At 34.2% G+C, this 132,152-nt stretch overlaps 12 protein-coding genes across 13 annotated transcripts in view; 6 read left to right on the top strand and 6 right to left on the bottom strand.

Moving 5' to 3' along the window:
• The window catches only part of LOC142506260 (villin-4-like), a 10,713-nt gene extending 9,733 nt beyond the window's left edge, over nt 1–980 (bottom strand). The window contains 1 exon segment of the mRNA XM_075619459.1: nt 732–980. The gene's annotated coding sequence lies outside the window, so the exon portion shown is untranslated.
• Nucleotides 981–6,830: 5,850 nt separating this feature from the next.
• On the bottom strand, nt 6,831–7,310 carry LOC142504862 (zinc finger protein 2-like). Its single transcript, XM_075617710.1, has one exon. The coding sequence runs from the start codon at nt 7,308–7,310 to the stop codon at nt 6,831–6,833; it is 480 nt and encodes a 159-aa protein (XP_075473825.1).
• Nucleotides 7,311–20,639: 13,329 nt separating this feature from the next.
• LOC142505612 (peroxidase 44-like) lies at nt 20,640–22,525 on the top strand. Its single transcript, XM_075618675.1, has 2 exons — nt 20,640–20,893; nt 21,541–22,525. The coding sequence occupies exons 1-2, from the start codon at nt 20,696–20,698 to the stop codon at nt 22,336–22,338; spliced, it is 996 nt and encodes a 331-aa protein (XP_075474790.1). The 5' UTR covers nt 20,640–20,695; the 3' UTR covers nt 22,339–22,525.
• Nucleotides 22,526–41,628: 19,103 nt separating this feature from the next.
• LOC142505732 (WUSCHEL-related homeobox 11-like) lies at nt 41,629–44,047 on the top strand. Its single transcript, XM_075618835.1, has 3 exons — nt 41,629–42,273; nt 43,078–43,253; nt 43,902–44,047. Exons 1-3 carry the CDS (start codon nt 41,685–41,687, stop codon nt 43,917–43,919), a joined length of 783 nt encoding a protein of 260 aa, XP_075474950.1. The 5' UTR covers nt 41,629–41,684; the 3' UTR covers nt 43,920–44,047.
• Nucleotides 44,048–50,357: 6,310 nt separating this feature from the next.
• LOC142505696 (vacuolar lysine transporter YPQ1) lies at nt 50,358–56,842 on the top strand. The gene is made up of 13 exons (XM_075618779.1): nt 50,358–50,449; nt 50,717–50,990; nt 51,361–51,403; nt 52,267–52,293; nt 52,382–52,474; nt 53,422–53,573; nt 54,308–54,476; nt 54,551–54,682; nt 55,279–55,398; nt 55,743–55,763; nt 56,135–56,193; nt 56,398–56,488; nt 56,591–56,842. The coding sequence occupies exons 2-13, from the start codon at nt 50,755–50,757 to the stop codon at nt 56,654–56,656; spliced, it is 1,209 nt and encodes a 402-aa protein (XP_075474894.1). The 5' UTR covers nt 50,358–50,449; nt 50,717–50,754; the 3' UTR covers nt 56,657–56,842.
• Nucleotides 56,843–59,964: 3,122 nt separating this feature from the next.
• On the top strand, nt 59,965–81,056 carry LOC142505892 (uncharacterized). 2 transcript variants are annotated; one of them, XM_075619033.1, is made up of 9 exons: nt 59,965–60,200; nt 60,405–60,453; nt 65,511–65,626; nt 67,551–67,798; nt 68,838–69,011; nt 69,097–69,253; nt 69,497–69,636; nt 70,016–70,051; nt 80,029–81,056. In XM_075619033.1, the coding sequence occupies exons 3-9, from the start codon at nt 65,548–65,550 to the stop codon at nt 80,806–80,808; spliced, it is 1,614 nt and encodes a 537-aa protein (XP_075475148.1). In that variant the 5' UTR covers nt 59,965–60,200; nt 60,405–60,453; nt 65,511–65,547; the 3' UTR covers nt 80,809–81,056. The 2 variants fall into 2 exon arrangements, with proteins under 2 accessions (XP_075475148.1, XP_075475147.1); XM_075619032.1 differs by lacking the exon at nt 60,405–60,453 and having other exon boundaries at nt 59,966–60,200.
• Nucleotides 81,057–85,023: 3,967 nt separating this feature from the next.
• LOC142505701 (uncharacterized) lies at nt 85,024–88,040 on the bottom strand. The gene is made up of 6 exons (XM_075618785.1): nt 87,954–88,040; nt 87,413–87,508; nt 86,607–86,783; nt 86,200–86,298; nt 85,857–86,099; nt 85,024–85,708 (listed from the first exon to the last, which is right to left on the bottom strand). The coding sequence occupies exons 2-6, from the start codon at nt 87,479–87,481 to the stop codon at nt 85,283–85,285; spliced, it is 1,014 nt and encodes a 337-aa protein (XP_075474900.1). The 5' UTR covers nt 87,482–87,508; nt 87,954–88,040; the 3' UTR covers nt 85,024–85,282.
• A 263-nt stretch (nt 88,041–88,303) lies between these two features.
• Nucleotides 88,304–95,110, top strand: LOC142505149 (uncharacterized). Its single transcript, XM_075617999.1, has 2 exons — nt 88,304–92,363; nt 93,460–95,110. Exons 1-2 carry the CDS (start codon nt 88,980–88,982, stop codon nt 94,843–94,845), a joined length of 4,770 nt encoding a protein of 1,589 aa, XP_075474114.1. The 5' UTR covers nt 88,304–88,979; the 3' UTR covers nt 94,846–95,110.
• A 393-nt stretch (nt 95,111–95,503) lies between these two features.
• On the bottom strand, nt 95,504–98,890 carry LOC142505150 (leucine-rich repeat protein 1-like). Its single transcript, XM_075618000.1, has 6 exons — nt 98,533–98,890; nt 96,848–96,919; nt 96,479–96,622; nt 96,129–96,200; nt 95,973–96,044; nt 95,504–95,784 (listed from the first exon to the last, which is right to left on the bottom strand). Exons 1-6 carry the CDS (start codon nt 98,757–98,759, stop codon nt 95,712–95,714), a joined length of 660 nt encoding a protein of 219 aa, XP_075474115.1. The 5' UTR covers nt 98,760–98,890; the 3' UTR covers nt 95,504–95,711.
• Nucleotides 98,891–99,985: 1,095 nt separating this feature from the next.
• On the bottom strand, nt 99,986–102,214 carry LOC142505151 (calmodulin). Its single transcript, XM_075618001.1, has 2 exons — nt 101,979–102,214; nt 99,986–100,526 (listed from the first exon to the last, which is right to left on the bottom strand). The coding sequence occupies exons 1-2, from the start codon at nt 102,052–102,054 to the stop codon at nt 100,153–100,155; spliced, it is 450 nt and encodes a 149-aa protein (XP_075474116.1). The 5' UTR covers nt 102,055–102,214; the 3' UTR covers nt 99,986–100,152.
• A 3,021-nt stretch (nt 102,215–105,235) lies between these two features.
• Nucleotides 105,236–111,785, top strand: LOC142505393 (uncharacterized). Its single transcript, XM_075618367.1, has 3 exons — nt 105,236–105,536; nt 105,629–106,150; nt 111,245–111,785. Exons 1-3 carry the CDS (start codon nt 105,377–105,379, stop codon nt 111,463–111,465), a joined length of 903 nt encoding a protein of 300 aa, XP_075474482.1. The 5' UTR covers nt 105,236–105,376; the 3' UTR covers nt 111,466–111,785.
• Nucleotides 111,786–124,488: 12,703 nt separating this feature from the next.
• LOC142505185 (hypersensitive-induced response protein 1) lies at nt 124,489–128,152 on the bottom strand. The gene is made up of 6 exons (XM_075618045.1): nt 128,038–128,152; nt 126,630–126,827; nt 126,146–126,266; nt 125,544–125,635; nt 125,364–125,460; nt 124,489–125,048 (listed from the first exon to the last, which is right to left on the bottom strand). Exons 2-6 carry the CDS (start codon nt 126,816–126,818, stop codon nt 124,687–124,689), a joined length of 861 nt encoding a protein of 286 aa, XP_075474160.1. The 5' UTR covers nt 126,819–126,827; nt 128,038–128,152; the 3' UTR covers nt 124,489–124,686.
• Nucleotides 128,153–132,152: the final 4,000 nt, after the last annotated feature.

Below are 132,152 nucleotides of genomic sequence, written 5' to 3'. Positions count from 1 at the left end.
TGAATCACAAAGACACAAACTACTTGCTGTCAAACCAACCACGAATTAACCTACAGCTACTCTCAATATAAATGCCTATTAGATACATCAGCAACAACGATCTATAAGTTCATTCTGCTTGTCGGGGCAAGAGTATATACTTCTCTGCATATTATTTCCCCCCACAAGCAGACTGGAAACAGCCGCTTCTCCACTAAACACTATTCTGTGGAATCAATTTTGTAAGTACATCCAGATTCATGCTTCTCACTCCAGATGTCATGCAATTATCAGTTCCAAGTCAGAAGAGATCAACAACTAAGCCTCGTACTCATGTCTTTTCTTTTATTTGTCAAAGGTCTAACTTCCATGTTTTCTATTGTAGATAAACTCACCAAGTTGTTAAAATATACGAACTATGCGAATGACATGGAGCAATTCGTAAAATATTGACATAAGGGTAATGGACAATCTAAAATGATATTCTCCCAGGAAAATCACCATGAACCAACAAATATAGCTATCTATTATGATCAAGCTTGATGCAAGAAAGTACATTCCGCTCTTCTCAAGAAACTACATTCTGCTCTTCCCATTAATAACTACCTGGCCTCCCTCATTCGAGAATCGAAAAATGGATAAATAAACCAATGAGCAGGATCCCATACAACAAATATCAACTAAATTAATGAAAAAGAAGATAGAAACAACAAATTCAACAATTAATCCATCTGGGTAGGAATCAACGGAACCTTTTCAAATGTGCCAATGCAGTAAACTTCTGCTCAATATTCGACGGGGAAAAAAGTTTTCCTTTGAAAGCCCACAGATGATAATGGAATAAATTACAGTAAAATTTTCTTGAATCCCCACTTTAAGGAGTCAGGACCCATCAACCATTATTAAAGAAAAATCACATCTTTATTACTTATTATATCATCAAAAAAAGAAAAGAAATCAAGGATGGAAGCCCATGAACACACATCTTTATTCAAATCAAAACAGGAAAACGTTTAGGTAGCCCATTAATTATATTTTCACGGTAAGAAAAAGAACAGCAAAAATTCCATAATCCTTAATTAGGGTGGGAAATGACCTGACTTCCGATAAGAGACCGGGATAGGCGGTGCGCTAGTCATAAAGGTGAAGAGGTCTCATTTCTTATTCGCTAGCAAATGCGTAGATGCTCGGGTTATTCTCCATGCTTCTATCCTATTTCAATATCATTAAATTATATAAATTTTATCGTATTTTTTAAATTAATTAAATAATTTAATGATTAACATTTGATCGCGATATTGCAAGAAAATAGAAAAAAACCTTTACTATAAAGTGGGACCCAACTGTGCGGCGATGGCGGAAAACAAGGTGGGGATCGTGCTAGCTATGAGTTTGGTATTATAATTGATAAAAACTTGTATGAAACGGTTTTATGGGTCGTATTTTGTGAGACAGATCTCTTAATTGGGTCATTCATGAAAAAGTTTACTTTTTATGCTAACTTGTGAATATCGATAGGGTTGACTCGTGAGACCGTCTCACAGATAAAGATTTGTGAGACCGTCTCACAAGAGACCTACTCACTGTAATTTGGCTTGAAAATCTTTGACCACCGTTGAAGCTGTGGCAAGACATGGAACGTCTTTAAACTTCAACTAATTTTGTGGGGGTCATCCCTAATTTTAAAGATTATTTCATCTGTCTCAAATACATTGATTTATTTTTTTATATACATATTTAAAATTAATTGAGAGTAAAATTTACAAATAAATATTCTGGTTTTTCATATTTAATTCGTTCAAAAAATAGTTGCAATATATAACAAGATAAAATGGTTGCAACATTTCTGCCGCAACTATTGCTGAAATTGCTTAACTTGATATATATTATTAAATTTGAAATTCATTTTAAATTATATCCAACCGATTAATCAAGAAATTTGTAATCATGGATTTGATCTGAGCGCATCTTACCCAATTGCGCATATTCGAAGTTCGCATTCGTATAATTGTGCGTTTGTTAAGACATCATTAGTTATAGAGAATGATTCGGTGAGTTTCAAGGGTGTAAACGAATCACATCGGTTCGAAAAATATTTGATTTATATTCAAATTTTTTTTCGAGTCAAACTTGAGCCCAAATTATTTTATTCGATATTTCGCGAGCTTTAATATTTTACTAATATAATATAATTATATATGAAATAAATAAATTTCGAGCATTTCAAGTACTTATTTTCGATCAATAATTTAAATAGTTCGTGAACATATTTGAATCTTTTGAGCCGAAATCGAACTTTAATTCGAACCGAAATCAAGACAAAATTTTAAAATTTTCGAACTTCTAATCGAGCTCGAACTAGAATAAAACTAATTCGAGCCTTCAAATTTTCGTCATATTCGATTCAATTCGATTCGTTTACACCTCTATTATATTGAGTTATCAAAATTTTGAATCTCCACAATTGTTTGTGAAGTTTGTATGGACAAACAATAATTGCTCAATTCATGTAAGCCTCGTGAGGTGACCATTTGCATGACTTTCGCCCATATATGAATTTCCAATGTTTGTGTCTAACTCAATGTGTGTGTTTGTGTCTATATATATATATATATATATAATTTGAACATGAATGCCCCCATAGTGGGTATCGAAACATATTTGCTTGTGTAATAACTAATAACATTAGAAGCAAAATGACACAATAATGTTAAATGTTTCAAAAGGAAAACAAATTGGTATATTATTTATGTTTTTTTTTTAAATTAAACATAAAGGTAATATAAAAATTGTACGTTTGGTATTAAAAAAGAAAGAAATAAAGAAAATGGTTCTCGGCATAAAAATATAGAGTACCGAAATTCACCACTCCCAAGGAAAAAGGTGTGAAAATATTTATATGGTAATTATTATCGCACTGTTTTTAATATTTATCCATTATTATCAACTTCAAATGCAATTTCCCCCCTAATCAAACTTTTTCAATCTACTACAATTCTACGTGCGTATATGATTATAAAAACATAGATGCAATTATATAATTATTTGACACAATCATAAATTATTACAATAGCATTTTATTATAATCGCATGTGCTTCGTCCACTATTAAATATAATTATATCGAATATAACTATTATATTTTTCTTGTCACTCTTTTATTTAGTGCCTAGCAACATAACATCACATAGTCATATTGAACGAAGTGAATTTTATAGAGTGTTTGCAGTATTTAAAAAGATATTATCCAGCGTTACAAACAGTTGATTAATATGGTTACTATCGTGATTAATATGGTTACTATCAAGCACATACAAATAATAATTCTAACAATATATAAAATAAGACAAAACTTGCGTGAGACGGTCTCAAGGGTCGTATTTGGTGAGACAGATCTCTTATTTGGGTCATGCATGAAAAATATTTACTTTTTATGCTAAAAGTATTACTTTTTATTATTTTTATTGTAACGACCATGAGCTATCCCGATCTTGGGCTCCCTCGGGTGCCTTGTCCCATCTTGGGTTAAGCCCAACTGATACCAAGTCTCTTTGAACTATGTACTTATGCCAGAAGGTCATGAGTTCGAGACTTGGGGAGGTACCACTCCACCAATACTGGTGTGGAGAGTCCTATGAGTAATGACGCATGTGGAAAGCCCGTGAGGGAAAAGGCGTTACAATAAAAGGCGCTCGTCTCACAGATAAAAATTCGTGAGACCGTTTCACAAGAGGCCTATTCATAAAATAAATAACACTATTCACATTATGATTGTTTTTCAACCAATTTTTTTTGTTTTGTTTTGTTTTGAAAACCACTGGGATCTTTTTGCAGACTACATGTATCGAACTAAAATATTATCACAATTACCAAACAAGGAATGATCGATCGACGTTGGCTGTGGATCGATTCACAACTTATTTACTACATCCTACATGCACTCCACAAGACTATGTATCAATTACATGTTAAATATCGAAGTTTTACGCCCTCAGCTTATAGATTTCACTTAAACGACTGAGATGTTGCTCCTGATAGTAGGACACGGAATCCGAAAATGATCTATATATATAACTAGGGTTTTTTTTTTATCATTCTAAAAGTTTGCGCCAACACTCGGTACCAAGAAGTCATCGATTGCATTTAAAAAAGGTCCCAAGAGACCCTCAATTCAAATATACATTCAGGGAGTGTTCATCCCGCCCTGGTTTGTTAGGACAAGGCAATATCATTGCCAAATTGATTCTATGTGTCACTTAGGTTGTGCTTTGATTAACAGATTTGACATTATGAAATCTTAATCCATTGATTTTAATTTTTTTGGGCAGACAATATATTAGTGTGAATTTCAAATCCACTAAAATCACACAAAAGAACGCCAGATTGTTCGTAGCTTCGTTAAAAAAGAAAAATATTGGCATGTGATATACAAAAGTATAAGTTCATTGGATTTGGTAGTTTGAGAGTGAAATTGCCTAAAATTCATGTTTATAAACTTGATAGTGCTTTAATTTACAGCATCCAAATATAGCTTATTTAAATAGATTTCTTACGATATTATTCTTTTTGTTTTTGTGAACCATACCTATTTTTATATGAGAAAAACATTATTACAAAAAAATATATAGTAACGATAATAATAAAGACACTACAAATTTTTCTTTTTTTCAAATTTTTTCAACCCATTCCATTTTATTAGTGTAAAAAAATTTGCTCAAATCTTAGAGCCTCACGTTTATCAATGATCTTTCTACTTCCACACACACACATATTGTATTTTTGGTCTTGTATGTTTGCTTCTATGTTATTTTGGTCATATTTATTATCAAACCTAAGTGTTATTCATTTATATTTCGATTTTTGGTAATTTTAACCTTTTTTAATTGAAAGTGCCGATGTCCGTATTGGTTCCACATCATGGGAAAACGACTAAAATTACAAAAATAAAAAAAAATAGCGAACTATAAGACTGAAATTTGACAACACGCATTATCAAAATAGACAAGCATCCATGTACAAAAAATGCAATTTTTCATATATATATATATATATATATATGTGTGTGTGTGTGTATGAATGAATGTATATGGATGAGCTTTTTGGTGATGATAATTCAGCCAATCCATTGCTTTCCGTGCTGATGGTGTTATATATATGTATATGATTGCGACTTTCCTCAACTTAGATGTTGATCCACACTGGGGAAACAATGTGCGACGTATATATGTTCATTAAATCTCGACTCCCAGTGTATTTACTAATTTGACCCTTCCAAGCAAAACAGCAACTAGCCTTTATAATCGTCCCAAGGTAGGGCCAAAATTGGGAGTTCGCCTCCAAATTAACTTTGATAGTTTAACCATAGAATAAATAATGGATATGAAATAAGCACAAATACACAAATAACTTCTATGACAACAACATTTCGAATTCAGCGTGGGATAGTTGCAATTTTGGTGATATAATTTGTCAAAAATTCGTTTATAGTCTTGGAAAATTTCAATTTCCAGTTTTAGACCTCACCGAGATGTTGATGTGACATAGGAAAAACTAAAAAGAAAACGGAAACCTACTTGTTGAAAATATCTGGGACTAAAAAATGGAAGGAAAAAAAAAAAAACAATTTACGCGACTAAAAATATTGTTAAAGAATAATCGTAGTTTCCGAAAGAGAAATAAAGTACTGTGAACTTTTAAAAGATACAAAAATCCGAACAAAAAGATCTGGAGTGAATTTTTCGAAAATAAAGGTCATATCTCTGAAGTGAATTTTTTGAAAATAAAATTTCAAGAAAACAGGAAAAGCCGTGTTAGCCTTGATTTGGAAATTTTGTCTTGATCGGTCTGACATTTGATGCACCGAGGTCGTGCTCATACGTTTATACACAAGTCAAGACTTTTCCGGTGCAAATCGGGTCCTTGATTTGCAGCCTTTGCGCAGTGACACGTGAAAGAGAGAATCTCTTGACTAATCATTCATATATCTTCGCAAAGTATAACTCAATATAAGTTTACTCGATGCTAATATTAACATTCTTCATTTCACACTGACCATCCAGTTAAAAATCTCACAAGCTACTTATCCAATCTTCATTCAAAACGAAAAAAAACCTAACAGTCCAAAGTATAAAACTCCATATATCACTTATAACTTCTCCTATAAAAACAACAAATAGAAATCGCGAAATCATTCCTCTCAAATGTAAATTGGCGCATACATTATGAAGTTAAAATCCCGTATTCGCTAATAAAATATCTATCTATACATGCATTTTTGTATCTCTATAAATATTTTGACTAAGCCTCTTTTTTACTCACGCATACATCTCTGTAACATTTATAATTAAATGAACGTACATTAATTACGTTCTTTCTGCACAATAGAGACCAATAATCTTATCATTATGATCATTTTCATCAGTTAATCACTTACTTCCACAATCTTGTCTACTCATTTAACACATCCTGACATTTTTCTAACAGTGACATATCAAATACCCAGTGGAATATTTTTGTCTGAACTTGACCAGATCAGATTAGTTTTCAAATGTAAATTTTATTAATTATGCTTTTTTGGAGTTTTAATTACACATGTATATATGTATACACACACATACATATAACAAGAATTTGTTTATATGGTTTACAAGCTACTACTGTATATTCGAAGTTTACACGGTATATACCCGAATGATTGTGGTTTATAGGTTTCTCGTCATATAAAAAAAACAAATAGACATCAAGGAAAATTTGACATTTTCCAATGAAAAATAAAATTAATTAATAATAATCTTATAGAATTTGACTGGATAATTGCTGTTACAGGAATTTCCAACAATTAATTGTGAGAAATCAAAGCTTCAATGACAAATCAAGATGGTTAGGCTCTTCACAAGCTCTTTGATCAGGTTTGAAGTATCCATTAACAATCAAGTTATCATCATATTTCTCATCACTTCTCACGGATCTATGATCTGTAGGGCCATGAAGATCAAACCCAATAAACCGACGCAAACTAGTACTCGAACTTGACCCGAATCCCGGGTTCAAACCCGAGCCCGAGTCACGCCTCGCCGAGCTCGATTCTCTGATCTTCTTGGCTAGGGTTCTCTCAAGTTTATGAGCATTTTGATGACCTCCTAGAGCTTGGGAGCTGTTAAACTTGCGTCTGCAGTAGTTGCATGAGAAAACCCGCGGTTCGGTTGGGCTTAAAGGTGGCGATACCGGCCGCAATTTCGGAGAAGAAGGATCAAGCACTAGATCCAGGTTGAGCGCCTCGATTTTTCTTGATGATAAGCTCAGACTAAGAGATGTTTTGGGTTCATAATCCATGATTTTGTGTGATCAAACAGATGATTGGTAGAAGATGAAATGTGTGGATTAGTGCTTGTTTTGTGGAGGAAAAGATGAGTGAAGCAGAAGCATTAGTTAACAAGTAATTATCTGCATGGAACCGAGGAGGTATACAGGTTTCTAGACCGATGTGCTCTATATTTATATATACAGAGCATATCGCAGTAGAAAATTGATAATTATAATTATATTTTCGTGTTTGAGATAAAATCTTTTTTGTTCCTCGAGAATTTTGGTTTTTTATATTTGTCTATTTATGATTTTAATAATATGTGTAGTCAAATTTCAAATGTAGTAAGCTATTTTTATTATTATTAATTTTTTTTTACAATTTTGACATTTTTTAACTAGGTGTTAAGTGATCGTATTGATTTGATGCCTATTTGTGCTTGTAAAGTCACATCAATAATTTTAACAAAAAAAATGATTTGAATTGTCAAAAATTGAAATTTTTATGATTAATATTTAATAAGTATTACCAAAATTGTAAATAAATATACATGATAAAGAATAATAATTCCGAATAAATTTAGACGTAGATATTATAATATGTACTTTAATTATTTTAATGGGCATTTGTCATACATGTATGTATATGTTTGTCAGGATTTCTGTTTAATATAAACTGTAAAATGTTGTGTGTATCAGATATAAATTTTGTCACATATATTGTAATATTTAGTGACAACACATGACAGAATAATATATCACACGAATAAATAACTTAAACAAAAATGACTCAGAGATAATTATGCACAAGTATAAATACTTGCGCGATGGCTCGAAGCAAAATAACCACTAAAAAACAATTTGAGTTTACAAAAACCACCACTAGTTATTCTATGAAAACTCTCTTCCTTAACACGTTAAAAATCAAATTGTATCATAACAAATAATCAAATTAAAAATGTCTTCAAGGAACACAAACATTATGCCGAAAATTGAATTAACAAAAACATGATCTTCAATCAACACTTTCACAAGTGTTGTCTTCATTTTTCTCCAACAATCACGGCAATACGTTGTAGTAGCAACGACGATCTTCAAACGACGACGCTTTGAAGCTTAATCTTTCTCTAGGATAATATTTCTCGTCGTACAAAAGTCTTTTTTCAGTCACTACGTTCTTATCTTTTTATAAACTTATTTTCTCCTAGAGTTTATCCCAAAAAGAATCCTACAAAATAAGGAAACAAGAATTTTATAGAAATAAACTCTTTTAAACAATAATATCATATCATGATAATCTAAGCATAATTATCTAAGATCTAGAAAGGACAAAATCCTTAATTAATTATTTCACACAATTTTATTAATAAAGATAAAATAATTTTAATGAATAAAGTATATCAGGGAAATCAAAAATTATTTTTCCTTTCAATGTTAATTAATTGAAAATCAATCGTGTCTTTAATATTAATAAATTAATTTGGTGCGACAATAAACTTTCAACATCGAAATATTAAATTCGTATGTCATATATTATTAGCCACACCCCACAAACTACATATGCGTACTATGAATTATTATTAATAAATATATTATTGTTGTGATTTACTGTTATTTAAATTATTGATTTACTCGTAAGATGGAAAATTTTCATTATTAAAATCACATTAATCAAGCAAGTTTAAATGGATATTGGTTTATGAAATATATATATATGTGTGTGTGTGTGTGTGTGTATATAAACACACACACTCATGTTATGCGTGTGCCAGGAGGAGGTTTGGTGTAACGCGACATCTTGAGGTTTTTAACAAGTGTAACCCAAGGAAGGAAAAATTACATTTTAGTATTATAAGTTGGTTTGTTTTACGTCTAATTAGTTCGTTAACTTATCAAAGTTTTATTTTCATCTATTAACTTAGATTTTTTTCTTGGTTATTTTTTTAAATCTGAAACAACTAAATACATCGAATATTGTTTATTTGGCATTATATCCTCCTACAACAAACATGTAGCAGTAATAAAGTTTATATGATGCTTATTTTAATTATAAGAGAAAAATAAAGCGAAATGACATCCAGATAAAAAAATGGTCGTTTCCATTTTTTTTTAGTTTAGGTAGATTTTATTGTGTACAATATGTTTATTCTTGTCACAAAAGACATAAAAGAGAACATCGATGTTAAATAAGCAATGTTTGGTGGACTTAATGATTTAGAGCAAAAAAATATAAATTACTGAATAGAAACTAAATTTTAATAAGTTATAAGAGTAAAATTTAAAATAAATCAATTTATAAGACTAAAATTATGATTTTCTCCTAATAAGAAACCATGTACATGCCAATATAAGATCTGGAAGAGGGCAAGTAAGAATTGAATAATTAATGTTGTGAAAAGATTAATAAGAGTTGTGAGAATGTGATTCGAATTATATTCTCTTTGTCGGCTCAACAAAAAATAATTAAATTCAGAGTTTTTTTATATATAAAAAACATTCAAATCTAGAATTCATATTTAACTAATTAATATAATCATAAAGATGAATTTTGTAACTTTTCATACCATATCTCGTGAATAAAAATCCCATAAAATACATATATATGATATACGATAATTTTAAAAAGTAGAGATAAAGATGAGTAGAGGTAATATATATAGTCGCTCGTATTATAAGATCAAACACTGATCATTTTTATCAAAATCTATAGATGATGATAATTGTGAAACTCTAATATTTTAAAATGTACAGTAGCTCAAGCACTACGTTTCGATTGCTCTACCAAACATACGCAATTATTGTATCCAAAAATATATCTCCAATAATTACACTCTCTGCAATAAACGAAAATCGTATATGTACACGACTTTGATATCAATTATAAAACCGAGATCTTACCACTATACTAAAATGTACAGATGTTGGTAACAATACAACTTTAATTTTTTAAATCGTAAATTCCCTGAATTTAATTCTATGAACAATGGACATGAAAATTGAAAATAATTCGAGTCCAATCGCATTTTGAAAGTAGGGATGGAGTTCTTTTTCTGGTTTCCCATTAAAGTAGTCGATGGGGATTAAAGATAAGCCTCCTTGACTACATCAATTACGTGAAGTAATAATTCAGTCCTCTTTGCTGAAAAGAAAGAAACAACATCGATTAGATTAACTAAATGATCCCATGAAAATTAAGTACTTATAATCATTACTTAATTTTCTTCTTAATGATTCTTCTTTTTAACTTCTTGTTTCTCCAACGAGCTAGTAACCCGTGGGCCGTGTCATAAATAAGAGTTTAGAAAAAAATATCGAATTTTCAATATATCAAAATTATCAAATCGAAAAATATCGAATTTATCGAAAATTTCGATACAGTATTGTATCGATACCAAAATTTTAGGTACGAAATGATATAAATTTAAATTTTTTTATGCATATCGAAATAGTGAAATACCAAAATAATATATATAAATTAAAATATATATAATATTTTTAAATAACAAAGTAAAAATTTTAAAAATATATAAGGTGTTTTTTTTTTATATATATAAAACGGTATATAACGATATCGTACCGAAATATCAGTTTACAAAAATACTTCGGTATAATTGATATGTTAATTATACATACCCATAATTTTGGTATACCGAGTCCTAGCATATCAAATTTTTTGATACGATGTCGGTATAAATATTTTTAATTCTGTAATTTTTTGTACGATATACGATATGTATTTTTCGATAAGATACGATATGATATACCACCCATATTATAAATTATGTTGGGTGCAATAATTGTCCCTATTTGGTAGAGCGATCGAATCGTGGTGTTTGAGCTGATGTGCGGTTTAAAAGATTTGAGTTGCACCATTACCACTAGCTATAGCTTTTGGTAAAGCGGTAAGCACTCGGTCTAACAATTGGTATCAAATCGAGGTCATGGATTCAAGTCTCTCAAGAAGCATATTTCTATACTTCTTGGAGGGGGATGTTGGGCTAAGCATGCATGAATGAGAGTAGTACTTGGATGAGTGACCTCCTGGGAAGTTCTCATGCATCAAGCTGCTGACGTTGTGCTGCTTGTTCTGGTTGGCTAAGAGAGCCGTAAAAGAGGGACATCAGATCTTAACCGGTAATACTGTATCTGCTAGAGACATGATCGACGATAGGTAAAGGGTAAGACTAATCTCTAAGAGATATGAAACAACACCAGCACATAGATACGTACCTCCCCGAACTCCTAGGCTTAACAGCCGACCCATTAGCACCCAAGTAGGTGCACTCTACGCTGCCACAAGTATAAGAAAATAAAGTTGCGTCTTGGCTAACAGCTATGGCTTTTGGCCTAGTGGTAAGCACTTGATCCTTACAATTGGTATTAGAGTCAAGGTCACGAGTTCGATTTTCATTGATTGCAAAGAGTGCAATTATTGAGAGGGATATTGTTGGGTACAATAATTGTCCCTGCTTGGTAGAGCGATCTAACCGTGATATTTGAGCTGATGTGCGGTTTAAAAGATTTGAGTTGTACCATTACCACTAACTATAGTTTTTGGTAAAGCGGTAAGCATCGGTCCTATAAATCACGTACATCACATTCGTTGAGTTTATTTCAATTATTTCAAATCGCGTGCGATTTGAAAATTCCCTCTGAATAAGTATCATGTAGTATAAAATTTAAAAAACTATAATAACTAAATTAACTCTAAGATCGATCGGGTGCTTGTTCTCATATCTAAATTAATTATAATTAGTGTAGTGATTATTGAAGTGCTTGCGAAAAATAGGTTTTGATGGAGTAAATGAATGTAAATGATAAATTTGTAAGAGTATCCAGAAAATGTTACTTCTCAAGAATCAGAATCAATATGTGACTAACTTTGACTAAAACAAAAACAAAATTTGGAATTAAGAAACATAAAAAACTAAAACTCTAAAGTTAATCATTTTTTTAGAAATCTCAAATACTCTGGTGGTTACTGAAATGCTACCAGTCATTCAAAGGTAGGCTTAATACAATGAATGAAACTTAACATGTGTATTATTCGATTGTTTTCTTTCCCAAATTCATGTCTTCGTATCAAATGAATTATTTTTACAAATGAGTGTTGGGTGTAATAATTGTCAATGCTTGATAAAACAATCGAACCGTGGTGTTTGAGCTGCTGTGCGGTTTAAAAGATTTGAGTTGCACCATTACTACTAGCTATAGCTTTTGGTAAAGCGGCAAGCGCTCGGTCCAACAATTAGCATTAGAGCCAAGGTCACGGGTTCGATTCTCATTGATTGCAAGGAGTGCAATTATTGAGAGGGAGGTTGTTGGGTGCGATAATTGTCCCTGCTTGGTAAAGCAATCGAACCGTGCTGCTTGAGCTGCTGTGCTGTTTAAAATATTTGAGTTGCACCATTACCACCATCTATAGCTTTTGGTAAAACGGTAAGCACTCGGTCCAACAATGAGTGTTAAGTTTGATCCATGAATAAACAAATTAATAATTCAACCAGAATGACCAACAAATTAAATTCACTGCATGATGTTCTATGGTCCTGGACAAAATGTCGAACTTCAGGGAACTTTGTATCTAGTCAAAAAAAATTATATTTCTATGAAAATAATTATGTATCTATGAAATGAAACTACAACACAAAAAAGGACGTGTAGTAAAAAATCTAAGAAACTAAGGAGGCAAATGTTAGAACCATTGGAAAATATTGAACTTTACAACGAAAAAATTTCTCGGTTTCTAAATAAATTGAAGCTAGGCGGAAGATTTAAAATTAAGATCTATAGGATAGAAGGATCGTTTTGAATTAATCTTAAAAGGCAACGTTTGGTTCGTTATATTATTTATCCACATTTTTATACTCATTTTTATCCAATCTAATATCATGATTGTTGCACTGTATTATTTATCCATCTACTAATCATTTATCTCAAATCAATTGAATCATTGAATTGAAATTACAATATTACTCTTAATAAATAATATTTTAAATATTTTTTTAATATTTTCAAAAAGACAAAACAATAATATCACGTTATCTCAAATTTAATCAAATTAATCAAAGGAATGGATATATTTGAAGTTAGAGATTTCAAATTCTTAATAATATACTCATTGGTTTGTTTGGGTAATTCACTTTATAATAGATTTCGAAGCTCAAATAGTTATTTTTTGAATCATTTTGGTTGATTTCAAATACATACCAGCATAGAGTCATTTCAATGCATTTTTGTTGTTTAGACAAGTAAAAATATAAATCAATTACTCACCTGTTTATATAATATTTTATGTTAATTATGATTAATTTCAATTTATCTTTCATTTTACTTTGTATTATTGATATTTAACAAGTAATATTTTATCTATTATTTTACTATAAACAATAAATTTATAATCGAAATACATGTATTTTTCAAATATATCTTCCTTGCCATCTTATATATATATATATATATATATATATATATATAATTCACAATGTCCCTCTTTGGAAAAAACCGAAGTCAAAAACCGAAGTCATATGAATAGGTTCGACTCGATTTCAAACCTCCGCCCGTGTCCGTTAGACCGGCTGATCAGCCGCTCGAGGATTTAGACGGAGCTTCATCCTCACGGTTTCATGGAAACAAACTCGGAGCTTTGACATCGAAATTGTAGATCGCAATTTTCATCATTTGCTCTGAATTTCACCTTTTTTGCTTGGAAATTGGATGGTTCTATGATGACATTATGACACATTCTTCTATTTGTTCATGGCCCATAATTTCCCCTTCCAATTATCTGCTGCGTAGATGGATATTTGAGGTCTTTTCCAGGATACCTTACGAAAATCTCAAGAACTGGTGGTTTTCTCCCGTGTTTCTTCTTCACTGGGATCAGCATTTTCTTTGCTTTGTTTCTTCTCCCTTCATGTTTATTACTTAAATTTGCTGAGCATTTATCCCTCATTATTGTTTTGATCAGCTATATATGATAAAGCTATTGGAAAATATATGATAATAAAAGTATAGTGCATATATGGACTTCAAAAATCTTCTCCTTTGAGCTGGCTTCCAAGTCCAAGCTGTCCCCAAGTCCAAGTCTAAGTCCAAGTTTCATGGTATAAGAGATCATACCCAGAATCATCTTTTGAGACGTGAGAAGTGAGAGGGTGTTAAGATGTCCCACATAAATTAACCTTTTTACTGTATGAACTTCTGGTCACTTTCACAGCTTTTCAGTTTGAAATAAATTTATCCAAGTAAAAGCAAATTTTCACATCAGTAGAACTTTTTTGTTAATGAACATCCGTAGTAGAAAGGGTGAACCAGTCAATGTACATTTTACGTCTTGCTACAAGGTTAGTGAAAAACAGAACAGATAAGTACTTGTGTTTTGAGTAGTTTTTGAGTACATGATGCTTAGTTGGTTTGAAGTTATGAATGTGCAATTGTAAAAAAATATCAAGAATGCGTATCTTTCTTTAAAATATGGATCATGTGGATGATTTCTTGCGAGCTGTGACTTGTATACTTGTGATCTTTGTATCTCCCGGATAGTATCTGTCATAGTACAGTCAAATTGCTGGCTTTGAGGATTTTCTGTATAGGCTACATAATAAGCTGCAATGCTAGCTTGTATCCATGCCATTGCCACCCTACTCTGAAATTAAGGTAACAATTGGTTAGCACTTAGCAGCTATGATGCATGGACACTCCAAAATTGGACCTGTGATGTGTCGGACATATTAAGGACATGAAGATGGCTTGAATACATGTCACACCACTGTCTATGTTCGAAGATTAAGAGGACAAAAAACTTTGGGGACACAGAGGAATTCTTTTTAATATGTTTGAAAGTTAAAGGTGAAAAGCTTATAAACAATAATATTTTTTCCTTAGAAGTGTACATGCATAACCGTGTCATGGTTTCTGTGACCGTGCAACAAGGATTATAACACTTATTGATAGCCGAAATGCTGCTTTCTGCCAAGAGATTCAAGACTCAAATCTTACCATAAAATATCCAGTTAAGAAGGCGTATATAGACATTTCTGTTGAATACTTCTCGTGGATCACCAGTGCCCAAGTATCCATTGAAGCTTGGACGACCCCTTTGTTGTACACACCTACCTGCACGAATCCCCATATGTGCCCATAAGGTACAACCCTTGATGCAAACCCCTTGCAACAACCCACCAGCACACGAGAACATGAACTCATCCACATCTCTGGAAACCATGCTTATTGCTCGAGCTATGCTTCTGATAACAAGAAGAAGTGGTACGAGAATGGAGCCCAAACAAATATTCTCCATTGAATATTTAGTCATGTTATTCACTATTGTTTTAAAATCAACTTCTATTCCACATGCAAATTGCATGTATTTGATGTGTAATACCATGACTTGCATCGTGTTCTTGACAATCTACATTGTCCATGTCAAGCTTCCAAGGATTATGAATATGGATATAATATCGATCTTTGTTCCGGTAGCAGTAGCTACCCCAGTACCAAACATCAAGAAACTCGATCGAAAAAATAGTATTAGTGATGATTGCTATTAGTACTGTAGTTTTTACTTTTGGAGGATGATGTGCTATACTAACCCGTTACTATCCTGTACATGCATATAGAGATTGAAACAAGGAAGAAACTATAGCAATTACAGATGCTGCTAAACTACCCGGAGTCCCTATAAGGACAAGCAAAATCCCGAATGCACACGTAAGAAGAGGACTTAGCCAGAATGTGGTCTCAACAGCCCTGGAAGGAGATGCTTGTGAATGCTTGCCATGCAAATCCTATGATTCCTTCACAAGCTGTTGACGAGAGGACGGGTACGTACCATTTCTTTGGATGGAAATGATGGGTGTGGACAGTCGACAAGACACCACGAAGGGTGAGAAAGAACACCAGGACAGTGATTAAGAGAAGGTAGATGTAGAAAATGTACAGAAATGAGTTGCTGAAAATGTTTCCGTTCCTTGTCATGTCCCACTCGGCACCATTGATTTCCTGTGTTTCATTCAAAATATTACTTCATAGATTTACTGAGGAGATAATAGAAAGTCAAGAAACAAAAGCAAGTCTGCATAAAGCATGCGGGCTGGAGGTGAATCTAAGGGGACGGAGAGGCTTCCGTTAGACCTCCTTAAGTGAAATTTTTTTCAAATTCCTTCTTAAATTGCACTATATGGATTAAAATTTCATGTCCCGTCCCCGTGGAGAGAGAATAGGATCTTGTTTCTTGATGAAAAGCTGTGGTATGGATCATAAACTCCGGTGGCTGTATTATTTACATCTCTCACCTGTGACTTCCTGTCCATGTATTGACACTAAAAAAATATGTATAAATATATACTTTTCACTAAATTGCTTAGCATCCACGATTCATGGGAGGATGGAAATATATTTTCAACTCATTTCAAGGTAAGACCCTAACCCATATTTATCCTTCTTCGAGACATTTTCTTATGCATGTTTACAGCTGCACCCGTTGTTAATGTACTTAACACACTAATTGACCAAGTCCTGCTCCATTACATGTCCTTCATCTTTTAAAAATTATTTTCCCATAAGCATTAGTGCCACTCTTTTGTTTTTTTAGTTGGAGGAGAGGAGTTTTGTTACACTTGGATCTTGAATCTGAGATCTCGTCCCAAATTTGAGACATTGATACCAGATGAGCTATAACAATAAGTCATCGACACTGCTGCTTTGGTTTAAATGTAATGATATGTATATGTAAGATATTACAAGAGAGGAGATAATTTTAAATCTAACCTTGGAACAAAAAGTTTCTAAATTTATGACTTTTTTCAAGTAAAACATGTTATTATAAGGAATAATGCTATATGTATATTTCACATTGCACCAAATCTTAAATTTTGCTTGATAATTTTTAAAAATACACTTAATCCAAATAAAATGTATCTAATTGGATTCAAGAGTATTTTCATAACTTATCGTACAAAATGTAAAGTCGCGTCTAACATTAAATGTACACTTGATATTACTTTGACGATGTTATGTTTTTAAAAATATTTTTCGGAGTCGGAATCCGAATTTTCCCCGAAAACGAACATTTGAAATAGACTATTTGGATTGGGATATAGGGGAAGTCAACAATGGTGAGATAAATGAAGAAGCCTCCCTCCATCTTACGAGTCTCGCGATGTAGTTGGATAATCATTCAGATTCCGCAATAGGATTTGTATTTTGGGTAAAGGGAGAATAAAAAACTATGCTTTTTGTATAGGACCGAGTGCTTACCGCTTTACCAAAAGCTATAGCTAGTAGTAATGATGCAACTCAAATCTTTTAAACTATATAGCAGCTCAAGCACCACGATTCGATCGCTCTACCAAGCAAGGACAATTATTGTACCCAACAGTCTCCCTCCCAATAATTGCACTCCTTGCAATCAATGAGAATCGAACCCGTGACCTTGACTCTGATATCAATTGTAGGACGGAGTGCTTACCGCTTACCAAAAGATATAACTATAATTATTGCACCCAACAATCTCTCTCCCAATAATTGCACTCCTTGCAATCAATGAGAATCGAACCCGTGACCTTGGCTCTGATACCAACTGTAGGACCGAGCACTTCCGCTTTACCAAAAGTTATAGCTAGTGGTAATGATGCAACTCAAATATTTTAAACCATACAGTAGCTCAAGTACCACGATTCGATCGCTCTACCAAGTAAGAACAATTATTGCACCCAATAATTTGGTCAAAGAGATTGTGTTTGTTATAAATGTTTCTGGTTCACCAGTTTCATCTTACGAGAGCTGAAAATTATTGTTGAAAAAATGCAGAGAAAGAAAAATACCCTGAGAAGGATCTAATTAGAAATAAATTAGAAATTGGTGATGGAAAATAAATTAAGTATATTTCAAATTTATTACAATTAAAGTAAAAGAGATGTCAAATTTGATTATGGTAGTTTAGCATAGCCTTTTAAGAAAATATCTTTGACGATAATAATTTTTTTCCTTCTTAAAATAGAATTTCTTTTTAAATAATTTAATCCTATATTTTAATATTTTAAAATTCAATCATATCTTTATCTATATATTTTTTATTTTTAGATGATTATATTAATCCTAAAAAAATATAGAAAAATCATTAACTAAAAAATAACAAAAATTATCATATCTATATAATTATTCAACTATATAAGCATGTAATACACATAAAGAGATACCGGTGTTAATTAGAAACGCGATAGTTTCTCTTTCTCCATAATCACTAATCTTGGTATATTGGATATAAATATAAAAGAGAAATATGTAATATTAGTCTTTGATATTTTTTGGTCAACTATGTTGTCAAATTTCAGTATTGATATGATATCTTTTTTTGTTTTTGTTTTTGCAATTCAGTCTTTTTTTATGTGACACATATGCGGCTCCTAGTAACTCCGACATGATACTGATTTATGTAGTGTTATATCATCACTTCCAATGAAAAAATACTTATATTATCAAAAAATGAAAAATACATGATGAAAGACTGAGCTTGACATCATACGAGACAAAAATCGCGAAACAAACATATAATACATAAATTATAGTTTTGTTAGTATAAAACGAGCATGTGACACACAAAAGATTAAACCTCGTGCTTACTGCATGCTATTATTCAAAGAGTAATGCTACACGTATAACTATATTTGTACAACAATTCTAACAACACAAAAAATTCAATACAAAAATTCTATTTATACAAATCTCACGATAGATTCAATAAAAAATCTCATTAGATATAAATATTGTAAATATTGTTGTTCGATATTTTTGTTATACTTTTAGCATCGTTTTTATCGAAAATATGTTTGAAGTCCATTAGAAGACATATGAAATTTTAATTCCATCGAAAATGCTTAGTGTATGAACTAAAAAAATATATATCCAGTACAATAAGCAGGGACGGACCTATGCTTGACCCGTCCTAGGCTGTAACTCAGCCCAATTTTTTGTTACAAGGAGTTATAGAAATTCGAGCCAATTCTAATTTTTTTTTGGTAAATATATATAGAGATTTAAGCACAGTCTAATTTTTTTAAAAGATATCATGATGCAAATAACTCATAAAAGTTAATATCTAGAATACCTATTTAACTTTCACAATGAATAAATGTAGTTTTTTGATATTTCAAAGGAGGTTTGGTGCAAATAACTCATAAAAGTGATAACTTTATTTTATCAATTATTTTATTTAATAGAATTTAATTTTGAAAGTACATTTAAAATATATTAAAAATAGTTTTAAAATGTAAATTTTGAATCTAAGTTAAACTTGTCTTATATTACATGGGTTACATATTAATTTAAATAATATATAAATTTTGAAAAATGGTATTGATTAAACTTCTTTTTTGAAAATTAACTCTCCTATTTCGAATACGCTAGGAACAATAGGTTTTTTTTTTTAAAAAAAAATACCAAGGTCATTTTGCTAACTATTTTCATATTTCTGGATCCGTCCCTGACAAATAAGTAACAAAAAAATATTAAAGCAACAGCAGACCTTTTTTTTTTTTTGGCTTGACCTAATTGTAACTTTATTATAATGACAGGAACCATCCTAATAAACACTATTTTATCAGATGAAAACTGTGAAAAAATAAATTAGTCAATAGATCACACATCTTTCTAGAGGAAAATTCGAATCTCCCTCATGCCAGACTGAACGGTCTCGATACATTTTGGGACGTCGACTACACGTCAATTACATCAGGGTCGTTGGATCCAACTCCCTCGTGCTAGGGTCGAACTCCGACTCTATAACATACGCAAACACTTGTATGAGACGGTCTCACATGTCGTATTTTGTGATACGAATATCTTATTTGGATCATCCATGAAAATGTATTACTTTTTATGCTAAGAGTATTATATTACTTTTTATTGTGAATATCGGTAGTGTTGACCCATCTCACAGATAAAGATTTGTGAGACCGTCTCACAAGAGACTATTCTAACCCGCACAGTCCTGTCCTCTGCCTATCAAGCTTAACCTAATGTACAAATTCGATTAAATTTATGGTAATAACACAAATACTTGACTAGGGAAATCGTGGTACAATTTTCAAATTACAGATCCAAGCGTAGGTTTAATTATTAAATTAAGGTTAATCAATCCAGCTGCACATGTAATAACATAATACTTTTTTTGAAAGAAAACAATAATATAATAATTATGATAATACTAAATCTGTACAATCAATTAACGCGTATGCGTATTTTTTGGTAAAATCGTGTTGGCCAGTGATATTATTTGACCTTGCACGTTTCCACCATCTTTGTATCAAGTACCCGAAGAGTTGGAATCTCTTTCCTCTATAAATTGTCCATCATTGATAATTAAGATTGACATATATAGAAAAATAAATACCTGATAAAATTTGTAAGGGAGAATGGAGAAGAAAATAGCTATTTTTGTTGGATGCTGCGTTCTCAACCTTGCTTCTGCTCAGTTAAGAGTAGGGTTCTACAGTTCTTCATGCCCGAACGCTGAAAAGATCGTGCGACAAGTCGTGCAGAACAGGTTTAGCACGGATCGTTCGATTACTGCAGCATTGCTTCGAATGCATTTTCATGATTGTTTTGTTAGGGTAAGTTGTTAATAAATTCGACCAATACGCTTATAGATATGTATGTATGTTATATATTCGAGTTTGAGTTCAATTTTTTGATAAATTAGCTTGTTTTCACTCGGGGTTGGGCTCAAATTGAGTTAGGAGTTTGATTTGTTAGAGTTTAGATTCAAGTTCAACTAAGGTAAACTCCAAATAAGTTTTTTGCTCATGGGCTCATTTGAGCTTTAAACATCTTTTCTAAAAAATTAATACATAGATGTGTGTGGGTGGGAAAATTGTATTTTTGATCATATAATTTTTTGTTACTTAGCTAACGTTGTGAAATTTCAGTTTTAGTCATGTATCTTCAGACTTTTGGCAATTTAAGTCATTTTTCACATGGAGTATTGATGTGACACTACACACGTTTGCGTCACATCAGCATTACGTCAGAATAATGACTAAAATTGCAACAAAAAAAATCAAATTATAGCGGACTAAAATGAAATGTGACAACGTAAACACAAAAAATGCAAATAAACAAAAATACATAACCACAATTTTCCATATTCTTTGTAATCAATTTGATATTTTCAACGTAAATTATGAGACCTTTTTTTTTATACTACTTTCCATATATTTATCATATGTTTTTTACATGAAAGAATTATTTAAATTTACAGGGATGCGATGCTTCCATACTGATTGACCGCACGAAATCCGAGTCTTCAGAAAAGGATGCGGGGCCAAATGAAACAGTACGAGGTTATGACCTGATAGATGCAGCCAAGAAAGCTCTCGAAAACGCATGCCCCTCCAACGTATCATGTGCCGATATCATCACACTAGCCACAAGAGATGCGGTTGAGCTAGCCGGGGGACCCAAATACAACGTCCCAACCGGAAGACGCGACGGCCTCGTTTCCAACATGGAAGATGTCAATCTACCTGGTCCATCATTATCCGTGCCTCAAGCATTTTCGTTTTTCCGGGCGAAAAAGCTTACACTTAATGACATGGTCACGCTCTTAGGCGCACATACGGTGGGTGTGTCACATTGTGCATTTTTTCAGGACCGGCTTTTCGATTTCCAGGACACCCGAAAACCCGACCCCACGATGGATCGGGGATTGGCTGCTAGGCTTTTGAAATTATGTGGGACTGCTTCCAGGCCATTAAGCAAAGATCCAACAGCTTTCTTGGATCAAGGCACATCCTTTGTAGTGGATAATCAGTTCTATAATCAGACCATATTCAAGAAAGGGATATTGGAGATTGATCAACAACTTGCCCTGGATCCGTCCACTGCGCCGATCGTTAAAAGTTTTGCATCAAATAAGCTTCCATTTGGTGATAACTTTGCAAATGCAATGATCAAGATGAGCAAGATTGATGTTCTTGTGGGAAGTGCCGGCGAAATTCGGAAAAATTGTAGGGTTTTTAATCCACCTAAGAAAACTACTACTCATCGAGGGTTTTAAAAAGAAAAAATCGTCCGATATTGATATTGTGATCAAATTCTTTTATTTTTTTTTACAGTTCCTGTTTGATTTTCATGAATTGCATTATTTACTGTTTCTTTTTTGATGAGTTGTATTTTGTGTAACAAATATCTGTGTGCATATTGTATTAATCTGACCCAAATCCATCAAGCTGTTGGGCTTTCTATATTTTAAAATGTTAAAAACCTAAACCCTAAATTTCTTCTTTAAATTGATGGCTGTGGGCTGATGAGTGCTACCAGGTTTGCAAGTCTAATTTGTAAAAAAATTAATCTTAACAAAATATGTTTTTAAGAAATATGCAATTTATTTTCTTAAGTAACAATATTTAATTTTTTTTTAAGTTGTGACAATATTTTGATATATATAATGGACTAACATACCCATGTATATAAATGTATAACGTGTGTCTCTATATAAATATATAACGTGTGTCCAAATATCACTGTTCATTTATTTTTGTTCAAAATTATTTTGGAAGTTATGCAAAAATAGCTAGTAATTGTCAAGCGTATACCAAATTACCAAAATTTACAGCTGATAGTAACTGTGCAGCTCCAGCTCCAATATTGTACATCATTCAGAACCCAAGTTCAACGGTTCGATCACTCTTCTAGCAGGTTACAACCCACAAATTTCTTTATCCGGAATATCAAGTATTAGTCGGTGACTAGGTCGATCGATTCTTCACAAACTAACAAGATCTTCTATAGTCGGGTAATATATTTTTTCACCAATGAGCTAATTATTTCACTTTTTGATTCAGGCGATTGATGCTGATTAGAGTTTTTGAATTTTAGCTTAATGGGAACCTTCCAATCTTTGTTTTAATCAATAAGGTTTTTTTTTTCTAGCAAAAGCATAATATATTCTATGAATCATATATCAATCTTGTTTCAAATAAATTGTATTTGATATTGATTAGGTCTTTTGTGAGACGGTCTCACGAATCTTTATCCGTGATATGGGTCAACCCTACCGATATTCACAATAAAAAGTAACACTAATAGCATAAAAAGTAATACTTTTTCATGGATGACCCAAATAAGAGATGTGTCTCACAAAATACGACCTGTGAGACCGTCTCACACAAGTTTTTGCCATATAACAATTGATAGTGATCTAGATATGCATTAGATATGTAGACCAGTTACTTAACCATATTTTTAAAATTATTTTTAATCGATAATTTTGATGTGATACTTTTTCATGACTCGTGAGGGTCATGTTGGCATATATATAATAGTCAAATCGGAGAAAAAACCAAAATTGCTAAGAACAAAGATAGCAAAAGGCACCAAAAATAGAAATAGCTAGGTAAATTTACGTGATCAAAATTGTATGTAATTTTCTACTTAACCATATTTTTTTTAATGAATAATATCCATTAAATAAAATGATGTTTTAAAATTAATTGCATTTTAGGTCTCGTGTTCTAAAATTCAAGCATAAAACCCCTACAAGATGGGGTAAATGTGTCTGATTTTTTATAATATAGGGGCGAAATGTGTTTTATTTTTAAAAAATATGAAAGACATTTTTGTTTCTTAATATTTTTTAGACCTTTTAATTAACCCTGCTTTTTTCCCCAATGATGCACAATTACTAAAATGCCCAATTTTGTTTTTTTAAAAAAATTAGCTGCTTCAATAATATTAATATTTCATGTATTCAGGAATAAAGCCAATTAATTGATCTCTCTTAGGATACTTTTTCCAATAATTTTTAACGAGAAATTAACACCGAACACCAAAACCCATTGTTAGTAATGGAAAATATAATCATCCCACAACGTAGTTAATAGAGATGCTTTAAAAAGTGTCAGAAAAGTATTATATTTGTTGGTACAATCGAAATATAATAGGTTTGATCAGTTGTATGATTTAAAATTTTAAAATATTAAATTTAGATCGTCGTCGACAATTATAACTTTTAAGTAAAACGTTTTTAATATGAATAAATAAATTAAAAAACAAACATAAGTAAATTCCATTTGATGCTTTGGTTCAATTGGCTGAAGTAGTGGTTTCTATTTCTAGCAAAAGTCAACAGGTCTATTACCTAGAAGATGACAAAAGTGGAAACCTACCAATCCCCCCAACATTTAAATTATTTAAAAATGCTCACTTAGAAAAATAAATTATAATTTATTTAATTATATAGATGTGACACCGACCTGATCAGACATCTTGGCTGTTCTTTCGGGGAACATAGTACATGCTTTTGGAATTATTAATGTAATTGTGGAGGACATAATGTGTGGATTTTCTGTCATGGGACCTAGTGGCACCACAAAATCAACCCCCACCTTGCATATTTACAATTTGATGATAATGAATAATTTTGTGTGTGTATATATATTGGGTTTCTTATGAGACGGTCTCAAGAATCATGGATTTTTATCTGTAAGATGGGTCAATCCTACCGACGTTCACAATAAAAAGTAATGCTCTTAGCATAAAAAGTAATATTTTTTTATAGATGACTCAAATAAGAGATCTGTCTTACAAAATACGATCCGTGAGACCGTCTCATACAAGTTTTTACCATATATGTGTATATATATATGAGAATTTAGAATAAAAATTCGGTTCATTTAAAATAATTATAATCATAGTAAACAAAATTGATTTTTTTAAAAAAATAGATAAAAATAAAATTTTACTCTTATAAATTTACGTCTTTGTTGTTTGGTTATCCATGATATCAAGTTGTACACAATTTTAGTTTTTTTTCAGAAGTGATATTGATGTGGCGCAAATGTGAAGCTGATATAATAATTCTATTTATTGTACCACTATTATATCAATACTCTCGTTTAAAATGAATAAAATTGAAAAATACAGAATTAAGAATGAAATCAGAAAGAATAAAATATCAAAATCGCAAAAAAAAACAAACATATAAAATTAGATTGCGAATTTCTCAAAATAAATTTTAGATTTCTCCTATTCTAAATTATGGATAAAACCTTGTTTCAAAATCAAAATATCTATTTCCAACATGTTCAAGAAAAATATATGCAAAAAACAAAATGTCGTCTAATTTGATTTTTTTTTTTTTATCTGAAGATGATATTTATTATAATTGTTTTCAAAATCGATATATTGGTGTCAATTCAATTACAAGTCATCTATCGTTATCTTTGACATTTAATTTAAAGTAAAATAGAGTTTGGATTCGAAATTAATAATTTGGCATTTTGGGATCCAACCTATGTGGGCACTACCCTCACTTTATTTCAACGGGTAAGATCTTGTCACACATACAATTTTAAAAAAAAAGTGGGTCCTACATATGCATGGGTAAATCTTGGCCATCAATCCTATCATGGGGCAATGTCCACATGGGTAGGATGAAAAAAACGCATTTTTTGGATAAAAAATAGTTGTTGAGAAGTTTTGGAACTTATTAATAAATCTTCAAGGACAATTATTTATAGAGTAGGTCTTTTGTGAGACGGTCTTACGAATTTTTATCTGGCCAACCCTACCGATATTCACAATAAAAAGTAATATCCTTAGCATAAAAAGTAATGTTTTTTCATGGATAACCCAAATAAAAGATCTGTCTCACAAAATACGATTCGTGAGACTGTCTCATATAAATTTTTGTCTTATTTATAATGCCAAAACCCGTTAGCCACCACGAAAGCAGTCGGATCGCATCGCTGGGTTGAAATTTCTACACCCAAAATAGTACAAACACTAAATATTATAAAATCAGAATCCTATAAAATCCCATCAAATCATGTCTTATTATAACCACAATCATCGATTCAGAATTTAATTTGTATTGAATCTAATTATTTTATAATTTATAAAATAGTTATTTTACCTCTATGATTTTATCACCTAAAGTGTAAATTTGATCTTAGCAATAAATTATTTTTTAAAAAACTTTTATCATTTTTTTTCCTATAAATACGGACTTATAAACTTAAATGCATAAAAACTCCTATGATACAGAGTGAGAAGTATCTCTAACTCGACGCATGAAATAGTACTACTTTTCATTACAAATATGGATCGGATAGACCCGTTTTACGAAAATAGATATGTAAAACCATCCTACTCTTTGTTATCAAAGGAAAAAACTTGTGTGAGACGCTCTTACGAATCGTATTTTGTGAGACGGATATTTTATTTGGGTCATCCATGAAAATTATTAATTTTATGCTAATAGTATTACTTTTTATTGTGAATATCTGTATGGTTGACTCGTCTCACAGATAAAAATTCGTGAGACTGTCTCACAAGAGATCTACTCGTTGTCAAGTGCTTGTGTATGAATTAGTAATTGGTTGATTAATTCAACCCGATTAGCCAAGTTTTGAGACTTGTTTGAATAATTAATTAACTCTAAAGAAATTTCACAATAGGATAAGGTGTGTGTGTTCACATTTGACTTCATTCACTTCCTTAATAGTCAAAGTTCACAAATCAAATAATAATAATTTATAAAAATAATGGTGCGAAAAAAGAGAATGTTATCTGTATTCTATATAAAATTACACCCAACCTACTCACAATAAAAAATAATACTTTTAGCATTAAAAATAATATTTTTTAATGGATGACCCAAATAAAAGATCTGTCTCACAAAATACGACCTCTGAGACCGTCTCACACAAGTTTTTGATATATATATATAAAGTACCTAAGTGGAATAACAATTATTTGTACCACAATGTTATTTCTTTTTTTAAAAAAATACCGTGAAAGGAAATATATTTATATATATTTTAACTGTCTTTCATCTTTTTTTAGTTCTATGTTTCGACTGTTTAAAGTAAAAATGTTGACTCCTCAAGGGATAATTTTTACTGATGCACACATGTTACAAAATTTGCATTAGACATAAACTTCGATCTTAAACATTCTAGTATACAAAAGGATATTTTAAATTTTAAAATATTTAGACAAGTCAAGTCGGGATAATTTACTATATCGATAAACTAAATAGCAAGTCTACAGAGAAATTACATTTTTGTCACATAACTTGCATGTTTTTCATTTTTGTCATGTCATCGATTAATTCAAAATTTTACTTCTGTAAATTGTATTTTCTTTCAATTTTAGGATTTTTTCACGGAAATGCAGACGTGACAACAGACACACATCATCTTCCGGCATTGCTTCAGCACTCCGATGAAAATGAACTAAAATCGAAAAAAGTTACAAAATAGTTGACTATAAATATAATCGACCGAAAAGATAACCAAAAATAAAAAACCATACAAATTATAAAACCAAAAATAAAAATTTCCTCGATGTGTACATGTGAGTGAAGATTTATCAAGAGCGTCGATTGACATGCCTCTCTAGGAAATATAATTTTGGCCAATTTTGGTGTTGTCGATTATTTTCCATATATTTTATTAATTATTACAATTACAATTAAATTTGGTACGTACAAGTGTTAAGCTATTACATTCTTTCATCCATGTGTATGTATAATAATTATATAAATTAATCATGCAAGCTAAGGAACGTACATAAAGCTGACAAAAGTAGCTAGAATTGACTTGGTAACTCAAATGTTCAATATTTGTCTGAAAGAATTTAGGCGTGAAAAATGAACATTTTTAATATATATATATATACACGAACATATATAAATTTAAGTTTGAATGCTACGAACGAACATGTTGTTGAATTCCTAAGACATGTCGAGAAAACGTTGTCGAGTCTGCCTGTTGGTAGGCCAAAAGTGGTCGAAGCCTTGTTCGTAGGACTTTTGTGCGAATTTATCCCTCGATATTATAATTTTTTAACTTAAGGACCAAAACCCTATTGGCTGGGTAGGTGGGGCTTCATCGTCCGTGAGGGGAAACTTTACGCGCGCGCACACACACATGTAGGTTTGGATAATTTTGGTTTTTGTTTGTATCCAAATTATGATTTTTTATTATTCAGATATTTATTTTGTTTTGTTATCGATCGATGGTAGTCCAGACTTTTTTCGCGTTTGATGTTTTCTAATTGAAGTGATGACTTGAAATCGGATACGTCGGTAATGTACCTCGTCACATAACAATTTTAAGATGACATGTAATCATTTTTCGGTATCAAGAACTCCGATGAAATATGATTAAAATCGAAAAAGTACAAATTGGTGAGACTAATATAGTAAATTAATTAACTAACATGATCGAAATGAAAAAAAAAATTCAAGTTACTGAACAAAAGATGTAATTTTCATTTTTTAAAAATAATTAAAGCTGAAGCCGAAAAATATATGGTAAGGATATATAATTTTTGTTACGAGGAAATTATGGGTTTTGATTTAAAACATTGTTTAAAATATAAAGAATACCCAGTATAATGAAAAACCATATGTTGATGACTTGTAGTTTATCTGAAATCCAGATCTCAGATTTAAGATGATAAGTTTTTCTATTCGGAATTCGATTGTAATAAAATCGCGCCGCCTACTAAAAAAACAAAAGAATATTTGTTAATTTAATCTTTTCGAAGAACGATGTAGCAGACATGATACAAGTGATCAAGTGAAGGAAAGAGTTAATTCCCTGATAGAAATCCATTAATATCTTGGACTTTTACAGGTACGTACAGATATAGTTTTTGGGTCATTTGTGAGTGTCGGTTTGATAATTCCATATCCCAATTAAGTTCGATGAAATATTATAGAATTTTTCGTGAGACGTTCTCACGTTTCAATTCTGTGAGATAGATGTTGGTTCCACGTGCGGAATTTGAGATAATAAAACCCGAAAATAAAGAATAAACCGGACACCGAGATTTACGTAGAAAATCTCTAAAAATTATTAGGGTAAAAACCACGGGCAAGATGAAAAGAATTTCACTATAATATTTTGTGGTGTACAACTCACTCACTGTGTTTCCAAAGAGAATACACACTCTCTTAATACAGGAGAACAAACACCTCACAAATATTATAGAACCAATAGGAGAAATAAGAAAACTCAAGAAAAAGCTTGAGAATGGGATGCACCAACTGATGAAGAAATGCATCTATTTATAGATGCAATTCCTCGTCTGAACAAAACTTTCGTTTCAAACTTTTCCAACTTTGCATCCCACGTTTTTTTTTTGTTCAACCAATTCGTCTGACATGCAATAAATGCTTCTGCCTAAATGTTCCTGCCGACATTTCTCCCACTTTGAGATTTGATTGAGAATCAAACACATCTCCACACATCCTTTCAATCTTGTCATTTCCTGCTGCTTATGTTTTCGCTAGACCACTTGAGGATCTACACCACTCAAACTTATCAGTGTTTATTGGCTTAGTCAGAAAATCAGCTATATTATCCTTTGTATGGATCTTCTGCATATCCACACTTCCTTCTTCTACTAGTTCTCGCACAAAATGAAATTGTACTCCAATGTGTTAGTCCTTGAATGAAAGGCTGGATTCCTTGCGATGTGCAAGGCACTCTGACTGTCACAAAACAAAGGAACATTCTTTTTTTTGTGTCCGATTTCCCCCAATAACCTTTTAATCCATATTGCCTCCTTGCAACCTTGAGTAGCTGCCATGTATTCTGCCTCATGTTGTAGATAACGCCACAACTGTCTGCAGTTTTGAAACCCAGCTTACTGCTCCCCCTGCAATTGTAAACACATAACCAGTAGTAGATTTCCTCTTATCAGGATCACCCGCATAATCTGAATCGACATAGCCCCTGAGTGTAAAATCTGATCCTCCATAACATAATACAGCATTTGAGGTACCCTTAATGTATCTAAGGATCCTCTTAACAGTGCTCCAATGCTCTCGTCCAGGATTCGCCATATACCGACTAACTACTCCCACTGCTTGAGCAATGTCCGATCTTGTACAGATCATAGCAAACATCAAACTTCCCACTACTGATGCATACGGTACTCGAGACATCTCCATCCTCTCTGCTTCACTGCTTGGACACATCTCGGAGGATAACTTGAAGTTAACAGGAAGAGGGGTTGAAATTGACTTACTATCTTGCATGTTGAAGCGTTGCAAGACTTTCTTCAAATAATTTTTCTGGGAAAGCCAAATCTTTATGTTACTTTTGTCTCGGTGAACTTGCATCCCTAGAATCTTGTTTGCTGGTCCCAAGTCCTTCATATCAAATTCCATAGCTAACTGTGCCTTCAATCCTTGGACCTGATCTTTGTTGGGGCCTGCTACCAACATGTCGTCCACATACAACAGCAAAATGATATAATCATCACCAAACATCTTGAAATACGTACAAGGGTCTGCACTCAGTCTGTTGTATCCAAGGCTCATGATATAGGGAATCAAATCTCTTGTACCAATACCTCGGCGCCTGTTTGAGACCGTACATAGATTTCTTCAACCTGCAAACCAAGTTCTCTTTGCCTATTTCTGCAAAACCTTCTGGCTGGAGCATATAGATTTCTTCTTCAAGATCTCCATGAAGAAATGTCGTTTTCACATCTAGCTGTTCTAGATGTAGGTTAAACACCGCACATAATGCCAATACTACTCTGACTGTTGTAAGTCGAACCACAGAAGAAAATATCTCATTGAAGTCAATGCCTTCTTTTTGAGCATACCCTTTTACCACCAATCTAGCACGATACCGCTCCACTTGGTTATTGCCATCTCGCTTGATCTTATAGACTCATCTGTTACCGTTGGCTTTCCTCCCTCGTGGTAGTGTAACAAGATCCCAAGTTTTATTCCTGTCTAATACCTCCAATTCTTCTTGCATTGCTATCATCCACAAAGATATATCCGAGCTTTGAGTAGCCTCGTGGAAACTCGATGGCTCACGATCATCTGATAATAGACAATATGCAATGTTGCTTTCAGTGACATAATCTGAAAGCCAACCTGGTGGTCTTCTGTCTCGAGTTGACTGCCTCACATTAGAAACCTCAGACTCAACATGTTCTTAATCTTCGTGCTCTGGTACTGCTTCACAAGAAACTTGACCTTCGTCCGTCTTATTTTCCACCTGAAATATAGTAGTTTCTGAATTCAATGTGCCTTTGTCTCTCTTTACTTTATCTTCCTCGAAGATAACATCCCTGCTGATGACAAGCTTGTGAACAGTAGGATCCCACAAGCGAAACCCCTTTATTCCATCAGCATAACCCAAGAAGATACATTTTCTGGATTTCGAATCCAACTTTGATTTTTCTTGCTCATTGTACAGAACGTACACAGGACTTCCAAATGTATGCAAATGAGAATAATCTGTCGGTTTTCCGGTCCACATCTCCATCGGAGTCTTCAGATCAATCGCCACTGAAGGAGAACGATTGATAATATAACAAGCGGTTTTGACTGCTTCTGCCCAAAATGACTTTTCTAGACCCGCAGTCCTCAACATAGCTCTTGTTCTGTCCAACAAAGTTCTGTTCATTCGCTCCGCCACTCCATTCTGTTGAGGTGTGTAAACCGCCGTGAACTGTCTCTTGATGCCCTCATGTTGACAAAATGCATCAAACTCGTCACTGGTATATTCTCATCCATTGTCAGTCCTCAGACACTTGATTTTCTTTTCAGAATCAAGTTCAACCCGCGCTTTGAAATCTTTGAAGATCTGGAAAACATCCGATTTCTTCTTGATTGGATACACCCAACATCTCCTAGAGAAATCATCAAAGTATCTTGCTCCTCCTAGGGATACAACCGGTGCTTGCCAAACATCCGAATGAATCAGATCCAATATGCTTTTGCTCCTGGTAGTAGAAGTGCCAAACTTTAATCTGTGTTGTTTACTGTTAACACAATGCTCACAAAAGGGTAGTGACACTTTTGTAAGTCCCGGCAGTAGCTTCCGTTTGAGAGAATTTTCAACCCTCGTTCTGACATATGCCCGAGCTTTATATGCCATAACACCGTTAATTCTTCTCCTGAATCAATTGATGCAACAGCTAGTTCTGCCTCTTTGTGTGTTTCTCCCAAAAGTACATACAGATTTGCAGCAACCTTTTCTGCCTTCATAACCACAAGCGCGCCTTTCACAATTTTCATGATCCCTTTCCCGATACGAGTTTTGCACCCGATGTCATCCAATTGCCCCAAGGACAAAAGATTCTTCGTCAGTCCTTTCACATGTCGTACCTCCTGTATGGTGCGAATGGTGCCATCAAACATTTTAATTTTGACAGTACCGACCCTAGCGATTTCCAAGGCATGATCATTTCCCATGAATACAGATCCTCCTGAGACTGGTTCATAATGATCAAACTATTCTCTCCGAGACGTCATGTGCCACGTCGCTCCTGAATCCATAATCCATGTATCACAAAATTTGTGCCTGCCTTTTGCAACAGTTGCTGCTTCGCTGAATAATATTTCACCACTGCCTGAAGTACTTGCCACATTTCCTTGAGAGCTCTTATCGATACTCGTACACACTTTCTTGAAGTGCCCTTTACCGCCACATTTAAAGCAGTAAATATTTTTCTTCTTACTTCTCGACTTTGATCTACCTCACCTTTGACTCCCACTGGAATCACGGTCTATAAATCTTCCTCTTATCATCGGTAACGCCTCTGCCTGCTTCGAGGTTACCAACCTATCTTCTTTATTCTTGCGTCGGCTTTCTTCTCCGAGAACCGCAGTTAAGACATCGTCGAATCTTAGAAATCCCATAAGAATATTGTTGGTTATGTTGATGATAAGTTGATCATATGAATCTGGTAGACTTTGAAGTAGAAGCTCCGCACGTTCATTTTCCCCTATTTTATGCCCCATGGAAATAAGTTGGGCAAATAAAGTATTTAATGTGTTGATATGGTCAGTCATCGACGAGGATTCCGCCATCCGAAGAGTATAAAGCCTTCTCTTTAGGAAAATCATGTTGTGTAACGACTTGACCTCGTACATCTTTGTCAGAGTATCCCAGATAACTTTGGCTGTTTTTATCTCAGAGATACTTGACAAAACTTCGTCTGCTATAGCCAAGTGTAAATTGGCAACAGCATTATCATTCATCTCATTCCACTTTCCATCATCCGTAACTTCCAACGGTCTATCTCCAATAGCCGCCAAGCAATTCCCATTTCTTAAAACTGCTTGTATCTTTATTTTCCACAGTATAAAATTGATTCCGTTGAACTTTGTTATATCATACCTTCCCGCCATTATGTCTACAACAATTTAGTAGACTGGATAAAATTAATCCCGTCTTAAATAAAAAATCTCAAAAAATCTTTTCTGATGTGGAAGATCAGTCTCGGCTGCAACCACAGAGCATACTTAGAATTTTAAAAAATTTTAAACCAAGGCTCTGATACCACTTGTTGGTCCCACGTGCGGAATTTGAGATAATAAAACCCGAAAATAAAGAATAAACTGGACACCGAGATTTACGTGGAAAATCCCTAAAAATTATTAGGGTAAAAACCACGGGCAAGATGAAAAGAATTTCACTATAATATTTTGTGGTGTACAACTCACTCACTGTGTTTCCAAAGAGAACACACACTCTCTTAATACAGGAGAACAAACACGTCACAAATATTATAGAACTAATAGGAGAAATAATAAAACTCAAGAAAAAGCTTGAGAATGGGATGCACCAACTGATGAAGGAATGCATCTATTTATAGATGCAATTCCTCGTCTGAACAAAACTTTCGTTTCAAACTTTTCCAACTTTGCATCCCACGTTTTTTTTATTCAACCAATTCGTCTGACATGCAATAAATGCTTCTGCCTAAATGTTCTTGCCGACAATAGATTTCTAATCTAATTCAAATCATAAAAAATATAATTTTATGTCAAAAATATTCCTTTTTATTACAATTATGTATCAGGCCGACTTATCTCAAAAATATAAATTAATGATATCGTCTAAACAAGCAAAACCATCGCGACTTTATTGGTTGGACCGAGAATATTACTGTGTTAATGATTTTATAAAAAATAACTAAAATTGAAAATAGATCGTAAATTGACCGACAACGATACCAAAAACGGAAAAAAAGTTCAAATTGAACTTGGGTGCAAGCATTTGTGCTCCACAGAGTTCTGTTCAATCAAACAATTCAAACGTCGATAAAAGAGTTTATTTTTAAAAAAATATATTGAAAATTAGTTTTTGGGGATTATATATTGAAAAATATAGCACAACACCGTATACGAGTTTGTTTTCTGAACAAGATATTTTTGTTGTGTATATTAGAAGATATATACTGGAATAATTTAATATTTTAGTAGTTTTCATCAAGAAATTTAAATTTTAAAATATTATATTAAAGTTATAAATAACTATACTCAGAAAGTGATCAAATATTAATAATAATGAAAAATTGTAAATTTGTTTCATATGTTTGTTTCTTAACGATTTTGGTCTTCTATATTGTCAAATTTTAGTTTTAGTTATTAGTTTTTTTTGAGTAATTTAAGTAATTTCGAAGTGACTTTAATGTAACACCAATGTCGTGGCTAATGTGATGTTGACTTGTATAGTGTGATATTTGTATTCCGATGGAGAATAACAAAATTTGCTAAAAATTAAAAAAATACATGAATGAAATTGATTTTTAATAAAATAGAGAACCAAAATCACTAAAAATTAAATATACGATACCAAAAATATAATTTTTCCCAAAGATAATTGTTGAGTTAAGCGTTCATGAGTGAGAATAGTACTGAGATGTGTGACATCCTGAAAATTAAAATTCTTGTGTGTCAAACTGCTGACGTTGCGTCGCTTGATCTGGTTTACAAGGTAGACCGTAAAAGAGTGACGCAACAAGATCTTAACAGATAATATTGTCTTTGCTGGAGACATGACCGATGATTGGGAAAATGTAAGACTAATCTTTAAGAGATGTGAGACAATAACACTAGCAAATAGACGTGCACCTCACCGGAATCATGGACCTAACAGCCTGACCTATTAGCACTTCAATTATGTGCACTCTGCGATGACACAAATATAAGGAAATAAATTAAGTTGAGTCTTGACTACAATTATAGTTTTCTGAATATTTTAATGTATTACAGAATTAATTCCAATTCTTATATGCACCAGCTGCATGCAAATACCAATTTAATTATATGTCACAACTCATTGATCTCTAGTAGACTTTTATAAATTCAAATAAATAAATTATTCAATTATTGGAAAAGATCGATTTAATTAATTATAATATATAATAAGACATTAATCCTCGAAGACTTTTGGAACATTAAATGATTCAATTATGAAATGTAGCCAACAAATACTGCTAAACCGTCACTTCATACCGCCATAATTTATTGATAAGCACATGAAAAACAAAAAACAAAAAACAAAAAACAAAACAATGGTTATATTATAAAATCAGCCCCAATATTTCAATAATTAAATCAAGCAATGCATGTGTTGATGTTTTGTTAATCCTCATGATTGGAATTCTTTATTAAAATTAAAGACACGTTGTAGTAATGTGAAATCTAATTATTATCGCCCGATTCGTGTGAATTCGTGTAGAAAATTTGTACTCAAATACATCTATAAGATCAAACGTTTGTCGACTGTATCAAAAGTTATAGTCAGGTGGTAACAATGCAACTCAATTATTTAAATCCTAAAATAGATCAAACATCATGTTTCGATTGTTCTTTCCAACATGAACAATTATTGCACCAAATAATATCTCTTCCAATAATTGCACTTCTTGCAATCGATAGAGTCAAACCAGTAGTATAAGCTCTGATACCAATGGTAAAACCGAATGCTTGTCGTTTTTGCCAAAAATTATAGCGAATAGTAACAATACAATTTAAGCTTTTTAAATTGCACAATAGTTCAAACATCATGTTTCGATTGTTCTATCAAACTGAGATAACTATTGCACCAACATGATCTTTATGATAAAAACACCAAGTCGTAGTCCCGATTCGGATTCTACAAAAATATGTGGTAACTCTCTTCTTTTTTTCTTTAATATTGGTGACTGTTTTTTGAGTATTTGTAAGAAAAATTGAAATAAAAATTTTCTAGGGGATTTTTTTTTTGTAATCTCTGATTGCATTATAGTAAAAAAAATTTGATAGTGGTAAGTTTACATCAGTCTTATTGAGTATGAACCACTATGATTTATATGTGTTTTTTATGCTTTATAATTTTTAAAGTTCAGTGCTCCAATAATTATTTGGACAGATAAAGTGATCGGATCGGAGATATAATTTTTCAAGAAAAAATGTGGAATTATCAATCTATTAACCCATAAATTGGACTTGGATCCTCTGTTGTAATTGAAAAACAGCATCTGATGATGTGCACTTTTTATACAAATTGTTTAGTTGATCTTCTGATAGACCTCACACAGAGTCAAATAAATTTAAAAATTTGTCAGATGAAACGATATTATCAGTTGATCATCTCGTGTAAAAAGAACTCATCGATGATGTTTTCAGTCACAGCAGAGGATCTAAATCCCCCGTAAATGCAATCAAAATTCAAGTTCATAAAAAAATATAGATGCAATGAATTAATTTGCCGATATTATTGAATTGTGGAACCGGCGCATAATTACATACATATTTAATTAATTAAATAAATTCGTCCAAACTTATTTATAAATTTTTATTGTTCGATGTACGACCAACATGCATTTGTAAGTTTCCACTGAATATTAATGGATGTCTCCCTTTCAAATTCTATATAAGATATTTGACCAAGTTCATTTCTCTGTATATATATCTCATTTATTTTTAATAATTTTTCATAATAATAATTACAAGAAAATTTTAAATATTCCCATAAATTGACATATATTTATTTTTGATAATGTAAAATTTTAAAATTTGATCTTTGTCCAAAATATTGGTTTATTTTTACTTATTACCTTTGCATTCTATTTTTTTCGGAGTGGTGATATGAAACTAAATATACATCAGCAATATATGACATCCAATTAACACACCGTTTGAAGAATCAAAAGTGAAAAAAAAACTACAAATTATTGAATTAGCACCAAATTTCGACGATTTATAAGATTTTAACCTAAAAAAATAATAATTTTTAGGATGAAATTTGTAATTATGCATATCACGACTACTTATTTTTTATTTTTTTTATTTTACGAGGCCATGCCTGCTTCTTCTCGCCCTGCCCTTTCGAGCTTGTTGGGGTCCTTGTTGTCTTGGATTATCTACACACCAACACCCATGAAAGCAAATACGGACAGGAAATTGTGTCGTCTACGTACATACGGGGGCAGGAGTCGGTTCATGTTGTGATGTTCTTGCAGTGTTCGATAAATATTCATATTTTATTTTTAATTTTGCTGAATTTTTTTTGAAGTTAAAGCCAACCTTAAGTCTCCCTATTCCATCCGCTCATTCAATGTTTTTTAATACAGAAATTTATTTAACAATAAAAAACTGTGAAACTGTGAGTTACGTCAGAAGAACTAAAGGGGTTTTGGACAGTATTCTCGGATTGCTCTTAAGTTTTAAAATAACCTGTGTTCTCAGATTTTCATGCAAGCCGAAACCCTAGGATAATATCCATTTACCTCTCATTCACATTTAAAGGTCCAACCATTCTTTATTTTAACCTTGGTTTACAGCCTACATCTTCTTTTTTATAAATATAATATAAAGTTTAATTGAATCCAACATCTTCTTTTTTTATGTTTGATCGGAAATTTATGTCTTTTATGAATGCACCATAGATGTATTAATATTTGTATGAATGATTCGTCATTTCATATTTGTATTTTACGTCAAATTTACGGTATATCGAGGCTACCATACCAAAAATATCGAGTTTATACAAATTTCGGTACTGTATGGTATCGATATTGAAATTTTTGGCACGATAATGATATGAAATTTGAAAATTTTTTGTATGTATCGAGATAATATATATAAACTACAAAATATATAATATTTTTAAATAATTAAGTTAAAAAATTTTAAAAAAATTTGGTATATATCATTACTGTACCAAAATTGGTACCATTACTCTAGAAATCTAGGTATAACTTTTATTGCGTAGTAGCCCAATTGGTACCATTACTCTAGAAATTTAGGCAGTTAAGTTTGGAGGTCCTGAGTCTGAGTGTGTTAGGAATCCAAAAAAACCACTTTCAAAATAAGGTCCAACAAGCATTTTTTACTACGAGGAGGAACCAATATATATATATATATATATAAACTATAAGAAAGAATTTATCTAATATCATCACGAGTCTAACTCAATAGTGATTTTTTTAAGAAAACGAAGAATGTTTCTGGTGATCAAATGATTGAACATTTGATAATTTTTTCTATGATTACTTAATCGATATTTTTCTTCGTAAATGCAATACATCCAATTTAAGGGAAATTGTAAAACTAATCCTTTAAGTTGGCCTCATTGAAATTTTGGTCAATTAGTTGGTAGTCAAATTTCGAACCCCCTTGTTTACTATTTTTGTTCGTTCCGCAGTTTTAATCATTTTTTTTAGACCGTTGACGTGATGTCGAACACGTCAGCTATACTTTAAGAAAATAAATATTTAATGTTTTGGAGCATGTTCTCCAAATTTGAGACAATGACAAGGAAAGAACAAGTTTAAAAATGCATAGAGCAAGAAATTTTCCAAAATTATGAGTACCTCTATACATTAGGATGTGCTTAAAGCGTCGGCAAGAATATTGTTATTACTGTTAGGTATTAGTGGCGACCACTAGGAATAAAGCTCGAGTAAGTGGAATAGTAAGACTTTTATTTAGGGTTATTTTTTTGACAAAAAAAATATCTTTTTATTTCTCTTTTATAAGAAAAAAAGTTTTTAATTTAGGTAAATCATTGGTTTAATCACTAGGAAAAAGCAAAGGTTGAATAAGACGTTAGTGGTTAAATTTTGTTACTCATGAAAATATAATGGATTCGGGATAACTATAGGTCGGGTTTTTTTTAAAAGACTCGATATCTAAGTTGTTATATTTATAGAAGAAATCATATCTACGCAACCCGTTTATTTATAAAAATGTTCGTCCCGATCCATATTCTACTCAAAATTAATGTTTTAGATTCGTTCGGCATCGATCTCGCATCCTATAATAATTTGTAGTTTTTTAAAAATTTAGTCTTGTGTGAATATAGAGGGGAGACAAAACTCATGCAGAGTGGGAGCGACAAAGGAATCAAGGAAAAGCATAGCTTTCATATGTGCGCTTTTGTTCCTTTATTGCAACATTCATGTACAGTTTAACATGTCCGACATCATTCTAACATTCCGATGAAAAAACAACTAAAAGTGAAAAAAAAATCCAATTTATTGGTGTAAAAACTAAATTTTGTCGATTTAAATAACCAAATATCAAAAACATGTTAACTTATAGCACATCTTTTGTAATTTTTTCCAGATCTATTGTTACGACAGTACAGTCTTGGACAATTATTCCCAATTTTTTTTTTTCAATACACAAAATTTCAAATATATCTACATTCTCCCAAAATATATCCCTACATAAGTGGCGTTTGCAATAAGTTCTTCTAATTAATATAATTATTTATAGTCATTACTATTAAATGGACAATTTCTTTTGTTATGTTTTTTTGAAAAAAGTTATTTGGTCCCTTGTGTCTCTTTCTTTGCGATTTTGGTGTTTTGTGTTATCAAATTTCCTTATTAGTATTGTACTTTTCGTTTTTTGGTAAATTTAATAATTTTTCATCGGAAAAGCTAATGTGACACTGAACACGTCAGCACCATATTGATGTCACATCAGCACTGCATTGGTACCATATAAACGACATGTTGGGGAAAAAACTAAAATTTGCAAAAGAATATATATATTACAAATTAAAAATAAAACTTGAAAAAAAAAAGCCATAATCACAAATATACAATTATATAGAACAAAAAATAAATTATCTCCTAATATGTTTTACATATATAATATTTCAAAATAAATTTTCCAGAAACATTTTCTCGACAGGCCACAAATGCAATACCAAAATTAAATTTGAGAAATTTCCTTTATTTTAAAAGAGATTAAGATTTCATTTTTTTTTTCTTTTTTTTTTAATTAAAAAACAGAGAAAGATTACGAATAAAGCTGAAATGCAACGACCAGGACAAGGATAAGGTATCTAGATTCTGGACATACAGATTTAGCGTCTATTTAGAAGGAAGGATTCGAAATTAGAATATTAAATACATCACACTTTTTTGGGTATTTTTGAATTTAATGAATTAATTTAGAATTCCGCCTTTTTATTTTTAAGTTTGGTTATTAAACGATGTGATGAATTTCAAATGATTTCATATGTTACGAGAAATTTTTTTCGTCATTGCAATCTAACGGTTTTCACAGAAAACGTAAAATATATGTACATTTGAAGAACTTGTGAATGAATAATTGCCTTGATATTGAGGAACAAATCTTTCTCATAAATTGGAGAGAACATTACTATTATGGTATTTTATGTTGACTTCGTCATTTTTTCGTCAAATTTCAGTGTTAGTTCGGTATATTCGAAAATTTTAGTTTTATTTTAATGAGAATGTTGATATGACGTTGCGGTAGCATCAACTATTTTTGTGACGTTGTAAGCTCATACAAAACAAAATGCTTGTCGGATCTTATTTTGAATGAAATATACGTGGAAGTATAATAAGACTTCAATGTTTGCGGCTCCTCCTCGAACACACATTATCAAATAAAGAATATATATATATATATATATATATATATATATAATTGTTTCATAAGATGCTCAATTAATCACTTAAAACGCCTAATTAATAATTTATTAAGATTTCAGACATAATAAGGCAATCACATGGAAACATGGACTTCCTAGGAAACATCCAATTGTACTTTAATTTGGTCTGTTTTAAACTTCTTATTAGCATTAGTTTAAATTCTAAAGCTGCACAAATTCAGACCATCAACAACACAAACACTAAAGTAAATATAATTTCACACTTCTTTAATAGGTTAGTCTTTGTAGATCTTTTTCATTTTTTTATTTATTTATTTTTAATCTTATTTGACTTGTTTTTATTCGGGGTCTTCTCTTTTACCACTCATTTAATATTATTAAATTAAAGCTTCTAATTATTAAATCAATAAATTTTCGCAGCATCTTTATGACAAGCTTAAGGGGATCTAACTTTTAATTAGGACACGTACCCGAACGTGCACATACAACAGATATACATACATGTGTGTGTAATGTAGAGATATATATATTTATATATATATATATATACACGAGGTCAAAAGAGTCATTTCAGTGCATAACATTCCTCCATGGCCTTTAAATACCCTAGCTAGGCACCCTTGATGTGGACTAGACTAGTAGACTTACAAGTTGATATATATCTACTTGCCGTCAATTTTCTTTCGTTTTGTTTACACTTTGTTTAGAATTAATGGGCGATCAAGGCCAAGATGCTGGAGGCTCGCGGCCGAGCTACGGCGGTGAGGCCGACCAGAGAAACGAGCCGGTGCGGTCGAGGTGGACCCCGAAACCTGAACAAATCTTGATCCTCGAATCAATCTTCAACAGCGGGATGGTGAATCCACCCAAGGACGAGACGGTGAGAATCCGGAAGATGCTGGAGAAATTCGGGTCGGTGGGCGACGCCAATGTCTTCTACTGGTTCCAGAACCGCCGCTCCCGCTCGAGGCGTCGGCAGAGACAAATCCAGGCCAGCCTCACAGCCGTAGAGCTGCCGCAGGGCCCGGAGCATGGTGGTGTCGGCGCAATTCAGTTCGATCAAATTAATGCTGTCACTGCTGGTTTCGTGCCACCTGGTTCCTTGTCTTTCTCGGCGAACATGAGCTCCTGTTTGGTGGGCTCGGGCTCTTCTTCGTCTTCTGGGATTGGTGAAAACACTTGTATTCCTCATAATTCTCATGATTTCTACTCGTTTTCGGGCCATTCGGGCCTGCAAGAACTGGAGCATAACCCCATTTTTTGTCACTCTGATATTGCTTCCCATTTGCATTACCAGCCTGGTGAGTAATCTTGTTTTTTCTTTCAAGATTTCAAACCCTAAATTTTGCGTCGCCCCAATATCAACGGGGTCGGTTAAATCTATCGTTTTTTAAAAAAAAAAAAATTTGAAAATTAAATTTCAGTCTCCAAATATTATGAAGTCATCTCCCACAAAAATTAATGGGCTATGGCCTATGGATCAAGAACTTTTTGTTATATTTTGAAATATGATTTTTTTCCCCTCAAAGTTAATTTCTAAACCAAAATGTAACCTCACTAAGCTCAAAACTTCGCCAATAAATTTACCACTACTATTACAAATTCTTGTGGTGCTAGGTTTCGGGTTCGAATTATTATTATTATTATTATTATTAATTTTTTTTTTCAGGTTCAAATTATACTAGATTCTTGTACGGGTAAATTTAGAAAAAAGTGGGGAACAAAATACAAATGAATGGTACAGTAAACCAGACAAGAATCCATTCCGATGTCTATTTTCAAATTTCACCCCTCGGATGTATTTTTTATTCCCAAAATATCATCGTTCTCAATATTTTTAATCATTTTGGAAAATATATTTCCATCATTTTCTTTTTTTTGTTAACTAGCCAGCATAATCATTGCGCTGAATTCAACTTCTCACCAAACCTCAAAATATCCATAAAATTTTAATCAAATATACTATATTTTAAAATTAAATAATATTTATTGAATAAAATCTTACATGGTTTTTAACGCTGATGTTGAAATTTATACCAAAAAATCTTTATTAAATATAGTTAGCTGATCATCTTAATTATATTTGTGGACGGCATAAAATTCAGGAGTGATAACAGTGTTCATAAATGGAGTAGCAACAGAGTTGGCGAGGGGTCCTCTGGATATTAAGGCCATGTTTGGTGGAGATTTTGTGTTATTTCATTCTTCAGGAGTGCCAGTTCAAGTCAATGAGTATGGATTTCTGGTGCAGAGCTTGCAGCATGGTGAAAGCTATTTTCTGGTAATTTTTTTTTTTAAAATTTTATATATCATTAATTTATATATTTAATTTATTTTTTGCATTGAAATTAGAGTCCCAGAAAACGTCAGCCCAGATTTTAATTGTTCTCATGTGAATATGCACTGAATTCCATCGTCGACCTCATTAATTATTAAATCAATTAGTTTTATGGCAAATAATATGTTTTTTTTAAATAACTTTTTGAGTTCTAAAATATATATGTTTATCTTCAAAAAGGTCTGCAGAAACTTTAATGAAATGCTCGTGCCACTGAATATATATGGTATTAAAAAAAATATTTAACTTTAATATCTGATAATTCAAGTGATAAGAGGTTCCATTATTTTTTTAATTTTTTTTTGAGTTGGAGAAAACTTATATAATTGTAGTTATTCGATCATATCGCGATGCCACGAGTAGTTATTCGGCATCTCTCTCGCCTATTATAGTTCAATATAGTATAAATATCTTTCACGAAAATGCGACAATATGTACTAAAGAGTTTATAGTTTACAGGTGTGATGAACACGAAAATGTAACTTCGTCGTAGTTGGATAAAATCGTCGCCGGAATGAAAAATTGAGGTCGGGGGAGCTGACATGTTGTTGTTTGTTGTTGTTCCTGATGATTTTCTTGGAATTGTTTCAGGTTCCCAGACATTCATGAATCCAAGTGAACGACACATGCTTGTGGGAGGTTCCAACGTTATAATAATTTGGGAAATAATGCCAAATTTGTTATTTTTAGAATTATAATAATTATTGTTAAATAATATATTGATAAATTTCCCTTTTTGTATCTTATTTTTTTGTTTTCATTTGTTTGGTTGTTCTCCGGCTTTGTGGAAATTAGTAATATATATTTCTCCAGCACAATCAAAATTAAATTTTTAGAATTTATATAATTTCGCACTTGGCATCTATTGTGATATGGCAAAAACTTGTGTGAGACGGTCTCACGGGTTGTATTTGTGAGATGGATATCTTATTTGGGTCATCCATGAAAAAGTATTATTTTTTATGTTAAGAGTATTACTTTTTATTGTGAATATGAGTAGGGTTGACCCGTCTCACAGATTAAGATCCGTGAGACGGTCTCATGTCGTGTGATATAATCCTCGGGAAATTTTATGCATTCCTACTGTATAAATAAAATGAATTGAATCGAATTATGTAACCAATATTCTTTTGAGTCAGCAAGAAATTCGATTTCACTAGGGCTTTAATTCAAATACGATAAACAAAATGTACTAAAATTATAATTAAATTTTCTTTTGCAAAGAGCGACAAAGAAAACTACTTAAATATATATACTATTAATTAAAGTTAAATTCCCTGGAGCAACTAACTTTTATTGTGTTGGCGAAACGTTTCTATAATTCCAAAAATATCATTTAGCTAGCCATTCAGTTTCATGACATTCCAAATTTCTCTTTTCATCTTACCATTTTAATTTTAAAAAAATTGTCAACTTTCATTTTATTTTATTTTTAAGAAAAAATAAACCATTTCCTTCTCCATTTTGTCTATAGATCATAAACATTAATGTGTGTGTCAAGACCCGCAAGTCGTACATTAAAACCATAGTGCTGGAAGATTTTAAATTAAAACATGGAAATACTATATACAATATGTATACTTTCTGGGATTTGGATCATCTGCTGTGGCTGAACATGTGATGTGCTCTTTTTACACGAGATGATCAGCTAAGTTTTCAAATTTATGTGATGTCCATCAGATGATCAACTGATCATCTCGTGAAAAAAAGTGCACTGCACATAATGCTGTATTTTCAACCTCAGTAGAGGATCCAAATCCATATTTTCTATGTACAATATGTATATTTTTTGCATTGCATTTATATAATGTGGAACATATATAAAAGTGGAAAAGTTTTAAAGCAAAAAAGGAAAAGTCTCAAGATTATTGAAATTATTGAATAAAGAAGGCCAATCAACATCTAATTATGAGGCAAAGTGATACCCATATGTTCATTCAAGCTCCAAGTGGTGGATATCTTAGGCAATCGTCGAGTTTATAAGAATCGAATTTAAAAGGTGAAATTATTTTATAAATAGACATGGGAACAATAATACAAAGGAAATATAATTAATTGAACAAATAATTATAACACGAAAATATGAAATTTAATTTTATTTTTTTCGATAAAATAATTTTTTTGGTCTATTAATTTGTTTTATTTTGAGTTTTATTCCATTAAATTGTCATGGTTTTGGTACATTAACTTTTTGTTATCGGTTATTTGGACCAGTCGCTGACGTAATATATCACAAGTCAGCAATTTTCGATATCAATCAACGTTTCATGGTCTTATATCAGTATATTTCGGTGTCACATCAACAATTTGATCAAAGTAGTCGATCAGAACCAAACTTCGAAAACTTAAATAAAAAAATATTATATTCTAATATTTTTCTTTTTCAATTTGATCACTTTCCATTTGATAAAAAAATTAAATTGATGATTCCCAAGACTTATGCATGCATGTTTCAAGGGCTTTAACATTTATTGCAATTCATCTGAGCCATTATTATTCGGTATTTGTACATCATTACATGACATTATTCTAAACAATGTAATAATTTCATATTATTCCTACGAAGAATAATGGCAAATCCAGTTTGGCCATGATCAAAGGTTTAACTTTCAGTTCTGTTGGTCCACTTGCGGTAATTTGAGATAAAAAAACCCGAAAATAAAGAATAAACTGGATACCGAGATTTACGTGGAAAACCTCTAAAAATTATCAGGGTAAAAACCACGGGTAAGATGAAAAGAAATCCACTATAATATTTTGTGGTGTACAACTCACTCATTGTGTTTCCAAAGAGAACACATATTTTCTTAATACAGGAGAATAAACACCTCAAAAATATTATAGAACTAATAGGAGGAATGAGAAAACTCCAAAGGAAGCTTGAGAATGGGATGATTTGAAATGAAAGAATGATGCATCTATTTATAGTAGAATTTCGAGGTGTGAAACCGCGTATAAAACGCGTTCCGTCTGAACGCATCATTTCATTTCAAAATTCTTTGACATTCATTTAAAATGTGCACCGGCCAACTTATTTTGAATGGATGACTTGGCGACAAGTTCTTCCTCAAATGATTTTTTTTTCAACTTATCTTTGTTTTTAGGAAGTTTAAAACTAAAATTATTACAACTTGAAAGATCTGGGTTTTTGGTATATAATAGGAACAATCTATATTAGGAAAAAAATACAATTTTGGTCTTATATATTTGTTTTTATGTTATTTTAGCCATATATTTTGTCAAATCACAGTTTTAGCCTACTACCTTTTTCTTCTTCCACAATTTTAATTTTTTTCTGACTTGGAATTAATGAAGCGTTGATGTAGCGCAAACGTCAAAACCGATGTGTGTAATATCACATAAACATTTCAGGTAAAGAAATGACTAAAATTGCCAAATATTGAAAGATACATGACTAAACTCAAAAATTGGCAATATAGGAAAGTAAATCACAATGAAGCAAGACATCACATAGAGGTAATCAGAATTATAATTTTCCATTTATATTATGGTAGGTGAATTATATTAAGAGTATGTCTCTTATAAGACGGTCTCACGAATCTTTATCTGTGAGACGGGTCAACCCTACCGATATTCACGATAAAAAATAATACTTCTTAGCATAAAAAGTAATATTTGTGCATGGATGAGCCAAATAAGATATATGTCTCACAAAATATGACCCGTGAGACCGTCTCACACAAGTTTTTGCCCTATATTAAATATAATAGTATAAAGTAATAGAACATTTGTATTTTTACTTTCAAATTTTAATATGTATTTACATTAATCCAATGTTTTAAAAGAGGTGTGCAAATAATTCATTTAAACTAAATTAAGAGAATTTACGATTTTAGTAATGTAACTTATTAATTTTTCATTTTTAATCCAATATATTTTCGAAGTGCAATTTAATGTAGTAGATATGTCCTTTATTTTACTTTTAATATTTTCACCGAAAAGTAACGAGGTAACGGAAAAAAAGAGAAGATTGTTAACACTTATTCGAGTGTTTGTAACAAATATCTCCCCAACTCAGGAAAAAATATCGATATATCTATATATTCTTTTGGAATTGATTATATTAATTCCACACAATCGGAAAATTGGAACTATCAAGTATTTTATTTTAGTATGTACCAAACGTGTGATGAGTGAGAAGTAGGCGTTTTGTCTGCTGAAACCTGGAAAAAAGTTTAATGAAGAGTCCGGAATTCAATGGAAATATCTTAATTATTTACCTTTTAGTATATCCATATTAGCTCACAATGATCATGTTTATTTATACAACTTTTTAAGCCATTTTTATTATATAGTTTTAAGATGTACAAATATAATAATCAAAAGCTATATTTGGTACTGTGAACTAAATTTTTTTAATTGTTTAACCACATATTCCATGTATGATAATTGTGAGTGGGAGCACTCATTTCTACCACAATTGAAAAAGTTTTAAATTAGAATTTATAAGAAGACCATGTTATTTAGGCAGTGTTTGCATAAGATTATGATTATGTAAAAACGACTAGATTTATAGATTATGAAAAGGTGGTGAAAAATCAATAGGATCGGTAGGTAGTGCATGAAAACAGAAGTGAAAATTGGATAAAGAGTAGGTTTTTTGTGAGACAGTCTCACGAATCTTTATCCGTGAGACGAATCAACCCTATCGATATTTACAATAAAAAGTAATATTTTTTCATAGAAGACTCAAATAAGGTATCTGTCTCACAAAATACGATCCGTGAGACCGTCTCACACAAGTTATTGCCTTGGATAAATATATAAATGATTTTAACATTGATTTTCTATCACTTTTGTAGAAGTAGAATTAACGTTCCACCAACTTTTGGATTTCAATTAAATTAAACAAAAACTAATGCATAGACTGAGTTTAATAAACTCACAAAATTATTTTTTAAATCTAATGAAAAGAATCACTTTTTTTAGTGATAACAACAGTTATGCTCAAATTTTTTTAATCATGTTCCGATTTATGTAAAAAAAAAAAATTATCAACAAAATTGAGGTGTGACTAACAATGATTGGAGTGTAAATAACATCACTCTTGTGAAAATCGCAAGTTCTAATTAATCAATCTACTGATTTATATTGTTTTATACTAGTCGATCTTCACTCGATCATGCATCTCGAGGCTTTGGGCGAATACCTCACCCTCTCGTTTCGATGACAACAGAACCAGATGAGCTACAAGTTATCGATCGTGCAAATTATAGTAAGTAGGATATATAAGAAAACCATTATATATTATAGTAGATAGAACAGTACCCGAAGTTGTTGGCTTTAAAGAGATATATTTGAGATGATGATGCACTTGATAAATAAGAGTATCGAGTAGGCGGAAAGGCGTGTGGGGTTAAAGATCTTGTTATAAATCCATTCGAGGGAATTGCCGAACCCCTCAAAAAATTCAGGGAATATGTTGGTTGTTGAGATTTACAAACCTTAATAAATTATTAGCACTTTTTTTTTCCCATTTTTGTATCCACTTTTGTCCATCATATCCATTCATTTTGAAGTTATTGAAACGACGAATATTATCGGAATCCCGAATCGAGTAGTTTGTCGGGACCAAAATGTTTACGATACTCCTACTTGATTAAAACGAGCTGAAACAAAAGTAGCTAGATTATAGATTTTCAAAATTTATACTCTCGAGAAGATCAAGAACTTGTCGTTTCACCAAACTTTTCTTGTATATGCCAATAAAGGATCACTGAACTTTTCAAACTTTTTACGGTAGATTTAATTTGGGCCTTAAATGGGCTACTGGAAAGGCATTAACATTATATTTGGACATCTTTCAAAGAAAACAATATCATTCTGATTTCTAAATAAAAGGGACAATATTCAGATTATTTGTGTAAGTATGTTACAAATAAAATTATTATCAGATTTTTACGCATAGTAGAAGTAACTTTTGTGGAAAACTATAGATTCCAACCAACTGGATTTGTTGTTGGGTGTCTTATTGAAGACAACATTCTTCTTGTTCACAAATTAATTGATAATCTCATAATGTAACTTGATATGACTAGAGATGTAAACTAATATGTCAAACCGAGCCAACATAGATGAGACTCGAGTTCGACTCGATTAAGATTTATATAAGCTCGAGTTTCATTCAAGTTAGTTCGAGCTCGGCTCGTTTCGAAATTACTAAGCTCGCGAGAAGCTCGACCTTTGTTAGTTAATAGATCGTTCATCATCTATAACGAGCCTAGCTCAATATATACTAGTTAAGGGAGCTCGTTTTTGTGCTCATTAAACATATAATAGATCTCAAGTTCGAGCTTGATTCAAGTTTATTAAAGATAGAATCGAGCTCGAACATATAACAAAATATATCTCTTAAACTAATGACAAAGTAAGACAAAAAAGTGTAAAATCATTCATAAATAACCAAGATGAAAAACTTAACAAAAAAAATATGATACATCTATGCTCGATAATATTAATGAAGGATCTTAAACGGGTTTTTTACCTAAGTCGAGCTTCGAAGAACTCGCTAGCAACCCACGAATTTGATCAATTACTCTTCTTGCTTTCCCTATGACTAAGTTTTGTAGTCTTTTTGAGATGGGATTTCTTGCACCAAATGCATCATTGATTGCTCACATAAATAAAAAAATTATATATATCTACACTATGAATATCTATTTAAATAAATAAATAAATATATATAATATATATATATATATATTTAATTATATAAATTTAAACCAAAAACTAAAGCCCACACTTTATATATATATATTTAATTATATAAATTTAACCCAAAAACTAAAGCCCATACTTTTAACTATAATATATATATATATATATATATATATCTCTCTCTCTCTCTCTCTCAATCCGAATAAAATTAAAATTGTTGGGGATTTAGCATTACAATCAAACAATTCATTAGAACAATAGGGGTCATTTTGATAGTTCAAAGAGTTGAGGGGTAAATTGGGAATAACAATGCAAGAGAATCCTAGTCCTAACATGCAAAACCTAACGTAGGTTTTTAAAGCTGCGTTTCTTCCACCCAACATAAATATATTTCTCTTCGCCAAAAATCTATACACGAAATCACTGGTTCAAGTAAAATAAACACCGCATTCTGTTTCGGGGTAATTTTTTTTTATTGATACTCGTATTTTTGGAACAGATTTCTTGCCACAAATCTACTGTAAATTTCACTGGAATTGGATTCCTCGTGATAATTTTGTTGCTGCGACTAAGAACATGGAATTCTCAATCCAGAGCCTTTTTACGTTAATCGATCCAAAGATGGATCTTTTTCTCTCTTCTTGGCTTTCTGGATTTGTGCAATCCTTGTCTGGCGTTTTAGCTTTAGAGTAAGATTATTACTGAATGTTATCGCTTAACTGGTGCAGATTGATTGAGATTTGGGTTCTTTCCAATCTCTTTTGTAATGGGGCTATTGAAGAGTGAATCAATTATTTGCCCCGTTGATCAGAAGTGTTCCCAATGGGCGAGAAAATATATGGGTTATTGTATTTGCAGCACAAGAGATGAGTTTTCTTTGGCAGTGGGTTTGATTAGTGTGATGAGTTGGTGTGTGGCTGAAGTACCTCAGATCATCACCAACCACTCGAAAAAATCGACGAATGGAATCTCTACTGCGTTTCTTTTGACATGGATAATTGGGTAATTCTTGTTTTAAGTTTTCACTGCCACCTTTTTTTCCTTGTATTAATCATATATCAGTGAAGTAACCTCGTCTATCAATCACACATGTTTAATTTGTCTCTAAGAGGAACATAATTGAACTAATTTTCAATTTAACGGAAACCGCTCTCTTGCTATGATCGAATTGATTTCCACAACCTTTTGGTGAACTGCTGGTGCAATGTCTGCAAACATTCTTTTTATTATGGTTGCGGACAGAACCGGGTTACACGTGTTGCTTCTTGTTTCTTTATCTGTATCGGGGATCGTTGCAACATAATAAACATGTTTTCTAGTGGTCATAAGCAAATCTATTGACTGGTTCCCTGTCACTCTTTTCTTTTTGCAGAGATTTATTCAACCTTTTTGGCTGCATCCTCGAACCAGCAACCGTAAGTTGTTTTTCGAGTAATGCTGATGCATCAATAAATTTTTGTACATATCAGAGACGACCTGTGCTTGCTCTGTCTTAGAAATTTTCTATGACATCCATATGCCAACACAAGTTAGATGCTGACATAAATTTCGGACTGCTTCAAACCATGTGACATTATTTTGCATGAATGTTTTTTCTAGTCTGTGTTGCCAAAGACATACAGATCCGATGAAAATCTGTTTGATTTAGAATGCTCCTCAAATATTAATTTATTAAGAAAACAAAAGGCCTCTGAGTTATTGCAACCATAGTTATTAGAAACACAGAAATCGTACACCAAGGCTCGGCCCTTGTGCCTCGACTCATGCAAAGGAACAGTCTTTCAACAAAACGTGCACCTCAACAATGAAGCCCAAGCCTTGGTGCACTTTTAGGGCTCAAGATACCTTTTAACCATATCTTTAAAACAGCATAGTAAATCAAAAATGAAATTCAAGACAATAGTACTAATTTACATATGCACATGCATAAATAACTATTTGTTTTATGTTGCAACAATGCAAGTTAGTGAATTTGTTCATATACAGAGTCTACTTTTTTTTTCTTCATCTCTGAGCAAACATTTCATCAAAGCACTGTTCTATAGCAACCTGTTAGCATCCTTCCTAAGTCTTTACAGCATTGAACTGGTGCTAATTTATCCACCGGCAACTTATTTATAGGAACAAACCCTCGGCTAGTGCCTCTATATGCACAATATCAACCAAAGTTGATAATTTATTTTGATATTCTGAGTATTATTAATTTGCTGGTCTTTTATGTTGTGTTGGTTTTTTCTAATATAACATTTTTCATCCTTGACTACACTTTTATTTGCAGCTTCCAACACAATATTATATGGCCGTGGTAAGACATCATTCTTATATCGAAATTTAAATTTCTACCTTTAGATCAAAGTTGATAATTGACATTTATAGTCTTTTCTTGCATGCAGTTATATATGGCGACTACCTTGACACTTGCCACACAAGCGGCATACTATGGGCTTATTTACCCACGCTTAAAATCCAACAAGAGGAGGCATGAGGTTAGAACTTATAAGACGTGTTACAGCTGAAGTTTCTCACATCGATCCATAATTTTTTGTGCAATCAAAATATAATTGTACTTCAAATACCTGTCGAAATTTTTTATCTTGCTTATGTGTAATGTTCTGCGATGATGGTTTGGGATTCCGTATGCTAATCAAGAAACTGAAAATGAAGGGAGTTGAACTTGGATTGCCAATTTTGGTTTGGTAGGATAGCCTGAATATCTGTGGTTGGCACACCACACACACAAGAAATAGGAACCGCGGGATACTTATACAAACATGAGAAATATAATGGCAATAAATGATGTTATGCAACGAGTAAATTAAGGAAGAAATATATTAGGATCAACTGGGCCATTGGTATAGTTAATCTTTTGATACGATATTTATATCGTTAACATATTATTTACAAAATAATGGGGTATAGCCAGAGTGGGAAAAGGGATAAGAGGTGTAAAAGAATTTGGAATCACAACTTAGATTCTGAACAATACCGTGCCATGTGACAGCTATGTTGCGGAATAACTCAATAAAATCTGACTTTAAGCTACGGAAAATTCTTATCAGTTTCTTAAAGACTTTGTTGTATTTCTGTGATTTGATCATCGACATCATTAAATTTTACTATCAGGGTTGTTTTGGTTGGCTACATGGATCTCTCTTTTGTCCATGATATTGTAAAGACTGTTTTGAAATTTCCTTATGCCCTTGTTAAACATACGCCAGCATGCAATCTAAACATCACTCTGCTTTAGGAACAAAATGATCATAATCCCCAGTATGGCACGCAAGCAAAGATCTTTACCAACTATTATTATTACACATAGTTTATTCTTCATTTTAATGATGCAGACATTTTACCGATCTTCATCCAAGTAAATTTTTTTTGTCGAGGCACTCAAACTTCAAATAAATATTTTTTTTTCCTAATATTTTATAAGGATTCACAAGTAACATATGAAGAACAAAAAAGCGAGTACAATTATGGTGTTAATGCCCAAGAAGTCAACAATGTAGAGAAGTGTCCAAGCTCTCCCATTCCTTTTCCAAACAGTTCTCAAAGTAGCTTACATGAAGACAACCGATTTCTTATGTAAGGAATTCCTCTATCGAATTGGAATGCATACTTACTTTCATGGTGAATATTGCGTATAATTTCTTGATCTCCATGCATGCAAATTATTTAGACATATCAGACTACAGTATGATTTATAACTTGTTTATTTCCTCTTCTCATGTAATTGCTATTGGGAACTCTTTCCTTCAAATTGAGATGTAACTAACTAGGGTAACCAAACTAGATAAAATTTCCGTTCTTCAAACTTTACAAACATCTCCATTATAGTCAAAATACTTGTTGACCTGGTTCTTCACTTATTGCACATGTAAATAAAGGTCCAGATATGCTGTTTACACTTGATATTTATATCACTAACTGTCTCTAGTGCAAGCAATTGTATTCACAAGGAGTGATCTTAGTAGTCAAGTTTGCATGCATTTTATAGTTGATTGCCTTCCTCTTTGAGACTTTAATAGCCCTGGATATTTTTCATGTTAACGGGCAAGTTTAGGTGCTTAAGAGAGCCACTAGTTTGTGTGAGAATGAATGCTATTACTATATTAAACATTAATCACATATCACACTCATGACATTCTTTTTAACATGGTGATGTGGAGTGCTGGAATCTTGTGTTTTGTACTTTTGTTTGATGTTCCTGTTCATTGAGTTGGATGACCTTTCCCTAAAGTCTGTATATGATGGATTAACTGGCCTGGTACGAGAGTTTGAAGACGAAACCGACCACTTGGTGTTTTGATTTCTTTTAGGTCAGCAAGATCTCTTTCAGTTAGTCATACACCTACATCAGGATCCTTCCCAGCTCAGAGAACTCCGCCTTCAGATGCTGAACAGCAAGGGCTCAAAGAGCCGTTGCTCAATGAAGTAAAGCCAATGTCATCTTCGCCTTCTCCAAAACCTAAAATCTTGTTCTGTGTGGTGAGAGCTTTTTACAGCTTCCTTTACAGAGTCGGAACAATTAGAATCTGGTTTTTTACATTCACTTACTTCAGGTTTTCTTGGTGACGTTCTTCCTTGGAAGTTTCAACCTGAAATTATCAGGAATCCATCAAAATGATATGAAATTAAAGAGCCCAACTGGAGGAATGGTTTTTCATGTTAGAAGGCAGCTTTTAAAAGCAAAGGTTGAGATTACTTCTAATGAATCATATTCTTTAATTTGTATGTTTTATGATGTGTCTACGGAGGGATGAAAACAAGTCAAATCTAGTCAAATACTGGCCATTTTTATATCCAAGCTTTGATCTCGAATGAATCAAGTCAAATACTAGAAATTTTTTCATATTCGAGCTTGGTCAAAAAAAATTTCAGACAGCTCAAAATTTAAAACATGTCCATTTTGAACTTGACTACAACTAGGATCAAAATTCGAATTTGTCTAGATTCATTTGGTTCTAACTTAATTATATTAATTTTAAGACTTTAATTTGGGCTCGAGCTTATAAAATATTAACCAAAATGTTAAGAGCTGGCAAGCTGTCAAAAATAGTTTGGGCCTAAAGTCAGCTTGAGAAATATGTTCACATGTTTGAGCTTCTATAGTTCGAAAATATTGAGTATATTTAGTATCATATTCAAGTTGACTCGATTCGATTGCATCCTAATCTAGCCTGTTATAAGTTGCTTACTTTGTATTTTTCTTTTCCAATTGCACGAGTAATAATGTGAATGAAGTTCTCTCATACGTGTGACAACATTTTATCAATCATTGTAATTGCAGGAAATTAGAATTTTAACACAGGGAACTGTTGCTGCAGAGAGCAATGGAATAGGATCATATCTTGGATGGGGAATGGCAGCTGTTTACCTTGGTGGACGTCTTCCTCAAATTTTCCTAAATGTGAGCATACTTTATGAATTCCCATCATGAATGTATGGTTTCATCCGTCCATGAAATTTCATTGCAAACACTAGTTAAAAGTAGAGCTGACAATGGTTTCTTTTGAATCGTGAACCGGAACAGTTTGTTCCGAAATCAGAATGGAAACCAAGAACACATACGGTTTGATTCCGGTTTCTAAAAATTAGAAAGCTAAACTGTAATCGCCTCTTTTAACTAATTATGTTTAACTAGTTTCATAATCTTACTAGATGCACCAGTTTTTTTTAACTAATAGTAGTACTATAAATTGTAGTAAAAAAGCATGGAAAGTTCTAACTTAATGTCTTTCTTCATCTATGCAGATCAGAAGAGGAAGTGCTGAGGTTAGTATTACTTTTATTTATATATGTGAGTACCACCATATATGGCAAATGCTTAAATTTTTTTTGGGTGCAGTGCAATCATACAATGCAATATCTGTTCTTGATCCTCACATTTTATCAAAATTTCATCCATTTCTACTTATTTTCACATCTGTTTCTTTTTATTATTATTATTAAATTAGATATTAGATGTTATTGTTTTATAATTTTACTATCCATAAATGCTTCATAATTATATATTTTTCAATCATTACAACTGTAAAAAATTCTCTGACTATTATTTTCAACTCTTGTTTTCGGTTCAATTAAACATCTGAATGCTGGGAATAAGTTCTCTTTTTTGTTTCATTTTTTAACGTTCTACTGTGCAGGGGCTTAACCCGCTAATGTTTGTCTTTGCTGTGGTTGGCAATGCTACGTATGTGGCAAGGTGAGTTACTACACCATCATACTTTTACCACCATGTTTAGTTTTTGTTCAGCTATAAAGTGTTCATTCGAGCTGCCGAGGGAGGGGCAGTAACCCCACTCAATCAAATTTTTTATACGTGATTTTTTTCGAAATTTCAAGTTTCGCCACCTGGTTCCAAATCCTTTGCAATTGAGTTCTGATTTCTATATTGTTTCTTTCTCAGCATTCTTGTTAAAAGCTTGGACTGGTCAAAAATAAGACCAAACCTGCCATGGCTTGTGGATGCAGGAGGATGCATGCTTCTTGATACTTTTGTATCCTTTAATACACAACCTCACTACTTCGATTGTTCTTTGTGCCCCGAGTATATATATTTATCTATAAAAATCCCGGTCTCTTCTTAATGGATAACACAGATACTTATTCAGTTCATATACTTTCGCTATCGGTCCACTCGGGAAGAGGAAAAGTGCAGAGATTAAACTGCTATCGGGTTCCTAGGTAGCTGCTATCTGTTCAACAGTTCTGGCATCCCAGATCAATTGTTTGTGATATGTTTCACTCTGAGTTTTATCAGGCAGACACTGATATTTATTTGTTACGGAATACTTAGGAACATGCAATATTATTTTTGGCCAATTGGCGCATAAATCTTTCTGGACTTTCATGAGGCATGGTTTTGATTCTTTTCTTGTTGGCTTGGTCAATATTTATATGTAACTAAAATTTAAAATATAATTTTATGTTTGGTAAATTTTTATCTAAAGTCTGATTATATTGGAGTAATTTTTTCATTTTCTCATAGAAGTACGAGTAGTATGAGAAATGGGTATTTTTATGTTTGGTATTTTGTTGATTTCTGAGGCGGATGCTGAGATATTGGTGGTGACACTTGCCTTGTCCAGGCCTCGGCCGTGGCCACGCTCCGGTCAATGCTAACTTAATTTGGCGCCGGCGGGTAACACTAGAAGACCGCACTTGGCTCGTCCAGACTCTTCATGTCGAATTCAACCTTGCGAGTCACATTAATGTCATGCGCGGATATCGTAAATCTTCTCGCATAAAATGTGGGATGTTCCTCCACTAAGTTAGAGACTTAGAGCTGATAAGCTATCGATAGGTCCGAGCTAGCATCTTTCCCAATATCATCGTCTATGTTAACACCCACCATCGGACTTCCAGCTGGGTCGAAAAGGGCTCGACCACTCACTGGATTTTTCGGTCCTAAGACCGATGACAGATCAAGAAATGCATGAAAAAATTCCAAAGACTGGCGTGGCGGTGTATCTTCTAGAGGGATAGTATTCGATTTTCTTCCAATATTCTTCAATGCACCCGTATGATTGATCTCCTTCACCCGGATAGAAGGGTTTACAATAGGGAACGAGAAACACCTCAATTCGTCGATAAAAAGCCTCTCTTTCGCTGATACAAGCTGTTTGAGTGTTTCTTGTGTGGATTCGATATTGTTTTCTTCCGAGAGCTTCTTCTGTTGGTGATTTTTTAAAAAGTCAGAAGGCAAATAGTTGTCTACATCATAGATTTCTTGCCAGTGTTAATCAAAATCCGGCACAGTATTTTCATACTTCAACTCAACCTCCTTAACCTGGACAACTTTCTTACCAATACAGCAGTTACTAGCTCTTTCTATCCAAAATCCATTTCTTGGCAGCAAATATCCTTTTCTTGCGATCATTTGAAGGAAAACTCTTCAAAGAAACTCTCGTGGGATTCGCCATCAATATCAACTATTCCAACTCGCCTCCGATATTGATGTTGTAGGCGTAGCGTTGAAAGATCTTGTCCATGGAAAATTCAGGCCATATCCATCAACAGAAGAAACCAGTGACGGTACTCTTTGATCATCAGTAATCAAATCGTGAGACTTCTCCTGTTTCTGCTGCTGTTTTTCGACCTCTTTCGGATCGTTGCTTCCACTGAAATACATTCGTGCATAAAAAATGCTTAGCTCGGTGTCATCAATGGAGATCAGTCCGCTCTCAATTTTGTGAAATTTTTGCAATATCTTTGGGTTTCCATAAATTTCATGCGCATAAACGAACAACGGAGCACTCTGCGATTTGCATATATCCATTTATTGTTGGGAAAGTACATTTTTCAGAAATTTTAAAACCGTCTATTCATTCATAATAATGCAAATACATTGTCTTTACATTGATGGAACCAATAACATAAATGAACATGTCTACCAAAACGCAGTGGAATAACATATTAAAATTGAACAACATAAATAATATAATTTTTTCACCAGCCCCATTTTGAGAGGGTTTTGCGTGGATGAGTGATATAATCGTTACTCATTAAGCGAGAGAATCCTTTCAGTCTTTAAAATAATTTTTAACATAAATTGCAATATATATAATAGTAATAACAATTATTTATAGATTTTCAGAATCTAATAGATATCAAACTTACGTACAGAACATATTATGAATTTCATGACTAATTAATATCGGTCAACTATATTTTAATCCTCTAAGAGGTAAGGTAGGAATCATTAATTTTCAGAATATATATTTCTACCATTTGTTCATAAATTTTAGTGTTTCAAATATACAAATTTTGAGAATCAATTTTTTTTAAAAAAAATTATATGATGGTCGGTTCTAAATCAGAGTACACAAATTAAAACAGAAATCCCACTTACTGTAATATTCTTAACAAAATTTCGGTTGGTATTTGAAAATATTTTGTCCTCGCTACTGAAACGATGCTCGAAAGTAAGGCTGCTACTTATTTAGAGTGATATGTTTAGAATTTTGTGTGACGATGATTCAAAATTCGAGTGGCATTTATAGAATAAAAATCTGAATGTTAATATCCAATTTATTGCTATTATCGTCCATTATCTGTCGTAACTTCAAATTAATTATTCTATACAAGATTTAAATGACTGCTGACTGTTGAAATGGTATGCCGAAACTTGGTTGTTGAAAATGGTTTGCAAAGATTTCCATTTTGAAATTGTATAATGAAATTAATTCTATGCTGAAATCGTTAACTTTGCTGAAATTTGGTGTGCTGAAATCTAGGTTATCACACCGTAAAATCAGTAAAACACACCGAACAAATCTTATGCCGAATGATCGTTCAAAAAAATGTTAATAGAAGGTTTGAATCACGACCATTGACTAAACATCCAACATCCTCCACAGACTCGGATACACAAGAGCACAATATCTTTTCTCGTTATGGGAATGTGTTGATAGAAATGAAGGTGAGATTGATAATATACAACAAACCAGGTTTTACTAGCTATGAACATCGATCAAGACATTCAACAATAACAACTAATTTTGCTTCCGTTATTTTTAAAAAAAATTTAAGACGTGTTTCCCATAATTTTGTTTCACGATATAATAAATAGAACTATTCTTTTATTCAAAAATCAATATTTAATTTATTTTTTTAAAAAATAATATCGTGTTTTATATACTTCTCAATCTTATCTATATATTAAAGTTTGAGTGTGTTTCACACAGAGTAATAAAATTATTGAAAACTAATTTTCAAAAATTTATTTTCATATAAAAATTAGATTATATATTACCAAAAATGAATAAATAAATTCAGTTTAAATATACAAGAGTTCAGTTTAAATATACAAGAATAAGAGTATTAGAAGAATAAATATTTTTTTTTCAATCCTATCAATATTCACAATAAAAAATAATATTTTTTATAATTAATCCAGATAAAAAATCATAGTCGTAAAATACAAATTTTGTCCGCAAATTTTTTCATCTTTCTTTTGCCTTCAATTTTTATTTGTTTATTATTTTGACCTTCATTCACCTCTTTCGTCTGACCCCTGCCCGGCTCTTGTTCTCAAGGGTTTTTCCATATCTGCAATCCCAAAAGCCCTGTACGCAATCCATATTGCGGAGAAATACAAATCCACTCGTAATCCTACATCAATTTATCATTCGTTTTGTTTTGTTTTCATTTCAGATTTGTTTTTCTTTTGGAAAAAATATGCTATAATGGAAGTGCTTCAATATTCAGGTATTCCATCTTTCCTAATTTGGCGTGAAATTCAAGTTTTTTACTTAAATAGCTCGCAGTATTGTTTTGCGGTGACAGCGGCAGAGGGAGAGGAGGGGGTCTGTCGGGGCAGCCTTTGGCCATCTGTCTTAGATTTTTCGGTGGTCTTATGTCTTTTTTATGCGCATGCAAATGAATATTACCCAATCCTTTTAACTTTTGGAGTTTTGGTTTCAAGGACTTCGGGCTTGGTCCAATTGGTTGATATGAGCTAGTAATTGTCTGTTCTTTTTGGCCTCAAGATTTGTTTTTTAATGTTTTTTTCTCAACCGAGTTCTCTGGGTAATTGAGTTGGCCATTAAAGGGGGAACTCGAGGTAAACATGTTCTTAGAACTATACGTGTTTGATGTATATGTTGGTATCTTTTTTTTATGCTGTTATATGTTGTACATGCATGAACATGTGTAGTTATGTGAATGTATATTATGAACACTAGCAAGTGAATTGTCTGAAAATTAGTGTATATTTATGAAGCCCATAAATTCTTCGCCAGTTTTGGTGGGTGAGAATCCATGCAAATTAGAGAAAATTTTTGTTCTCAAGTGAGAAATCATGTAATTTGAAATTTCAAGTAAAGTTGGATGCCTTAAGATTTCAACGTTTGGCATCTTGTCTTTTTTAATTGAGTTTCAGTTGTTGCCATGAATAATGCCATCATATTTTATATGTGTGATGTGGAGTACTAGAAAAGCTGAACTGGTTATCATTCTATTTTTCTGTTTGATTTCTTGTAGATTTAATCAAACTCTAATAATTTTTTCTTTAGTCTATGAATCACGATTTATGCAAAATATATTCATTCACTTTAAAAATACACAACTGTGATGGAGGAAGTTTTAGGTTTTTAGTATCAATTCCCATTAATTATTTTTTTAGATTCACTACTGAGGGAATGCAACCTACCGACTCAAGACTATAGGTTAAAATATGGCCAGTGGTAATAATAATTGTCCTAGTACGTGTGCACTAATTTAAATGTTCAAGTTTTTATCACAAATAATTAATTTGATAGCTTCTTTCTATAACATAAAACTATAGCATCAAATATTGTTTTAATAGGGATGCTCGGTGGTCATTTGTCTTAATCCAATTCAGTTGCTTGTGGATTTCTCTTTTATTTTTGAAAGTTACATCTTGGCCTGATAGACTGCATATTTTTGAGGATGTTTCAAATGATAACTGATTTTATGCTGGCAATATGTTGATCTTGTTGAGAAAACAAGTATTTGTGCATGGTAGCTGATATATTGTGAACGTGTAGATATGTTTTTTTTTATTTTTTATACTTGTAGATATTTATACTTGTGTCTTTTAAAGGTTAAAGTTATAAATTGAAATGATTGCACGTGATCATTTAAGACAGGGCATAACGTTTCTGGTGAAAAACACTTTTAAATAAAACGTGCTAGCAACGTTTTGATTTTACTTTCTTGAAGACTTTGGGCTTGCTTGGTATTGTTTTAGGAGTTTTGTGTGAAAAGTTCTGGGGAAATATTTTGAGAAAGTAAATTTAATTTTGGTTCTTTTTTTGAGGAAATAAAATTTGTTATTTTAAATGAAAACTAATGAATGATATTTAAAAATGAATTGGAAAAATATTCGACTAAAAAGAATGAAAATGAGATAGTGGTGTTTGTTTTTTATTTTTTATGATGTGGGAACGTCTTTGGAGAAATGATTCTAAACTAGGGTTATCCTTTCTCACTTTATTTTTGCCTCCACCCCAATTCACCTGCAGAAACCTTTGTCTTAAGCAAGCCGCATCATCGCTGTTGCTATACTAATATCCCAAATAGTGGTAAAAAAATATTTTTCTTTATTTCATTCTTTTGCTATTCGGTCATTAAATAATTATTTTCATTGTCGGAGTGCTGTGTAGATGAGTCCAAATAGATCCAGAAAAGCAGTCGAGTGCTAGGAATTTGATTTTAGCCCTAATTTGGTCCTTACTATCAACAAGAAGGCAAAATAGGTTACATTTTTTATTATTTCTGATTATTGGTTCTCTGATTTGGATTGCAGATAAGCAATTTAGATCGTGCATTCTCCCAGATTTCTGATTAGTTTGTCGTTACTAACTCCTAAATCTTCAATGTTTTCATGTCAATAAATATTGGGCACATTCAAATCTAAACGCAGAATCTATAAAACTAATGAAATGGGCCTTCTATAACTTTTATTATTGTTTATATCCTCATCATGTGCATCGATGTATATTTTTAAGAATTAAAAGATATTTATAATCACATGATTTTCTTTACGTGATTTTTACCATTTATAACTCAAGTGTCTTGGTGACAGAACAAGATTATTAGCAATGTTTGGAGAATTTCCATCGCAAACTAGTAATAGGGTCCACATGTGGTGCGCTTAAAGTACACTTGTCATGATTTGAGGCATGAGTCGAGGTGGCAAATACGAGGGTTAGATTGGATTTGATTTAAACCAGGTTGGTATGAAAAAATGATTGCCATGTCAGATACAGTGGGATCTACGTCTACCAATGTGTGCAACATTTTTTTCTCATCTTTCTCGACCCATTTACGGTATTAAGCTGCCAGGAAAAAGTCAATCATGTCGTTTTATCACTTGAATTTTCCACCGATAAGAACTAACCGGTGACATGAAAATATGGAACATCTCTTTAGTCCATTGTTTTCTCTTCGGCCTTTTGTATGCAAGTTACCCTTACCTTTGACTCCCTACACAGCTGTGGTGTTGGTCCTTGGATTTGTCTGCCTTAGCCAGCGATACCGACTACCGACCTTTGTCTTTTGTTAGCATTCTGTGTTTGGCTACAATTTAAGTTTTTGGGCACTTGACATGGAAGGCAACTGAAAGCTTCCTATTTTTCCTACCATTATTTGTCCTATGCCTCTTCGAGTGGTCCACTGGAATCCCACAAACTTGTCATGCCGACCCATCAACTACCTACACCTAACTGGAGTCTTGTCGATGAAACCATCCACCTCTGTTTGATGGTACCCTTGTGACATGAACTTCTTTCATTGGCACAGGACATCAAACTCATTGGTGCTGTAAAAGATACAGCCAGTTTGGCTAGCAGTCTGGGTTGTCCAATTGAATTCAGCTAGTTAGTACACTGGAAATATGGCTCATTGCTGGGAAACTTAGGAGGCAATTAGTCAATTTCTGTAAATGTCAAAATAAATTGTCTGGGTGTACAAGCATTTTCAAATGCTCTTATGCATTGGTTCTATTCACTAAACGAAAATTCACGAGATGAAAAATACGACGTCACTATTCCTATAGAATGTAAATTGAATAGCCTTACAAAGTTGACATTGGTTCTCGGGTTAGTAAACTGCTCAGATTAATATATTTAAGCTTGGATTTTCTGCAAATGATTATTTTCTATGTGGAACTATATATTGCTTTAAATTTAAGTTGTTTATTGCCTCCACCCCAATTCACCTGCAGAAACCTTTGTCTTAAGCAAGCCGCATCATCGCTGTTGCTATACTAATATCCCAAATAGTGGTAAAAAAATATTTTTCTTTATTTCATTCTTTTGCTATTCGGTCATTAAATAATTATTTTCATTGTCGGAGTGCTGTGTAGATGAGTCCAAATAGATCCAGAAAAGCAGTCGAGTGCTAGGAATTTGATTTTAGCCCTAATTTGGTCCTTACTATCAACAAGAAGGCAAAATAGGTTACATTTTTTATTATTTCTGATTATTGGTTCTCTGATTTGGATTGCAGATAAGCAATTTAGATCGTGCATTCTCCCAGATTTCTGATTAGTTTGTCGTTACTAACTCCTAAATCTTCAATGTTTTCATGTCAATAAATATTGGGCACAATTCAAATCTAAACGCAGAATCTATAAAACTAATGAAATGGGCCTTCTATAACTTTTATTATTGTTTATATCCTCATCATGTGCATCGATGTATATTTTTAAGAATTAAAAGATATTTATAATCACATGATTTTCTTTACGTGATTTTTACCATTTATAACTCAAGTGTCTTGGTGACAGAACAAGATTATTAGCAATGTTTGGAGAATTTCCATCGCAAACTAGTAATAGGGTCCACATATGGTGCGCTTAAAGTACACTTGTCATGATTTGAGGCATGAGTCGAGGTGGCAAATACGAGGGTTAGATTGGATTTGATTTAAACCAGGTTGGTATGAAAAAATGATTGCCATGTCAGATACAGTGGGATCTACGTCTACCAATGTGTGCAACATTTTTTTCTCATCTTTCTCGACCCATTTACGGTATTAAGCTGCCAGGAAAAAGTCAATCATGTCGTTTTATCACTTGAATTTTCCACCGATAAGAACTAACCGGTGACATGAAAATATGGAACATCTCTTTAGTCCATTGTTTTCTCTTCGGCCTTTTGTATGCAAGTTACCCTTACCTTTGACTCCCTACACAGCTGTGGTGTTGGTCCTTGGATTTGTCTGCCTTAGCCAGCGATACCGACTAACGAGCCTTTGTCTTTTGTTAGCATTCTGTGTTTGGCTACAATTTAAGTTTTTGGGCACTTGACATGGAAGGCAACTGAAAGCTTCCTATTTTTCCTACCATTATTTGTCCTATGCCTCTTCGAGTGGTCCACTGGAATCCCACAAACTTGTCATGCCGACCCATCAACTACCTACACCTAACTGGAGTCTTGTCGATGAAACCATCCACCTCTGTTTGATGGTACCCTTGTGACATGAACTTCTTTCATTGGCACAGGACATCAAACTCATTGGTGCTGTAAAAGATACAGCCAGTTTGGCTAGCAGTCTGGGTTGTCCAATTGAATTCAGCTAGTTAGTACACTGGAAATATGGCTCATTGCTGGGAAACTTAGGAGGCAATTAATCAATTTCTGTAAATGTCAAAATAAATTGTCTGGGTGTACAAGCATTTTCAAATGCTCTTATGCATTGGTTCTATTCACTAAACGAAAATTCACGAGATGAAAAATACGACGTCACTATTCCTATAGAATGTAAATTGAATAGCCTTACAAAGTTGACATTGGTTCTCGGGTTAGTAAACTGCTCAGATTAATATATTTAAGCTTGGATTTTCTGCAAATGATTATTTTCTATGTGGAACTATATATTGCTTTAAATTTAAGTTGTTTATCACATCAAGCTCTTTGTGGTACGTTTTCGGCTTCTTCTTCTGACTGTTCCATCAGAAGAAAGCTTTAATCTTCCTCCTAACCTCACTCCTGAATCCTTCCTCATTATTTTCTTTTCCTACGTGGTTTAAATTCATTTGCACTATTGCAGGCGTTTGTAGGGGTAATTAAATTCAGCAAACAGAAGGATGGCTGATGAGATTTTCGATGAGAAGTCATTGTCGGAGAAACTGTCTAAACTAAATAGTTCTCAGCAAAGCATAGAATGTATCCTTTCTTTAGGAGGCAGTAGCCCTACATTTACTTTTTAGTTTGGAAGTTGTAGTGTCACATGCCATATTTGACATTACTATTCTGCAGAGGATTGTATAATCATGCATGCTATTTTTCTTGTCGCTTGAGTGATGTGGAAAATCTTTCATTTCAAGCATGCACACGAGTCTTCTTCTTCTTCAGGGAATATTTACCCATATTTCTACTCCTATTTTAATCCATTTACCTCTGTTGGTTGGAATTTGACGTGTTGGAGGGGTTCAAAGGTGGGTGTGTGTGGGTTTATGTTTTTGGTGTATATATTCATATCTATCTTAGGTTTTGAACAGTATATGCTACAACCGATAGAAGGATTGAATCTTACAATCCCTTCTTATCTTGAGTCGCATGTTTCTGTTGTGTTATTTAATTAGCTGTATAAAAAGTAATTGTTATATTTGGGTTATGAAATTCGAAATAGTTTTACTTTTAAAAGAAACTGGATATAATAGTGCGTGATGAAAGTGAAATGTTTTTCTTTTTTATGTCCAACAGTGATGAAGTATATATACATTATTGGGTTATATTGGTAATTTTGTATAGTGGTCATACCAAAAGCACCGAGTTAGTTATTATAATAGGTAGATTATTTATAAAATAGTGATATATTTACTGATTGGACAAATTATTTGGTGCTACGAGGATGCTAACTGATTCTCGTGAAGGCTACACTAATACAGTTTTACTTGTGAGGGAACCAATAGTTTTGAGAACAATCTTAGTTTCCCAAGTGACCAAGTGATAATTGCTATATCTTAGACCTTCTGATTTCTTTACATAGATCTTTTGAAAGCCTCCACAGTTTCTGTTCTTTCTTGGGATGCTTTGGTTTTTGTTATACCGTGTCTTTTGTAGGTTATCATCAAAAGTTGGTACAGTTTGAGATTGTGCACCGCAGCACCTCAGCAGTTGGAGGAAAAAAATACAAAAAAATTTCGTTCCGAAATTCAATATTAGTTGATGGATTTACTTGTCGAATGATTAGAGGTCATGCACCTTATGCAGTTCTTGCATCTCTGGTTTTAATTCTGGAATTTACTGTCATTGTTAATAAAGATGCAGTTAGAAATACAAGGTAGTAAACATGAAATTACATCTCTGTCAATGTTGAGTTTTTCTCCTTTGTCTGGTTTTCATTGTGTGGTCGATGGCTCTGGATTAGATAGAAATAGGAGGGATTTCTTGTTAGGTGGTTTTCATTTCAATTGGATTTTTGCACTGCATTGTTTTGCTTTAATTGCCAACCCAATCAAGTTGCTTAATAACAATTTTTTTTATATGTAAGTTTCTTACATATATTATATATATTTTATATGTAAGTTGCTTAAGTTTTTCTTGTGACCTGAATAAGATCAGCATGAGACAATGGATTTGGTGTCCCCTAACATAGTAGATGTTGCCAGAAAAAAAACTTTTGTCTTCTTCATTTTGTATAATTTTGGTTGATATCGACAACACAGTCCCTCAGAAATGAGTGTGATTTATGGTGCATCTCTTGATTTGTATTTTGTGATTGGAGATATTTTTTTGTTTATGGCGTGAGATATTATAAGAGTATTTCATAATGATCGGCAGATTATTATCTTTGATGTTTAATTTTCTCAATATGCTCAGTTTTTCTTTACTTTCCCTGTTAGGTTACGTCATGAGAAATTCCATTCATTCGTACTGTACATACTTTCTGATGATTTTTGGGGCATGCAGTACTTCCATTGCAGATACATGATAGTGTAAACTTAAAAACAATTTACTCGTTTATGATTGTGTGATATTTCAGCGATTATAATGTGAAAGTTGAATGTGTATCTGAAGATATTTTGTCGCTTATGATCATTCTAAAAATTCAGAGTACAATGCAGTTTCTTTAACATCCAATCAGCTTTGTCTCGGTGGTGCATTTCTCACCGGAAAAAGGCCAAGCAAGTTGTTGAAACATGGGATAGGTTATTTCAATCTGTACAACAGGATCAACGGGTATCTTTCTTGTACTTGGCTAATGACATCCTGCAAAATAGCAGGCGTAAGGGTAGTGAATTCGTGAATGAATTTTGGAAGATCCTGCCATCAGCTCTCAGGGGTGTTTATGATAGTGGTGATGAAAATTGCAGAAAAGCTGCCTCTCGGCTGGTATTTCATCAACGACCTTTCTTCTTCCTACTGAACCTTTTCTTTCCTTCTGAGCATGAAAAGTAATTGCATAACCTCCTAAGTCCTACCGGAGCATGGATAACCAACCAGTGCCCTTTTCCATTGCACGTCTTCTTGTTCTCTGCCAATGCTTGTGTATGTGTGGCTTGTGTTGGGTTGATACTATGTAATATGCTCTTTCCATTAGTTTCACGGCAATGTTTAAACTTCTCCCTCCTTTTTAATTTTTCTGAAGGAGTGGATTATTGTCTTACATTCTCTCTGTAAATACTAGAGGAGTAAGACTTGTCTTTGGATCCTCATGGATATAATTTGTTTGCTTCTTTGTTGAACTTCTTGCGCATGTTTTTGGACTTTAATTTTGTTCTTAAAATTTTTAAAGTACAGGCATGATAGATGACGAAAAACTTAAATTATATTGTTTGCTATGGCCTATGGGCATTCTGAGGATGGAAGAGTATCTCTTTTATCTTGTCAGATTTGACCTGCATATTAGTGGAAGAATCTTTATCAAATTATCTCGCCAAGTTACATTTAATTTGAATTTGACTGCTGCCAAAAAATTTCGACAGTTATTTTTTTTCATGTTTTCTGTGTATGGGCATCTATCTATCTGGTTGATGATATAAGGATATTTTTCAGTTTATGTTTGATAATTTTTTTCTGGGAGGCAACAGTTTACCACATTATTTGTCAAACATCAGGACTGCTGTTATTTTTTGCTGCTTTGAGATTACAATTCTGACCCAGCTATCTTTATCTCCTGGTGTTCCAGAACAATATTTTAATTCCACTCTTTGGTGCAACTTTATGTCATGTGCATACTGTTTTTTTCTTATAATCACTTCCACCATTACACCACTTGGTTGGTTGTCTACAAGGGCCAAATTTCTGTAGGCTATATGGATATTGCTTTTGGTCCTATTATTATTGCTCTTTTATTTGTTCTCACCTTCTTAATTACTAATATTTCGTATTCTCTTTCCTCCCCAATTTTGGGGGATGCTCTTTATATCAGGTTGACATTTGGGAGGAAAGAAAAGTATTTGGATCTAGGGGTCAGAATCTAAAAAATGAACTGCTAGGAAAGACTCCTCCACCCAACACTGGAAAGAATCCTTCTCTAATCAGCAGTGGCAAGAATTCGAATCCTATCAAAGTTGTGAAGAGAGATGCCCACTCTTTGAGAATTGTAAGTACAGACTTTGTTTTGGATTTTAATTGTAATTTGTTGTTAGGTTTATTCTTATTATATTCTCCTTTTTTGTTGATTCCAGAAATTGACTGTTGGAGGCATGCCGGAGAAAATCTTAACCTCATTTCATTTGATACATGATGAGGTTGCCAATGAAGATGCTGCCTTAAACAAATGCCGAAGTGCTATTTCTAGTGTACAAGAAATCGAGATCGATGCTGTGAATGCTTCTTCTCAAGGTTTGATCATAGTTAGTTTTCTCTAAACTTGCTTGCTGTTGGTAATGATTATGCCTTGGTTGTGGCTTTCTATTCTGGATACTCCATGATTGCATCAAGCGTGCTATAAACTTGCTAGGAGTGTTATAGATTCCTTTTCTGATTCTATGATGATGTATGAATGGTGTTAATATTATCCATGTTTATAGATGCTAGCTGCAGTTAGTTTATAAACTTTCTGATGTACTTTAATTTTGTCTTCAGGAGACGTTCACGGTTCTGTTGTTATAGATAACATAGAGAAACAAGAGAACATGCTTCACCAATGCATTAGCCAGCTTGAAAAATGTGAAACAATCAGAGTTGCTTTGGTTTCCCAGCTTAGAGGAGCTCTGCAGGATCAAGTATGCTTTTGCTTTGGGAGAAATCCTTTCTCTGCAGTTTATGTTGTTTTAGTTGATTTATGTGTCCTAATGTTCGGTGCTAATCAACAACCTATTAATTTTATGCATGGATATGGAAAATGTTAAATTTTTTTAAGATGGTATCTGAATTTAGAGATGTCTAGTAGGATAGAATGAGTTGAACAATAAACTGAAATCTTCGAAAATAATTGTACGATGAACTAATGTCTGGATATATTATTGGATTGTATGACTATTGTTGCAACTTAGAAAACTCCAATCCTCATATAAATTCCAATCTGATCTTAGGAGACTGAGAATGCATGATATTTCATTTTGACTCCGTACTTTCATGTCCTGACACATCATAACTTTCCAGGAGTCGAAGCTGGAGCTGATTCAGAGCGAGTTACAAGTAGGGTCAATCTCCATCACTCTCCATCTCTACACAGTCACACATGGTCTTTTCTTTGGTCTGGTGTAGACGTTCACAAAACACTGGTTTTTACCATGAATATTATTGTATGAATGTTTCTGCATAAGCTGGTTTCCAAAATGATAAACCACATGTAGGATGCCCATCTTTGTTGAAAAAATATATGAAAATTTACTAATTATTTGTATTTTTGTCCACAACATATAACAAGGGTGTACTGTGTACACACATAAAAAAGAGAGTTAAAACATTCTTACAAGGAAACTGAGATGAAAGTAAAAAATCTAAGCTAAATAAATATTGAAACAATCTAATCAAACCCTCTGAGGAAAACAAATCACTGGTATAATAATTTCACATGAATGTGAATTATTCAACATTGATTCCCGCTCCTCGAGATGGCTCAAGAGTGGTGTTTGGATGGAGAAGTTCTCCAAGTCCAAGATGTTTGGATCGAGATTTCTTTTGGAAAAATGCTTAAAAAATAAAAAAATCAGAAGCTAGAGTGATGGCGGGATGGGGAAGAGCGAAAGGTCTCATTAGTGTAGATAGTAATATGTACCCAGTAATGATATTCACAAGACAGATACGGCTGATCTCAAAGATCAGCTACACGAGACGACGAAGGATTTACTGGGCATGATCAGAAATGTGGCTGATTTTAAGAAAGTTGCTATTGAATCAGTGAATAATATATAAAATTATTGTTTCCTATCAAAAAAAAAATTTGCTAGTGTGTGGAAATCACGGTTTGTGCAGTGGATTAGTTTACCTGCAGTTGGTCCGTCAGGTGGAATTTTGGTTATGTGGGATCCAAGGGTGATTTCAGTTAAGGACAATTTGATTGGGGAATTTTCAGTTTCAATCCATATTCAAAAGGATAATAACAATGATTGGTGGTTTACGGCGGTGTACGGTCCATGCAAACCAAGGTCGACACAAATTTTTTTGGGATGAATTGGCAGGATTAAGATTTTTTTTATGTGGGGGAAGATGGTGCTCGGGGGGAGATTTTAATGTTGTGAGATCATTAATCGAAAAAATGAATAGCCGATCCCATACATCGAGTATGCCTTGTTTTGATACCTTGATACATGAATTGGAGTTGTTCGATCCACCTTTACAGAATGGAAAATTCACTTGGTCGAATTTGAGGGATTCACCCATTTGCTGCAGATTGGATATGTTCTTGTTCACGGTGGGATGGACTGAAATTTATCGATTTTATAGACAAACGCTTCTGCCAAGAATCACCTCGAATCATTTCTCAATTGTTTTGGATTTGGAAAAATTTTATTGGGGACTAGCGCCTTTTAGATATGGGAATGTGTGGTCGAGGCACAAAAGCTTTAAAACATCATTCTTATCGTGGTGGAACAATGCAGAATTTCAAGAAATTTATGAGGAAGCTCAAGGCTTTGAAAGGAGACATTCGAAGATGGAATGAAGAGGTTTTCAGGATGGTGAAAATGAAATTAACAGAGTTGAGAGAAAAAATAGAAGGCTGGATGAATTAGAGAGCGAGGGACGGGTTTGGGTTAAAAATCAATTGAGAAAAGATTGTTTTGTTGGGTATCCATTGTGAAGAAAAATAAGTTGAACTGTTAGCTCAGCAAATTGGATGTGGTAAGGAGAAGTGGCCGATTAAGCATTTGAGAGTGTCTTTAGGAGTAAATCCATTACAAGTCTCGTTCTGGGAATCCATTTTGTCTAAGATGTCGAAAAAGTTGGCAAGTTGGAAGATAGTTTTTTTTTTCAAGAGGGGAAGGTTAACGTTGATAACATCAGTTTTAAACGCACTCCCGATTTATTACATGTCTCTTTTTAAGGTGCCAAAAAGAATAGCGGATGTTATGGAGAACATTGTAAGGAAATTCTTATGGGAGGGAGCTGATGGTGAGGCAGTGAGTAAATATTTGTTACAAGAGAATGGGTGAGATGCGGGTTTAGCAAGAAATGTGACATTAAGATGCCCATGGAAGTTTATTTCCCGATCATACCCGACTTTTCAACAATTAGTGACGATAAAGGTTAGAGGTGGTAACAAGGCTAGGTTTTGGGAAGCTACATGGTGGGGGGATTCTTCTTTTAAAGATCTCTACCTTTCTTTATTTCAGCTTTCCACGGTTCATAATATGCCTATATCATATTTTGTTCACTTTGACAATTCGTCGTCTTCCCATTCATGGGATTTGCATTTTCGAAGGGTTGTGAGACATGAGGAGTATTAGAGTTGACTGAGTTATTAGATGTGTCAGATAGGATTAGGTTGATTGAAGGGTAGATGATATCAGAGTGTAGAGTGGGGATCCTTCTGGTATTTTCTCAGTCAAATTCTTCTTTGAGTCATTTTTTCCCGAAAATAGCTTTCCCGTTTTTCCATTTTCCATGTTATATAGAAGGTTTCAGTTCCAACAAAGATCCAGGTATTCTCGTGGACAGCGATTCTGGGTAAGTTGCCGACCTCGGAGATGATGCAAAAGAAGTGGCCCTCAATTGCTATGTGCCCCAATTGATGTGTGTTGTGTAGGAATGAAATGGAAACACATGATCATATGCTCATTCATTGTGCATTCACGAGCGGCTTGTGGGCTAGAGCTTTGAAAGAACTGGACTGGGTTGTGTGGGCTAGAGCTTTGAAAGAACTGGACTAAGTTGGGTGGTGCCGAAGACAATGAATGATTTATTCGCCATGGATCTAGGACAACTAATTGGCAAGAGGGGAAGAATTTTCTGGTAAGTGGTGGTTCATGGCATATGTTGGTCATTGTGGTTAGAGAGAAATCGAAGAATTTTTTAGAATACGGAAGACAACAGTGACGAATGCTGGGATAAAATCAAGATCAAAGTTGCTATGTGGATCGGTACTCATGAAGAATTTAAGAACGTGTCGATCTAAGATGTATTGAGGGATTGGGCTTATGTATTGAAAAATTTAAGAACGCATCAATCTTATGTAGCATTTGCTAACAGTGGACCACTAGTCCACTGATTGTAATTAACGTCTATTAAGTTATTAATAAAATATCGTTTCTTATAAAAAAAAATGCAACTCCCTAGTGTTGCGGCTGTTGACACATCCCTGTCATGGGTTTTGGTTGTACGTTGGCTTCTGTGGTAAATGAAAAAATGTAACTGAAAGTTTAAAAGGGGCGAAGAATAACGAAGCACGATTGTGTGCTTACCCAAAAAACTCTTACTTTATACAACTAGAGTTTACAATCTTTATATAGAGAAACCTATGTAACAAACCTAGATACCACCATCCTAAGAGATATAACAAACTCCTAATAAATAGGATCAATTGTTATCTACAGATAAGACTAAATCTAATCCTAACAAACAATTAAAAAATACACACGCTAACACCCCCCCCTCAAGCTGGACTGTACAGGTTGTACATTCCAAGCTTGGTTACAAATTTTTGGAACGTTGGCTTGAACAAAGCTTTTGTTAAGATGTCAGCCGTCTGTTCTTCGGTGGGGATGTGTTTTACTGCCAGAATCCCTTGGTCTATCTTTTCTTTGATGAAGTGTCTGTCTACCTCTACGTGCTTAATCTTGTCATGGTGAACTGGATTGTGGATGATGGAGATTGCTGCATTGTTGTCGCAGAATTCTCGAATTGGTCCTATAGCCTCCAGCTCAAGTTCTTTCAAGAACATTTTTATCCATAAGCCTTCGCATGTTCCAAGAGCCACTGACCGTAGTTCGGCCTCAGCACTACTTCTAGCTACAACGTTTTGTTTCTTACTACGCCACGTAACCAGATTCCCCCATACAAAAGAGCAATATCCAGATGTAGATCGTCGATCTATTGGAGATCCAGCACAGTCAGCATCAACAAACATCTGTATATCTCTGCTTTCGGTCCTTCGAAATAAAAGGCCTCTTCCCGGATTCCCTTTTAGGTACCTAAGAATTCTGTAGAGGGCCCTCATATGAGTTTCTGAAGGAGAGTGCATAAACTGACTTACACAACTAACTGCAAACCCAATATCAGGGCGTGTATGTGAGAGATGAATCAGCTTGCCCACTAGCCGTTGATAACTACCCTTGTCAACCTGTTTGTCATCTGAGTTAATCACCAATTTCAGATTTGCGTCCATGGGAGTATCAGCTGGTTTTGAGCCTAACATGCCTGTTTCTTTCAATAGGTCGAGAGTGTATTTACGTTGAGACACTGAGATGGAGTCCTTGTTCCTATCAATCTCCATTCCAAGAAAAAATCTGAGATTACCGAGGTCCTTCATATCAAATTCCCTTGCTAATTCAGCTTTAATTCTCTGCATCTCGAATTTGTCATCACCATGTTAGAACAATATCATCGACATAGACTATTAAAATAGTAATACCGGTTGACTGTCGTTTGTAGAACAGCGTGTGATCAACTTGAGCCTGCTTGAAACCTTGTCTTTGGACAAATTTCATAAATCTCTCAAACCAAGCTCTTGGCGACTGCTTGAGTCCGTATAAGGACTTCTTCAACCTACACGAATTACCTTGGTTGTGGTTGGTGTTGAACCCAGGAGGTAGATCCATGTAAACTTCTTCTTCTAATTCCCCATTTAAAAAGGCATTTTTCACATCAAGTTGTAGAAGTGGCCAATCAAGATTAACTGCGATAGACAGGAGAATACGTATGGAATTTATTTTTGCCACTGGAGCAAAGGTTTCTTGGAAGTCGATACCTTGGGTTTGAGTATATCCCTTTGCGACGAGTCTTGCTTTGTGTCGCTCAATAGTTCCATCTGCATTGTATTTGATGGTAAATACCCATTTGCAGCCTACTGATTTTTTATCTTGTGGTTTCTGAACAATTGTCCAAGTTTCATTCTTCTCAAGAGCTTCCATTTCATTTAAAATAGCTTGTTTCCACCTGTTATCACACCATGCTTCCTCAAAGTTCTTTGGAATTTCTGTGTTGGCTAGTTGAGATACAAAGACCTGCATAGCTTGAGACAAGTGTGCATAACCTAGATAATCTGAAATGGGATGGTTAGTGCAAGCACGTTTTCCTTTCCGTAATGCTATAGGAATGTCAATTTCAGAGAGTGTTAGATCCTTACCAGGGACCGGGAGTTGTGCTTGGTCATGAGAGGTGTCGGGTTCTTCTATTTGCTGCAGGTTTTTTCTTCTTTCGTAACACCTGTCATATGGCTGTATTTTTGTAGTGCTAATTGGATTTGGAGGAAGCTTTTTGGAGATTTCAGGGGTTTGATTTGGTGGGATTTGGGTAATATTTGGTGGATTTGGTGCTGATATACTAGGATCAGGAGTATCTATCAGTAGAAACTCTCAGTCCACTGTTGGAGGGTGATTTGAATCCCAGAAAATGTCATGATCTGTTGCTGCATTTTCCCAGAAATTTGCGCCACTCACTATCCCCCCCTGAAGCTGATTTATGGGATAAAATGCTTGATTTTCAAAGAATGTGACATTGTGTGAGATCAAATATTTTTTTGTAGACGGACAAAACACACGATATCCCTTTTTTGTGGAAGAGTATCCTAAAAAAATACAAGGTAAAGCCCTGGGGTCAAGTTTGCTCTTAGTGGGACAGGTATTGTGGATAAATGCCTTACACCCAAATACTCTAAGGTCTAGTTCTGAGTATATACGTGAAGTTGGAAAGGATCTAAGAAGGGTTGACAAAGGTGTATTGAAACCAAGGACTTTTGATGGTTGGCGATTAATAAGATAGCACGCAGTTAAGATTGCGTCCCCCCAAAAATGTTTAGGAACATTAGCTGTGAATAAAAGTGTGCGAGCAACTTCAAGAAGATGACGATTTTTTCGCTCGGAGATTCCATTTTGTTGAGGTGACTCAACACAAGAGCTTTGATGTAATAGACCATTTTTTGTGATAAAAGCATTCATGACAGAGTTGAAGTACTCAGTGCCATTGTCAGTGCGAAGAACTTTAATGGTTGTGTTAAATTGATTTTTGACCATGGTATAAAATGAGAAAAATATGGTTGGAGCTTCCGATTTTTCTTTAAGTAAATAAACCCAAGAGACACGAGAGTGGTCATCAGTAAATGTAATAAACCATCTTTTGTTTGAGTGAGATGCAATCCTCGAAGGTCCCCACAAATCGCTATGAATAAGCGAAAAAGGATGTGAGGGCTGGTATGGTTGAGGGGAATAAGGAATTTTTTTGTGTTTTGCAAGTTGACAAATATCACAATCAAATCGTTCATTTTTCAAGACTAATGTAGGAAACAATCTTTGCAAATATTGAAAACTTGGATGACCTAAACGACAGTGAAGGAGCTTTATTTGTTGACGCCTAGAAAGGGTAGAGGAGGATCCAACGGCCGCCAGATGTTTATTTTTAAAAAAATCACCTTGCTGAAAATAGTAGAGACCCGAGCTTTCCTCAGCATTCCCAATCACTCGGCCCGATCTCTGGTCCTGAAAAGAACATCGTGAAGATGAGAAAATAGCATTACAATTCTGATCCATTGTCAGCTTGCTGATGGATAATAAATTACACGAGAAACCAGGTATATAAAGAACATTTTTCAAGCATAACGAGGGACCGAGGGAGACTGAACCAGTCCCATGAATGCGCAAGGAGGATCCATCAGCAATCTTAACAGTGCGCGAAAAAATGCTCGGAGAATAAGTAGTAAAAAATTCTTTGCTACCCGTCATATGATCAGAGGCGCCTGAGTCAATTAACCATGGAGCTTTTGATGGGTCACAAATTGAGTTTAAAGGTTTACCGGTTGAAGCCATAAAAGAGGCAGTATGAGCAGATGAGAAAATTTTGCTCAATTGATCTAGTTGAGCATCAGTGAAGAGGGCAGGAGGCGGTGGAGCTATTGCGGCCTGTGCAGATGTTGTGTGACCAGAATTGTCGCGTATATGCTTAGGAACCCAATCGGCAGGCTTCCCATGTAGTTTCCAACATTTTGATTTTGTGTGATACGGTTTGTGACAGTGATCACACCAAGTTGTTGGTTTCTTGCCCTTCTCATCACTTGCCCGAGCTGCCATAGCCGATGAATCAACAGGTGAAGATACATTGGGGCCGAGCATTACAGATTTGCGATGTTCCTCGCGACGTACTTCAGCGAAAATTTCATCGAGAGACGGTAAAGGTTTCACACCAAGAATTCGACCACGCACTTCATCTAAAGAGGGGTTGAGACCAGCAAGAAAATCATATGTGCGCTCCTTCTCTAGTATGCGACGATGGAGATGTGCATCAGCCGGATCTTTCCAATCTTGAGGTTGGAACAAATCTAATTCCTGCCAGACACGAGTTAGAGAATGATAATAATCAGAGACACAACCATCAGCTTGACGGAGGTCGCGAGCTCTCGTTCTTAAAGCGAACATCTGAGACGAGTCTTCGAGGTCTGAATAAGCCCGTTTGACTGCGTCCCAAATGGCAGAAGCAGTCCCGTACATGAGATAAAGTTCTCCAATCCTGTTTTCCATGGAGTGGATGAGCCAGGACATGACCAGAGAGTTCTGGACGTCCCAGGCAGCAAACGAAGGGTCCTCCACGGGAGGGGAAGGGATCGACCCATCGAGATATCCGAACTTCCCTTTGCCACGAATGACCATCTGGACAGATCGAGACCAGGGAACAAAGTTGCGGCCATTAAGTTTGTATGCAGTGATGGCGCCGGAAAAAGAATTATCGGAATGCAAGTTAGTGGGAGTTGTGAGGGAGGTAGGTATAGAGGTTTCCGATGCAACCTCTGAATCATTGCCTCCAGATACTCCGGCCATGAGAGCGATGGAATTCATTGTTCTCAATTCAAAGGAAGAAGAACCTGGCTCTGATACCATGAAAGTTTAAAAGGGGCGAAGAATAACGAAGCACGATTGTGTGCTTACCCGAAAAACTCTTACTTTATACAACTAGAGTTTACAATCTTTATATAGAGAAACCTATGTAACAAACCTAGATACCACCATCCTAAGAGATATAACAAACTCCTAATAAATAGGATCAATTGTTATCTACAGATAAGACTAAATCTAATCCTAACAAACAATTAAAAAATACACACGCTAACAGTAACCTAGGTGTATGTATATAGATATGACCATAAAATAGGCCAAAACCAAATAAAATATTGCCTATACCTAGAATAAAAAATATTAGGTTAGATCAAGGCGTGTGCCTGGTCACTGCCTAGGGCCTGCTCCATGGCATGAGCCTGTATAAGTACGTTTACTTTGGAGCATGCTTTTTGAGAAGATGGAAATCTTTACATTTGAGGAGTATAAGCACAAAAACTTTGATAAGATATGCCATCATTAGTAGATAATATGATCAATATCTTAGTTCAGGTGTAGCAAGCTATCTTCTGTTATCAATCAGAGCATGTGAATAAATGGTTGAAACACATTGTGACTAATTGTGAAATTTTTTAAAAAGAGTTGTCTTAAATTTTTGTTTTAACATGTATACCCTATATACATTATTAAGATCAATAAAAGTTATGGACTAACTAGATCCTGATTGGTTTGAAACTCTAGTAAGGGACTAGGGCCTCGTATATTACCATGAATGCACCGTATTCACTTGGAAAGATCAAAGAAACATTACTCACATGACTTTGGATGAATTGCTTTAGAAATTGAAATAAATACATTATTAAGATCAATAAAAGTTATGGACTAACTAGATCCTGATTGGTTTGAAACTCTAGTAGGGACTAGGGCCTCGTATATTACCATGAATGCACCGTATTCACTTGGAAAGATCAAAGAAACATTACTCACATGACTTTGGATGAATTGCTTTAGAAATTGAAAATTGGGTGACCTGAATGATTGTGCTGTGACCTGAATGATTGTGCTGGAGAATGATATCCCATCAAATGGTATACAAATTAGCAGGTGACAAAAAGTTTGGGGGAGATCCAATGGTATACTGTCATGGACCATTTTGTTCCTCATCTTCCCCCAACTCTAGTGTTTTTTTACGGGCTAGTAGGATTCCAAGTTGTCATGTTTTGCATTGGAGCCTTTATGATTAATTTTTGTGGGAACCTAAAGATATAGAATGGTTGTACCAGAATGATGATATCTATGATGCCTACATCATCAGTTTGTACCGGAAGATATCACAAATGATGCTTTTGCTTTAAACACGTATGTGCTACAAGATTCCAAAAAATTGATTTGCCCTCTATGATGCCTACATCATCAGTTTGTACAGGAAGATATCACAAATGATGCTTTTGCTTTAAACACGGTATATACTACAAGATTCCAACAAATTGATTTACCCGATTTGCTCTGCGTTTTCATCCATAATTAATTTGCATGCCACTCCTTTGTCATCAAGCCATCAAGCTTTTTGCAGGTTATGCATTTCTTTTTCAACATGTTGTATTCTAGGTTTTGATGACCGATGCAATGCCCTCTAGTTTAATCTGTTATGACATTATGGGAGTGTTAGCAATCACAAAAAAAATGATTCTTAGCTATCGGCTTAAAATAAATATGTTTTATGTGTTTCTTATACCCAGATTTTTGTTAATTTTTACTTAATTTAATTGAATTCTAAAACTGGTAGGATGATAATTCTGCTTTTACGAAAGTGAGTCTGGTAAAATGTAAGATGTTAATATTAAAATCACTTATTTGTCAAACACTACTCACTTTTGATTTTCAGCTTTTGACTTTTGTTTTTAGACACTACTCTGTTATGATATTTATCCTGTTCTGATTTTTCTCCACTTCATAATCAATAAATTTAATCACTCCTAGAAAATAATAATCTGTTGCAACCATTTTCTTAGTTTCATGAAAGCAATTTGATTCAGGTTTTGGAAGCTGATCTCTGCTTCTCCCAACTCTAGACTTCAAGCATTCATTTACGTACGAGATTGTGAACTATCTAGTTTCTGTACTTTGCTTTTATGTATTGGTGCATGATGTCATGATGTGTTACAATGGATGAACTCTTTATTAAACATGCAGGCTGCTCGGGTTCAGATTGAGAAAGCAGCCAACATAAAACTGCAGCTTGCATCAGCCTCCTCGGCACCACCTGTGAACCAACCAATATTTTCTCCCAGCCTGTCAATAAACAATCTCCCCACCCCTCCACCTTCCAATCCTTTTACTTCTTTTGTAAACTCCATCGACAAAGAGGAGTCGCAGAAGTTGACGGCAGCTGCCGTTGCTGCAAAACTTACCGCTTCCTCATCTTCTGCCCTGATGTTTACATCTGTTCTGTCCTCTTTCGTAGCAGAAGAGGCAGCATCAAAAAGCAGTGGGTTGAAAAGGCCCAAGTTGGATACACCCATTTCTTTTTCAGGTTTCATCAACCCGGAGGGAAATAATTCAGCCTATTTTCCTTCTACGCAGCAAGCGTCAACTAATATGCCATCTGTTCAGTCGTTAGGCGCTCAGTCTGTGTCCGAGTTGAACCCATTACAAGCTCCATTCCTTCCACCACCTCCAGCTCCACCACCACTCGCAACTCCTGCTAATGTATCCGGGAATCCATTAATCCAATCTACAATGATGGGGCTGCCATTTAACTACGGTGCCAGCAACATACAATTGTCTTCGAACGCTGCCGCTGTGTACATCAGGCCAGGCCCTCCACCACAGCAAGCACATCCACAGCTGCAGAATCAGCAAGCACAGTCACAGCAGCAGCAGCCTACAAATGGTGGATACTTCAGGCCACCAGCTGTCGGGTTCTATGCTCATAGCCATCAGCCAACGACCCCACCCATACACAAGCAGTAAGTAGGTAATGGTAAGGTAAGGACCCCCCCTTGTCATTTTTGTACATTTATAGAAGTCATTAATGGCATAGGAAGTATAATGTTTCTTTCGATATCGGGTAGTTGACAATGTTTTGTCAAGACCGGGATGTTCTTGACCAGGAAATGTGGTACTTTTGGCAAATGTAAACTACATTAGCAGGAGTTGCGAGTGGTGGCGGAGTCAAAGGAACTCTTCTCTCTCCACATATTATTATTGCTTTATGGACTGAGTTTTTTTTTTGGAAATTAATTTTGGTATTTTTTAGATATTTGGACAAAATACTCCTTCACTTTTTAAATAAAATGTGATGGTAAAAACTTCAATTTTGGTGTTTTTATCATGATCAACAAAGAACTTTGTTAAATTGAAGAGGACAAAACTATAATTTTTATACTGCATTAACTACAACAAATTTTAAAGTCTAATTCCAAATATCTTTTGTGATAGCTGCGCCGATCAAGAGTGATTCAAATCTTGCTTATCTTCTTCATCTGAAGATTTCATGTGCCATTTTTTGAGACGAGCTGAAGTTCAGGACACCTGCCAATAAATCATCATGGACTTTAATAAACAATTTAATTACCTTTATTTTAATTAAAAAGTAATAATAAAATTAAATTTACCATTTAGGGGGTGTATTCATTCTATACTTTCAAAGATTTTTAATGACTTTTTTTAAATGATGGATTTTTGTGGAGTTGATAGATTTTTATTGACTTTTATGGAATCTCATAGAATTGTAAAACAAATTTCATTGACTTTTTTTCAAGATTTTTGTAGATTTTTGTAAACTTTTTTATAGAATTATGTGAATTTTGTAGTTTATAATTGTGCTTTATTTTTATTAATTTTTTAAAATAATTATTGGACATAGATAACCTCTTCAATTTTAAATTATTATTTTTTATTTATGAATGTAAATGAATTTTACTTATTTAAAAGTTAAATCAATTTAATTTGTGAAAAACGACAAATGAACTATCCAATGTATTGTAATCAAAATTTCAATTCTTTATGTCAATTCAACATATAAATAAATAATATTTTTATAAGTTCATAGTAAAATTTTATTAAAATAACACTCAAAATAATGAGTAATTTTTTATAAAAAAAATCTAATCATTACTGACAATTTGATCAACATCGTTCTACATTTCATTGGTTATGATATCCCTCCATGCATTAGCATTTGCTCGTTGTTTTTGAGTATTAAATAACTGATCAAAGTCGTCACCTTCATAAACTTGTGCTGATGAAGACAATTGAGCTTCATTATCTAGTTCAATTTGAAATTCATCAAATTGACACTTCTTTCAAAAAAAATTGTGTAATATAGCACATGCCAATACAAACTCTGTTAGGGGTGGGAAAAAATACCGAATTTTCGGTATACCGAGATTACCATAACAAAAAAATATTGAATTTACCGAATTTTAAGTATACCGAAGATTTCGATACGGTACGGTAACAATACCGAATTTTTCGGTACGATAATGATATCCAATTTGAAAATTTTGATATATACCGAAATACCGGAAAAATATACAAAAATTTTAAAATATATAATATTTTAAAACAATAAATTATAAATTTTTTTAAAATGTAAGGTTTTTTTGGTTCGGTATACCGAAAATTTTGGTATAATATCGATATGAATTTACTTATACAATAATTTAATATATAGATTAACTAAAATTAAAGAAAATAATTAAAAATAAAATGTTATATAATAATTAATAAAAAAATTAAATTTTAATTATGTTTTTAAAAATTACAAATAAAAGAAAAAATAAATAGATGAGAAAAGAATGAAAGTTTGTATTGAATTTGGGAGATTTCTCAATTAAATGTACATCCAAATATTTAGGTTGAATAAAAGACTTTTGTTGACATTTTATTGTTGTACCTTAGACTATAATTCTTGTACTTAATAGAATTCCATAGAGTCATTAAAAGTCTATTGACATTTTGAATACCTATAGACTTTTGTAGAGTTTTTAAAAGTCAAGTTTGAATATCACGTGACTTTTTAAAATTCTACAAAAGTTTACATTGAATACCACTAAACTTTTATGGAGTATATAAAAGTCTAGTTTGAATACCTCTAGACTTTTAAACTTCATAAAAATCATTAAAAGTCTATAACCAATACACCCCCTTAATCCCGATCAGTTTTCCATGTCATGAAGCCAAGTGCCGACGTTTGAGTTACAACTTCATTCATCATTCCAACCCATACGCTCTTGATATCACCAAATAATTTCACAATTCAAATACACTTGAAGACTTGATGTATAATATCAAAATCGGATTTTAGGCCATGTAACTTACATGTTTCATTTTTTGAATCTTATCGATCAATTTACGTTTTTAGTCTATTAACTTGCAATTGCGAGCTCCAAACGAGATCGCTACCCTTGTGGCCAAGTTTTATCAAGCATTGAGATAGGCGATAGATGTGATTCTCCACGACACCAAAGTTGGGATAGAAAAAATCAGACACCGTCAAAATTCTGTGCTTTTCTCGTTTGTCCATTTCATCCGATTTTTCAACTACAACAATGAAATGACGAAAACCGAGTAAATACAGAATTGAAAAGAACAGCATTGAAAGTTTCTGTAACAAGAATAGCCAAATAAAGCAGGTTACATTTTGGTTTAACTGGAAATCGAGCCGAAGCAGAATGCAGCAGTGTCGGAGTGCCAGGCGGCGGAGGTCATCGGCGATTGTGTACCGATATACACAGTTTTATGCTCTTATATTTTTTCCAGTTTATTACTTTTATTATTTAAAAATATTCTATATTTTTAAATTTTTATTATTGTTTTGGTATTTTGATATATATCAATTTTTTTTAAAATTTCTACCATTATTATGTCGAAAATTTCCTTACCATTACTATGTCTTATCAAAATATTCGGTATACCGAAAATTTTGATAAATTCGATATTTTTCGATACAATAATTTTGATATATCGAAATTTCGATATTTTTCTCATCCATACTTACAAGGATTGGGTGTTGAGAATAGATATAGGTATTCGCCTCCAATCGAGCGAGCTCAAGAATTTTTTGAATTGACTTGAATTATATTTGAAATTATTGTATTTGAGTTTAGACTTACTTCCGAGTTGAACCCGGTGTTAAATTATTTGTTCAGTAGCTCGTGAGCTTTAATATTTTATATATATTAAATATATTTATTTCAAATATTTCGAACAATAGTTCGAATAACTCACAACTATGTTTGAATTTATCGAGTAAAACTCATGCTAGAGCTTTAATTTTAACGAAATCCGAATAATTTTTTTTTAAAACTATTCGAGTTTTAAATTGAATTCAATATCAAATATACTTAATTCAACTCTTAAATTTTTCTTAATATACGACCCGATTCATTTCGTTTACATCCAAATTGAGACATCTTTTTATCGTATAGATATATTATCTTATAGATGTGATATTCATTTTTTTAATATTTTTGATAAATATAATTATTATTTTTTATATATAATTTAAATAAATCATCCCGGATCATACGTTATACTAATCTTTCATTATAAACTTAAACTATTAAAATGCATAATACTTGTTTTCAAAATATCTTTTATCAACCTAAATTAAAAATATTTAAATAATGATACGAAATTAATAAATAAATTATATGTTTTTCAACAATTAGATGTAATATATGGAGTTTTTTTTATAAAACTATATTACATGAAAAAAAATTAATTGAGTTAGATAAAAATTAATTAATTTATTTGAAAATGTAAAATACAATATAAATTAATATGTTTATAGAATGTATTTTATCACTACCAAATTATATATATAAAAAAGTAGCCTTAAATCGTGCTCTTTATTAATCCAAAATTTTGTTGTTTATTTCGTTAATTTAAAGATAAAGGCATTTATGCATAAAAAAGTAGCCTTAAATCGTGCTCTTTATTAATCCAAAATTTCGTTGTTTATTTCGTTAATTTAAAGAAAAAAGCATTTATGCATAAAACTTAGAATTTCGGACATGGAACACATGCAGTGACGACTGAAATTGGAGCACTGTGGTAACTGGTAGGTGCAGAAAAACATACTATAAAATGCTAAAATCAACCACTTATGGGAATAATATATAGTCTCAAATATCATATTATGCATCATTTTGGGTTAAATTTTCCTTCCAGATGCTAAAAGATAGTGTAAAAGAAGCCAAAGTCTGAGCACTCAAGGATAGAAGAACAAAAGGAGCATGATCAGTCAAATGTATTCAACTTTTATAGCTGAAAGGGAAAATTGAAAATCAGAATTATCATGTATCATCTGTCTATGACTATGGTTTGTACAAAAGATGATACCTAAGCTATGCCTCCTGCCAGGCAGAGTGACTAAAGTTTATACCGGCAGGGGAAAACGTATGGGTACTGTGTGCTATGTCAAGAAAGCTTCAGCTGCTCAGTTTTTTGCTTCTTGGCTATTATCATTTTCATTTTTGCTCTGAATGTTCAAACTTGCCATTTGATCAAGATTTTCCAACTCAGAAGATGCTTCATTGTTATATGGTAATGGATCGTCTTCATCAGACGCTTCTGAACCAATGTCTGACAACAAATCCGACTGCTGTGATTCTGAAGTGATGCTTATTTGATCAGATGGTGATGCATCATCAAGACTCTTGGCATCAGATTTCTGCATCTCTGCGTCGTTCATGCGCTTGGCATAAGCTTCGAAGTCGAAATTATCAGTGCTATCCCCACCAAAGGCCGACTCCAGTTTCTTCTTGTCGAATAGTGTTTCCATTATCTTCATACTCTGGGGTTGGTCTGAGTACACAAACTTTACTTTCTTGTATGTCTTATGCTCGAGAAATGGTTTCACCATCTGCAATTTGAATTTTTAAAAAAAGGAGTCCGTATAATGAAGTGTGTTTCGCAGTTTCCCAAACAATGCAATTGACTTGATAAGATACACAGGATACAGAAAAAATTGTCGTGTGAACACAAAACACGATGAGAGTATTGGAACTTACCATCCAAAAGGATTCAAATACTTTTGGGGGATTGTAGAGAATGGCAACGCCAAGCCTTTCAGGATATCGATCCTGCAATATACGTGCTGTTTCTCGAGTTACCTTCACTGATATGCTACTAATGTTCCACTGTTGGAAGTCTATTAGCCATACCATCTGCGCTTCGCCTCCATTAATGCTCAATATGGCATTTTCCATGCAATAAACTAAGTACTTGATTTGCCCTTCTACAGAGTTTGTATTCTGATATAGGGATATATCATGGCAAAAGAAGAAGATAAGCAGACATTTATAGAAGAAGAATAGAAGCTACACCGCAGTAGTTTTTAACATGATTCTTTACCTCAAATCCAGGTCTCATGACAAGTACAGTCCTTCCAAAGTTATCAAGATAGTTGGCTCGGTAGAGTTTCCCTGTCTCAGCTTCACGAGCAACATCCTCCTGAATCAACAAAAATGATTCCGAATGCCAACATGAACAATAAGATTTGTGAATGGAACATTAAATACTATCTCACTATATGATACACAGACAAGAAAACAAGCAAAAACAAATTCCTCGCAGATAACATTAATGCAAAAATATCAGTATAACCAAACATCTAGCAGAGAGATTTTGATACAACATAATATTTTTGTTTTCAATAATGTGACGTCCTCTGAAACGTTATTAATCCATATTTGGTAGGAAGCTTTCTAAGGATAATTGAACCAAAAAATAAACCGTGAACAAGTAAGCAGCAGCAGTACCCATCGGATCTTCTCAGGCTTGTACTCCATACGCCACTTCAGGGTTTCTTTCAACATCTTGCTAGCTTTCTTTGTATTCCAGTTCCTTGCTTCAAGAAACCTTAATATTGATGCATCAGAACATTGCATCGGAATTTTGCTTGCAATAGGGCCAATTAATTTCCTAATCTCATTGATCTGCATTCAAAGTAGCAATCAATCGATCCACTCCAGGAAACTTCTGAGCATGAATGAGCCTCAAAGCATTTCACGATCAAATTTTCAATAAAGACCAAATCCCAACTTTTAGAAAGCTTTGTAAAATGAAAACAGTAGAAATGAACAACAGAATAAGCCTTTTCAGTTTCCAACTTCGTAAGATAGTACACAGTATCAAACACGTCGGTTGACTATGACTCATAAATAAAGTTTCATTAATCTTTAGACTTTAGAGAACCCTCACCATCTTGATCCAGCCTCAATTTTTACAGATCATTCATATTGAATTCATTATCAAGTTCTTTACTAAGCATATCTGCATGCTTCAACTTCTCTTGAATGAAAACTAAACTCAAAAGGTGTGTATCCGTGAACTACATTTAATCAAAGAAATAAAAGTACAATGGGATTCAAATATCATCGCACATTTTTTGTCCTCTTAACCAAAAGCGTTTCAATGCAAGATATTGTTGATTTTCACGATGAGTTATTACTCATGATAGCAACCTTTTATATCCACTAAACCACTGGTGCAAAAAAATCAAGAATCATTAAATTTCTAAAGAAAACCAGCCACGTTCACTATAACATGTAAAAGAATCACTTACCTTATATTGTTCTTCTTCATGTGACAGAGTCTTTTCAGAACCACTCGCTCGCAGCTTCTTCAACGACATTTTTCTTCAACTTGCAGCAAAAATTATCTGAAGAATGCATAAATCTTTAACGTATTAAAAGATAACTAACTCAAAGCAGTGGACATTTAAAACTAACCATGCATTACAGAATTTCAGTTGGAAAAAATATTATATAAAACATTCTTCTACATTTCTTCCGAAACTAGGCATAATTCGAATCTTCAAACGGAAAAATCAAAATAAACTTTTAATAACTACTGAATGTGTGCGTCAGCGAGTGATTTTACGTGAAAACCATTCCAAATATCGAATCCACCCTCGGAACCCACCAAGAACCCACATTCACACACACGGAAGCATGATTGAACGTGTGCTTCTGCGCGCTACTTCAAGCCGAAATGCATCATTTTACGATGAAACTCAAAAGAATGCATGCGATCGTAGTAAAATCCAGAGAAGGGATATCACAATCGATCAAATATTCTGAACGAACAAAGGGAAAGATTCGTACCCAAATGCAGAAAAAACCTGAAGTAAGATGAAAATTTCTGACTGTGATCGCGAAGAATGATAGGAAAAGGGAGAAAGGAATTTAGAAATGGAGTGTTTGGGTCTGTATAGGCGTTACCATGAGACAGTTTTGTTGTTGCAGCAGTTAGGCTGACGTGTGGCAGCTGGCCACTCTATTTATCAAAATTGCACTTTGGTCCCAAATATGTCTTTGATTCCGTATCTGCCTCCATTTAACTGAGACTTTACAAAGAAAAGTAATGATCACCCTCTTTCACCCCCACAATCAAAAGAGACTATCTTTTTTTTCCCAATATTTATTACAAGAAACTGAGATTCACGGCATTCAGCGTGCGACCACAAACTGCAGCTGTTCGATACTTTTGTGATCAGATTCATCCTTAATCCAATGACTCGGATTCAACAACACATCACCGCCCTTGCCATTAATTAAGATTTGGAAAAAGTCATAAATTATTTATTACAAAAGTGATCACCAATTTGAATGAGAGACCGAATTGAAAATTTGACAGGAAAAAAGTAAGATCCCAGCGCTCCTTTTTCACATTCCCCCTTTCACGCCTACCCCTCATTCCTTTATACATTTTGATGTCGTGAGTACAGATTTACAAAACTCTTGATCGATCAGCAGAGGGAGGAAAAGAGAGTAAATTCAAAACCAAGAAAATACTGATACACGTTGTTGCTTTTTTCCCCCTCTTTCTGTTCTGCAAGATTGATCTTTGTTTCAATCTTTGGTATAGTTGGGTCTTCGCTCTTTTCCCTTTTCCGGGATTTTGTATCTTTATTTGTTTTGGGTTTCTCTAGTACTGGTTAAATATATCCGGCTCCTCTTAATTCTCATCCCATGTTTATGAAAGGCAAGGTCTTGACCACTATGGTTACTATTTTAGATTATATGGCTTGATCTAATGATAATTATTATTGGGGTGTTATTGAATATTTTTAATATGAGAGATTTACTAGGAAATATTACTTTTTGAGAGATAGGATCAAAGATATTGGTATGGAATTATTGGAGATTGGAGTTAAAATGAGGAAAGGGGCGTTCTTTGTGATCAGAAGGTGTTTTAGATCAGTTTGTGATCATCCATTTCTTGTGGGTGTCTTGTGTTTCTTGATTTTTCTGTACAGATCATCTCCTTTTATTTTTTCATTGTTGGTGTCTGCATCTCCGGTGCTTGTGTGCACTGCTGTTTTACTTGGAACACTATTAAGTTTTGGGCAATCGAACATACCTGAAATGGAAAGGGAAGAGAAAACAACTCATGAGGTTGTTTCAGTGAAAATGGGTATTTCTAGAGATGCTGCTGTTATTGATAAAAATGAGAGTTATCATGGTGAAAAGAAAAGGGACGAAGGGGAACAGGTAAGGGAGCTTGGTGACGTTCATAGAGGGGATAGCTTGGATGATACTGCACCATTGATTGATGAACGATCGACAGAAATTCAAAGAGAGAATGGTGAAATATGGGAAGCAAACAGAGAGTTAGGTGTTAATGAAGAGAGACTTAGTGATGAGGAAGCTGTGGAGAATCAGTATGCTTCGTTTCCAAAGATGAATAATGATGAACATCTCCAATCGGATTATGAGAAATCAGAAGCAGAATCATTTGATTCAGAGAGGGTAAATGTAGATTCCTTGGATTCTCCTCCTCGCTCGCCTTGGAAACGAGTAGATGACCTGGAGGAAGAAGAGGACGAAGAAGAGGAAGAAAATGACGCATTAGAATCTGGGTCTGATAAGGCTGAGAGTTCCTCTCCAGATGCTTCTATGGCTGACATAATACCAATGCTTGATGAGCTCCACCCTCTTCTTGATGAAGACACTCCACAACCTGATCATATGTCCCATGAAGGTTCTGATGCAGGATCCGAATCGTCTCCAAAATCTAGTATGAGCAGTAATGAGTCCGATGAAGGGACTGAAAATATTAAGGACTTGGAAATTGCTGATGAGGATAATGAAGATGGCGAAGATGAAGATGATGTGCAAGGGGACGAGCAGATAAAATCTGCCATTATGTGGACGGAAGAGGACCAAAAGAATCTCATGGATCTTGGGAGTTCGGAGATTGAAAGGAACCAGCGTTTGGAAAATTTAATTTTGAGGAGGAGAGCAAGAAAGAACATGAGTATGGTGACTGAAAGGAATTTGATAGACTTGGAAAGTTTTGATATTGGATTCAATATTGCTCCCATTTCAACGGCAAGAAAGAACCCGTTCGACCTTCCTCGTGATTCTTATGATAATATGGGTCTACCTCCAATTCCTGGTTCAGCTCCTTCAATTTTATTAGCAAGGCGGAACCCTTTCGACATTCCTTATGACTCAAGTGAAGAGAAGCCCAATCTTATGGGTGATGGATTTCAAGAGGAATTTATCACAGTTCAATCTAGAGAACCATTCTTTCGGAGACATGATAGCTTTAGTGCGGGTCCATCGATCTTTGCACCAGCCAAGCAAGAGAGGCAAAATGCCAAATTGAGGCCTTACTTTGTGCCTGAGCAGATGGCTTCAGAAGAGTCTGGCTACTCACCGTTTCAGCGGCAATCAAGTGAACTAAGTGATTCAAAAGTGAGTTCAGTGCCTGAAACTGAGTCAATTGGTTCAGTTGAGGATATGGTAGAGAGGGGACTCTCAGAAGAAGACAATCCACCAGAACCAGAGGCAATTATTGGGACAAAAGAAGCCACTAAAGAGAGCTCTTCAGGAGACCCAGAACCGATTTCCAAGGGAGAAGACATCCCTGAAGCAGATACGCCTGGGGAACCGGAGTTGATCTCAACCATGGAGCATGTTTCTGAGCATGTTGGACATGGAAGCCAATCTTCGGAAGAAGACGAGCGACTAGAATTTGCCCGAATTGAGAAGAGAGATGTTGAACAAGATGAGCACAAATTTCAATCAGAGGATGCTGAAGATCATTATGAAGAAAGAGGTGTGGCTAAATCTTTGGAAGTCCAGGTTACTGGATATCATCCAAATTCTGAAACTGAACAGGTAGACAGTAGGGGTTCAAGCTCTTCGTCGTTCTCAGAAGTTAGTGAAAGGGTGTTCAGTGAAACAGAAGGTGAACTGTCAATGTTGGAGGGAAGAAGTGATGGCTTTGCTGAAGATCCGGGAATTTCAACCCAGACTTCTGTGGGAAGTAATTTGCGTGTCACATTGGTTGAAGGCGTGCCACTCAGGGATCCCATTTATGATTCGAGTCCACCAGCAGACAGGAAGAATTCCTCATCCTCTATGTCTTCTGATGTGCATATAGAGTCTGATCTTGGTTTACCACCTGCGTTGGTCAAGCAGATTGTATATTTCGCAGAGAGAGAATCTGAAGGGAGCAGTGTGGAAATGGATGTTCCCAGTAACATTGAGATGTCACCTAAATCATCAAAGCCTCATTATGTAATTGAACATGGATCAGGACAGATAGATATGGTTGAGATAAGAGAGCATGATAATGTAATCTTTGATTCCCCCCGAGTTGAGCAAAGATCAAGTTCATCTGTTAAAGCTTCTGTGGAGGAAAATCTTAAGGATGATCATGTAAAAGGCCAAATCCCCTGTTCAACTTCTGATAAAAATATTCAAGGTGTGGTATATTCCGAAGATGAAGGTCAACTAGAGGAGGAAAGGCATTTGCCAGTTTCTGAAATACGTACAGTTGAAATAAGTGCACCACTTATGGAGGGTCGGTTGACATCAGATCTTTCAACTGCTGAGGAAGAAACTGCTGAATCACCAGCAGTCAGGAAGAATTTCTCATCCTTAATGTCTTCTGATGTGCATATAGAGTCTGATCTTTTGCCACCTGAATTGGTCAAGAAGATGGTATCTTTCACTGAAACAGAATCTGAAGGGAGCAGTCTGGAAATGAATGTTCCCGGTAACTTTGAAATATCACCCAAATCAGCTGCATCTCATTCTGTAATTGAACATGAATTAGGACAGATAGATGTTGTTGAGATAAGGGAGCAAGATGATGAAATCTTTGATTCGTGTAGAGTTGAGCAGAGACTGAGTTCATCTGTTGAAGCTTCTGTGGAGGAAAATCTTAAGGATCATCATGCACAAGGTCAAGTCCCTACTTCAAGCTCTTGTGAGAATACTAATGGTGTGGTCAAAGATGAAGGTCTAGAGGAGGAAAAACATTTGGTGGTTCCTGAAGAACATACAGTGAAAATCCATATGCCACTTATGGAGGGTCGGTTGACAGCAAACCATTCAATCTCCGAGGAAGGAACTGCTCAATCACCAAATTCTGATGGTGATGTTTACCATGAAGCCAATGAGAAGTTGATATCTACACCTTCTGCTGAAGGAAATGTGTCTTTCTTGGATGGTAGTACAATACACGAAAGGACCTTTGAGCATGTCAACGAAGTGCAGGTAAGTGAAATTTGTATGAACATTCTGTTTTTCTTTCTTGTTTATTATAATTAAGCCTAGTGATATAAAATCCAATGAACTAAAATTTGTATGATTTGCTTTTAAGGATCTCAATAATTGCTTTACATTTTCCGTTGATTTCTATAATAAATTTGTCATTACTCGGAGTTGTTAGTTCTGTGCATTCTTAAGACGGAAATCCAGTAAGCATGTTTAAGATCAAACTCCTTGTATTAGTTCATTTATGTCTGAAAAGTGGATTATTGACCATGAGTTGAACTCTAGAATGCAAAAGTAGATGAAATTCGTAGATATTCAATTCATGCGAAGGAATAATGATTTAGTCGCCTTCTTACATTATTATTTGAGTGAGGAAAATGTTTTTCAACATGTTTATATTGAGGATGGGCAGTTTTTTTATCGCAAGGATGGGCAGTCAAATGTGCTTATCTCAGGTAATATTACGGATTGTGAGATTCATTTATTTCCAGAAGACGCAGTAGAAAGATAAATTAGGAAAGAAACATGTCATAGTTCTGCTTGCAAACATGTAATTCTATTCATTCAGACATGAATACTCTAACATGTCTTGGTGGATTACATATTTTTGTTGACTTGGTTAGACTTCCACCTTTTCTTGGTCATCAGGTGATACTATTTTGTCTATACTTTCGCTATTTCCTGATCTTGCTTTTGATAGAATATGTTGACACCATTGTAGCTGATGATTTTGTGAGATTAAATGTGACAAGAAATATGCGTAACGTATGTTGACTTTGCTTTTGGTGTAGAACAGCAATGTATTGTCTTGATGTTAGTTTTATTTTAGGTTTAGAAGGTACCACTCTATTCGGCTTATTTTTGGTTCCAAGAAAAAAAAATGTTTTCCTGAATTGTTGACATGACCTTTTTTCAAAGTAATCATTTAGTGTATTCATAGGAAATGTCTTTTCTCGGCATTATGATGTTCTTTGCATGCTTACGGTTATTATTTTTCGATACATTTACATGGATATGCTCGTCTTATTATTTTTCGATACATTTACATGGATATGCTCGTCTGTAAAAACTGATTATCTTGTTTGACACAATGAAGGTACCAAATACACCTGTTGGATCATTTGAGGAAAGGCAGAGAATACAGATTCTGAATATCTATGAGCTTGATCAAAAGATTTCAGAGAATCTCAACTCTCCATTAAGTCCCCATTTTGTTTCCATACCATCCATGTCTTCTGGGGCAGCTAGTCCTCATGTTGAAATGCAGACGATAATTGAAGAGGATGATGAAATCAAGGACATTGATGAAGAATTATTGTCGGAATTAGATAGTGTCGGGGACTTTGCTGTTAAAAAATGGGGACCTGCCTCAGATGAATTCGAGAAACATGAAATCGTGGCTTCTACACATCGTGATGAAACAAGCACCTCGAGAGTTGTTGAGGTTAACCCTTTTGAAAGGAGTAAAATAGAAAATGCAATTCATTCTAATTTGAAGGAAGAGATTGATGTACATGAGGACCTAGATTGTATTTCAGAGCTACAAACACGGGATACTGGTGTAGCTGAAAGTATTGATGTCTCAAATGAAGAGTTCGATGAAAGAGATGACCATGACTCGCCTGATAAAAAAATGACCAAAGAAAATACAATATTTTCCGAGGGATATGAAGATACGAGTTTAGGGATTTCTCGAGTTGACACAGAAATCATCAAGGACTCCGATCTTCTAGCCAAGAAGGATGAATTGGCATCTCTGGAGACTGAAGCCAGAGATGGGCCTCCCGAGGCATCCCCTCACGTTGATATACATACAACGTCTGTAATGCCTGAAACTGAAGCTCGAACTACTGAAGATGTCGGTTTGATGTTTAAGAAAACAGATGACAAGGAGATCGAGAAATCTGTTGTTTCGGATCAACCTCGTTCTGAGCTGGTAACTGGAGAAACCATAGTTGAGCAAGGGACACTGCAAGTTAAGATGGGCTTCACTCATGAGATGCCAGTGATTGATATCAGACTGGTTGAGGATGCTACTTTGGATCGCAAGCAAGTTAATTGTGTCACCATAGACAATCGTGTCCTTCCTGAATATGAAGATCACCGTCTGCACGTGATTGGTGTGAGAGAAACACACGGAATCTCTTCAGATTCGCATGTTGCACAAGCCATTTCTCCAGAAGGTACTAGTTTACCTCAAAAGCTAGTGCTAGATGGTAACATCGAGGAACAGCTGAAGCCAAAAACAGATGATGGACCAGTGGAAGTCAAGGCAGATGAAGCAAATATGTGTCTCAATAACGAGCCTACTGTAGAAGACATAAGATCTTCTGATACCAAAAAGTCAGACCACAATGTTGAAGTCTGTGAAGACGTGCATTCAATTGAATCTATCAAAGGTAAGGTTAAGATTTCTAAAAGCCGAAGCTCAAGTTCAAGCTCTAGTTCCGAATCAAGTTCAAGTGATTCCGATAGGGAATGAGAATCGAGATCACCCTCATGCTTTTCATTGATCCCATTTGCAATTTCATTACTACTTTATGATTTTTTTTGCAAGATTTTTGCTTTCTTCAAGAATGAGTTTTCATTGATTTTCTTGAAGGTTCGAGGTTTGGTGAGGTTTCATCTTTCTGAGTTTGCAGTTTTTGAGCTTTGGTGAGTGAAAACAGTGTGGACCTATGATCAACCACTGTGGGTTCTGTAAAATATGTTAACCTATCCTGAATTTATTCGTCCATCTAGGCGAATTTGTTTCTGTGCCCCAACGTATGGGAAGAAACTGTTTTTCTTGAAAGTTTGGCCTTGTATACTGTATTTTTTTTTTTTTAAATCTATAATGACAAATTGAGTGCAGTTTTTATGTGCAATATCGGCCCATATAAAAGTTTTGTTCAAATTGTTCTGGTTTTCTTTTTAAAGCTTCTAATTCTGAGTAGTCCACTAAATACTCCAAAGAGCAGTCCTCTTAAGAGGAACACATGCAGTGCCGTCTTGCTTCCCACGAATCAGGTTTCCTATCGTCATCAGGAAGTCATGGGTTCAAATTCATGAAACCATATACTGTATCGAAAGATATACCTGATCCAGTTGGCACTTTGGTGGGGGTGTCAGTGAAGAAAAAATTTGTCGACATAGGCAAATAAAATATAATATAGTAATCCAATTAGGTAGTTGGACAGTGTTACAGATTTCAACATATTTCGTAGTTGACTTCACAGGTAACTACGAGAAGCTTGCAGCGTCAAATACATCAAAACGGGCAGAAACACCAACTTTAACATAGCAGGACTATTTAAGGAGAGAAGGCACAATTTGAAAGAACAAATTAGTAATAGAGTTCCCACTTCTTTACGAGCAGTTTGTGTCATAGCTTGCAAGTCCCAACAGCTCTGGACCTTCCAGACGAGGGTTGTTCTCAAAGCTGCAATGGCAAATGACAAGTTACAAAAACCAAAATAAGGTCACGGGAAAACAATGGAAGAGAAGGGTACCAAATGTTTCAACTGAAAAGTTGAGAGGAATTTATGAACCCAACAGAACCAGATACAAGTATGCGGAAGCAAGAATGAAAATGCATGTCTAAGCAATGTTACGAACGAAATATCTCACTTGTTTAAAGGAATGTGCTCAAATGGTCCAGTTGTAGGTATTGTACCACACAAGTTATTATTTGATACGTCCCTGAAAAATATGAAAATACATGAAACCATATTCATAATATAACATGCCATAGATGTAAGCAGTAATACAATCAGAAGAACTTACACAACTTTCAAGCTATATATGTTAGTGAGTGCCCTTGTGATTGGACCGGTTAGCTGATTATCATTAAGACGCCTGTTGAAGTATACCAAAGTTTATTTATTGGTCATAAAGAATGAAAGTAGTTTGCACATTCATGCCGGATATGCAAGTACACACAAGGCGGGACTGGCAGAGAGGGATGAATTTAGTAGCCATCAGAACATTGATTTTCGATGCTACTGAACATCACTCAAATCAGAAATGCATAAGAAGCTCAAAAGAAGCCAACTTTATCCGTACCACTCCCCACCACCAAATCCATCAAGAACCCTCTGGATAGAAAAAATGTCATGAGGTGAGCTCAAACTTACAGAAAGACTAGGGATTTCAAATTTCCCAATGATGGAGGTATTGTTCCTGAGATATTGTTGTTGTAAAGATCCAAACTTATTAAACTCTTCAAGTTACCAATCTCAGATGGAATTGTCCCTTGAATGTTATTTTTGTAAAGTTCCCTGCAATATCAAAAAGTCTGTTAACGGGATGCTAATGAGTATCAACATGAGAACAAAACAAAAGATCTTTTAACAAAAAACGATTTTCTGAACAGAGGCAAAAATATATGCATGCTGCAAGCAAGCACATATCATGGACAAACATTTCATGCAAAAAATTAATCAATGTTCACACAAGTGCATCTGCCAGTAAGCAACAGAATGAAAGAGTTGTATGATACTTACAAATACTGGAGATGTTCAAGTTTCCCAAGCTCAGGCACCAGGTGACCGGACAAATTCGAGTTGCCAAGATCCCTATCCATGTAATAACCATATTGTAATCTTCGACAGAACATGAATCATGTAAGAAAAGCCCCAAATCCAATTAAACAGGGACATCGAAAAGTGGGAACGCACATCATAAGAATATGATTTTCTCCACTATTCCATTTAGTAACACCATTTTTAACAATTTTTATCTTTCTGTTTTGCCCAATTGAGGGTCTCCATACAAGTGTCTTTGTTGTATGATGACCTACTCAAATGTCATGCTCCGAACTCCATGGTGTCCAGATCGGTGAGAACTTTATGCTATTTTAATCTTTTTGGTGGTAACTCCAATTTTTTGCTGTTCAACATATATATGCATGTCATGACATCAATATTTCACATAAATGGAGATTTTGAGATGATTATAGTTCATAAAAAAGGGGTCTTGTACTTGCTAGCATGATAAAATGCACTTTTTTAGTAACCACACTCTGAATTTCTTCCTACTCAATGAGGATCTAACAAAAAGGATCTTGAATTGCTTGCTAGAAGTAAACATTTGTGTTGTATCATTACCGCATTTCAACAACACTGATGCAAAGACATGTGCACAAATCATAGGTGCTCATAGAATGAGTTCTCTGAATAACCCACAACCTAAATTCTCTAGGTTTGCACTTGGATATAATGATTTGATTTGGATGAATGAATTCGATTTAAGAGAGCATTCAATAATGGATTTGAAAAGACACTCATCTCGGGTGTATTTCAAATTCATCACAAACATTCCATCTAAACAAAGTAATAAATGATTGGATTTGAAATTCACCTAACATAAGTGAATCCAAGCAATGAAATGAATTTGAAATATATGGATTCAAATCACTCAATCCAAACATAACCTATGTGGTTACCACTTGTCGAATAGAGAAATTATGACTATAGTTCTCCACCATTAATTCACAGGATCCAAGATAACATTGTAGATGCTTTTGGTTGGTGGACCAAATTTGGCAGATCTTGAGATTCGGAAACTTATGCAGTTTCAATCTACTACAGCACAAGACAAACGATCCATCTACATTAGACGTCATGAGGTATATTCTTTTCATGTACAGTTCTATGTACGTTTCAAAAAGCATTATTGTCAATTTTGTTTTTGTTCTGGTTTCATGAAAATGCCTGCGCACTTTAGGTCACATAACTAAAAAAACACTCAATAAAAACATGTAAACGATCAGAATGAGCCACCTGCAGCAAACAAAACAATCTTTCCTAGGATAACTTTCTGAAGGCATGATCATTTGAATTCATGGCCACCATATTCACCTCACTTCCAGAGTACACTTTAAAGGAAAACAACCATTCACCGGGAGCTATTAATGCCTAAATGAATTCACAAAATCTCAAGCACGGCTAACCAATTTGCTAAAGCAGTTAGCTTTAGAACAAATAGCAGTATCCATTTCCTTTTTCCTTTTGCACTTCATTTATTCATTAATTTATAACAATAAATTGAATCAATACCAAAGAAAAAACAAAAGTCACCAAGCAACCAAAACACTAAGCTTCACTTTGAAATTCAGAACAAAAATCCACCTAAAAATTCCGAAAACGTTAAATATATAAAAACTTCAAGAAACTTGACAGGTACTTACAACCGAGTGACGCGGTTATCTTGGTTGCACGTGACGTGGAAGTAGGTACAAGGGTTCACAAGGTTCGGATCCCAGCTCTGGAGCACGTTATCAGGATCGGACAAGCTCCGGCGTAGTGCGTGCAGCGCGTCGCCCTCCGAATTCCCAAGTGCTTCCTGTACGATTACTGATGATGAAAACACCATAGTTAGGGCTACAAACAACAAAAAATCCCTCCCTTCAGCCATGGATCCCCTGATTTGAACTCTGATCGCTCGGAAGGGATTGATTTTGCCTGTGAAGATTAGTTGAAGAGTTAGTGCGAATGATTGACGTGTGAAAGCAAATTGTTAATGGAGAGGAAGTTGGGTTTGTGTTATTTCCATTATATTTATATATATATGTACCCACACACGTTAGCACGGGATTTTTTTAAAATTAAATAATAATAATAATAAATAAATAAATAAATTTACCAAATATGATCATTTTCATTATTTAAATAATAATAACCTAATAAGATTGCAAAAAAAAATAATAACAATATATGAAATAAATCAATAATAAAAACAGTAATACCAGTTATAATTTAAAAATTAACGAGAATAATTGTAAAAAAATTAAATATATTTAAGAAAAAATAAAAAATATCTAATAAATAAATAAAATCAATTACAACAAATTTATTTCGAAAAACCAAATAATTTTTTTTACAGCTGAAAAATTATATATTTATAAAATAAATTTTGATTCATTTTGATTTGTATTTTTTTTCAATATAAACTTTGAATCCAACCAAGATTTTTTTTAACTAATTTTAAAATGATCAACTAAAACTATCCAAAACAACGTATTGGTTTTGTTCACCGAATCAGTTTCTGCTCAACTATAGACAATATTTAATAGAATTGTTCGTTTTGAATATGTTCCCAAATGCATATAAAGTTTGGGAATAAAATCAAAATAGTTTAGATAAGGAAAATTTTCATTTTCATTATATTTTTTTGTGCTAAGCATATTTGCAAAAGAATAGGTCTCTTTTGAGACGATCTCACGAATCTTTATTTGTGAAATTAGTAAACCCTACCGATATTCACAATAAAAAATAATAATCTTAGCATAAAAAGTAATATTTTTTCATGAATTATCTAAATACGACATCTGTCTCACATAATTTTTATCTTTCCAAAATTATCTTTTATAAAAAGACTATTATTTGTCAACATCATCATTATATGAATTTATAGTAGACTAGGCTATTGACTTGGACTCGTAAAATTCCTTTTTGGATTGGACGTTTTGGAGGAATTAAACTTGCCCCGTCTGGAAGGTAGTTGCTTTCTACCAATCTTCCACGATTTTTATAGGATTATTCTATACAAATTAAATATTATTAAATTAAATTTGAATTTTATGAAATATTTTACCATTAAATTCAACAAATAAACTCACTAATTTGATTGTCAAGTGAAAATGTCGATCATAAACTAATATTTAATTTAATTCATACCAAAACATGTATAGTAAACAGAGCAAATGTGTTAAAATCCAAAATAAGAACTCAAATTTCTGCAAACAAGAGTCGAATGACACATTACACGAGATAAAAGGAAGATTCCACTTATAGTAGGGATGAGAACATCACTTGGCCATCATAATTTTCACGAATTCTTCATAATTAATTTGGCCATCGCCGTCGACATCTGCCTCCCGGATCATCTCATCGACCTCCTCATCAGTCAGCTTCTCACCGAGGTTCGTCATCACATGACGGAGCTCAGCAGCAGAGATGAAACCATTCTGATCCTTGTCAAAAACACGGAACGCTTCTTTAAGCTCCTCCTCAGAATCGGTGTCCTTCATCTTCCTAGCCATGAGATTCAAGAACTCTGGGAAGTCGATGGTTCCGTTACCGTCAGCATCCACCTCGTTGATCATGTCCTGAAGCTCAGCCTCCGTAGGATTCTGCCCCAGGGATCTCATCACGGTACCAAGCTCCTTTGTCGTGATGCAACCTATACAACAAAAACACAGACACTTGCAATGCTGAAGGCAGTAACAACATTCTTACCTACCATATACCATGGAACTAATTGCACATTAAATTCACATTACCTAAATCTAGTTATTACAAGAAAGAAAATCCAGTTATGGATGATAGATATATTAAATTCCAGGATATGGTCCCAAGTGTAAATGGAGGATAGATGAAAACTCCAATAACGATTAAATAAGGCTATCATTCCAAGTACTAGTAAAAGTGGCAACAAACCCGTGTCATTTCGTTTCGGATATTTGATGAACATATACCAAATACTTTTACAGGCTTATGTAAACATATCCATCAGCAAGTGAAATATGGTACTACTACATTTTTGCAGAAACTACAAGTTAAACATGCACAACCATTTAATCTTCCTACATCTCTTCATTTCTTCTATAAATATCAGATCCCAACCAAAACCTATCATTCTGAATCAAAGGCGAGGACACCCATTCTCATATAAAGTCTAAAGCTACTTCCAAAGAGAGTAAACACGAGCTTCGAGCAATTTTAACTTCAAGTTTTTTGTTCTTTATAGAACTGTGTATACTGTAGCTAAGCATAATAGTTTTCCAAGTCACGGTATCCCAGTGGTTTGCCATTCATCCCCGATTCTTTGCTTGCGTATCGGCTGGTAAATTTGGATGCAGCAGCCATGTTTAGTTTGACCTGAGCTCAACCTATTTCAGAAGTCCACACGCTCACTCACAAAGTATTAGAGTTTCATGCTATGCTCACGCTGCTTCAATAAACACCACAGAATTCCACATATAAAAGCATCAATCATACCACATGTCTAAAAGTCTCAAAAAAAAAAAAAGAGAGAGAAAGGAAAGCATCGAATATAAGCTTCAATTCCTTGGGGTTCGATAAAGTGGCGATATAATATATGGTTAATGAGATCCTACTCATACACTCACTTTATTTCAGCGGGGTAAGATCTTGACACGCGTACAATTTCAAAAAAAAAAAAAGTGGGTCCTATATATGCATTGTCAAATCTTGAACATCCATTCATGTGGGCATTGGGTAGGACTGAAATAATCCATAATATATTACATATTAATCTCAAAGTAAGAAAGTTCTCATTCGAGTATTCGGGACACTAACCGATTCCACCAATTGCATATAATATACTAGAAAACCTTCCTAAAAGCATCGATAAAATTGTCACTCCGGAAATTTAAGCAATTGACACAAATCTGCGGAAATATTAAAACATGGCACATCAAAATTTACAAAAAATATATAAAACAAAAACTAATGAGATCTGAAACTGAAACTGAAACAGGAACAGGAACAGAACAAAGAATAAACTCAGGACACGAACATCTCGCAGGAAAAAAAGAAGAGAAAAACAAGTGCTCGAATACATGAAATCACACGCGCAATAAAAAAAATGATAGAAATAGAAAGACCGAACCATCGCCATCCTTGTCGAAAAGGCTGAAAGCCTCCTTGAACTCGGAGATCTGTTCATCCGTCAACTGATCCGCCATCTTTTCTGCACGCAAATCTCTTGATTAAATTCACCAGATTTGTAGGATTGCAATCGAAGAAATGAGAGATGATGCTTCTCGAAAAGAGGACAACGGGCAGTGTGTGAAGTTATTTTTAGTAAAAAGTCAGCGTTGTTTATCAGCTAGACTTGTAATGAAGATTATTATATTTCGCCCCTCTACTGAGGGAAATTTTGCAATTTGAGTATGATTGAGGGGCAAATCGTAATTTGTCTTGAAATAAATATAGACATAAAGAACACGTCTCACGTAGATGACTTTACATTGTCTTTGTCATTAATTTGCGTGTCCAATTTACCAAATGAATCGATAAGCTTCGGACAATTAATTAAATTATTCAAATTAAAATTATTCAAATAAAGTTAAAATATTTTATAATTGTATTTTAATTACAAATAAATACATAATATGGGTGATTTGTTTATAAAATACATATATATACTCACATATGAATTACAAGTTTATAGATTTTTTTAATGTTGATAATTATTTTTTTAAGAAAATTATTTTCTTAAAAACAATTGAATAAGATTATTTTATAAATTTCTCCCAAATTTATATAATCATAATGCACTTGCGCTTACACCCAGAATGTAAAACAACTTTTATATGAATTAACACCTAATTTGTCACATTTTGATTTGATCAACTCATCTAGCAGATAAATAAATAGAAGAATAAGTGTAATTCGATATAGTTTTATGAATTTATATTCTTGATATAGATCGATTAGATTTATTCTTATGGTATGATACCCCCGGATCGAAGATGGGTCCGGCTTACTCTCGGTAGCCCAGATAGTTAGTGACCCAGTATTCAGGAGCTCTTGGCAGGACATCTCCGCGGGAGGTCATCCGGTAGGTCACTCAGATCGACCTCCCAAAACACCTATAATCAAGGCAGAAAGGACGTGGCTGAGCTCCCATGTCGAGCTCCCACGAGTTTCCGAGCCGACCTCCCATATGGTGTTATCGCACCGATTGGACATATTTTGGCCGACCTCCCGAGCCGAGCTCCAACAGGGTCCAGAATATGGACGGACTCTGTTGAGTGCAGTAATTGTCCCTGCTTGGTAGAGCGATCGAACTGTGGTACTTGAGCTGATGTGCGGTTTAAAAGATTTGAGTTGCACCATTACCACTAGTTATAACTTTTGGTAAAGCGGTAAGCACTCGGTCCTACAGGCTCTTACCTAGGAGAGATTCTATTCGGACAATTACGGGTAGCCCACAGAAATAAGACCCAAGAGAGTAAAACTAGTCAAGATCTAACCATATCTAGAAGATCTAGCCAAATCTTTAAGATCTAACCAAATCTTTCACAAGATTTTGAGAATCTAAATCTACTAAATTAGGACTCTATTTCTCTTCTATAAATATCAGGTTTCATTCATTGTTTATTCATTCATATATTCATATTCTCTCAGCACACACATTACTCGCTCAGTTTTCTATTTTCTGACTTGAGTGTCGGAGCTAGGGGTTACGCCGGAACAACCTTCTGCCCCCTTCTAACGTTATTGCTTGTGCTCCCAGATTTCGAAGGTCCGATCCGAGCTCTCCAAGTGAAGATCCGACCTCTCAATTGCCATCCCGGATTTCAGCAACATCATGGTGAAAAGCTAATACTTTTGATTTAAAAATCAATATTTTTTATGAGTTGGATGGGTTAAAAATATATCTCATAAAAATGATTAATGAGATAGTCTCGTGAAAATTTTCCTGTAAATGAGAAGAGCTAATAGAATTTACTCATCGAACTAAACTATTTTTTAAAGTTTACAATTCCATTTCATTATTATGTGGACTTTGATGGATTCTTGATACGCAATCAATATAAAAAAAAATTCCAAGTGTTCATACAATCCTTCTAAGAATTTTTAAGCAGTTTGTTAATGTTGTGTTTGAGTTGACGAATTTAAGATGGTGAATTTTAAATATTTTGATTTCAAATTCTTTGATTTGATTGGATAAACATGAATGAAGTATTTTTTTAATAACTCTGGTATCAATTATACAATTTCAATATTATATATCATAATCGTTCAAATTATTCATCGCGATATCAAATTCATCTGTCTAAATAACTATTTTGACGAGTGCAACTCAATATTTTGATACACAGATAATACAAATTATATAAAAGTAAGTCTTTTGTGAGACGGTCTCACGAATCTTTATCTGTAAGAAGGGTCAACTCTACTGATATTCACTATAAAAAGTAATACTCTTAGTATAAAAAGTAATATTTTTTCATGGATGACCCAAATAAAAGATCCGTCTTACAAAATATGATCCGTGAGACCGTCTCACACAAGTTTTTGTCATTATATAATTTATATAACAAGTATATTACTTTTTGGAGTAGTTGGAAAGGAAAAAAAAGTCGATACTTTGTTGGTACTTGATATCGTGGAAGAAGCCTATGACCACATGGAATAAAAGTAAGTTAAATAATGAATGCATAGGGGGATTAGTAAAGTTTAATTCGAGTGTCTACTCCAAAAAGAAATTTGTTTAAAACTACATATAGCTGGTAGGAAAAAAGGTTAAATAATGAATGCATAGGGGAATTAGTAAAGTTTAATTTGAGTATCTACTCCAAAAAGAAATTTGTTTAAAACTACATATAGCTGGTAGGAGAAAGGGTTATTGATGTGAGGTGGATCTAGAAACGATTCGTATATATATATTTAATAATATGCATTTGATCGGACATGACGTGCTAAATATCAGGTGGCGACGCAGACAGATGTGTTGTCTCGATTGTACAAGCTGAAGGATGACCAAAGATGAAAAATCAAGTGCATTCTAACGCTTGAAGAAGTTCAATTAAGCATTCTATGAAGAGTTATCGAGTAACGAAGTATTTGAGTGTGAAATGACCCCGAAACTGACATGTTAGGGCTTAGGGCAGTGCGTCACTTGCTCAGAATTTGCGACACCAACACGTCCTAGCGGACAAAAATCGCCGTCATTTTTTGAGATCATATGATCGATTTTCATGTAAAAGATATTTTTACTTAATTATTGTAAAGTATAACCTAAATATCACTATTTGATGTCCTATTTCTTCCATCTTTGTCTACTCGTACACACATTTTATTTTACTTTTCCGTCTGAATCAAAAGAACTCTGACTATTTACCATTATAAACCTTTTAAAAGATTTTAAATAATGAATATTTAATAAATAGATAACAAACGGCTTTTTTTTAATTCATTTTTTAGCAGCAGTGATCTCTCTCAATCGGCAGCTAATCTTCTCCCAAGAAAATTCCTCACAGCACGTACGCCCTGACAATGATGCTGAAGAGACGGGAGAATTCACTCTCTTCGTCCCGCCGCCTCGCCGCCTCCCCACCATTACAGGAAACTCGCCATGCGAAACCCATCGGCTGCATGTCGGGCATTTTTCAGCTCTTCTCCAAATACCAGAATTCCAGCAAACGCCTCACTTTTGGTTAGAAATTCTGACTTTCTCCAAACAATCATGTGTTCCCTGAGTTCTTTAATTTATTTAAAAGTTTATATGAAATGGAAGCACATTTTCAGGCAGGAAACGAGAAAAATGCGAGCCATCTTCTCCAGCAAAAGACAAAGACAAGCCAAAAAAGGATTCTCTTTCCTCGGGTAGAGAAGACAAAAGCGGAAGTCAGGATTTTGGATTATCGATCGAAATTAACGTGCCGAGAAGTCCATCGATCCCGCCTGAGATCCGGCTGTCTAACGCAGTGAAATCGCCTGAAAATCCTAGAAATCCGTCCTCAATGGTGGCAAGGTTAATGGGATTGGGGGATATGAACACTTCCGTGAAAATGCCGGCATTGGAGGAAACCGGTACCATTTCGGAGAGGAGACGTCAGCTGATACGAGCTTTGGAAAAATGTAATGACGATCTGGAAGGGTTGAGGCGGATCATCCAGGCGGTGCAAACAAATGGCGTGCCTCTTGCGAAGAGAGATCTTTCAGGCAGAGAAAACGAAGACTCCTGGGTGGCGAATTCTTGCACGGAAAAGCGCACCGCCGTCGGGGCTTGGGCACCTACTAGTAACTTCCCCGAAACGCAGAATACTGGTATCTCTCTATCTTTTTGGCGTCTCTTTTCTGATTTTCATTTCCGTTTCTCTTTGCAAATTTATGCTAAGCACATAAAATAACCAGACGTGATTTCATCTGTATAATCACAAATTAAATTTGTACCAATCCAAGCTAAAAAAAATTTAAATTTTATTATAAAATATTATAAACACATTCATTTTCTGAGTTAGAGACTAATTAACCATAATGTGAAAATAGAAAAACTTTTTGACATAGCTAACTGATTGGGAAATATTAACGAGTCCGGCAAATAGTATTTTTCATTCACGAATTTATTTTCGTGATATCGTCTCAAAAAAGACCTACTCCTTTTCATTTTGGTTTTTTCATTATTAAGTTTTAAAAAATAATTAATAAATTGACTAGTCGATAATTGTAATATAATATTTTTAATAAATATATATATATATATTTTGTCCAGTAGCTCGCAAGCCACTCGATCAGACTCACTAACTATGTTCAATATCGGTTCTAGTTTTTTTAATTATATATATATATATATTTGAGCCAGAATTGAACTACAAGTTTTTTCGAAATGTAGACCATAAGTAGAATCATCTTTCAAAAATATGAATCATATATATGAACCAGAACTAGAAGTTATGGTTCCTAACAATAAAAAAAATCAGAAACCAAGATCGATAGAAAATGCAACCTTGTGAAAAGCAACAGTAAGTCCAGCATTCGAGTGGTGTCTAAATTGTTGGAGAAGATGAGTGTTTGACAGAGTTTGGAGTTCAATTCTACGTACTAACAATTTATCAGGTGAGCTTGTCACACATGATTTGCACAATATTGCAGCTGATGAATGAAGAGAAAAAATACTTTCTGTATTGAAAAATTGAGTGTTTTACAAGCGTTTCTTTGTTTTATCTTTTACATGCATGTGCTAACCGTTTCTAACTAACTCCAACTATCTAACTTCCAATCTATTTTGCTTACTAACTCTAATAGTTCCCCCTCAAGATGTACTGTAAATAGTTTGTACAGACATCTTGGACATTAGATGAACGAGAGTTGGCAAGGAAAGCGGCTTGGTGAACATGTCTGCAAGTTGAAGATGTGAACGAATAGGTAGAAGCTTGATAGACCCGTCCTTGATTTTATTTCGAATAAAATGATAGTCGATCTCAATGTGTTTGGTACGCTCGTGAAAAATGGGGTTGTTTGCAAGATGAATAGCAGATTGATTGTCATAGAATATGGTGGCTGGTGTCGTCATGGGAATGTGAAGATCCTTGAGCAATTGTGTGAGCCATAAAACTTCACTAGTGGTAGTAGCCAGTGCCATGTACTCGGCTTCAGTGGATCCTCTGGAATCAGGGCAAGTTGCCCAATCAGCATCCGAAAAAGCCCTTAATTGCATGGCTGATGTTGCTGAAAAGAAAATTCCTTGACCAGGACTTGTTTTGAGATACCTTAGGACTTGGTGTACTGCATGTAAGTGACTGGTTCGTGGCTGAGACACAAATTGGCTGAGTTTGTGTACTGCAAACATTATGTCCGGTCTTGACAAAGTGAGATATAAAAGCCGTCCGATGAGGCGTCTATATTGTGTGATGTCTTGAAGCGGATCTCCATCAAGAGAAGTAAGTCTGGTGTTTGGATTCATGGGCACCTTGGCTGGTTTACACGATAGAAAACTAGTATCTTCAAGTAATTGTAGTGTGTAGTGACGTTGAGATAGGAAAATACCCTTTGATGATCTAGCAATTTCAAGACCAATAAAGTATTTAAGATCACCTAGATCCTTGAGCTTAAATTTGCTTTGAAGATCCGATTTGAGTTCCTGAATGAGAGTAGATGATGGTCCTGCTAGTATGATATCATCAACATACACGAGCAGAGCCAAGAAATTGTTACCCGAGCCACGAGTGAATAATGTGTAATCAGAGGAAGACTACTGAAAACCAGAAACCAGTAGTGCATTGGAGAATTTTGTGTACCACTGCCGAGATGCTTGGCGAAGACCATATATGGATTTGTGAAGTTTACAGACGAGTTTTGTGTCTGTTGAACGAAACGGTACATGAGTATGGAGTCCAAGAGGAAGATCCATATAAATTTCCTCGGATAGATCACCATTGAGGAATGCATTATTAACATCAAGTTGAGCAAGTATCCAATTTTGAGTGGTTGCCAAAGCAAGAAGTATTTTGACGGTGGCGAGTTTAGCAACTGGAGAGAAAGTCTCGAAAAAGTCGACACCTTCTTGTTGCGTGTAGCCTTTAGCAACTAATCTGGCTTTATGTCTGTCAACTGAACCATCAGATTTATACTTTACTTTATATACCCAACGGCAACCAATGGGCTGTTTTCCCGTAGGAAGTGGCACAACAGACCATGTGTTGTTTGCTTGCATTGCATCAAGTTCTTCTTTCATTGCTGTGCGCCAGGAGGCAAATTTGACGGCTTGATGATAGAACTGTGGTTCATACTGAGAAGAAATATTGAGCACAAGATTCTTGTAAGAAGAAGACAAAGAATCATAGGATATATAGTGATCTAGAGGATAAGCACATGCTGAGGAAGGTGGATAATTGTATCTCAGCATGTGGCAGTGATAATCCTGTAGATAAGAAGGTGGTTTGGATGATCTGGAAGAATTGCGAGTTATAGGTACAGGCAATGATGCAGAAGTTGAAATTTCAGAACTATCATGGACATCTCTGGCTACTGATTCACTTGGCACACTTGTTTGTATATGAGTTTCAGAGGCATTGTGTCATTGAGAGAATCATATGATTCTGAATTGGTGTGAACATGAGGCTGGATGTGGCATTCTAAAGGGACTTGTGTGTCCACTTGTGCTGGTTGAGGAAGAACAATTGATGGGAATGAATCAATCACTTCTGTTGTAGAAAATATATAGGAGAAAGGAAATATCGTTTCATGAAAATGTACATCTCGTGAGATGAAAATTTCTTTGCTCCTTATATCTATCAACTTATATCCTTTCATGCCTGGTGGATATCCCAAGAAAACACATATGCGTGCCCTTGGCATGAACTTATCACGATGAGCTGTTAATGTAGATGCAAAGGCTAGACACCCGAAGACCCTTAGGTGTGCATAATCAACTGATTTCTGATATAAGAGTTCATATGGTGATTTATTTTGATTGGATGGAGAAGGAACTCGATTCACGAGAAAAGTGGCTGTCAAGATGCATTCATTCCATAGACCGTGTGGTACTCGCGACTGAAATAACAGTGAACGAGCTACATTAAGTAGGTGTTGGTGTTTCCTTTCTACCACCGAGTTCTGTTGAGGCGTTTCAACACATGAGAATTGATGCAATATTCCCTTATTCTGAAAAAGCTCTGTGAAGGCAAGATCTTTAGTATTATCTGTCCTAAATGCCTTAATTCTTCGATTGAATTGCGTTTCAATCATGGTGCTAAATCTGAAAACCACACTTAAGGCTTCGGATTTGTGTTGCATGAGAAACACCCACGTGAATCGTGTGCAATCATCAACTAAAGTCAGAAAAAATCTTTGTTTATTGACTGTAGGAACGTGATATGGCCCCCAAGTGTCACAATGTACAAGATTAAAAGCATTTGAAGCCTTATTATTAAGGGAAACAAAAGATAATCGTCTTTGTTTGGCTAATGGACAAACAGAGCAAGGTGTGTCAGCAATAGAATCAACCTTGTCTAAATGAATATGTGTTTTTAATTTCTGTAGAATTTTCATTGACGGATGTCCAAGTCGGTTGTGCCAAGTTTGAATGCTAACCTGATTGATCTGAGCTTCTGAACACAAAGAGTTACTGTCCAGAACATATAGGCCTTCTATTCTCTTACCCCTGCCAATCATCCTCTTGGTTGTCATGTCCTGAATTATAAATGAGTTGCAGTAGAAACTAATCACAATATGTGTTGTGGCTATAAGAGAGCTGACAGATAACAAATTAAATCTGAACTCTGGAATATAAAGGACATCCACCAGAATTAAAGAATCTCCCAGCCTTACGTCACCACAAAATCGAACATCCACACAAGCATTGTTTGGCAGTGTGACTCGTGTCGTCATTAAAAAAAACTGTAGGCCTAAATTAATTTTCACCTTGGTGATGCTCATGATGATGAGTCAAAGAAGATCAAAAGTTAAAAAAGGAAAAAAGTAAAGGGGTAAAAGAAAGAAGAAGAATGCTGGTGTGGTCGGCTGCGTGACTACCAAAAGGCAATGAAGCATCATTGTTTATTATTGCTTTTGATGAATTATCTCAACCTTTTCGGCTTTTTGGTCCATCATCCCTAGACCACGATATTTTTTTACTTCAACCATTTTAATCAAATTTATCGGTCCATTCTAATTTTTTCTACCAACTGTTTTTTGATTCATTGCACAACTTTAATCAATTTTTAGCAGTAAAAAATTACAGAATCCCGTTTAAAGATGGACGTGCTAATTGTATCAACATCTCCCGTGAAAACAAAAAACAAAAAAACACATTATTCGAAATTCATAGCATTTAGACCATATGTTTTTTTTTTATTAAACAAAAATAAGACTTAAAACCTTTTTTAGAGGGGTAAATATATGTGAGTTTTAAAACATAGGGGGAACTGCGTTTGATTTTTTAAAAAATAATAATATTTTTTAGAGGGTTTTATGTCTTATCGACTTTTCGCAGAGAGCTAGGATGCAATTAGCTATAAAGAGAGACAAACGAGCAATCCCCATCAATTTAATATAAAAAATATGTAAGGAATCGAGCGACGCCTGCATGTGAAATATTTTTACGTTCATTTTTTCGTTTTCTTATTTTGGAAGGAATTTACTAGAAGATTATTGATTCATTTGTCTTCGTTCTCTTTAAGCATCCAAAAGTAATATAACATTTTGATTTTGATAGCAGAATAGCCATCTTCGTTGAAATATCTACTTTATAATCAAATTTATTGCATGATTTTAGGGTTGCCTCACTTGCCTTTACTTTAATTTAGTGACATGATTATGTATTGATAAATTATATTGTGATTATTGAAGTAATATGATACATAGAAGTGGATTAGTGACTGATAAAAATATAGCATGTTTGGTCTAATCCTCTTCGTGCAGTCTGCCCAACTCCCAAAACACCAGCATGTCTCCTACCTCACCGCAAGCCTCCTACAGCATCCAAGAAACCGGGAGAGGACGATGCCGAACTAATGGCAGTGTTTTTAACAAGATCGCGTCGCTCACCACCACCAATCGCCACCTCGCCCCGACTTAGCACCAGCCCGTCGCCAAAGGCTCGGACATTAGAAGAAGTTTGCAAAAGACGTGGCTTGGGGTGAGCAGAGAGAAATGGAGAGAATATTGGTGGTGTTGCAAGATTACATATGCAGAGACTTGGTCGAGGAGGTTGTCAGAGAACTCAAATCTTGTCGGGTTCATTATTCGTTACCTCTGGACGGATGTAAAAGGAGGCTTAGTTTCTAGCTGAGTGGTTGGGTTTAGTTGTTTCTTGAAATCGTGTGTATTTAATACATTTTGACGGGTCGTACGTATATATATTCGAGGTCAAGGTCATTCTCTTTTTGCATGTCTTTCGAGTATGTAGGAGAAACATTCGAAGATTGGCCGATTGATATGTCTGAATGCTGTTAAACTTTGATTAATGCATGTCTTAGAGGTTGACCAACTTAGTCCAATTAACATCCACTCGACCCAGCCCCTAGGGATCATTCAACTATAACCAATATCAATTATTTACGGGAAGAACTCGAGCTCGCTCGCTCGCTTACGCACTGGGATCGAAGTTACTAAACCAAAACCAAACGTTGAATACTTTAATAGCCCAAAAATTAAAATATATCAAGTTAGTTGACCAAAAAAATTATTTTTCTATTTATCCATAAAGAAAAAAAATCAATGAGAAACATTATTAAATTTTTTAAGAGTGCAGTACTGTCCAAATTATTCTTAAGTAAAATCAAATTTCAAAACTAATAATTATTTCAAAAAATTTCTTTTGCTAGTTTCTTCATATATTCTTTGTAAATTTTGAACTTATTAATTACATGCATAGACACTAGGATAATTTTTTAGATTACATACACAGATTGCCTTTGTCGACGTCGTTCAAAGAAGAGATTGGACAAAACAATATTTCATTATATGATTTCTATCTGGGACGATTATTTGAAGAGTAGGTATCTTGTGAGAGGGTCTCACGAATATTTATTTGTGAGACGGGTCAATCCTACCGATATTCATAATAAAAAGTAATACTCTTAGCATAAAAAATAATATTTTTCATGGATGACCCAAATAAGAGATCTGTCTCACAAAGTACGACCCGTGAAACCGTCTCATACAAGTTTTTGCCTTATTTTTTTTATTATAACACAAGCGGGGAAGGAGATCGAACCCGAGGAAAGGAGCCAGCCTTATTTGAAATATATATTACTTGGGTATTGATATTTACACTCCACCTCATATTAATCACTCCACTTTTACTTTTAATATTTTTAATAAAAAAACATTCTTAATTAATCATTTAGTCTTAAAATTTAAAACAGTTTTTGAGATTCATTCAATGATACAACCAAAAAGAAAAGGAGGTGTTTTTTTTTCTCTGAACTATTTGGTTAGCCAATTTAAGAGAAAGATCCGTTTTGGCTTAATGTAATGTGGCTTCCTTGATTAATATTATTTGACTTATTTGCAAAATACATATTTTTTTTTTGTAGTTCTCTTGTGTTAATTTTTAATATCGTTTTGATTTTTATCATTTAAAAATACATAAAAGTTTTATTTGTTTTAGATTTGGTTTAATTGTTTTATTTGTTAATACATTTGGTTGAACCGATATTTAGATATTATTAATGGGTTTTTCATTTATAAAAGTTTTTAGAGAGGTTTTTTAGCTAATTTTCCAATAAATTAATTAGTAGCTAGATAATAGAAGAATGAAGGAAAAATGACAAAACCAAGGCATTGGAACACTTCTCCTTTATTCAGGAACATTAAGAGTAGCTACATGCAAGCATCATACATTATCAAACACAAAAAAACACCGGAGAATAACTCATTGCATGCTGCAGCTAATTACAAGCAAGTTACAGTGTAACTAGGACAAACAAACCTATGACGGTTTCGGCAACCAACCCGATAGTGCCAGTAATGACGTTTCCTAGGAAAGTCACCGGAGCTCGAAGGATTCCGGTGGGTGGCAAGAGTGTGCATTTTGCAATGGGAAGCTTAACAGTCACAAAACAAGGCAACGAAGTGTTGTCAAACAAAAGCCCATCGGCAAGATTGAGAACGGTATTGAAAAACCCGCTAGCATCCGTGAGCACGCTACCAACACTAGTGGTGGCTCCATTGCAAGTGATGGTGACATTCACCCCCTCAATGCCGCTGCAAGTGGGGCAAGGATTGCCGGTGGCTGAGCAGAAATAGGCGGCTGGCCACCTTAACACCCTTTATGGTGATAAGGTCTGCATGCGAGGGAAGCACCGAGGCCGCAGAAAGGAGGAAGAGGAGAAAGATGGTGATGGAGGAAGGGATTGCCATTGGATGGATATGATGAAATAAAACTTGACAGATTGTGTTGGTGTGTTCATTGGCTTGAAGGGAACATCTATTTATAGGGTGTTTATTTTTTTTAAATCTAGTTTTCACCTTTTTTATGTTTTTATTTCTATTATTAGTGGGTCAACTTTATAACTGAGTAGGGCTATCAACCCTAACAAAGAAAAATATTATATAAAATTGGTGATGCAAGTATTAAATTCCAAATATTATCAATTTAAAAGTTTTTATTTCAAAAAAAAATAAAAAGTTCTACTTTGTTCCGATCTCAATCCATACCAACTAAAATATTTTGATTCTACATATTTTTTTTTTTTTGCAATATTGATCATATAAAAATTTTCAAATTTCAATATTAGTCGGTTATTAATTTATATGTTTTGTTTTTATTTTAGTCTTTTTCAAATATAGCACCGATGTGGTGTCAATGTGGTATTGATATAAGATCGACGTACCATCGATGGATCTGGTGGTACATCTATATATCCACGAAGAGAAGACTAAAATTGAAAAAAAATAAAATCAAATCAAACGATACAAGATTAAGAAGAAATTTCGACAATAGTAGAAAAATATCAGTCATGGAAATTTTTTTCACTAGGAAATTCAGTTAATTAATATTGTTGTTCACTATTTGCATTAGTTAACTTTTATTTTATATAAATAAGCACACGATAAAAATAAATTTCTACTAATTGAAAATATGTACAGATTATTAACATTGGAAGCAAACATTTGAGATTGAGAACGTTCGATATGATGATTTTTCATCTAAGAGCTAAAAGCGTATAATTTTATTTTCAAAAAATTACGTTACTAATAAAAAATGAGATTTAGAACATATATATATTCTCCAATATATATATATATATATAAATCTCATATAATTACAAAGCTTTCGTTGCGTATTGGGTATTTTTACAAATTAATAATGTCAAACAAAGAGATAAAAAAAATGTTTCTAATTTAGGTAAATCGTTTATTTCATAACGAAATATAATGTAATATATAGATAGGTTATTTTATTGTATAGCCAGTTGACCTTATAATAAGGTAGCTATATATTGCAAACATATCAGTTAGTTAACACTACTCCGACTCAATTATATAGGATTCATTTCTTTTTTCATTTATTTCAAAGAGAAGGTCTCTTATGAGACGGTCTCACGAATCTTTATCTGTGAGACGGATCAATCCTACCAATATTCAGAATAAAAAGTAATATATATTTTTTCATGGATGACCCAAATAAGATGTTCGTCTCACAAAATACGATCCGTGAGACCGCCTAACACAAGTTTTTGTCTATTTAAAATATATAATTCACTTTCTATATTTAGTTGCATAATATTAGAGGTATATTTGGACCACTCATTTGCACTTTTGTTTCGATTTTAGCCTTTATTTATCGAAATATATATGCAAATCAGTAGATTAAAACCGTAAATTGAATGATTGCAAGTTATTGGACCAAAAATATAACTTCGGGTGTATGATTAATTCATCAAATTTTTTAAAAGATTTAGATATACTTTAAATTCTTGTTTTGTTGTTTGAGACTCGCTTACTACCCCAAGATAACCAGAAAATATAACAAAAGCTCTTCATTTATTTAGATTCTACGTACATGCATGCATCATACATGGAGGATTACATGAGACAACTTGTAAGCAGTCTAGCTACACCAGAACAAATAAACCGGTGACAACTTCGGCCACCAATCCAATGGCGCTCTGGACGACTGTCCCGATAAAAGTCACTGGATCTCGGAGGATTCCGGTGGGAGGCAACAGTACACACTTGGCGATCGGAAGCTTAACGGTCACGAAACAAGGCGACGAAGAGCTGTCGAATACAAGTCCATCAGCAAAACTGAGAACAGCGTTGAAAAATCCACTTGAATCCGTAAGGACGCTGGCAATTCTAGTGGTGGCTCCATTGCAAGTGATGTTGACGTTCACCCCGGCAAGGCCCCGGCAAGTGGTGCACAGTGGTGTGAGGTTACCCGTGACGGAGCAGACCAGAAGGCCTCGCACTCGAACAGCCTTGACGGAGATCAGGGCCGCGCAAGATGGAAGGACCGCAGTTGTGATGAGGAAGAAGAGGAGTAGTAGGGCAGCGGACGAAGGGTTTGCCATTTTGTTGATGGTATGAAAGATGGTGCCGATTTGTTGTTACAACTCGAAGAGACCACCTGTCTATTTATATGTTCTTTTAGTTCTAGGAGTAGGTCTCTTGTGAGACGCTATTTATATGTTCTTTTAGTTCTACGAGTATGTGTCTTGTGAGACGGTTTCACGAATCTTTATTTGCGATACAGGTCAACCCTACTGATATTCATAATAAAAAGTAATACTATTAGCATTAAAAATAATATTTTTTAATGGATGACTCAAATAAGATATATGTCTAACAAAATACGACTCATGAGACCGTCTTACACTCTCCCACAAGATTTTTCCTTAGTTCTACTCCCGTCTCACAAAATCATTTGGTCGAACTTTCTCATGGATGTTTTTGTAATTTATAATTATGTTAATTGTAATAGAATGAATTTTAAGTGCTTTCGTTGGAAAAAACCGATTTTACCCCTTTTTTATGCTAAATCGATTTAGTGGATATGTACTCTAAAATTAATGTCCATCACTCTAGTTGTTTATTCTATGTAACTGAAAGAGAAAGACTAAATATATTTTTTAAGAATATGTCCATAATAGAAGTTGGAATCATATGATTTTTGTGAAATGGATCAACAAATTCATACTTATAGTATAAATTAATATTTTTTGTATAAAAAATAAAATTTTTTATAGATCGGAGATCCGTCTCATAAAATTGAATCGTAAGATAGTATCGTAGGAGTTTTTGTGATAGATGCATCTAGCTTCCGCATTCTTCCGAATACATCCTTCGAATAGCACTCGAAGAAATGTACCAAATTTTAAATATAAATCTTTATATTTTTTGTCATGTTATTAACCGTTTTATTATTCTAATTTGTATTTATTTTTCAATTTTGATTTTTTTAATTCAAGTGATGACGTGATATCGAAAATTAATAATGTTCTGCGACACTAGCAATTTTCGATGACACATAATTGTTTTCAATTTCACGTCATGATTTTCTAGCGCCATGTCAATTTTCCGACAAAAATTTATTATAATTCGAAAAAAGTTAATTGCAAATCAATGGACTAAATCATGAATCGACTTGACAAAAACTCGTGTGAGACGGTCTCACGGGTCGTATTTTGTGAGACGGATCTCTTATTTGGGTCATCCATGAAAAAGTATTACTTTTTATGCTAAAAATATTAATTTTTATTGTGAATATCGGTACGGTTGACTCGTCTCACAGATAAAGATTCGTGAGACCGTTTCACAATAGATTTAGTCAATCGACTTATAATAAAACAAAGAACATAAAAAATATGAAAATTTTCACGATGAGCCAACTTCAATAGTTAGATTTTCCGCTAGATCAGTATACCCGATACGATTTTCCGCTAGCTACTTTCTTATCTTGTAGAATAAAATAATCCACTTAGCCAAAAATCGGTGTAAGTCAATTTTGTTGAAAAATATATTTAAAATGTGTGTATTGAATATTTGAATGTTGAATATTTGAATGTTGAAAATAAGAGTTGTAAATATTGAAAATTAGTGTGTGATGATGTAGGTAATGATGTATTTTATTTTTGGATTATTTGTAAAGATTTCCTATAAATAGATCTTTCATTTGTGAAGAAAATCACAATTGAGTAGAGAGAAAAATATTATAAAGTGTGTAGTTTGGTAAATTTTGAGAGTTTGAGATTTTTACTTTTTACCATAAATTTTTACTTTTTCACAACACGTTATCAGCACGAAGCTCTAAAAGTCCTCCATCCTTTTCCAAGCTCCAAACAGAAGAAAAAGGTAACAAAAGTAATAATATTTATTTTACTGTTATTTATTTATTGTGTATATATTTAATATATAATATAATGTTATTATTAGAAATAATAAAAATAAATTTTTCAAAAACTTGTTATAAATCCTGGGAGGATGTTAAGACGACATCCCACACTCCCGGTAAGGGATACGACAAGTATAAAAGCCTATAAGATTTTTAAAAAAAATAACTTACGACACCTCATTATAATAATGTGATATGATATACATAATTATTTAAACATGATTAATATTATATTCACCATATTATTACCATAAAATTATACAAATACATACATTTATTTTTTTGTACACCAACGGTAACAAAACGGCTAGTTTTTACCCTATAAATATCATCTCACAAACACATTCAATCACTCCAACTTTCTCTTCTTCTCTAAAAATTATTCTTCATCAAATTTTTCGAAGAAAAAAGAAGATGACTTTCTCAAAGTTATTTTTAATTATTTTGGTTATCATACTCACGAGTCTTGTATTTATCGGAGAATATCCTCCTCGTGCGTTTTCTTTATTTTTACAAATACTTGTACTTGTTGTTTATCCGTTACTTTGTATTGCAATAATTATTAACTAATAAAATGCATCGTAATTTTTTTTAGTACCACCATGTCAAATTTAACAAAGCTCGAATTTGTTGCGCTCGACATCACGGGAAAGAATTATATGCCATGGACTCTAGATGTAGAAATGCATCTTGAGTCATTGGGTCTAAGCGAGACCATTAAAGAAAATGGCATATGCACGTCACAAGAAAAGGCAAGAGCCATGATATTTTTGCGTCGACATCTCGACGATGGATTGAAATGTGAATACATTGAGATTCCAAGACTTTAAAAAAGTCAGTGATTACAATTCGGCGATGTATAGAATAATCTCGCAGTTAAAATTTTGTGGACATGAGGTCACAGAATCTGAGATGCTTGAAAAAACATTTTCCACGTTTCATGCATCAAATATTACTCTACAGCAACAATATAGAGTACGTGGATTCGCGAGATATTCTGAACTCATCGCCTGTCTTCTTGTGGCGGAAAAAAACAACGAGCTATTAATGAGAAATCATCAGTCCCGACCCACTGGATCAACAGCATTTCCAGAAGTAAATGCTGTAAATAAAAATGAATTTAAACCTGGAAACCAAAATCAAATTCAAAGACAAGGTTTTGGTCGAGGTCGAGGTCGTGGACGCGGACGTGGACGTGGACGTGGAATTGGCCGTGGTCGTGGTCAAGGCCGTGGTTTTGAAAATAATCGAGATAGTTATTTTTATAACTCATCTCAAAAGAACGTCCCAAACCATCCACAGAAAAGGCATCATGAGAATACAAGTGTTAATGAGAAGCACTCAAAAAGATATGAAAGTTCTTGTTACAGATGTGGTACTCCAGGACATTGGTCCAAAGTTTGTCGAGCCCCTGAGCACCTTTGTAAACTTTATAAAGAATCATTAAAGGGAAAAGAAAAGGAGACCAACTTCACTGAACGCAGTGACCGTTTGAGTGATTCAACTCATTTTGATGCTGGTGATTTTATGAATGATTTCTCTGGAAATGATCAATATGTTGGTGGGATAGAAATGAACAATATTGATGCTGCAGATTTTCTCAACGATTTCTCTGAAAATGAACAATATAATGGTAGAATATAAATGTACAATAATCTATTTTTCATGTATTCATAGAATAATGTTTTATTGTATAATTATGATTTGTGTTATATTTAAATATATATTGCAAGTAATTTATTTCATTGCATATTTTTTTTGAAGTTCAAATATGGAAAATGCTATGAGCAAAGCTGAAGTTTGCATACCCGATAGTGGTACAACGCACACTATCCTCCGAGATAAAAGATATTTCTTGGAACTAAAACCAACAAAAACAACGGTGAATACAATATCAGGTCCTGTAGACTTGATTAAAGGATGTGGTAAAGCACAATTTTTGTTACCTAATGGTACAAAATTTTGATCAATGATGCTTTATATTCACCACAATCGAAAAGAAATTTGTTGAGTTTTAATGATATATATTCCCATGGGTATGATACTCAAACAATGAATGAAGGGAATGAGAAATATATGTGTCTTATCACATATAAATCAGGAAAGAAATATGTGATTGAAAAACTACCAATGCTCCCTACTGGATTGCATTATACACATATAAGTCCCGTTGAATCAAACATGGTAGTTGATAATTCTTCGATATTAACCAATTGGCATGATCGATTGGGACATCCTGGTTCAACAATGATGCGAAGAATTATAGAAAATACACATGGTCATCCACTGAAAGACCAGAAGATCTTTCAGAATAATAAGTTTCAATGTAAAGCATGTTCTCTTGGAAAACTTATTATAAGACCATCACCAGTCAAAATCCAAACTGAATCACCAATGTTTCTTGAACGTATTCAGGGTGATATTTGTGGACCAATCCATCCACCATGTGGACCATTCAGATACTTTATGGTATTGATTGATGCCTCCAGCAGATGGTCACATGTATGTTTATTATCAACTCGAAATGTTGCATTTGCAAGATTACTTGCTCAAATAATAAAATTGAGGAATCAATTTCCCGATTATACAATCAAGAAAATTAGACTTGATAATGCTGGTGAATTTACTTCCCAAACTTTCAATGATTATTGTATGTCTATGGGAATCATTGTTGAGCATCCTGTTGCTCATGTACATACACAGAATGGATTGGCTGAATCATTGATTAAACGTCTGCAAATGATTGCTAGACCAATGATTATGAAAACAAAGCTCCCTATTTCTATATGGGGACATGCAATTTTACACGCTGCTTCATTAATTCGCATCAGACCAAGTGCATATCATAAATACTCCCCATTGCAGCTTGCATTTGGTAAAGAACCAGACATTTCTCATCTGAGAATTTTTGGATGTATGGTGTATGTGCCTATTGCACCACCGCAACGAAAGAAAATGGGACCTCAAAGAAAGGTTGGAATTTATATCGGTTATGATAGTCCATCAATCATTCGATATCTTGAACCTCAGACAGGCGACGTGTTCACAGCACGTTTTGCTGATTGTCATTTTAATGAGGAAATCTTCCCAATGTTAGGGGGAGAACAGAAACATACCGAAAAGGAAATTACATGGTATGTATCATCATTGTTACACCTGGATCCAAGAACAAAACAATGTGAAAAAGATGTACAACAAATTGTACACTTGCAAAGAATAGCAAATCAAATACCAGATGCATTTGCAGACACAAAAGGGGTAACTAAATCATACATACATGCTGCAAATGCCCCTGCTCGAATTGAAATTCCAAAGAAACAAATGGAAGATACTCATGATGTCATTAAACGCCTGAAGCGTGGAAGGCCAGTCGGTTCCAAGGATAAAAATCCTCGAAAAAGAAAATTCATAGAGAAACACGATGATCACAAAATAAAGAATGACGTTTCTGAAGAAACACATGATGATCAAAAAATAGAGAATGGTGTTCCTGAAGAAACACATGATGATGAAAATGTTCTGTCAGAACCACAAACTGACGAGAATCATGAAATCTCTATCAATTATATTAATACTGGAAAAATATGGAACCGAAAAGATATAGATGAAATTGATGATATATTTTCTTATAATGTGGCAATCGACATCATAAATGATAACGAAGATCATGAACCAAAATCTTTTGGTGAATGTAAAAATCGGCATGATTGGATAAAATGGAAAGATGCCATCCAGGTTGAATTAAATTCGCTAAATAAACGTAATGTTTTTGGACCTATGTCCTTACACCTGAAGGTGTAAAACCTGTTGGATACAAATGGGTTTTTATTCGAAAGCGAAATGAGAAAAATGAAATAGTAAGATATAAAGCTCGACTTGTTGCACAAGGTTTTTCTCAAAGGCCTGGAATTGATTATGAAGAAACGTATTCTCCTGTGATGGATGCAATTACGTTTCGGTATTTGATTAGCTTGGCGGTATCTGAAAATTTAGAAATGCGTCTTATGGATGTTGTTACAGCTTACTTATATGGATCACTTGATAGTAATATATATATGAAAATCCCTGAAGGATTTAAGATGCCTGAAGCACAAAGTTCAAAACCCAGGGAATGTTATTCTGTGAAATTACAAAGATCATTATATGGGTTAAAGCAATCAGGTTGAATGTGGTATAATCGACTAAGTGATCACTTGATGAAAAAGGGATATGTAAATAATTCAATATGCCCTTGTGTTTTCATTAAGAAAACAACATCCGGATGTGTAATTATTGCTGTATATGTTGATGATTTAAACATCATTGGAACGAATAAGGAAATTCAAGAAGTTGTGTCATACTTGGAGGAAGAATTTGAAATGAAGGATCTTGGAAAAACCAAGTATTGTCTGGGTTTACAAATTGAACAAAAAGAATGTGGAATGTTTGTTCACCAGACAAATTATACAGAAAAGATCCTTAAACGTTTTAATATGGATAAAGCAAATTCTTTAAGTACTCCAATGGTTGTTAGATCATTAAACATAGAAAAAGATCCATTCCGTCCATGTGAAGATGATGAAGATATTCTTGGTCCAGAAGTACCATATCTAAGTGCCATCGGTGCCCTTATGTACCTTACAAATTGTACAAGGCCTGATATATCTTTTGCCGTGAATCTGTTGGCAAGATTTAGCACATATCCAACAAAGAGACACTGGAACGGAATTAAACATATATTCCGTTATCTACGAGGAACGACAGACTTGGGACTTTTGTATTCAAAAGATGCTAATCCAAGTATAATTGGTTATGCTGATGCTGGATACTTATCTGATCCACACAAGGCACGTTCCCAAACTGGATATGTATTTACTCGTGGAGGCACTGCAATATCTTGGCGTTCTCAGAAACAAACGCTCGTAACAACTTCATCAAATCATGCCGAGATTATTGCACTACATGAAGCAAGTCGTGAATGTGTGTGGTTAAAATCAATGACCCAACATATCCAAATTTCATGCGGATTATCATCTGATATGAAGCATGTGATACTATATGAAGATAATGCTGCATGTGTTGCTCAAATGAAAGAAGGATACATAAAAAGCGACAGAACTAAACATATTCCTCCTAAGTTCTTCGCATTCACCAAGGAGCTTGAAAAGAATAGATGTATTGATGTTCGTCACATTCAATCAAGTGAAAACTCATCAGATCTCTTCACAAAGGCACTTCCTACGTCAATATTCAGAAAGCACATATATAATATTGGGATGCGCAATCTACGAAATTTGTGAAGAATTGTTCATGTCAACATCAGGGAGAGTTTACGTGACTGCACTCTTTTTCCCTTACTATGGTTTTTATCCCAATGGGTTTTTCCAAGTAAGGTTTTTAACGAGGCAGTATAAAAACACGTAATGAAGACAATCATTATGATCATCATCACAAGGGGGAGTGTTGAAAAATATATTTAAAATGTATGTATTGAATATTTGAATGTTGAATATTTGAATGTTGAAAATAAGAGTTGTAAATATTGAAAATTAGTGTGTGATGATGTAGGTAATGATGTATTTTATTTTTGGATTATTTGTAAAGATTTCCTATAAATAGATCTCTCATTTGTGAAGAAAATCACAATTGAGTAGAGAGAAAAATATTATAAAGTGTGTAGTTTGGTAAATTTTGAGAGTTTGAGATTTTTACTTTTTACCATAAATTTTTACTTTTTCACAACAAATTTATATATATTGAGAGTTGTTGGACAGTTTTTTGAAACCCATCAAAATAGATTTGTACATTCTATTTTTAGAATTATATTGGAAAACACCAAGCATATATATTTCTAAAAGTTTGATTAATAAAAAAAAATTAGCAATGAAAAATGTGATAGATTGTCGTTTTAGTAAATATTACATAATAATTTTAGAATTTAAAAGTACGGTATCTTGTATTAAAATGTAATATGATAAATTACAAATATTTTTTGAATAATGACAAGTTGAGTGTAGTATTTTTAGGGCCATAGCTGAAATTATAAATGTTTAAATGTCATCAATTAAATAAATCATAAATTAATGTGGTCTAATTTAGAAATAAGAATTTACTTGAGGGCTTAATTGTCATGATATTATTGTGTGGATATCGTTTGTGATATTTTTGATTTGTTGATGGGCCAAATTAGAAAATAATCAATTATAGTCTTTTGTAGAGATATATAATCTATTAACACAATCCCACACAATTGAGTTTCTTATGTTAATTTAGGCCCTAGAGTATGTTAAGTTGTCCGAACACGTTCCCGACGTTAACTTTCCCGTTCATATTTACCTTTTTGAACATAGTTGAGGAACAAAATTAGCACACGAGTACATTTGAGCGACTTGAACCTTAGATAGTGCTAATTTATATAACACAAAACTTCTGCGAAACCGTCCTACAAATCAATTTTATAAGACGTATCTCCTGTTCGACCCAATCGATGAAAAAATATTACTTTGAATCATAAAAATATTATTTTTTATTTTAAATATAGACATGGTCGACTCATCTCACGGAAATAAATTTATAAAAGCGTCCCACAAAAACATCTTCCTTGAATAAGAATTTCTCTCGATTCTCGGTTGCACCTATTTAGTATGAGTAGGTCTTTTGTTAAACGGTCTCACAAATCTTTATCTATGAAACGAATCAGCCCTACTGATATTCACAATAAAAAGTAATACTCTTAGCATAATAAAAACTCACAAAATACGATCATGAGACCGTCTCATGCAAATTTTTGTCATTTAGTATGTGCTTGAGTGTATGATGAAAACAGAAAATGGTAGTCTTTCACACGATGGAAACATATTGATTATATTATCAACAGAAGCCAATCAAAATTCACAATTCCAAGCATATATAAATTCACAAATCATACACACGTACGACAATCGGGGTATTTTTTTTAAGACGACGCAAGAAACATATACACGCACTTCAAACAACTTACATCAAGAGAGAGACGAAATTCCGAATCACGGCCAAAATGGAACTAGTGTTTAGTAACCTCAGCCTGAAGAAGACCGTCCCGAATCTGTGTTGCGATGTCTTTAACAGCCCCAGGACCGTGTGGAATAAACACAGCAGATGATTTGGATGATGCTCCAATTTCCTTCATTGTGTCGAAATATTGTGTGACAAGAACCATGTCCATTACATCCTTGGCTGATGTTCCGGGTACGCTTTCTGAAAAGGCTAGCACACTGTCTCTTAGCCCGTCTACAATGGCCTGACGCTGACGCGCGATCCCGAGCCCAGATAAGTATTTGGATTCGGCCTCTCCCTCGGCTTTCTTGATTTGCAAGATTTTCTCAGCTTCAGCCTTCTCATTTGCGGCAACCCTCATACGAGCAGCTGTTGTGGCATTGAAAGATTATCAGATATATTATTCTCGATTTGAAAGCAAACCCAACATATGCCATATGGGATCATGGAGCAATGGTAGAACTGGCCCAAGTTCCATTTATATTTTGTTTAAAGTCAAACACGAAAATTTTACTTAAACTCCAGACTCCAATGGTGATGCATGAACATCGGAAACATTTCTCGCTTAGACCAAACAAGAAAAAATCAATTAAGATACAAATAGAGTATTACAGCCATGCACTGACGTGAGACTTGAAGCACTGTGCTTCGGTTCTAGAGAGAGTTGACAATTTCGAAACTAACCCGAATTTATCTCATTCATGGCTCTCTTAACTTGAGCATCTGGTTCAATGTCGACGATTAGCGTCTGGACTATCTCAAACCCATAGGCAGACATCGCCTAAAATGCCAAATATACAAGTTCAGAAGTTAGATACACATTACACATATATCAACTTTTGTTATAAATAGAGCACACATTACCTTTTCAAGTTCATTCTCCACAGCCTTAGCTATGTCATTCTTCTGCTCGAAAACAGAATCCAATTCCAATCTTGGTACACTTGCCCTTATGACTAACAATGCATACAGTACAGTTCATAAATATTACCATAACATTTTCCAAGATCAGGAAAAAAGAACCCTAAGGATAGCTATTTTAAACTAACATCTTCTCTACATCACATAGACAGTGTAACCTTAATGGATGAAAGATAAAATTTCTACAATCAAAGGAATAACTCGTCAACTAAAACAGTCTCCTTCGTTGATAGAACTGACAACAAACTAATATAGTAATCTTAAAAAAAGTATCCCACGATTGCAAGAAGAGTAAAAGCAATGTGCTTCCAAAATAGAGTAGAATGAGACATCAAACACCACATATAAGGAATATAATGAAAAAAATTGCTAAGTTGCATGTCTTGAATTCGCAAAACAATGAAGAATGTTCAACAACAAAAAAGCAAGCAAGAGTTCAGTACATTGAGAACAACCAAACCTACTTTGAATAAACAAAAATAGTAATAATTGATGAAAACTAGAAAGAAATAAATGCTAAAAGCCACAAGTCATCAAAACCATACCGTCAAAAACATATGCTTGGATCTGTTCTTTCGTGTTAGATAGCTTGTAAAATGCATCTGCTGCTTTTTCAGCCAATGCTCGGTATTGAATTGAGGCAACCACCGTTACAAACACATTGTCCTGAAACGCAAGCATTTCCTACACTTTATATAGTGTTCAAAATATTGCAGAAAAACAATGTTGTATGCAATTTTTCCCTGCTGCAAGCTTTCGTTTTTCCTCATTCATTTTGACAGAAGATTTGAGTATAAGAATAAGGCAATCCAGAATGTTTATTCAATATTTCCTACTAAATATAAGTAGCGTGGACAACATAAATTGGTTTGTTCATCATTCATATCCACATTTTTTGATTGGAGCTACTGTCAGGTTATCATCACACAAAACGTGCAATAGGATATAACAATGCTATGCAACATTTAAGACCCGGTTATACCGATTACAAAGAGAACAAGTACAACTCTAGATAAAATGGCGAAACACCTTAGTTTTTGTTTCACAACGGACGTCAAGCTGCTGCACGCGCAAGGTCAGTGTACCAGCCATCTGGTAACCTAGACACCAAGGCAGGCAATGGCACCCAGGCTCAAGCACGTTGTCATACTTGCCAAACTGTTCTTTCACAACAACAGTAGACTGATCCACTTGAATGCAACCAAGCACTTGACCCATTTTTCCAATCTATAATCGCCATAGACAACAAGTGCAGAAAGAAATTTCAGACAAAATCAGTCAAGAAAAGATGATAACACTGGTGTGTCCCTGCATTTTTTGAGCGGGAACTAGAACATGATGTTAACTTCATGAGCCTCATAAGAATACCAAGACGCAACGGGCCTGACAAGCAGGTTTTTCAACCTGAGTTTAGCATGTTCTAATCACACAAACTTGAAATAAAATAAGAGAAGATGCTCAAAGAGTTCATGTTTTATTTTTAACTTTAGTATGATACCCTTTGGACTTTAAGTCGAAGCCTACAGAATAGGGACAAAAAATGAAAAAATTGCCTTAAAAACAAGTTATCAAGCAAGTTCTTGAACAATCATGAGCTCCTACATACTGAAACTTTAATAAAGATTTAAACATCATTCTCTTCTATCGTTTCCTACACTTCCATGATACTCCAGCCTTCAATTTTTACAATGAAATAGCAATAGCAAGAGAAAATAAAATCAAAAAATTAGTCTGGTGGTGACCTAAACTTAGATCAGAAATTGAAACTTTTTTTCATTGAACGAGTTGGATTCGAATCCTCCCCACTAGTTCATTCTTTATAAACCATGACCATACATTTTTTATAATGGTCTCGGACAGGTTCTTTGGATTAAAACAGAGAAATCTCATCAAAATTTGTACCGAAATATCTGAATCCGAATCCGAATCCAATCTCAGTCCCAAGTTACTAAGTAGTGGCAGAGCCCTGAGGAACCGGCAGGGTGATGGCTACCCTTCATTTCTTTAAAATTTTCTAAACATTTATATATTTTTTATTTTAATAATTGTAATCTCACCCCCTAAAATTTTCCACCATTACAACGTTAGTTTCGCATCCTCTGCAAAAATCTTGGCTTCGCTTTCACAAAGCTTCATCCAACGAGGGCCTTCGCTCAGACACGTAAAGAATTGTTAACTTTCTTCGCAACAAAGGAAAGCAAACATGGCGTTCACCCACTAAACCCAAAAACCCATCAAATTATTACCCAAAAAAAAAGCAGAAATTAGAGAATAAACCCCACAAAGAAAACTATACCAGTCACCAAACAAATAAAATTCAACAACAAGTCATCAAATATCACTAAATTGCAACACAAATTAGCCCTTCCATCAACATCTCATTCAAAGTAACATTTCGACTAAGAAAATTTATTGCGAAACGCGGAAGAAATCTTACCGTAATATATGGGAGAAATGGTGGTTTGTGTTGTGGCTGGAATGAAGAACAACAGGGTGGAGCTTTTTATATATTTAAAGCATATTGGTACGTATGATATTTTTATGAATTAAATCAACCGCAAAAACTTGTATGAAATGGTTTCATATTAGTATTTTGTGTCTCTTATTTGGTAATCCATGAAAAAATATTATTTTTTATGCTAAGAGTATTATTTTTTATGGTGAATATCGGTAGTGTCGGCAATGGGTGGGCCAATAGATGGCAGATCATATGCATAACGGTTGGTGGAGAAACGTTTAAAAAACGTGGGATGCAAATGTTGGTTCATAATTGTCAAAATAAGGCACAGGGATTTCAGACGAAAATTTCAGAAGACGCGTTTTATACGCATCTTCACATTGACAGAAGGCTCTATAAATATAGCTTCCCTCCTTCATTCTGAAATCATCTCTTCTTCGAGTTTTCTCTCATCTTATAAGCATTTGAGTACTTAGTTCTATAATATTTGTGAGATGTTTTGTTCTCATGTATTAAGAAAGTGTGTGATCTCTTTGAAAACACAGTGAGTGAGTTGTACACCACAAAATATTATAGTGGAATTCTTTTCATCTTGCCCGTGGTTTTTACCCTAATAATTTTTAGGGGTTTTCCACGTAAATCTCGGTGTCCAGGTTATTCTTTATTTTCGAGTTTTATTATCTCAAATTCCGCAAGTGGGACCAACAAGTGGTATCAGAGTATTGGTTTAAAATTTCTTAAAATTCTGAGTATGCTCTGTGGTTGCAGCCTGGACTGATCTTCCACATCAGAAAATATTTTTTTGAGATTTTTTATTTAAAACGGGATTACTTTGTCCAGTCTACTAAATTGTTGCAGACATAATGGCTGGGCAGGTACGAGATAGCAAAGTTCAACGGAAGCAATTTTATGTTGTGGAAAATAAAGATACAAGCACTTTTAAGAAAGAAAAATTGCTTGGTGGCTATTGGAGATAGACCGGTGGAGATTACAGACGATGTAAAGTGGAACGAGATGAATGATAATGTTGTTGCCAATTTACACTTGGCTATAGCTGACGAAGTTTTGTCAAGTATCTCTTATATAAAAACAGCCAAAGTTATCTAGGATACTCTGACAAAGATGTACGAAGTCAAGTCGCTACACAACATGATTTTCCTAAAGAGAAGGCTTTATACTCTTCGGATGGACGGAATCCTCATCAATGACCGACCATATCAATACACTAAATACTCTATTTGCCCAACCCACTTCCATGGGGCATAAAATAGGGAAAAATGAACGTGCGGAGCTTCTACTTCAAAGTCTACCAGATTCATATGATCAACTTATCATCAACATTACCAACAATATTCTTATGGGCTTTCTAAAATTCGACGATGTCTTAACTGCGGTTCTCGGAGAAGAAAGCTGGCGCAAGAATAAGGAAGATAGGTTGGTAACATCGAAGCAAGCAGAGGCTTTACCGATGATAAGAGGAAGATTTATGGACCGTGATTCCAGTGGGAGCCAAAGACGAGGTAGATCAAAGTCGAGAAGTAAGAAGAAAAATATTTATTGTTTTAAATGTGGCGGTAAAGGGCACTTCAAGAAAGAGTGTATGAGTATCGATAAAAGTTCTCTAGGAAATGTGGCTAGTACTTCAAGCAGTGGTGAAATATTATTCAGCGAAGCAACAACTGTTGCAGAAGGCAGGCACAAATTTTGTGACACATGGATTATGGATTCAAGAGCAACGTGGCATATGACGTCTCGGAGAGAATGGTTTGATCATTATGAACCAGTCTCAGGAGGATCTGTATTCATGGGAAATGATCATGCCTTGGAAATCGCTGGGGTCGGTACTGTCAAAATTAAAATGTTTGATGGCACCATTCGCACCATACAGCAGGTACGACATGTGAAGGGACTGACGAAAAATCTTTTGTCCTTGGGGCAATTGGATGACATCGGGTGCAAAACTCGTATCGATAACGGGATCATGAAAATTGTGAAAGGCGCGCTTGTGGTTATGAAGGCGGAAAAAATTGCTGCAAATCTGTATGTACTTTTGGGAGAAACACACAAAGAGGCAGAATTAGCTGTTGCATCAAATGGTTCAGGAGAAGAATTAACAGTGTTATGGCATAGAAAGCTCGGGTATATATCAGAACGGGGGTTGAAAATTCTCTCAGAACGGAAGCTGCTTCCGGGACTTACAAAAGTGTCACTACCCTTTTGTGAGCACTGTGTTACCAGTAAACAACACAGATTAAAGTTTGGCACTTCTACTGCCAGGAGCAAAAGCATATTGGAGCTGATTCATTCGGATGTTTGGCAAGCACCGGTTGTATCCCTAGGAGGAGCGAGATATTTTATCTCGTTCATTGATGATTTCTCTAGGAGATGTTGGGTGTATCCGATCAAGAAGAAATCAGATGTTTTCCAGATCTTCAAAGATTTCAAAGCGCGGGTTGAACTTGATTCAGAAAAGAAAAGCAAATGTCAGGGGACTGACAATGGAGGAGAATATATCAGTGACGAATTTGATGCATATTGTCAACATGAGGGCATCAAGAGACAATTCACGACGGCTTACACACCTCAACAGAATGGAGTGGCAGAGCGGATGAACAAAACCTTGTTGGACAGAACAAGAGCTATATTGAGGACTGCAGGTCTAGAAAAGTCATTTTGGGCGGAAGCAGTCAAAACCGCTTGTTATATTATCAATCGTTTTCCTTCAGTGGCGATTGATCTGAAGACTCCGATGGAGATGTGGACCGGGAAACCGACAGATTATTCTCATTTGCATACATTTGGAAGTCCTGTGTACGTTTTGTACAATGAGCAAGAAAGATCAAAGTTGGATTCGAAATCCAGAAAATGTATCTTCTTGGGTTATGCTGATGGAGTAAAGGGGTTTCGCTTGTGGGATCCTACTGTTCACAAGCTTGCCATAAGCAGAGATATTATCTTCGAGGAAGATAAAGTAAAGGGAGACAAAGGCACACCGAATTCAGAAACTACTATTTTTCAGGTGGAAAATAAGACGGACGAAGGTCAAGTTTCTTGTGAAGCAGTACCAAAGCACGAAGAACAAGAACATGTTGAGTCTGAGGTTTCTAATGTGAGGCAGTCAACTCGAGACAGAAGACCACCAGGTTGGCTTTCAGATTATGTCACTGAAAGCAACATTGCATATTGTCTATTATCAGAGGATGGTGAGCCATCGAGTTTCCACGAGGCTACTCAAATCTCGGATGTATCTTTGTGGATGATAGCAATGCAAAAAGAATTGGAGGCATTAGACATGAATAAAACTTGGGATCTTGTTACACTACCACGTGGGAGGAAAGCCATCGGTAACAGATGGGTCTATAAGATCAAGCGTGATGGCAATAACCAAGTGAAGCGGTATTGTGCTAGATTGGTGGTAAAAGGGTATGCTCAGAAAGAAGACATTGACTTCAATGAGATATTTTCTCCTGTGGTTCGACTTACAACAGTCAGAGTAGTATTGGCATTATGTGCGTTGTTTGACCTACATCTAGAACAGCTAGATGTGAAAACGACATTTTTTCATGGAGATCTTGAAGAAGAAATCTATATGCTCCAGCCAGAAGGTTTTGCAGAAATAGGCAAAGAGAACTTGGTTTGCAGGTTGAAGAAATCTATGTACGGTCTCAAACAGGCGCCGAGGTGTTGGTACAAGAGATTTGATTCCTATATCATGAGCCTTGGATACAACAGACTGAGTGCAGACCCTTGTACGTATTTCAAACAGAGGATGGTGAGCCATCGAGTTTTCACGAGGCTACTCAAAGCTCGGATGTATCCTTGTGGATGATAGCAATGCAAGAAGAGTTGGAGGCATTAGATAGGAATAAAACTTGGGATCTTGTTACACTACCACAAGGAAGGAAAGCCATTGGAAACAGATGGGTCTACAAGATCAAGCGTGATGGCAATAACCAAGTGGAGCGGTATCGTGCTAGATTGGTGGTAAAAGGGTATGCTCAGAAAGAAGGCATTGACTTCAATAAAATATTTTCACATGTGGTTCGGCTTACAACAGTCAGAGTGGTGCTGGCATTATGTGCGGTGTTTGACCT

The sequence above is a fragment of the Primulina tabacum genome, chromosome 10 (assembly GCF_025594145.1).
Source record: "Primulina tabacum isolate GXHZ01 chromosome 10, ASM2559414v2, whole genome shotgun sequence".
In the NCBI taxonomy this organism is placed as follows: domain Eukaryota; kingdom Viridiplantae; phylum Streptophyta; class Magnoliopsida; order Lamiales; family Gesneriaceae; genus Primulina; species Primulina tabacum.
Note: the sequence above shows the minus strand (reverse complement) of the source record. Positions and strands in the feature narration are given on the sequence as shown.

Excerpts from the sequence above, each read along its gene's own strand:
- LOC142505701 (XM_075618785.1), bottom strand. The coding sequence starts at position 87,481 with ATGTCGTTGAAGAAGCTGCGAGCGAGTGGTTCTGAAAAGACTCTGTCA. Across the intron at positions 86,784-87,412 it reads ATGAAGAAGAACAATATAAG|ATCAATGAGATTAGGAAATT; the intron begins GTAAGTGATTCT and ends CTTTGAATGCAG. Across the intron at positions 85,709-85,856 it reads TATTTGAATCCTTTTGGATG|ATGGTGAAACCATTTCTCGA; the intron begins GTAAGTTCCAAT and ends TTCAAATTGCAG.
- LOC142505892 (XM_075619033.1), top strand. The coding sequence starts at position 65,548 with ATGGCTGATGAGATTTTCGATGAGAAGTCATTGTCGGAGAAACTGTCT. Across the intron at positions 69,254-69,496 it reads TGTGAATGCTTCTTCTCAAG|GAGACGTTCACGGTTCTGTT; the intron begins GTTTGATCATAG and ends TTTTGTCTTCAG. Across the intron at positions 70,052-80,028 it reads TGATTCAGAGCGAGTTACAA|GCTGCTCGGGTTCAGATTGA; the intron begins GTAGGGTCAATC and ends TTAAACATGCAG.
- LOC142504862 (XM_075617710.1), bottom strand. The coding sequence starts at position 7,310 with ATGGATTATGAACCCAAAACATCTCTTAGTCTGAGCTTATCATCAAGA.
- LOC142505149 (XM_075617999.1), top strand. The coding sequence starts at position 88,980 with ATGGAATTATTGGAGATTGGAGTTAAAATGAGGAAAGGGGCGTTCTTT. Across the intron at positions 92,364-93,459 it reads AGCATGTCAACGAAGTGCAG|GTACCAAATACACCTGTTGG; the intron begins GTAAGTGAAATT and ends GACACAATGAAG.
- LOC142505732 (XM_075618835.1), top strand. The coding sequence starts at position 41,685 with ATGGGCGATCAAGGCCAAGATGCTGGAGGCTCGCGGCCGAGCTACGGC. Across the intron at positions 42,274-43,077 it reads CCATTTGCATTACCAGCCTG|GAGTGATAACAGTGTTCATA; the intron begins GTGAGTAATCTT and ends CATAAAATTCAG.
- LOC142505151 (XM_075618001.1), bottom strand. The coding sequence starts at position 102,054 with ATGGCGGATCAGTTGACGGATGAACAGATCTCCGAGTTCAAGGAGGCT. Across the intron at positions 100,527-101,978 it reads TTTCGACAAGGATGGCGATG|GTTGCATCACGACAAAGGAG; the intron begins GTTCGGTCTTTC and ends TTTGTTGTATAG.
- LOC142505696 (XM_075618779.1), top strand. The coding sequence starts at position 50,755 with ATGGGGCTATTGAAGAGTGAATCAATTATTTGCCCCGTTGATCAGAAG. Across the intron at positions 50,991-51,360 it reads CTTTTGACATGGATAATTGG|AGATTTATTCAACCTTTTTG; the intron begins GTAATTCTTGTT and ends TTCTTTTTGCAG. Across the intron at positions 51,404-52,266 it reads GCATCCTCGAACCAGCAACC|CTTCCAACACAATATTATAT; the intron begins GTAAGTTGTTTT and ends TTTTATTTGCAG.
- LOC142505612 (XM_075618675.1), top strand. The coding sequence starts at position 20,696 with ATGGAGAAGAAAATAGCTATTTTTGTTGGATGCTGCGTTCTCAACCTT. Across the intron at positions 20,894-21,540 it reads TTCATGATTGTTTTGTTAGG|GGATGCGATGCTTCCATACT; the intron begins GTAAGTTGTTAA and ends TTAAATTTACAG.
- LOC142505393 (XM_075618367.1), top strand. The coding sequence starts at position 105,377 with ATGATGCTGAAGAGACGGGAGAATTCACTCTCTTCGTCCCGCCGCCTC. Across the intron at positions 105,537-105,628 it reads CAGCAAACGCCTCACTTTTG|GCAGGAAACGAGAAAAATGC; the intron begins GTTAGAAATTCT and ends GCACATTTTCAG. Across the intron at positions 106,151-111,244 it reads CCCCGAAACGCAGAATACTG|TCTGCCCAACTCCCAAAACA; the intron begins GTATCTCTCTAT and ends CTCTTCGTGCAG.
- LOC142505185 (XM_075618045.1), bottom strand. The coding sequence starts at position 126,818 with ATGGGTCAAGTGCTTGGTTGCATTCAAGTGGATCAGTCTACTGTTGTT. Across the intron at positions 126,267-126,629 it reads GTTGTGAAACAAAAACTAAG|GACAATGTGTTTGTAACGGT; the intron begins GTGTTTCGCCAT and ends CTTGCGTTTCAG. Across the intron at positions 125,049-125,363 it reads CATGAATGAGATAAATTCGG|CTGCTCGTATGAGGGTTGCC; the intron begins GTTAGTTTCGAA and ends ATGCCACAACAG.
- LOC142505150 (XM_075618000.1), bottom strand. The coding sequence starts at position 98,759 with ATGGCTGAAGGGAGGGATTTTTTGTTGTTTGTAGCCCTAACTATGGTG. Across the intron at positions 96,623-96,847 it reads CTTGAACATCTCCAGTATTT|GGAACTTTACAAAAATAACA; the intron begins GTAAGTATCATA and ends TTGATATTGCAG. Across the intron at positions 96,045-96,128 it reads ATATATAGCTTGAAAGTTGT|GGACGTATCAAATAATAACT; the intron begins GTAAGTTCTTCT and ends CATATTTTTCAG.